At 40.5% G+C, this 130,765-nt stretch overlaps 3 protein-coding genes across 4 annotated transcripts; all 3 read right to left on the bottom strand.

The window, feature by feature from the left end:
* LOC100525112 (cytochrome P450 2J2-like) lies at window positions 19,861-44,129 on the bottom strand. The gene is made up of 9 exons (XM_021096565.1): window positions 43,729-44,129; window positions 37,564-37,720; window positions 35,895-36,044; window positions 35,365-35,525; window positions 32,725-32,901; window positions 30,793-30,928; window positions 28,064-28,251; window positions 24,865-25,003; window positions 19,861-20,372 (listed from the first exon to the last, which is right to left on the bottom strand). The coding sequence occupies exons 1-9, from the start codon at window positions 43,936-43,938 to the stop codon at window positions 20,194-20,196; spliced, it is 1,497 nt and encodes a 498-aa protein (XP_020952224.1). The 5' UTR covers window positions 43,939-44,129; the 3' UTR covers window positions 19,861-20,193.
* CYP2J34 (cytochrome P450, family 2, subfamily J, polypeptide 34) lies at window positions 54,213-81,779 on the bottom strand. The gene is given in 9 exon segments (NM_001244633.1): window positions 54,213-54,792; window positions 57,212-57,350; window positions 63,697-63,884; window positions 64,626-64,767; window positions 66,578-66,754; window positions 69,578-69,738; window positions 70,124-70,273; window positions 73,323-73,485; window positions 81,547-81,779. Coding segments are annotated over 9 exon segments (1,509 nt in total). The 5' UTR covers window positions 81,757-81,779; the 3' UTR covers window positions 54,213-54,613.
* Window positions 88,045-118,487, bottom strand: LOC100524940 (cytochrome P450 2J2). Of its 2 annotated transcripts, XM_003127961.6 has the most exons (9): window positions 118,153-118,487; window positions 108,781-108,943; window positions 105,862-106,011; window positions 104,749-104,909; window positions 101,766-101,942; window positions 99,830-99,971; window positions 96,610-96,797; window positions 93,605-93,743; window positions 88,045-88,556 (listed from the first exon to the last, which is right to left on the bottom strand). In XM_003127961.6, the coding sequence occupies exons 1-9, from the start codon at window positions 118,471-118,473 to the stop codon at window positions 88,378-88,380; spliced, it is 1,620 nt and encodes a 539-aa protein (XP_003128009.5). In that variant the 5' UTR covers window positions 118,474-118,487; the 3' UTR covers window positions 88,045-88,377. The 2 variants fall into 2 exon arrangements, with proteins under 2 accessions (XP_003128009.5, XP_013851764.2); XM_013996310.2 differs by lacking the exon at window positions 93,605-93,743.

The following is a 130,765-nucleotide window of genomic DNA, read 5'->3' as shown; positions in this document are numbered from 1 at the left end:
GCATAATAAAATATTAATAAAAGAATATTATGACAAACTCTATGCCCATACATTTGATAACCTAGATGAAATGGACCAATTATTTGAAAGACAAAATCTACAAAAATTCATACAAGGAGGAACAGATCTCTCAGTGGGCCTATGCTTATTAAAGAAACTGAATCAATAATTGATAATATTTTAAAAGAGAAAACAGCATTCCCATTGTGGCTCAGTGGTAATGAAACCGACTAGTATTCATGAGGACACGGGATCGATCCCTGGCCTCACTCAGTGGGTTAAGGATCCTGCCTTGCCATGAGCTGTGGTTTAGGTCGCAGACATGGCTAGGATCTGGTGTTGCTGTGGTATACACTGGCATCTACAGCTCTGATGCGACCCCTAGCCTGGGAACTTCCATATTCCATATGCGTGGCCCTTAAAAAAAAAAAAAGCGATAAATAAATAAATAAGAAAGTACTAATTCCAGAACTTTTCACAGATGTAGCCTACTCCCAATATTTTTTTTTTTTTCACAATACCCATGGCATTTGGCCATGGGTAGTTCCCTGGGAAGTTCCCAGGCCAGGGATTGAACCTGTGCCACAACAGTAACCAGATCCATCGCACCAACAACAGTGAATCCCTAATCTGCTGAGTTACCAGGGAACTCCACACCAAAGTTTTAAGGAAGAAATGATTAAAATTCTCTACAATTATTTCCACAAAATAGAAGTATGGAAAATAATTCCTAATTCCTTCCAATAGGCCAGCATTACCTTAAAAACATTAGAGGGAAAGAAAACCAACATCTCTCATGAACACAGATATAAAAATTTAAAAAATAGTATTGCAAAATCCAATCCAGAGACATATAAAAAGCATTATACACCCATGACGAAATGGAATTATTTTCTAAGTATGCAATGTTGATTCCATATTTGAAAATCAATTAATGTAACCATATCATATCAATAGTCTAAAAAGAAAAATCATATGATTATATCAATAGGTACAGAAAGTGCAGTAAACAAATTCCAACATGGATTCATGATAAAAAAAAAAATCTCTTAGCAAATGAGGGATGGGAGACTTTCTCAACTTCATGAAGAATATCTATAGAAAACTTATGGCTAACATAATTAACTGAGATTACAGATTCCCTATTTGTCTATGGACAATCTGAAAGAATTTTTTAAAAATCTCCTGAAACTAGGTAGCAATTATAACATGGTTGCATGATTCAATCTTGGATTGTACCACAAAAGTATTAAGTAAAAAGGGATTAATATGTAAAAGTTAATTTATTTTTTAAGTACCAGCGATGAACAATTGGAGTTTGAAATTAAAAGTTCAGTATCGTTTACATTAATAGCAAAACAGAAAAAATAAATGAAATAGTTATGTTTCTAAAAAATAAGAATATGAGAAAACGAAGAAACTGTGATAAATGAAACTGAATAAAATATAAATAAATGAAGAGATACTCCATGGTCATGGATAGGATGACACTATTATTAAAATACCTATTCTTCCCAAATATGTAGATAGATGGATGTAGTTAGATAGAGAGATAGATAGATCAACAGACAATGAAATTCCAAGCAAAAGCCCAGCAGTTTATGTATATATTTACAAATTGCTTATAAAGATTATGAAAAGACAAAAGATCCTTAAATTATGCAAAACAAAGAATCAACTCTAATGTTAAATATGTATTTTGTTTTATAATAATGTATCAATATTGTTGCATCAGTTGTAGCAAGTGAAGGATATTAAAAATAGGAGAAAATGTGTTGGGAGTCGTGAATGAGTATTTGGGAACTCTCTTTATATTCCACTCATTTTTTTTCTGTGAATTTGTAAAACAAAATTGACTATCTGATTCTAAAGTTTGTATTGAAATGCAAAATACCCAGAATAGCAAACACAGTATTGAAAGAAAAGAACAAAGCTGGAGAAGTGACACTACTTGATTTCAAAACTTATCATAAAGCTACATAATCAAGATGTGTGATATTGACGAAAGAATAGACACACAGATCCACAGAAAGGTAAAGAGGCCTCAGAAGTAGAGACATGCAAGTATGGTCAACTGAACTTTGACAAAGGGCAAAAGCAATTCAGTGGGGAAAGGGCAGTCTTTTAACAAAGTAGTGCTGGAACAACTGGATATCCCTATGTAAAACAAGAGCCTGAAGACAGATTTTACACTTTTTACAAACGTTATTTCAAAATGGATCATATATCTCATGTAAAACTCAGAACTATGAAATTCCTAGAAGATAACACAGAAAAATATCTAGACGACCATGGGCTTGGCAATAGCTTTTTTTGATACAACAAAAATGAGTTCCTATGAAAGAAAATAATATATTGGACTTCGTTAAAATTAAAAACTTCACGCTTAACTGAAAGGACTCTTTTGAGAATTAAGGGAAATACATGCCATATTTCGTTCAGAGAGTAGCTGTTCTGATAACTGTGGTTAAGAACATCCACTGGAATAAATCCAGAGGAGGCTGACTAGAATGGATACGATTCCCTGCTTTTACTGAAAACTGGTAGGTCTCAAATATTTCAGAATTTTTATCTTAATCCGATTTAATTTTTACAACCCTTGCTATGAAGTGAAATCACCCTTCTCACTTTACAGATGCTCCACAAGTTCAGAATGAAGTTTTTTGCTAAAGCTCACAAAGGCAGAGTAAGTGACACAGTCAAAATAAGAAGCTTAGGGTTTTTTTTTTTAAATTCAAATGCCTGTGCTTATTATTTTCAAATATAACTTAAACGAAAACAGACTACAGCAGCTATGGAACAGGATACTAATGAGTTGTTTGTCACTGGAGGCAAAGAGAAATCAGAATAGGATTGCTACAAAGGAAATTTGCACATGATGAGGAATGGGGGATGAGAAGTGCTTTAAAATTCTCCAAACTTGAGAGTCTATGATTCCTTAGATCCTCCAGAAAAAACAGAGTTAGGTGAAGAGATGGACCCATATTACATACCACTTAGTAACTTGTTCTTGTTTTCTTTTCTTTACTTGTTTTTGCATATAATGTGTAGCTTCAAATTCATTAAAGTTCAAGTGATCAAAAGTTACATGATGATGCCCCTAATTTACCCAAAGCTTTCTAATTGGTTAAAGTTCAATTTTTTTTTAAATTCCAGAAAAAAACTGATCTTTTTTTCTATAGCAAAGGCACAGTAGAAATACACTCCTTATCTGTGCAAACATATAACAAGTAGACCCTGTGGTCCTGGGATTATGATGTAAAAAGCTTTTAAACTGTGTATTGAATTATATCATACACACAGAAAAGTCCATATATTTTAAGTTCACAGCACAATGAATTCATCATGTCCTGTATAACTTGCACACAGAGCAGAACATAGAATATTACCAGAAATCTGCCTTTTGCCCCTTTCCAAACATTATCCCCCATCAGGGATAAAACTCTACTCTGCTTTATAAAACCCTGGATTGCCTAATGCATGCTTTGGAATCAAGCTGAATACTTCCTGACCTCACACAAGATCCAGAATTTCAGAAAAGATTTAGCAGTTTTTAATCTATGTTACTAATTACAGTAGTAATCAAAACAGACATGTAAACCAACAGAACAGAATAGAGAGGGCAGAAACAAATCCACACATTTATAGTCAACTGACCTTCAACCAGAGAGTCAAAAAAACATGGGGAAAGGATAGTCTTTTCAATAAATCCTGTTGGGAAAACTGAATATCCACATTCAGAAGCTTGAAATAGAGCCCTTATCTCATACCATATATAAAAATAGACTATAAATGCATTAAAGACTTATATGTAATACTTATATGTAAAAGTAATATCTGAGACACAAAAGTCAATATATGGTAACATCCTAATTGTCTGTCAATGGGGAAATGCATGAAGAAAATAGTTTGGAAAGAGCACAAACAGCCCTAGGAGTCACAATGGCCTGGTGGGCTGGCAGAGTAGTCACTCAATGATCCCAAGCAGCAGCCTGTACAGCCTGCCAGCATAAGTTATGCAGCTGGGCAAAGGAGCCAAGAGGGGCCCGTTGGTTCATGTTTTGCTCCCTGGTGGTTACAGGGAGAATTCTGCCATCAGCACAGCAGAGGGAGGGACTGACCGCAAGAATGGCTCAGGCCCTACAGCTACAGAGAGAGCCTTTAGGCAACAGTTATGGGGCAGCCTTCCCCTCTGACCTTGGGGCTATAGAGAACATTCCCTAGAGCAGCCAAACAAATGGAATGTCTATGGAAGGAAAGGTGCATGTCCATGCAGCTTCTGAGAGCCTCCCTGGGAAATGGGGGTACTGCAAGAACAGCTGCTGACATTGCCAGCTATAGAAAATGGTCCTGAGATCTACCTGGTAGCAGGACGGGTCTCAGGGAGCCAGTGCTGACCCCTCTGCCACAAAAGAAATCCCATGGAATATGAACAACTGCCACCTCTCTCACAGATCTCGTTTCTAACAGCCACACAGCTCCAGGGGAGGTAGCATTATATCACTACCTCCATCATTTACTCTGGGTACATCTGAGCCACTACCACACTGGGCACCAACTACTGCATCTACATTCTTGCTGTGACGATAAACATAGAAAGTTAGACATTGTGAGATGAAAAGGAAATGGCTTTCAGACAAAGGAACAAAACAAAACACACAAAAACAGCTAAATGGAAAGGAGAGAGGCAATCTACCTGAAAAAGTGTTTGAAGTGATAACAGTAAAAATGACCCAAGATCTTGGAAAAAGAATGGAGGCTCAGATACAGAAGTTACAAGAAACATTTAATACAGAGCTAGAAGACTTAAAGAACAAACAAACTAAGATGAATAGCACAATATCTGAAATGAAAAATACACAAAAAGGAATCAATAGCAAGATAATGGAGGCAGAAGAACAAATACATGATATGGGAGACAGAGTGGCAGAAATCACTACCACAGAAAAGAATAAAGAAAAAATAATGAAAACAACTGAGGAGAGTCTAAGAGACCTTTGGGACATTAAATATACCTACATTTTCATCATAGGGGTTCCAGAAGTAGAAGAGAGAGAGAAAGGGCCAAAGAAAATATATGAAGAGATTATAGCAGGCTTCCCTAATATGGGAAAGGCAACACTCAAGTTGAAGAAGCATAGGAGTTCCCATTGTGGCTCAGTAATAACAAACCTGAATAACATCCATGGGGATGCAGGTTCAATCCCTGGTCTTTCTCAGTGGGTTAAGGATCTGGCTTTGCCATGAACTATGGAGTAGGTTGCAGATATGTCTCAGATCTGGCATTGCTGTGGCTGTGGTGTAGGCTGGCAGCTACAGCTCCAATTTGACCCCTAGCCTGGGAACTTCCATATGTCTCATCTGTGCACCATCCATCCCCCCAAAAAATGAGGAAGCACGGAGAACCCCACATAGGATAAACCCAAGAAGAAACACAGTGAGACACATACTAATCAAACTGATAAAAATTAAATACAAAGAAAAAATATAAGAAGCTACAAGAGAAAAGCAACAATAACATAATAACATATAAAGAAGCCCTGTAAGAGTCTACCTGCATTTTTCAGTAGAAACTCTGTAAGCTAGAAGGGAGTGGCAAGATATATTCAAGGTGATGAAGGGGAAGAATCTAGAATGAAGAATATTTCTACCCAGCATGGCTCTCATTTAGATTTGATGGAGAGATCAAAAGCTTTTCAGACAAACAAAAGCTAAGAGAATTAAGGACCTCCAAACCAGCTCTACAACAGCTACTAAGGGAATTTCTCTAGGCAGAAAATAAAAATTCACAGTTATAAATAAGAAAATTACAAATGAGAAAACTCACTGATAAAGACAAAAATAATATAAGGTAGAAAATTGCCCATTGACAAATATGATATCAAAACCAGCAGACATGAGAAGTGGAGAGGACATTGAAAATGCATTTGAAAATAAAAGAACAGGGAGTTCCCATTAGTTGGTTACTAACCCAACTAATATCCATGAGGATGCAGGTTTGATCCCTGGCCTCACTCAGTGAGTTAAGGATCCAGCGTAGCAGTTTGCAGACATGGCTCAGGTCCTGCGTTGCTGTTCCTGTGGTGTAGACAGGCAGCTGCAACTCCAATTCAAACACTGGCCTATGAACTTCCATAAGCCACAGGTGTGGCCCTAAAAAGAAAAAAAGAAAAAAGTAAATAAATAAGAAAATAAGAAAACATCATTCCCAAACAATTCTGTCCACATAGGTTATATCAAAATGTAATGGGAAAAACAAATCAAAAACTATAACAGACACACACATAAGAAAGAAAAAGCAATCCAAGCACCACACTAAGGATAGTCAGCAAATCATAAGAAAAGAAGACAAAGGTGAAAGAGAAGAAAAAAAGATCCAAAGTTACAATCCAAAATGCTTAAAATGGCAATAAGCACACACTTATTCATAATTACAGTGAAAGTAAATGTATTAAATGCTCCAACCAAAAGACACAGACTGGCTTAATGGATAAAAAAACAAGACCCATATATAGGCTGTCTACAAGAGTCCCACTTCAGTCCTAAGGAAACATACAGACTGAAAGTGAGGGGATGGAAGAAAGTATTAATGCAAATGGAAATCAAAGGAAAGCAGGAGTAGTAATACTTATATCAGACAAAATAGACTTTAAAATAAAGTCACAAGAGACAAAGAAGGGCACTACATAATGATCAAAGTATGAAGCTAAGAAGAAGATACAACAATTGTAAATATATGTGCCCCCAACATAGAAGCATATAAGGTGATTGCTAGCAGACATAAAAGGAGAAATCAACAGCAACACAATAATTGTGGGAGATTTTAACCCCCTACTTACTCAATGGACAGATCATCCAGACAGGAAATCAACAGGGAAACATAGGCCTTAAATGACCCCCTAGACCAGGTAGACATAAATAATTCCATCCCAAAGGAGCCGAATATATATTCTTCTCTCATGCACATGGAATATTCTCCAGGATTGATCACATCTTGGGCCACAGATCAAGCCTTGGTAAATTTTAAAAATTTGAAATTATTTCAAGCTTTTCTCTGACCACAATGCTATAAGAATAGAAATTAATTACAAGTAAAAAACAGCAATAGACAAAAAATACTGGAAGCTAAAAAATATGCTACTGAACAACCAATGGATCATTGCAGAAATCAAAGGGGAAATCAAAAGATACTTAGACAAATGACAGTGAAGATATGCCAGTCCAAAACCTATGGGACACAGCAAAAGCAGCTATGAGAGGGAAGTTTATACAGTCTTATGCAGGGAATCAAAAAAAGCTCAAATCAACAATCTAAATTTACTTCTAAAATTACTAGAGTAGGGAGAACAGACAAAGCCCAAAATTAGTAGAAGGAAAGAAATCATAAAGACCAGAGCAGAAATAAATGAAACAGGCAACCTAGAATAAAGGGACAGATTCTTACAAAGTTACAACCTACCAAGACTGAACCAGGAAGAAACAGAAAATGTGAATAGACCAATCACAAGTACTGAAATTGAAACTGTGATTTAAAAACTTCCAAAAAAAAAAAAAAAAGTCCAGGGAGCTCCCGTCGTGGCACAGTAGTTAACGAATCTGACGAGGAACCAGGAGGTTGCAGGTTCGGTCCCTGGCCTTGCTCAGTGGGTTAAGGATCTGGCTTTGCTGTGAGCTGTGAGCTGTGGTGTAGGTTGCAGACGCGGCTCAGATCCCACGTTGCTGTGGCTGTGGTGTAGGCCAGTGTCTACAGCTCTGATTCAACCCCTAGCCTGGGAACATCCATGTGCCACGGGAGTAGCCCTAGAAAAGGCAAAAAGACAAAAAAAAAAACCAAAAACCAAAAAACAAAAAAAAGAAAAGTCCAGGGCTGTATGTCTTCTAGGTGAATTCTATCAAACATTTAGAGAAGAGTTTCCTTCTGAAACACTTCCAAAAAATAGCAGAGGAAGGAATACTCCCAAGCTCATTCTATCAGGTCACCACAACCCTTATAACAAATCCAGAAAAGGATACCACACACACAAAAAGGAAAATTACAGGTCAATATCACTGATGAACATAGATGGAAAAATACTCAACAAAATATTAGCAAACAGAATCCAAATATATATTGAAAGGGTCATACACAGTGATCAAGTCTGATTTACCCCAGGGATGGAAAGATTCTCCAATATCCATAAATCAATCAATGTGATACACTACCTCAACAAACTGAAAAATAAAAACCATATGATCACCTCAGTAGATGCAGAAAACCATATGGAATTTCCCAGGTTAGGGCTCAAATCAGAACTAACTGCTGGCCTATGCCACAGCCACAGCAGTGCAGAATTTGAGCTGTGTCTGGAAGCTATACCACAGCTCACGGCAATGCCAGATCCTTAACCCACTGAACGAGGCCAGGGGTTGAACATCCTCATGGATGTTAGTTGGGTTCATTACCACTGAACCACAATGGGAACTCCCAGAAAAAGCTTTCAACAAAATTCAGGATACTGCTAAGGATAAAAACTCTCAAGAAATTGTGCATATAGGGAAACTACCTCAACATAATAAAAGCCATATATGACAAACCCACAGCTAATATCATTCTCAATGGTGAAAAACTAAAAGAATTTCTGCTAAGACCAGGAATAAGACAAGGATGTCCACTTTCGCCAATGTTATTTTTTTAAACATAGTTTTGGAAGTTCTAGCAATGGCAACCAGAGAAGAAAAAGAAATGAAAGGAATCCACTTTGGAAAAGAAGTAAAACTATCACTGTTTGCAGATTATATGATACTATGCCTAGAAAATCCTAAAGATACTACCAGAAAACTGTTAGAACTCATGAATGAATTTGGTAAAGTTGCAGGATATAAAATTAATACACAGAAATCAATTGCATTTCTATATGCTAACAACAAAACATCAGAAATGGAAATTAGGGAAACCATCCCACCTACCATCGTATGAAAAATAATAAAATACCTAGGAAATAAACTTACCTAAAGACACAAAGGACCTGTACTCTGAAAACTTTAAGTAGCTGATCAAAGAAATCAAAGACAGTACAAACAGATGGAAAGCTATATGATGCTCTTGGATTGGAAGAATCAATATTATCAAAGTGACTATACCACTCAAAATAATCTACAGATTCAATGCAATTCCTATCAAATTAACAATGACTTTATGCACAGAACTAGAATAAAATATTTTAAAATTTGTATGGAAGTTCCTGTCATGGTGCAGTGGAAATGAATCTGACTAGGAACTATGAGGTTGTGGGTTCAATCTTTGGACTTGCTCAGTGGGTTAAGGATCTGGTGTTGCCATGACTGTGGTGTAGGTTGCAGACACAGCTTGGATCTGGTGTTGCTGTGGCTGTGGTGTAGGCTGGCAGCTGTAGCTCTGATTAGACCCCTAGCCTGGGAACTTCCATATGCTGTGGGTGTGGTCCTAAAAAAAAAATTGGATGGAAACACAAAAGACTGCAAATAACCAAAGCAATATTTAAAAAGAAAAATGGAACAGGAGGAATCAGGCTTCCTGGCTTCAGACAATACTACAAAGCTACAATCATCAAAACACAAAAACAAACACATAAATCAGTGAAACAGCATAGAAAACCCAGAAATAAACCCAAGCACCTCAGGTAAACTAATCTATGACAAAGGAGGCAAGAATATACAGTGGAAGCAAGAAAGTCTCTTCAATAAGTGGTGCTGGGAAAATCGGACAGCTACATGTAAAGGAATGAAATTAGAACATTCTCTTACACCATACACAAAAACAAACTCAAAATGGATTAAAGACCTAAACATAAGGCCAGATACTGCAAAACACCTAGAGGAAGACATAGGCAGAACTTTCTTTGACAAAAATCACAGCAACTTCCTGTTTGATCCACCTCCTAGAGTAATAACAATAAAGGCAAAAATAAACTAAAGGCACCTAATTAAACTAAAAAGTTTTGCAGAGCAAAGGAAACCATTAAAAATGAAAAGACAACCCACAGAATGGGAGAAAACCTTTGCAAATGATGCAACAGACAAGAGCCTAATTGCCAAAATATACAAACAGCTCATACAACTCAACAGCAACAACAAAAAACCCAATCAAAAAATGGGCAGTATACCTAAATAGATATTTATCCAAAAAAACCATAGGGTTAGCTGGTAGGTACATGTAAAAACACTCAAGATCACTAATTCTTAGAGAAATGCCAATCAAAACACAATGAGGTACCACCTCACTCTGGTCAGAATGGCCATCATTAACAAGGCAATAAACAATAAAAGTTGGATAAGGTGTGGAGAAAAGAGAACCCTCCTGCAGTGTTGGGAATGTAAATTGGTACAACCACTAAGGAAAAGAGTATGGAGGTTCTTCAGAAAACTAAATATAGAACTAATATATGATGGAATAATCCCACTCCTGGACATAAATCCGGACAAAACATTCATTCAAAAAGATACATGCACCCCTATGTTCATCATATCACCATTCACAATAGCTGAGACATGGAAACAACCTAAATGCCCATCAACAGATGAATGGATTAAAAAGTGGTACATATACAAAATGGAATACTATTCAGCCATAAAAAGAACAAAAAAACGCAGTTTTCAGCAACATAGATGGAACTGGAGATTATCACACTAAGTGAAGTAAGTCAGAAAGAGAAAGACAAATACCATATGACATCACTTAGATGTGGAAGCTAAAATACGGCACAGATGATCCCATCTACAAAACAGAAACATCACAGACATGGAGAGCAGACTTGTGGTTGCCGGGGGGCGGGGGAGGGTGTGTAATGGATGGGGAGTTTGGGATTGGTAGATGCAAGCTATTATATTTAGAGTGGATAAACAATGGGGTCCTACTGTATAGCACAGGGAAGTATACAATCTCTTTGGTTAGAACATGATGGAAGATAGTGTGAAAAAAAAAGTATGTGTATATGTATATGTATGTGTGTGTATATATATATATATATGACTATGACTGAGTCACTTTGCTGTATCAGTAGAAACTGATGAACATTGTAGGTCAACTATACATTAATAAAAAATATAAAGCATACACACACACACAAGGGTAGCTAGAGAGATGATGGAGAAACTATGTAGCTTCATTTTGGTGATCTCTCATATTTTGTACTTAACATAAACATTAGGTTTTACACTTTAAACATATACAAAAATACTTCATCTTACATTGAAATAAATGAAATCTTAAACTTTATTAAAAATTCTGTTAATAATTGCTCATTTGAAGTTTTTTAGTAACTCCAATATCTGGGCTTTTTCAGGGACACTTCTTACCCTGTATGTTGGCCAAGGCTTCCTATTTCTTTACAAGGTTCATAATTTTTTGTTGATAATTTGACTCTGTAAATGATACAATGTAGAAACAGGACATCATAAACCACCCTGGGTCTGTTATTGTTACTGTTGTTATTTCTGTTGCTTCTTGTTGAGTGGCTTTCTTGGACTATTTCTGTAAAAACTTCTGTTCTGTATCATGTGCTGCCCCTGAGTGCTTCGCTGTTAGCATTGTGTTCAGCTAATGCACAGTTTCCTCAAATGCCTTGGACCTTAAATTCTCTCAGGGCTCTGCATGTGAGTTGGATTACACCTTCAGCACTCTAGCAGTTAGTTCACACCCTATCTTAGCCTAAATTTCTGCTTGTTCAGAGCCTCAAGATCTCTCAGAGGTGAGATTAGTGTTTCTTGGGTCCCTTGTGAGCATGTACAGAGCCCTTGCAGGTGCAGAGACTTCTAGATTCCCTGGAAGATTGCAGAGCTTGTTGAAGCCCTAGTAGACACCTCTTCCCCACTTTTTCCTCTTAATCCTCTTGGTAGCAGACATGGTATTGCCATTTCAGGTTACTGAACATATGTACAATTGTCCTGATTTTTTTTGAACACATGACTTGCAGTGTGGTTCCCAGAGACTGAACTCGAAGTCAACTTAAGACAACCCCAGAGAGTGGGGCTTTCCAGGGAGTTGCTAGCCAAAGAATGACATCTGTCTGAGTACCAGGCCTTTGGGGAGCTCCCTCCAGTGCTTTTTGTGCCTGGTTTTCAGAGCTGCCACTGTTGCCAGGCTCTTGCTTTTTGAGGAGACAGCAGAGCTGGGGAGAGGGCAATAGGAGCAGGACAAGTAGATGCCTCAGAGCTTGTTGTTCTTACTGAGATTCAGATCATTTTTGTTTTTCCTTAGTCAAAAGCTCAGATTGTTCCAACATTTACTTTACTTTTCAACTTGTACAATTGTTGCAAGATCTCTGGTTAGTGTCCTAATTTCCGAAAATGTATTTTTACATCTTTTGTTAGTTTTCACAATGCTTTTTCAGAGGAGTGATTTTTTTCTTTCTTTTTGGCTGCACCTGAGGCATGTGGAAGTTCCCAGGCCAGGGATCAAACCACACCACAGCAGTGACCGGAGCCACAGCAGTGACAGTGCTGGATCCTTAAGAAGCCTTGCCACGAGGGAACTCTGAACAGTGGATTTCTGAAGGCCCTTGCTTTGCCATTTCAGAAGTTCTTCTCGCCACAAGTCAGATTTTGGGAAGTAGATGGGACCTAAGCAAGAAGTCTTTGAAGTCCACATTTTGCAGAATGTGAAGCTGAGTCTAAAAGGCTGGCTGAAGAGCAGGAGAGGATATCTTAACAAGCGGTAGCATGAATCAGACTGCTCTGCTTTCCTCACTTGACTGCCCTCTGCCTCCTTACCCAGCCCCAACAGGTTCAATAAGCGTTTACCAAGCATCTACTATGCACCAAACCTGCTGTGCACTGAGCCTAACTGAAGAAGGCATAATCCCTCTAAAAACTCAGTACAGTGGGGAGATTACATGGAAATAGGAAATTGAAACTTTTGAATAAAGTTCTCAGAGAATGGAGGAGGGATCAAGTAACTGGCTGACAGAGTCAATAAGATGTTACCGAAGAGTTGTCATTTAAAGCAGGATCTATTTGGTGTAATTAGATACTTCTTTACAGAATAATCTATAAAGACAACAAGATGATGAAGGACCTGGCCTAAAGGAATTGACAGTTCAGCACTTTGTCAGGAGAACTATTAAGAGATGGATTGAAGAGGTGAACAGGTTTCAGATCACGAAACAACAGTGTGCCAAGCTAAGGAGCAGGTCACACATGGCTGTGCACGGCCACCTCCAGAGGGCACTTTTCACCTAGACCACCTGTGTGGCAGCCTTGCTAAAGGATTTATAATGATCTTGTGGTCTATAGGGAAAAGAGTATATTATTCTGAACCCAGTGAAGAAAAGATCAAATGGCCTGATAAAAAGATATAAAAAGAACAGGAGGCTTTGTATGAAAAACCGTAACAGCATTACAACTACATTTTAATCTATCATTTGCCAAGCACAGTTACTTTGTTTAACATAAATATAGGTTACATTTACATACATATATGTTATATAATTATATAATGTGCTTATATATGATATAATTTGATTTATATAGTATATAATAAATATTTATAAATATTTAATGTGTGTTAAACAAAATAACTCATTCATATATACAAATGTATTTGGTCACAACAATTAAAATATAAGTTTATCAGATATTTTAGCATGACTTATGCTGCAGTAATTAACAATCCCAAAATCATAGTGGCTCTCAACAAAATAGGTTAATTTTCACATCACAAGTCCATCTTGGATCATCTAAGACTCTGATTCTGTGTCTCCTGGGTGTGGGCTGACAGATACTTATCTGGGACATTCCTGGTCATTGCAGAGAAATAAGAAACATATTAATCTATGATTTGGCTCTTAAGCATTCAGAAGTAACTTGAGGAATTTTGCTCTCCTTTATTGTCCACAGCCATTCCTGCATCCATCAGGGTAGTTCGATAGTCATCTCACAAGAAGATGCACCACAAAGGAAGGCAACTCAGAGAGGGACAGGGCATCCTTTAACCAAGCTCATGATTCACAGCTATTTTATTTCTTCTATTCTGCAAATTAGGACATGGGTTCAGGAAAGTAGCCTGGTTGGTTTAATTGCCAAGCAGAAGTTACTAAATGGTAAAACCAGGAATTGAATTCAGGCCAGTATAGCTCCAAAGCTTTGACCATCGGTTTGTCTGACTTCCCATGCTACCCCTGAATTTTTAATTTAAATAATTTTTTTAATTGAAAGATTTTGAAATTCTGGGGCGAATGCTTTACAATTTTCACAAGTTTCACATGCATGATTTCATATAATCCAGAATAACTCTTTAAAAAAATCCCCTACCCTTCTTTCCCCTTCTTACTGCCAACCACTAGTTTGTCCTCTATACCTGGCATCTTGGTTTTTTCCACTAAATGTGTCCTAAAAATTATTACTAATTCCATGGTACTCCATTGTTGTTTGCAGGTATCATCTCCTAATGATGGACATTTGCGGTGTTTCAGTCTTTTGCTATTTCAAATAATCTCAATGATCTTATGCATATGTCATTTTGTGTTTATGGAGCTATATCTTCAGGGTAGAGTCCTAGAGGTTTCATGGCTGGGCCAAAAGGTAAGTGCATATATAGTTTTTCTTGGTAATGCCCATCATAGCTATACTGTGATGCACTCACCCCAGCAATATATGAATGCAGCTATTTGTCCTACAGTCTTGTCACACACTGTATGTGGGGCATTTTGGAGTTTTGCAAAGATGACTGATGAAAATAGAATCTTAGGATAGCTTTAGTTTGCATTTCTCTTATGACTAAAGCTGAGTGATTTTTCATTGATTTAGGGGTCATTTGCCTGTGCTTTGAACTTGATTTTTTTTCCTCTTGAGATATAATTGTAGTAAGCTGAACAGATCTTAAGTGTATCGTTTGGAAAGGAACCCTCCTACACTGTTGATGGGAATGTAAGCTGGTACAACCATTATGAAGCACAGTATGGAGGTTTCTTAAAAAACTAAAATAGAGTTGACATATTATCCTACAATCCCACACCTGGGCATATAGTTAAGAAAAATATAATTTGGAAATGTACACGCACCCCAATGTTTATTGCAGCACTATTTATGATAGCCAAGACATGGAAGCCACCTAAATGTCCATTGACAGATGATAGGAGAAAGAAGATGTGGTATATATGTGTGTGTGTGTGTGTGTATATATGTTATATATATATGTTTTATATATATATATGTTATATATATTCATTCAATGGAATACTGCTTAGCCATAAAAAGAATGAAATAATGCCATTTGCAGCAACATGGATAGACCTAAAGATTATCATACTAAGTGTAGTCAAAAAGGGTAAGATAATAATCATGGGATTGCTTATATGTTGAGTCTAAAAAAATGATACAAATGAATTTATTTAAAAAATGGAAACAGACTCATAGACACAGAAAATAAACTTATAGTTACCAAAGGGGAAAAGGGGGAGAGAGATAAATTAGGAGTGTGAGATTAACATATACAAAGTATTATACATAGAATAGAATACAAAGTATTATACATAGAATAGATAAACACCAAGGACCTAGTGTATAGCACAGGAAACTATACTCAATAATTGGCAATATCCTATAATGGAAAATATTGTAAAAAAGAACATATGTATATATATATGTGTGTATGTACACACACACACACACAAACTGAATCATTTTGCTGTGCACCTAAAACTAACACAACACTGTAAGTCTATGATACTTTGATTTAAAAAAAATCTGTAGAGTTAAAAAAAATCTGATAAAATAGACTTCATCAAAATTAAGAATTTCAGCTCAGCCAGACACCATTAAGAAAATGATAAAGCAAATCATAGACTTGGAAAAGTATTTGTAATGTAAAGAGCTAACAAATAGCTTATAACCAGAATATACAAGGAACCCTCCACAAATGAATAACAAAAAGGCAACCCAATTTAAAATGGGCAAAAGATTTGCATACTTCATAAAAGAAGGTAGACAAATGATGAACATACACATGCAAAGATATTCAACCTTAGTCATTACTGAAATGCAAATTATATCCACTCTGAGCTATGAAAAATTGACTAGAATGGCTAAACTTTTGAAATCTAACAAGTAGCTCGTGGTGAGTACACAAGCACACAGTGTGACCCAGCTTGTACAAATACCCACCCAGGGACATCAGTCTGTTCTGGGGAAATGAATTTGGGAAATGGAACAGGTGGCCTATTCCATATTTGAGAGGAAGAAAACCAAGGCTTGTGTTTTAAATGTGTTTCTCAAAGTCACCATCAGGAGTTGAGGAGAGAAAAAACCCAAGTCCCTGGACACTCGTTCCCAGTGCCTCCCCTTCCTTCTTGGTAGATTAGCAACAAGCAGGCTTGAGTTGACTGCAGGGGACAACAGCCTGATGCCCTGGTCTAACATAGAAACCCACCCAGGAAGCCGTCCTTGTTCACTTAGTCACCTCTAGACAGGGCTCTGGGAGGTGGTCCCTCTGCTGGAGCCTCTTCGTGGGGCCTGTGGTCCAGCCTTGCCCAACCTGGACACGCTCCATAAAACTTAGGGTCTCCTGAGTGCCCTGCTCCTCAGCTGCTTGTAGGTCCTCCGCCTCCAACCTGATGTGACACTGACACTGCAGCGTGGGTATGTCTGTATCTCTGCAGGACACAGGTAGAGGAGAGATCCATAACCTGGGTTGCTTTGTGGTAAAATCTGTGCCTTGTCCCACGATGCCACAGAACATGTCATGTGCTTTCACACTATGTGTCAGACCTGGATATAAGGGAAGAAGGAAAGGGGCCCTAGAGCTTCCAAAATAGATGAGGAATAAGAGTGCAACAAAATACAGATAAGAAAATGTTTGTGTAATGCTTGGACCGAAATATAAATTCGTATTTTAGAGTCTCATCAAAGACATGTTACGTGGCCAGAAAATTTATTTATTCCTAGTTATATGTCTGCAAGCTTTCTGTTTTACCTGGGTCATGCTCTACTTGGCTATGGGTTCACTTGCATCCATTAGGTCAAGATGAGTGTCAAGGGGTTTTCCATTTGTTCCACAAGGACTTGATAAATGCTTGCCTATCTAGAATCATGGAAAATGCATAGCAGAACAGGAATAGAATTCAGAGCTGACTTAGGAGTCCTTCATTTCACAGATGAGGAGAATGAGCACATAATGGAAGGTATTTTGCTTAATTTCCCAGTTTCCTATGTGGGTGATCTGATTGGGGTAAAAACACCTGGGGAATATAAGATCTCAGATATTCCAGAAGTTCAAGGTGTGATTCGATTTGTTTTATTCTAGAACTATCATTTGGGGTGCTTTCTAGAGTTGCAAGTTTCCAGGAGGTTACAAAGAAAGTGGCACAGGAGGGAAGGAGTCAGGGAAAAACCTTTAAAAGAATAACCTAGTCCTTGAGGATAAGACAAAAATTGTTTAGAACCAGCTAGGTCCAAGATGGTGAAAGATTCAAATTCCAGTAGCCCTTGAACCTCATTATACACTCATTGTAACACATCAGCATGCTAAATGACAGGCCCACAGGGGCCATGACAGTTCCAAGGCTGACCATAAAAGGCCAAATACTAGGTGATGGCCCAGTTCCTGGAAATACCTACCCCTTTCCCAAATAGCTGGAATAGTCCTCCCACTCACTAGCCAATGAAATTATCCAGACCATACAATCTAACCACCCCATATTTTGGCACTGCTCTCAAGTCTTTTGAGAAACACAGCATGTGATGGATTGTGTATCTCTCTCAATAAATCTACTTCTTACCTATCACTTTGCTTCTCCCTGAATTCCTTCTGTGCTGAGACATAAAGAACCTGAACTCTAGTAAGCCCTGAGACCAGGTGAATGATTTTAATTAAAAGACAGTGCATTCAAGACCCAATCTGGATTTTGGCTGGTTTGGTGTTTCAGCCCATGGGTTCAAGTCAGAGTTTGTGGTTTCAAGCTGAAAATGGAGGTAAAGAGGCAGGGCACAACCCTTAAAAGAATGACATAACTATTTAAGATATGACAAAAACTGTTTAGAACCAACTAGGTCCAAGACAGTGGATGAGTTAACTTCCAGTGGACCTTGAGCTTCATTATATGCTCATTGGAACACTTTAGCAGTTAAGTGACATGCCTACAGGTGCCAGGACAGTTCTGAGGATGACCATAAAAGGCTAAAAATTGGGCAGTGGCCCACTTCCTGAAAATCCCTGCTCCTTCCTGGAAGTAGGTGGAATAATCTTCCCACTCATTAGCCTATGAAATTGCCCAGTCCACGAAAACTCATTACCCCGTATTTTTTGGGCCTCTCACCTTCTGAAATGGCCCACACTCTGTCTGTCGGGTGTTTCTGTGAGGACTGGTCTCTTGCCTTTTGACATGGTCGATACTTTGTCTATCTCCCAGTAAGTCTACTTATCCATCACTTTGCCACTCTCTGAATTCCTTCTGTGCTGAGACATAAAGAACCTGAACTTTAGTAAGTCCTGGGACCAGATATATGATTTTAGTTAAAGAAAAACCACTGAGTTCAAGTCCCAATCTGGCCTTTGACTGGGTTTGAGTCCCATTCTGTGGGTTCAGGTCCCAGACTGAACTCTGGCTGGGTTAGAGTCCCAGGGACTGGGTGCCAGTCTCAATCGGAGGTATAGTTTCAAAGTCACAATTTGAGTTTCTGAAACCCATGTGAGTTGTGTCGTTTCGAAAGTGCACCCTGGTGGGCGGCTGGGGTTCTCACTTTCTGTTCTACAGCCAGAAAGAACCAGCTCTTCCTCCTCCTCCACATTGGGAACTGTAACTATTTCTTCCAGACATACTCTTAGCTCCCTTGACTCTCAGGCTAGCTCTAGCCACACTCACTCTCCCTCTCTGTGTCTCTCCTGGTCTCTGTCTCCATCTCTCTCTCTACCCCTCTCTTCCTCTCTCTTGCTTTTTTTCTTCCTCCCAACACTACCCTCTCATTCTAATTCTCTCTCCTCTCCCCCTCTTCCTCCCTCCCTATTAGTTTCCCTTGATAGTGGTGCCCAAAGAACTGGCTTTTCTCTGACTCCCAAGCAGCAGGAAAAACAAAACAAAACAAAACAAAACAAAACAACAAAAACCAAAGTCAAAACCATGGCTTCATGGCCGATCTTGTTCTGAGCTACTTAAATTACTTAGTTCAAACAGCTTTAGAAAATGAGATCTGTATGGTGTGGCCCAGTTTAGCAGGTTTGTTCACATGGGGGTTGGCATCAAAACCCAGGGACTCTCACTGGTACCCGGCCTGTCAGTTTAGGACCATTTTCTCCCCCTTGGGGACCACATGCAAGAAGGCTGAACAAGATTCTAGCATTTCTGGCTCCTGCTATAAAATATTCTCCTATGGATCAGTTGATTTTAGGCCTGGAATACATCTCAATCAAGAGGTGATAATCACTGGTGAGAAAAGATCACACCCACCATGGTGTCAAATCTGATATGAAATAATTTAGGATTAAATGCCTAAGAGAGGATTAAAGGTAAAAAGACAGCTTAAAGACAGAAAATAGTTACACATTTGTTCCCTATACATGCTTTCCAGGTTTGGTTAATTTTAGTCACACTCTCCATGGTCCTGGGACCAAGGTCAAGGTCATGTGTCCTTAGGAGAACAAGAGAAACTTCTTTTTCCATAGAAACATGCCTATAAATCAGGAAACCACCTACCCTGTTGAATTCCTGGGGGCTAATCTGAGGCAGAAGCAGGAGAAGCCTGCACAGTGCTACCAAGCATGACATTCTTTCTGGCCAACCTCTGAGGCTGCAACAGGGTCGAACTTCTAACTCTTATTGACCATTTGGCACGACTTTGACCCAGACCATCTCAACAGGCCAGAAGCAAATCCCCACCTAAGGAAGGAAGCAGGAAGGAGGCAGATCACAGCTATGACTTTATGATGAGCTTTATGGTTTCCAAACCAGTTAAAGTCTTTTATTTCTCCTGATTTTTACAGCAGTTCTTCCTTTACAGAAGCAATCATGATCCTCTTTAAATCTCCCAGATGAAAAGGCAAATGACTCACATACATCATAACTGATTTGCCCAGGGCCACACTGGAGATGGCAAAGCTGGGGTTTGAATCCAGGTTCCTCTGAGTGCAGTTCCTAGGACCTGTGCTCAGAGGCACTTCATGCTGTCCCCTCACTTCTGAGCAGGAGCCCCTGCCTTGGGGGAGGTGCCCATTCTCCCTGCTTTTCTTCCCCTCCCCCTCCCACAACCTCATGCCCTGGGAACAGCACAGATGCGGGAGGTGACTGGGGAGAGGGTCAGGCCCACCCTGAACTTGAGGCTCAGCTTCTCATTGTCTGGAGGCCTGAAGGAGAATTTTTGTAAAAGGGAAGTAAAGAAAACGAACAGCTCAGTCCTGGCCAGCTGCTCTCCAAGGCACGCCCGCTTCCCTGCAAGACAAAAGCGTAAGAGGAGTTACCTTCCTGGTGGTGTCTGTGCCCAGCAAGGACTGAGATCTTCTACCATGTCTGGCAAAGCCTGAGCCTGGGGCGGGCCTGCTGGGCCTGGGGCTTTATGGACTCGGCTTGTTAGATCCCAACCACCTGGGTTCACCCAAGCCCAGAAAGCATCAATCCACAATCACACACACTCCAGAGCCTCCAGAGGTGGGCAGGTGAGGCACAGGTGTGAAGGTTCAGGGTGTAGATGGAGGAAGGGAGGGGCCTGGGTCGACTAGAAAGTGGCATTCAGCCTAAAGTCTTTCCAAAACCCATTAGCAAACAAAAAACACAAGCGCAGACAAAACCCAAAAGTCTGTGTTAAGGTTTTCAATTCTTAAAACTGTTGCAAAGTATAAGCAAGTCAATGTCAGAGTAAGGTTTCTCAAGTGTAAGGCATCTTTTTCTTGTGTCAGGTCTTCCTCCTTAATGGCTGGGACTCTCCCTGCCATGGCTCCTCCTGCAGGACAGACCCCCCTCTCATCAGGCTGTGCTCTGACCCCCACTCCAGGTCTCTGTTGCCCCCTCCCCTTCCTGAGTGCTCTTCTCGCCCCACTTGGGCTACAAGACCCCACACTGGTCTCTACCTCCATTGTTCTTGTGTGGGTTTGAACAACTTCCTTTCTCCCTAGTGATATATATTCAATGCAGAAAGGGAAAAAAAAGTATGGAAAGTATAAACACAATGGAAGAAGTCTATAATCCCATAATCCAGACCAAATCCTCACTGTCCTTGTAAGAATTCTCCCGCAATCACTGGGATTATCTCTGTGGTTAACACCATGTGCTGTTTTTGCTACTTTGCATTTCCCTTGTAATGAAATATTCTTGGAAAGACATTAATGTGTGAATGCCTCAATTTTGTTTTCATCCCATAACAAGTTGTTGAGGAAATAAAATTAGAGAATATCAGTAAAAGTGTTTAATGAGAGGAAATATGCTTCAGAATTATGCCGTTATTGTATAATTTTGTTCCTGTTTCCCACAGCACATGCCTAACCACCTCTGCTCCCCCATCCTTATCTCTTTACCCATCACAAATAGTACAAGGTAGAAATTTGTTAAAATGGCACCAAATCAGCTGCACTGTAATACCTAAGATTCTCCTAGAAGAACCCAGATATCATGACAAAATTGGACCCTCTGGAAGGTCAGGAACCAGAGTTAAACTAGTAGTTCCATCAGTAACCAGGTCTAAGCTATGAGTACCCCTTAATTCTCACAGAACTTAACAATCCTGGCGTGTCAAACATGTGAAATAATTTCTCTTCTAACTATGTTATGTGGCTGAGCAGGGCTATTAGTAAGACAGCAGCTATGACTTTGCTTTTAAAATCATGGAAATGAGGGCTTAGTTTCAAATTTTCATCCTGGTTTATAGAAAACTTGAACTTTCTCCTTGCTTCTTCCACTAATGGGGCATCACCTACTGAATAGGTCAATTACCTCATTAGCAAAATGAGAAAGCTGACCTAAGTTTTTTTTTTTTTTAAAAAAACAAACAAACTCTATGTAAACTTATTTCCTATGAGCCAGTGATTTTTTTTTTGAAAAATGATGAATTAGCCACTTGCCTTTCAGGAACCTATCTGCTGCTTTGTTGGATAAAGTGGGAAAAACTTAAATGAGGAAAATAAAATATACATCTGTAATACTATTTTTTTTTTGTCTTTTCTAGGGCCGCACTCGCGGCATATGGGGGTTCCCAGGCTAGGGGTCTAATTGGAGCTGAAGCCACCAGCCTACACAACGAGGGATCCGAGCCGTGTCTGCGACCTACACCACTGATCACGGCAACGCCGGATCCGTAACCCACCGAGCGAGGCCAGGGATTGAACCTGCAACCTCATGGTTCCTAGTCAGATTCGTTAACCACTGTGCCACGACAGGAACTCTCTGTAGTACTATTTTTGAATCTGCCCTGATGGTGGGCACCTCCCCCAAGGCAGAAAATATAAATCTATTATAATATCATAGAAGCTGCCCTCTTTGTGCACGTGTCCTAACTGCACACCTGATCGTCTTTTCCAAGAGAAGGGAAGGAGGGGTCCACACCCCTTCCCTTCAAGGAGACTGTTTTGTGCTGGATCAAGAATGAGGCAAAGCCACTCTGTGCCCAAGATGGGAGTGTGGTGGAAAAACACCTTGACAGTGATGTTGACATTTTAACTCAGTGCACTTTTCAGGTTTCTGTTTCCTGTTCTGTTAGCGAGACCTTATTCTAGGACAGCTGAGGGAATCCCCACACTTCTTGCCATCTCTGAATTTCATTCCTTCTTAGGCAAAAAGACAGATAGGGAGACCACCTGATTGCAGCAATGGCTCCAACTTCCCCCTTACCCCTGTATCCACATCATTTACAATGTGATTTCCTAGCCCGTCAGATACAAATTATAGTGTTCTTCCTTCCCATTGACCTGGGGCTGACCTTATGAGCTGCATGGGCAACAGAATGCAGTGTGAGTAATGGTTGTCAGTTCCAAGCCTGGCCCTTAGGAGGCGCTGTGTGCTTCTATTCTGAGGTCTTATCTTTCACTTATGCACCAGCTGGGCTAACTGAGGCCCATCCCAGATCTGCATTCAACCACCTGCCTTCCCCCAAATGCAAGAGAGCCCAGCTATGATCATTCGAGCTCTCAGCTCAAGTGTGGACTTATGAGTAATAATATATACTCACTGTTTTAACTCACAGTTTTCCACCTTTGTTATGTACCAATATAATAACTGATACATATAATATGAACTCAGTGAATCTTAAGATGGAAGAGCTTTAAGTGGGAAAATGAGTTACATTCTATTTGTCAAAGAAAGAGTACTAGAACTAGCAAAACTTCTTGCTATAAGGTTTAAATGAGATAATTTACCTGCAAATGAAATCTATCATAAAAAGGTATGTTCCAACTATCAACAGCAAAAAAAAAAAACAAAAACAAAAACAAAAAAATAACAACCAACCAATAAACAAAAAGCCAGTGAGGCAAGAATAATTATAATACTTGGAATACACAGCTGAAGCTCTATAATAATATAGTATGTATATCTATAATATGAAATCTAAACCTCTTGTAGATAGAAAGATTGGAAGGTATTCTTACATCTCATATCTGCTGCCATATCAGGAAGTGATTTCTCTAATGAGAGCAAAATTGACACAGAACCAGAGGAAAAAAGGCAAAGAAGATCTAATCAGAATTAGTCTAGATACACTCAGGAGAGGGTCCATTAACAGGAAAGGATGGGCTCAGGATCACACCTACACGGTTTCAAATTCCAAGCCCTCCCTTTCCGTATATTAGTGGTATGATCAGTAAAATGATACTCTCTCAGAAAATCAACACATATTTCATTTAAATTAATTGTAAGAAAGCTACCATGAATTTCAGACTGTCAACTCAGTGAGGCATTTAGTTACTTTTCTAGAGACACTGTTCAGAAGGGCATGGGCTTTAGTTGTTCATAAACCTGGTTGACACTGAGATCTAGCTCTGCCACCTCAGCTTCATGACTTTAGATGCGATGCCATAGTTGACCCTGCTATGCCTCAGTTTCCTTACCTCCAACGTGGTGATAGGAACTTGTAAGGTTACACTAGAACACATGCTCCTTAAGAGATTATTTTCTGCTTTATTTTTTGTCATATTTCAGGGCCGAAGACTTGACTCAAAACAGGTGCTCAGGAAATATTTATAGAATTAAGAAATTGGGAAAATAGTTAAAACAATCACTGCAGCATACCTAACTCAATGTCTGGAACTACTTAGAATTTTTCTCACTCATTTGACAGTGTTACAAGGTAAAACACCCTTTTCGATCCAGCTGCCTTAGAAACGTAAGAGAGAGTTTTCACTGTAACCCCTTTTGTATCTTTCAAGTTGAGCACCAGGTGTATATATTCGCTAGATTTTTAAAGGGTCATCAGAATTTAAAAAGTCAAAGGGCCTCTTCAGGGAGCACTAGTAGAGTAGAAACCCACCTAGTTAGGACCATGGCACTTAGAGTCACTCCTGATGCCCATAATGAGAAGCAAACAGCTCCTTTCCTTGCCCCTCCCCCACATCCTTCTTAGAAATTGGCTCCAGTTCTGTGTGAGTAGCTGGCCCTTTAAGAACTTGAGACATGTAAAAACTCTATAAAGCTGGCAAATATCCAGCCTTCTCTGTGGGCAACAGGAAGGGACTGAGCTTCTGTCCCCAGTGTCCTCGAGCCTAGAATAAAGTGACACTGACTCTCCATCGGAGTCAAGTAAGGGCTTAGGAAGTAAGGGCATGAGTTCTGGTGATGCCCTGCACAGGGAATCCTGGGAGCAACCAATAACAAGAGGGAGCCAGGCTGGGCAGGGCTAACCTGAGACCTTCCTGCTGAAGCAAAGCCCCACAGGGAGAAGAGTGGGGAAGGGCTGAAAGAGGGACTCCAGGTTCCCACATTCCTATTTATTGCCACTCACCTATTGAGAAAGGCAGAAAGGCTTCCCGTTTCTTAAACTTTCCATTCTCCAGAAAATGCTCTGGATTGAATGTGTCTGGGGTGGCCCACTCTGCGGGGTCCCTGTGCAGTGCAGTCAGATTAATCAGGACTGTGGTCCCCTGGAAAAGACAGCAAAGACTCAGGCAAGGTTTGACCAGCACATCACAACTGTGTAAAGGGGGAGCCATCCCCAGGTCTCCCAGCAAGGCTACAGTACCATGAACCCTCTCAATGCCCCCAACCTATCATTCTCAGAGCCCACCCCCTAGGACCCTCCCCCATGCCATGCACAGCCTACAATGATGGACTGGAATTTACTGCTGGGAATATTACCAGGGAGGTGTGACTACTCTTGACTGCAGGTGGGTCTCTACAGGACCTGTCAGTGCAGAACATGAAGGGAATGTGTGCACATCAATGAGAGAATAATGAGACATTGGCCAGTCAGGTCTGTTCCAAAATCAACCCAGCTTCTCAGGGATGTGATAACTATGGCAGCTCTTCCAAGGTAAAAAATGCCTATTTCTTTATTTTCTTCCATTTTCTTCCCTCTAATGTCTAGTGTAGTCCACAGAAGGTTTAATAATAGATTTAGGATATCCAAGGAAAAGAACCAGGATCCTCCCAGGAACTTTGCAAGAAACCTGGGAGACCCCCTTACTGCTTCCTTTCCCCTCACTATGCCTTCATCCAACCCTTCAGCAAGGTTGGTTTATTTCACTTTAAACTTCTCTTGATTCTGTCACCTCCATTTAGGTCCACCACTGCCACCTTGGTCTAGGCGTCCCCTTGATTGTCTCTACTCCCATCATGGCTGCCTAACTATGCCCTGCATCCTCTCTTTCCTCTTCCATTGTGCTGCACATGCTGAAAGCAGAGTGAGCTTTAAACAAGCCTTAATCATGTCACAGCCATCCACACTGTGAACGTGACAGATGTTCTTCAATAGCTTTCCGTCACTCTTAGACAAAGGGTACATCACTGATGCCCATCTACCACTTGGTCTGCCTTCACTCCGACTACAGGAATAGAACACATGCCATGTATTCTTACCCATTTCCATGCCTTTTTTTTTTTAGATGCCCAGCAGCATATGTAGTGCCCGGGCCAGAGATCAGATCTCAGCCAAAGTTGCAACCTAAGCCACAGCTGCAGCAATGCCAGATCCTTAACCCACTGTGCTGGGCTGGAGATAAAACCTGTGACCTGGTGCTCCCAAGATGTCTCCGATCCTGTTGTGCCACAGAGGGAACTCCTCATTTCCATGCCTTTTAAATCCTGTTTACCTTGCCTGAAAATGTCCTTCCTCCTGACTGTGTCAAGGAGATAACTCATAATCATCCTTCAATCCTCAACTCAAATATCACTTCCTTTTGGAAGCTTAGAAAAAGGCCACTCTTACTCCCACTTCTCATTCAAGCCAGCCTGCATCTTTAGAGAAGCGAGTGAGTTTATTCCCTTAGGTTGTTATCATGCTTTGTACTTAGAAACTTTCATGATTATTTCACTCAGAGCTGTTTTGCCAGACCTGAACATTTTAGGTGCTTAATGAACATATGTTGAATTAATAAAGAATAGTAACTGCTATTTTGAGCACTTTTTATACTATGCACTACGTTAAATGTTTTACATGCATCACCTCATTTTACCTCCATCTTTGATGTAGGTTTAAATGTATTTTTTCAGGTAAAGAATTTGATGCTCTGAGAGGCTGGTTAAGATGCCCAAAGTCACACAGTGGAAGGAGGTGGAACTATGATTTGCACTAGGACATTTAATATTAAAGCTGTGGTTCCCAGCCTCTGTAGGATATAGTCAATGAGATAGCGCAGTCCCAAGGATGATCATTCAAGTCGACACTAAAAGTCAGTGTTAGAAAGAGTATGTTGACCTGGGCAATTTCCCTGCAGCTAAATAAATTATCATAAAAAATGCAAAGGATACATGTGAAATAATGTAGAGTTCAGATTTCCCCCACAAGATGGTCAGACAGCGAGAAAATGGTGAGTACAATGGCTGCAGGAATAGGTACCACGAGAGGTGCAATAGGGAAGCTCCTCTGGTTCTGCCTTGAGGTCTTCCCCAGTACGACACACACAGAGGGACTTAGACAAACTGGAGTGGATCCACAGAGGCTCACCAAGGTGGTGAGAAAGCACAGGAAGGGTAAATGTGGAGAGTGGACACGAGGGGGCACAGGAGAGCTGCCTGCCAAAATCCTGAGTGGTGAGCATAGAGAGAGCAGGATTTACTTCCTGGGGACAGGGAATTTAACAGGGACCCAGGGAGAACTACTACAAGGGAAACTCTTTTAAAATCAAAGTAAAGCAAATCCTGTGGAGGGAATACAAAAAGTATGAACCTGAGACTCAGAGCAGCTCTGTTTCTGGATCCCAACTCTAGTCACTTGGTAGCTGAGAGATCTTATGTAAGATTAATCACTCTCTGAGCCTTGGCTTCCACATTTATAAAATGAGAATAACAGGATATTTTGAGGACTGATCAAGACATTCTGAAAGAGCCTGTATGGTCCATGGTACATAATCACTGCTTAATCAGCACTGGTTCCTTTCTCTCCAGAACTGATACTTAGCACTGCTCAGGCTTGGCTTGGTTTCCCTTGTGAGGTGATAGTCCCATCACAGGCTGTAAGTCAGAGCTGGAAGGACACCTGTGGGGATATTATGTTAGAATCTCCAGCACTGATGTGATATTGGGTCAGGTGGTCTCAAATCCCCCTTCGTATTTCAATATTCTATTTCCCCAGGATTGTGAAGCAGAATTTCCAAACTAATTCTGGCAGGTTCCTAGTCCTGTGAGATTATACATCAAGATAAAAAAGGAAGGTCATGGCAAAGTTTGATTGAGAATTACTGCTTGCTGTATCCCTACAAAGGGTCACAACACATATCTGGTAGTAAAACCCTGAGCAATCTCGTAACAAAGAAAAGCCAGGCTTTGACTTAGGAATCCCTTTTCCCCTCTGTAGTACTTATTAATATCTAGTTGAACTAACTTCCAAAGTTCACACATGGGAAAAAAGTACTTTATCAAATATATCTCTCCCTATGTAAGTGATTCCCAAGGACACGAATACATGTCACTTTTCCAGTTGAGATTCCTACCATTTTAAAAGTATAAACTTGGAGATCTGAGGCTGCAAGTAGGTCCCTAATTACCTTGGGCAGGTGGTATCCAGCCAGGGTGGTATCAACTGCTACCTCCCTGGGCACATTCAGGGGGATGATGTTGCCCATTCTCTGCACCTCGTGGATGACAGCGTTGGTGTAGGGCATGGACTCTCGAGCTGCTGTGCTTGGCTGCTGCGATTGGCCAAGCACCCTGTCAATCTCAGCTTGGACTTTCTCTGGAAAAGCAGAGGAGGTTCTATTATTCTGATATTCATTAACTTAAGTCAGGTTAAGTTAAGGAATGGAAAAATCAGGATCAAAACGGTCAAAGTTATAGTAGGCTCTATATAGACTATTTTCGTATGGCAGCAGATGAGTGGAAAGTGAGCCCTGGTATAAGACAAATCTGGTGGCAAACTCTTGTTCTACAACATTCCTGCTACAGCTTATTGAAACACTTGGAGTCCCAGTTTCCTCTTCTTATCAGTGAGGATAAACTTACCTTCACCTTAAGGATGTTTCAAGCTGTACATGAACTGATTTAGTGGACCATCCAACCCATGGAAAATGATGCTAATATAGCCTCACTATCTGTCTTCCTTTTTTCTATAACAATAGAGATTTTAGTCCATACCTGGTTACTTAGCTAAAGACTACATTATCCAGATTCCCTTGTGATTAAGTTCTTGCTAATGGAATGTACATAGAAGGATGTTTAATACTTGCAACCTGCCCTTAAAAGGAGGGTATGTGCTTCCTTCTCCTTTTTCCCTTCCTGCTGGTGGGAAGGCAGCCTCAGTGGTAAGCCGTCTCTGAGAGTGCCTACAAGGGCGTCATTCTAGATACACAGAGCAATGTGCTGGAAGGAGCTTGGACCCCAAAGATTCTTCAGAGTCGAGCTTAGATATTTGCACTTGACTAAGAAATAAAATTCCATTTTTAACCGACCGTTTAAAAACTTTTAAATGTTGGTAAAATATACATAATATAAAATTTACCAACGTAACCATTTTAAGTGTGCAGTTTAGCAATGTTAAGTATATTTGTATTGTTGTACTACCAATTTTCAGAACTTTTTTATTTTGCAAAATTGAAACTTGGTATCATTCAATCATAACTCCCCCTTTTCTACTACACCTAGCTTCTGAAAATCAGCATTTTACTTCCTTTTTCTAAGACTGCAACCACTCTGGATACCTCATAAAAATATAATCATACAGTCTATGTCTTTTTTGACTAGATTAGTAAATTTAGCATAGTGTCCTCAAGGTTCCTCCATATTGCAGCATGTATCAGAAAATTTCCTTTTTAAGGCTGAATAATATTTTACTGCATCCACATTTTGTTTATCCATTTATCCATTGATAGACACTTGGGTTTCTTCCACCTCGTATGCTATTTTAAGCCATTGTTTTTGTTTTGTTTTGTTTTGTCTTTTGCCTTTTCTAGGGCCACTCCCTCGGCATATGGGGTTTCCCAGGCTAGAGGTCTAATTGGAGCTGTAGCCGCCAGCCTACACTAGAGCCACAGCAACGCTGGATCCTTAACCCACTGAGCAAGGCCAGGGATCGAACCCACAACCTCATGGTTTCTATTCAGATTCATTAACCACTGCACCATGACGGGAACTCCACGCCATTGTTATTTTGGAGCTTCTAACAAAGGAAACAAATCTATATCCTAACTAGGTGGCTTTTAGTCTTAAAAAAATGCAGTTTATAGTGATTAATGCATATATTGCTTCATGACTCAGGACAAATAACAAAAAATTACAAACATAAAATGTACTCTTATGCATATACAGATAAGGAAAGAAAGTTTCATGATAAAAAATTTAACCTTAGTACCCAGGAAGCACACTGCTCTTTTCTAACGTAATTTATTTTAGGATAGAAAGTTGGACTTGATCCACTAATGCGACTTTATCCTGTTAATCAAATGTTACCTGCAGTTTGAAAAACTGTATCCTAACAGACCCCGTTCTTCATCTACTCAACCTATTCTGGGACGTGGAGAAAGAAAATGGTTGGAGGAGCCACTGTTCTGGAATGGACTACGGCCTGCGGGGAAGATATTTAAATAATGTGTGTTAAGTAAAGTAGAGGAGTGGCAGCGTTTCTGGAGGAAGGACATGCAAATAATTTTTTAAGAATACAGAAACATCTTAGAGGAGGTTGTATGTGAATAAATTCTTCCAGCACAGTTAGTGGTTTACTGTGCAAAGAAATAAGGGAAATGCTAGGGAAGAGCGGGGGTGATGCTGAGAGGAACACATCAGGACAGTGTGAAGAAAAGGCCATGGGATTTAGTGAGGCCACCACACACGATGGGCAGAGTCAAGGCTGGACAGGCAGAAAGAGGCACATCAGAGGATATGACATACCAGACGAGGGAGTTTGAACACTGTCCACAGGGTGAAGGAAGACATAACTTAAAAGGTGTGTGGGGGGGTGGGGGCTGTGCCCAGATTTCACATGGGAGTGGAATGAAGCTCTTTCCTGGAACTCGCCATAATGTCAATGGACTTCACTGTTGCCTCCTCTGGACTCTGAGCTTCCTGAGGACAGGAATCTCTGTTATATGTGTGTTACATGGACCCATTTTAATTCTGACAGAAAAACTGAAGAAGGTGCCTGGTCTCAAGTCCACCTGGCCCTGTGACTGTCCTACCTGTCTCCCCATCCTACCAGGCTAGCCTCTGGCCCCACCTTTGGAACAGTGTATTCCAGGAGGCCCCATCCTGACCTGATCCAGGTCCACCTGCTAATTGTGCTCACCTTGGACTTCAGGGTACAGGGCCATGTAGAGCAGACCCCAGCGCAGCGTGGTTGACGTTGTCTCAGTTCCAGCAAAGAAGAGGTCCAGGGTGCTACAGATGAGGTTTTCCTCATTGAAAACTGAAGGTGAACTGCCCTTTTGGTAGAAAGTACAATGATTATTGGCTTGTTCAGATGGTTCTTAGTTATCATAACATGTGGGGGGTCATCCTAGAGAAAACGTGGAAGGAGAGACCCCAGGAGAAATGACTTGCCCTTTGTCCATTGCAGGAGGCAGAGGCTCATTACTGCCATATCATTAGCATCCTTCTGCCCCAAGTGCTGGAAACTTCTGTTACCTTTGGTTGATGAGAATCAAGACAACTAATTTTTTTTTGTAACTTCCATAATATTGGAGAATCTATTAGTACAGTGGAAAAACAGCCTTGGGTTCCAATATTACCCACATCCTTCACTAAATCTGTATGACATGAAAAAGTTACTGAATTTCCCTGTGTTTGCGTTTCCTTTTTCATAAAATAGAAATAACAACACAGACTCCTTAATGTGGTATTATGTATTATTTGAGATGGAAAAGGGCATGTAAATCCCCAACAATTGTTTGTACTGATATCAGAGAGAATAAACTGAATTTCTCTACAGTAAAACAATTCTCACATCTCCCCATTAACCTTTCTGTTTCTAGGTTTAGCTTCTCTGATCCCAACAGTCATTCCCCATGGCACTGCAGCATCTCTAGCACCTTCTTCTAGAAGCTTCAATGCATCCACATTCCTCTGTGTGTGGTCCCTCACCTGCATGCCTTACAGTAAGTGATGTCTCCTCCTCAGAGGAAAAGTCAAGGTTCCTATTAATGTTATGCTAATAAGGTAAAATAAGAGAGCAGATGGAAAGAAACCCACTTTTCTGTCTATTCCAGGAGAAGGAACAAATAATCTGATGGGTCAAAGATGGTGACGCTGATGCAGTAATGGGTATGAACCAGAGGGTTTACTATAGTAAGGGCTATACATTCAATTTGGCTTTTTCCCTTCTTCTTTCATATCATGTAGGAAAGTGGATGATAAGTGGATGAGGAAAGAAGGCAAAGTCCCTTCCATGTGAGTATAAACTCTGGCATCTGATTCAGCTTTACTTCTGTTCCGTGCTGGGAAGCTGGGGGAAGGGTAGGAAACTGGGCACAGGTCCAAGTGATAATGAAACAGTGCTTCTCCTTCCTTTTGTGTAAAGCTCCTTCAGACATGCATAGAGGGTAAAGAAGAGACTATGAAAAGGCAGTATGTGGGCTTTCCGAAAACCTTGAGTCAAACGATGTTAAACCTCAAGCTTTATTTCTCATTGGTCTCGTCAATTCTGAGTTAATGCTATTCCTACACCCAATTTTTACTCCCTTGTGATAGGCTGAAAGATGATGCACCATGACGTCCATATCTGAAAATTTGGAAACAGGGAAGAATCTCTTATATCACTGAATAAACTTGGTAGATCTGATTAAGTTAAGGATCTTGATATGGGATGATTGTCTTGGATAATCCCAGTGGCCCCAATATAATCAGAAGAGTCTTCAAAAGTTGGAGGCAAGAAAATCATAAAGACAAGATGTGAGGATGGTGGCAGAGATGATGGTATATTGATGGCTTTGGAAATAGAGGAAGGAGCCATCAGTCAAGGAGTGCGGGCTGCCTCTAGAAGCTGAAATGTCAATCAATGGGTTCTGCCCTAGAGCCTCCAGGAGGAGCATCCCTGCCAACACCTTGGCTTCGGCCCAGTGACACAGCTTTCAGACTTCTGACCTCCAAAATTATAATAGAGTGAATTTGTGATGTTTTAAGCCCCCAAGCTTGTGGTAATTTGTTACAACAGCAATAATAAACTAGTATGCCCTCATTTTCTTTTTAAGATAAAAAACTTGGGAAACTCTGGCTTCCTCACCTTTTCTATTTCCCGGAGGTAAGCGTCAATGAAGTCTCTTGCTTCAGCAGGATTCCAATCTCTCCTGTGATTTTCAATCACACGGGCAATAAACATTCTCAGTTTCTCCCTGTTACTAAAGATGATTTGGTGGGGTCCAGGAAGCAATTTCATTATCCGTGGAAAGACATTGAAGAGCTGATTGAGAAAAACAAAAAAATCACAGAGACAATGTGGTGCCAGTTTTCCACTTTTGAAGACAAGGAAACCGTCTTTTCCTTTCATCTCTCTTCTTTAATCTTTGGAGTCATCCTTGACTCCAATCCTCTCGCAACCCTTTTCTTACCCCCGTGTCAAAGAATTTCCACACTCCATCCAAAATACAACTAGTTTCAGACCGCTTCTCACCACTCCATCTGCTCTGCCGTTCTTGTACAATCCACTGACTTTGCTTACCTGGATGCTGTAAAGCCTCCCACAGTTTTCCGGCTGTTATCCCTGACCCCCTTCCCAGTCTGTTTTCCATGGAGCTGCCAGAGGGATCCTTTAACAGTTTAATCAGATCATTCACTTTCTGGCTCTCAATAGCCCAATGACTTTCCATGGCCTTTTGGCAAATTCCACATAATTCCTGTCCTGGCCCCTCCCACTCCTGTCACCTCCTCTGTCATCACCCTGGGCCATCTCACCCTCTCTTACTCTTTCCAGTCCAGCTCCATGGGCTTCTGTGGTCACATCAAGGATGTTCTTAGTTAGGCTTTTGCATTTGCAGTTCCTTCCTTGGAAATGCTCTTCCTCTGAAATCTGTATAGCTCCACCCCTTCCGTCACTAAGATGCTCCTCAAATGTCACATGCTTGGATCTGTCTTACCTAATGATCCTATAATTAGCAGAACTTACAGCATTGTCTTTCCATCCTTTATTTTCCTTCAAAGCAATGGTCACTGGCATGTGTGTATGTGTGTGTGTGTATGTGTGCGTCTAATATATGTCTATCTATGTATCTACAAATCTATTTATCTATCTAAACATATGTATATACATTTGGTTGCCTGCCCCCACTATGATGTAATATCCATCTGGCTCAAACTTTTTTTTCTGATAAAGAGGTTTTTTTTTGAATATATTATCACTATAATATCTAGTAGAAAATATATGGCCTAACACAGTGGAACGATGCCTATACTTAAAATGCAACAAACACAGATTTGACAATTAGCTGCTTTCTAGCGATAATACTTTCGTAATGAAAAGTAATAATGATGACGAAATTTGTCACTACTTAGTTTAACTTGCTTCTGCTGGGTCCCCAGGTAATTTTCATGATTGAATGACCTGAGATCTATACAGTATTTAACACAGAGCCAGTAACCACCATGTAGATTTGCTTACATATTCCCATATTCACTTATACACATCAGGATGCTTCATTTCATCTTTACATGATTGTTGTAAAAATTAACTGGGATAGAGTATGTGCAGTTGCCCATCAAAGTACCTGGCCTATTTTGGGTCTCTAAGAAATATTTCTTACCCCACCTCGCTGCCCCTCCCAGGAGTTTCTTTCCCTGAGGATAGTCAGCTGGGTACCCTCTGAACTCTCATGACTTTCTAGGTTCTGTCTTATTTGGACGGAAGAGGACAGAATGACTAACATGATTAGAAGTGAGAATAAGGAAAAATATTCAAAAATAACACTGACAATAACCATAATTGCTCACACTCATCACACTGCTTTAATGTGCCAGGAATCATGCTAGTCACTTTATCGATGTTGATGTGATGGGTCCATAAGGCTCCAGACAAAGATGCTTGTCAGGAGTAAATAATACACTTGGGGCTGCTTTTCTCCCAGAAGTGACTTCCAAATCCAGAAAAGTGGCTGAGAGACCAAGAAGGTGAACAGAGGTTTTGACAGACTCACAGGCCTTGCAGGCCAAATGTGGAGGAGGGCAGGGCCCATCCAAGGAAGAGAGAGATTTGACCCTCCCTCCTAAATCTATACCCCACAAAATTAGAAGATTGATAATATTAAATGTAGATGGGTACATATATCATACAACCATTTGGGAAAGCTTTAAATGTTTTTAGTTCCAGGTGTATATGCAAGAGAAAGGAGTGGATGTGTCCGCTCAGAAATAAAGGATGGAACAAAGATGTTCACAGAACTTGATCCATGACATCCCCAAACTGGAAACCTGTGCCTCAGTGGAGCAGAGGGTAACAAAGAGGGCCATGTTCATAAGTAGAGAGCTACGCAGAGTGAAAAAAGAGCCACTAACCCACAGGAAGCTCAAAACAATGTGCCAAAGGAGAGCCAGGCACAGAAGGGTAGTTCCGGTGGGCTAGGGAGGGGCATGGAGAGGAGAGACTCAAAGGTGATGGTGATATTTAGCTTCTTAAAGAAAACAAGGTAAGTTCATAGGCTTCAGGCATGCAACGTCTTGTACTTTACAGAAATGATAGAAACATTCTTTGAATATAACAAATATTTAACAACCTTATCAAACACAAAACTGATTGACTTCAAATGAGTTTGTGTTGAAGTCAATTTTAAAAGATTGCATTTTAGTTTAAAAAGAAAAAAAATGTAAGACCCCCATCTGTGTCTGACATGAGCCCATCACCTTTATCCAAGATAGGAAGTGAGAACTGCCTCACCTGGACCCGCACTGATTTTGGCAGACATGTGACCTCATCCAGCAGCCTCAGCAGCTCCTGGAACTGATCATCCTGGTAGTCAAAGCGCTCCCCAAATGTGATGGAGCAAATGATGTTGGAAACAGCATTGTTGATCTTGAAGTGTGGGTCAAAAGGCTGTCCTGGAGACAGAGGAAGAGATGGGCCCCTCAGATGGTTTGTTTTTATTTTCACTGTGAGTCCAGGCTACATGACATATGACATACTGACTATAGAACCAGCTCTGAGATGTGGCCCCAGCATCCCACATAGGGTCTTACACACAGCAAGTCCTCAGTCAATGCCAGCATTTAAAATAAGTGTTCAGTACCCATTCTCTTGTGCTTAATTCTTGAGCTCCATGAGGGCAGGTCGTGGTTAGCTGTGCACTCTTATCCCCTCTGTGCCCTACACAGTGGTGGATGCAGCACAGGCACATAGGTACTTACTGAGCATCTGGTTAGTGAATGAAGGAGTGCCAATCCCCAGCACCTGTCCTGTGACAAACTCACCATTCTCCTCTCTTACTGCCTGGATGAGGTACTGAGCCTCTTCCTGAATGCGTTCCTCTAAGCTCTTCTTTCCCAAACCAAAGTTCCTCAGTGTTGTCAGGGCGAACCTTCTTTGCTCCTTCCATACCTGGCCATTGGACATGATCAATCCTGGGAAAAAGAAAGCCAATATTATGAAGAGGAAGTCAACAAATGCTATGTAATATGTATCAGATGGGAGGAAGAAGAAGGGCATTAAGGCACCTCAAACTATTTAGAGAAATAATCCCATAGCAATGGATATAATGGCGTTCATTTGGTGATTGCTTGAGATGCTGACAAATTAGAGTTTGAATGTATTATTTAGAGTAGTATCAGAGTTCTGGTTGTGGCTCAGCAGAAACGAATCTGACTAGCAGCCATGAGCACACAGGTTCAATCCCTGGCCTCGATTAGTGGGTTAAGGGTCCGGTGTTACTGTGAGCTGTGGTGTAGGCCAGTGGCTATACTCCGATTCAGCCCTTAGCCTGGGAACCTCCACATGCCATGTGTGCGGCCCTAAAAAGACAAAAAAATAATAATAATAAAGTAGTATTCACAGGGAGTTCCCATCGTGGCTCAACGGTAAGGAACTTGACTAGTATCCATGAGAACAGAGGTTCTATACCTGGACTCACTCAGTGGGTTAAGTATCTGGCGTTGCCATGAGCTGCAGTGTAGGTCAAAGATGTGGCTCAGATCCTGAGTTGCTGTGGCTGTGGTGTAGGCTGGCAGCTGCAGCTCTGATTCGACCCCTAGCCTGGGAACTTCTATATGCCCTGGGTGTGGCCCTAAAAAGATAAAAAAAAAGAAAAAAAAAAAAGGTAGTATTCACAGAAACTCTGAGGTATGTCCTCTTGTAGCTCCCCACCCCTTTTGTTGATGAGAAAACTGAGGCACAAGGGACAAAAGTAAACTATGCAAGGCATAGTGTTAGTAACTATCTGAACCGACATTCTCATTCAAGTGTGTTCTCCTCACTGTCATATCACTGGTGCCTGGCAGTCTTCACATGGCAAATAATAAAAAGAGTGAATAGATAAAACAATTCAAAAAAGAATGGAGAAGCACCTGAAGAAAAGGGGGCCTTGGTAGAATAGATTTGCGGTTTTCACTCCATTTTTAAATGTGTAAGTATATTTAATGACCATTTTAAGTATTTATCCCAAAGTGCTGTAACATAACCTGGAAGACCTGAAACACCTAGTGGGGCACAGCCTTAATAACAGAGATAAGGAGCCAGAGGCAGATCATATTATCAGCAGGAGGAAGCAGATGCATATGCATTTTCCTAGGGGAAGAGATTTGAAAGGGAAGCAGAAAGAAAGAAGGAAAACACATGATCTCTTCTTCTGCTTGAAAAACACATCCCATCATCAAGTGATGTGGACACTTATTTAGGAAATATCCAAAGTTAGTTCATGCAGGTGACACAGCTTTTCCCAAGTCCCTGACATCAGTGCTGACCCTGTCAGGTCCCTGAGGGCGGGTCCATTCAACAGGGAAATGCGGGCACTCAGCTCCCTTTAGGGGCAGGAGTTTTATCATTGGTCTTGTCCCAGGGAAGTCTGGAGAATTACAGTCACAAAGGCACTTTTCACAGACCACCAGATATCAAACATACACATTTTACACTGGTCAAGGAACTTACCATTTTTCTGAAAGACTTGATTTAAGTTTATGGGACGGTTCACAAAGTTCTGGTCCTGGTGAACTAGGGCCTCTTTGATTAAGGGCAATCCAGTTATAACAACTGAAGAAAAGGCACCTAAATCCAGGCTCAAAACATTCCCATATTTTTTCACAAACTGAAAAACAGTAAAATAGTCACAGTTAAATATGCACAGTCTGTGTGTCCAAGAATTGAGGGTGTATGTAGCTGGTGGGGCTTTTATTGAAGGGGGTCTGAATTAATTATGTGCTAGGCACCCTGGCAGTAAACTGATATTCATGAACTTATTTGATTCTTATAATAACCCTGTCACATATATCAGTTTTCAAAAAAGAGGCACAGAGATGTAGTGCATAGTTGGTGGGCATGAAATAGTGTTATTTCTAGCTTGCTCTGTATGTCTTATCCTGAAATGAAAGCATGAAGATTTTCTCCCTCTCTTCCTCTGAGTGATGGAGCTCCCTGAGGATTAGCTGGCCCCGTGATTTCCCAATCAGAAACCACATTCCACAGCTTCTCTAGGTGTGGCCTATGGGACCTGGGAAGTAGTGACGTGCATCTTCCAGGTCAGCTGTCTAAGGAACGTTGATTTCTCACCACCTGACCCTTTCCCTTTCCATGAGCCAGAATTTACACAGAGTGATGTTGCAGGACGAGAGCATCAAGATAGAAGGAACTGAAGTTTCTGGAGGACTTTGTGGTGCAAAGAACCCCCCCGCCCCATCCTGGACTTCTGCTTACATCGGAATTCATTTGTGAGAAATAAATGTCGATCTGTTTTAGGGTTAGGATTAGGGGTTTTGGGTTCTTTTTATTATAAGCAGCTCCGTGTATATCCTTACTAATCCATTTTTCCACCTTATCTACCATTTCCCCACTTAGTCCAATAAGATCTTCTCTCAGTGACACAAATGTTCCTATAATTAACTATATAGCTATGGTAGAAAAAGTTTAGAAAAGGAGGGACTGTAAATAGGAAAAGCTCACATCCTTCCACACACACAGGCCAGTTTCTTCACTGCCCTCTCACTGTATTTTAGCACATGTCACTTTCATCCATTAAAAAAAAAATCTCCTGAAGGCTTTACTCCACATAGCCACTTGCCAAACTTTCCTTTCAAGTTCAGCCAAATGTGTCTCAACATTCTGCAGAGGTTATCCCCATGGCTTCTCACTCACTGTGATCATATCAGATGCCATCTTATACGGTTACCACAGGTGTATACCACTCATCTCACCACACACTGTCTTGCACAGTGCCTGCCGCGGGATAAACACTGCATAAATGTCTGTTGAGTAAATGAACCCCTGAATAAATCAGTTATCCTCTATATCATGAAAAGTTAGGTAACCCAAGTAGAGACGAAGGTGTGGGAGTCAAATAGTCCTGGGTTCAAGTCCTTGTTTGGCTCTTCTCTACTTTGAATAACTTGAACTAATTATTTACTGTTTGAAGGCATTTTCCTCAGTAGTAAAATGGGAACATCAGACGATGCCTAACCTGTGTGTCTGTCATGCAAATTAAATAATAATGAAAGTATAAATCCATATTCAACACCTAGCAGATAGTTAGTGCTTAATATTTCCAAGTGGCTAGAATGTAAATTTTTTTTATAGCTTTTCCTATTTTATTTTTTATTTTTTATTTTTTTTGTCTTTTTGCTATTTCTTGGGCCGCTCCCGTGGCATATGGAGGTTCCCAGGCTAGGGGTCCAATCGGAGCTGTAGCCACCGGCCTACGCCAGAGCCACAGCAACGTAGGATCCGAGCCATGTCTGCAACCTACACCACAGCTCACGGCAACGCCGGATCGTTAACCCACTGAGCAAGGGCAGGGACCGAACCCGCAACCTCATGGTTCCTAGTCGGATTCGTTAACCACTGCGCCACGACGGGAACTCCCTCTTTTTGCCTCTTCTAGGGCTGCTCCCACGGCATACAGAGGTTCCCAGGCTAGGGGTCTAATTGGAGCTGTAGCCACAGGCCTCCGCCAGAGCCACAGCAACTTGGGATCCGAGCCGCATCTGCGACCCACACCACAGCTCACAGCAACGCCGAATCCTCAACCCACTGAGCAAGGCCAGGGATCAAACCCGCAATCTCATGGTTCCTGGTCGGATTCGTTAACCACTGAGCCACGATGGGAACTCCAGATCAAATTTCTGATTCCAGAGAAGAGTGAGTAAAAGCATCCCATTTTACTCCTCCTACTATTAATTGGCACAGATTAAAAAAGAGATCCAACAAAATCCTACTGTGTCTTTTTCAAAGGATCAGAAAAAGTATGGCCCAGTAGGATAGACTCTTTCAACTTTTTTGCCTTCCTATTCTGGAAGCAAAACCATGAAAAAGCTGTGACCGTTCCCCATCACAATGGGTGCCTATGGAGGTGTTGGAGAACATGGGTGGAAACCTGTCTTCATCTGACCTCTGCAACCATAAGGTGACGCCCCCTCCCTACTGAGTCTGAGAGCTGAACTGTGACTATCACCTCTAATCTGCAGTAAAGGGTTTCCGTGGAGGAGTCAGTGGGCAAAGTTCTGATTTCTACCACTCTGAATAGGGGGTACCTCTTCCCATGGAGATGACATGGGGATCTCTGACTTCCTCTCTCCTCTGCAGTAAGGAAGAGGCTACCCTGCTCTGAAGTGTCTTCTGTCCCCATCCTCATTCTCTCCAGCCTGCACTGATGAGAATGTGGGGTAGAGTACTCTGGGGATGAGCAACACATAAGTGGGTTAGACCAGAAGAGCACTGCAGAGGCTTTATTACCTAAACTGACATTTGAACTACAATCCAAAATAGTGAGCATTCTGAACATAAGCAGGTTGATTATCTGCCAAAATGAAAGATTTATATAGAGTCTAGTGTGATACAACAAAATACACCACAGGTCCAGAATATGGTCCCAAATTTTTCATGTTACCAAGAACCAAAAAATTTCAACTTGAATGTGTTAAACAAATACTGAGATGGTAGAGGTGTTGAAATTATAGGGCAAAGATTTTAAAGCAGCTATTATGAATATGTTTCAATAAATGATAACACTCAACTTTTTTTAAATATGGAAAATCTTAAGGAAAGAGAAAATATATATAAGAATCAAAGGTAAATTTTCACACTGGAAAATACAGTAATCTTAAAAAAACTCAATAGAATATTTCCCTGGAGAGATGTTATGGTGGAAGAATCAGTGAAATTGAAAACATCAATAGGAAGTATCCAATCTGAATAACACAGAGAAAATAGAATGAAAAAAGAACAAGAATTGAGACTTTAGGACCTATCTACCTAAAACTCCAACACCTGTACCATCAGTGCCCAAGCTTATCAGAACGAAAGGGAAAAAATGTAGATTGAAAAAAATATTTGAAGAAATCATGGCTAAAAAATTTTCATATTTGGTTGCAGAAAAACCTACACATCCAGGAAGCTGTGAGTAAACATAATAAATCCAAACACAATTAGACCAAGATATAATCAAATCTCTGAAATATAAAAACAAAGAACACTTCTTGAAAGCATGCAGGGGAAAACAACTGGTTACTTATGAGGAACAGCAATTGAAATTACAGCAGATTTCTCATCAGGAACTATGGAGGCCAGAAAGAAGCGGCACAACATTTTATGGTGTTGAATGAAAGAAAGTGTTAACTTAGAATTCTATACCCAGTGACAATATACTTCAGAAATGAGATGAAATAAAGACATTCTTGGAGAATGTTTTTTCCCAGTAGACCAGTTCTAAAAGAATGGCTAAAAAATGGCTAAAAAAGTTGTTCAGTTAGGAAAGAAAGAACAACAGAAAGTGTAAATACATATGTAAATATAGTATATTGTTCTTCTCAAATTTAAAAATTGTGTTTGATAGGTAAAAGCAAAATTATAATATTGCCTGAAGTGATTCTCAATGTACACAGAGGTAATATTTAAGGCAATTAAATTATAAAGCTGGGAAAGTAAAAGGACCTAAAAAGTTTTAAGATGTTTATATCCACTTGAAATGGTAAAATGTTGATACTGCAATAAGCAATGTATGCATAGCATGTAATCTTTACAACAACCCCTTAAAACACAATACAAAGAGATATACTCTTTGTACATGAGTTAAAATGGATTTCTTAAAAAATGTTTAAGTGGCCCCACAGTAAGATAGAAAAACAGAGCAGAGTAATAATAAAGTGGGAAATAGAAAATCATATCAATTAATACTATGATATACTTAAGTATTAATATATCCATAATTACATTAAAATGATCTAATTTCACCAATTAAAAGACAGATATTGAGTTAATGAAAAGAAAACCCATCTATATGCATTCATCAAAATATAACCATGCAAGTAGGTTAAAAGTGAAAGAACATAGAAACATATACCATGAAAATATTAATCAAAAGATAGCTGTTGTGGCTATCGGATAAAGTTCAAGCCAAGAAATTCACCAGAAATAAAGGGAGATTACATACTAATTAAAGAGCCAATTCATCAAAATGACATAATAATTTTAAAGCATATGTACCAAATAAAAGGGCTGCCAAATACATAAATGAAAAATACCAGAACTGCCTAGAGACATAAAAACAAGTAATTATAACTGGAGACATTAACATGCCTCTCTGAGTAATTGATAGAATCAGTTGATAAGAAATCAGCAGGGGTACAGAAGACCTGAAGAACACAACCATCTAAAACGGTCTAGCTGACATAGAGTATAGAACACTGCTCAACACAACAGAATACACATTTTTTCAAGGATGCATGGAATTATAGCTGGGGGTCTACATATTTTTTAAAAATTGAAATCATACAAAATATGTTCTTTGACCATAATGGACTCAAACTGGAAATTGTTAAGAGAAAGAAAACAAGAAACTCTCCCAATACTTGGAAATTAACCAATACATTTATTAAACAAGGGTACAGGTTTAGGAGACTAGTTTTATGCCTTTTTTACATTTTTAAAAAAATTTTTATGGCCGTACCTGCAGCATATGGAGGTTCCCAGTCTTGGAGTCTAACCAGAGCTGTTGCTGCTGGCCTACGCTAGAGCCACAGCCACACAGGATCCAGCTGCATTTGGGACCTACACCTCAGTTCAGGGCAACACCAGATCCTTAACCCACTGGGCGAGACCAGAGATCAAACCCGCAACCTCATGGTTCCTAGTCAGATTCGTTTCCGCTGTGCCAGAGTTAGAGTTCTGGGACCAATCCTGTCAGTGGCAATATTGGGTGTTTCTCCTAAAAAGTAATGAAACCTTCTCCATTTCAAAGTGAGTTTATATTACGGGCTTGTGTTTAAAGTGCTCCAATAATTTCTAGGGAAAGGGGAATTATTATTTGTTGGGCAACTAGTATAAGCTATGTTAACAATGAAATTTTCAGTGTTTTATTTAATGTTCAAAACCACAAATTACTGTGTAGTCTGTCAGCAAGGCACCTGTGCTAATAGGCAGGGAAGAAACTGAAGATTCTTGAAAAGTGTTGGATGCTGGAGAGAATTTTAAGGACCTCAGAGTGGCCACAGTTAGGAAGCCCTGATGGAAGATGATTATAAAGAAGTAAAAAGAGGCTGTTAAGAAGCGTTCCAAATAGCTCCTTACCCTGTATGAATTCTGGGAAGAAGCAGGAAGCACTAAGAAAGTCTAAGCAGAGGAATGACATTGAAAAATGACTACTTTAGTGAGAGTGGATTGTAGGGTGAGGAGGCTGAAAACAAGGGGCTCAGTCCGTGTGGGGATGGAAGGAATTTGGTTGAAAAGCAGGGAGGATTTAGGTGTGATATCACCATTTTCACATGGGAAAAGGAACTTTCAAGAAGGAAAGTATAGCATCCCCCTGCCCCCAGGATAATATTAAAAAAGGCAAGATCATCACATTATAAATAGAATGTTCCAATAATATGTAACAAGACACACAATTAAATGACTTAAAGAACACACTTAAACAAGAAACACAACTATATTTCACGCCTAGAAAGGACGAATGGAATCATGCCTATTAACAGTGAGGAGAGCGAGGCTCAAAGCGAGATAGACCTAGGTGCCCGCTTTTGCATCTGAGCCTCCCAACCTTCCGCCCTTGATACCCTTAATGGCCTTTGTCTTGCAGGCCAGGCTCCTGGCAACTTCGCCCGCTCTTACCCGCTGAAGTGACAGGTGCCACTGCTCAAAGTCCAGATGGAGGAAGTTGCCTACGAAGGGCAGGCGCAGGGGCCCAGGCGGGTAGTTCTTTGGGCGCCACCTTTTGAGGATGTCAGCAACGAAGAGAAAGGCGACGGCACTCAGCAGGAGAGCGCTGGGACCAAGCGCGGTCCCGAAAACCTCTGCCAGGAAGCCCACTGCACCAAGCATGGCTGAGACATCCGCCTGCTCTTCCGTGGAGTGAGCCAACCAGTGTCCTCGATGGGTCTCTGACTCTGAGCTGCCAGCACCGCCCACCTTCCCAGCCCCGCATGTGGCCAGTCCTCAGGTCACTCCCCTGGTGCGCCTGACTCCCTGTTATGCCTGGTCCACCAGTCAGGTCAGGACTCTTCCCAAAACCCGCCTCCTGCCACCCCCGCACTGTGCCCTAACAAGTTCCCTCCTCCCCGGGGCCCCACCCAGACTGCAGCCTGCCAGTCACCAGATTCCTGTGAGAACTGGCAAGAGTCTTGGAAAAGGCCGGTCTTGGAGCACTTTCATTAACTTTTTAGAGAGTCCATCTCTCCATGAGATCCCGTGAGCTCTAAGGTTTATGGTTTCATCACATCTCAGAGCACCGCAGACTCCCGAGCTTCGCGTTTTTCAATCACTTTCTCACCAAAGGATTGGAACCCCGCCCAGTAAACAATCAGGACAACAGCAGCACCTTATGTTTCAGGGGCGCTTACTATATGCAGGTCATCTTTACATAAATTGTTACTTTCTGACAAAAATATGCAGATACAGTTCTTCATTCCATCTTGCAGTTGCGGAAATTGAGATAGAAGTTAAGTACCAAACACGTGGTGAATAAATGAGTCCGCTGGTCTGCAACACACTTAAAAGAGGCCCTGTATTTACAGCGGTTTTGAAGCATCACATCAAAGCTCCCAGCACTGAGGCTAGTCTTTCGTAGGTGCTAATGAATATTGAAGGTAGGTGTCTTAGTCCTTGTCTGTTTGTTTTTTTGTCTTTTTAGGGCCCCGCCCGCGGCATATAAAGGTTCCCAGGCTAGGGGTCTAATCGGAGCTGTAGCTGCCGGCCTATGCTAGATCCACAGCAACGCCAGATCCGAGCCTGTCTGTGACCTACACCACAGCTCAGAGCAACGCCGGATCCTCAACCCACTGAGAGAGGCCAGGGATGGAACCCATAACCTCACGGTTCCTAGTCGGATTCGTTTCCGCTGCGCCACGGGGATGGGGGTTGGGGGTGGGGGAGTCCTTTTCCCTTTTGGTTTGCCTCATGCGACCCATTCTTTGAACCCTCAGACCCTGTAGGACTCCAGGTTCCAATCTTCCATGCTATCTTTGTGCCTACTTGTGTCTCACCATTTGTAAGACACTCAAAACACGAAGCATAGTTCTGAATAGTATAGCACACACTGAGGTACACAGCACATATATAGACAGACTGCTTAAAACCTTTCTTAAAAAAAAAAAAAGAAAAAAGAAAACAGCATTGAAGTCTGTTTTCTATCTTCCAAAGTCCAGAGGGACTATATATAATTTTCTTTATCCATTTAGAATGTCTCTATATCTTTGCTATGGCTATTGTGAATAATTCTGTAAAGAATGTGGAGGCGTAGATATATTTTCTGTTTTCATTTTCTTCAGGTAAATACCCAGAAGTGGAATTGCTAGATCACATGGTAGTTCTATTTTTACTCCATGATTTATTTACCCATTTCCAAATGTACATTTTGGTTTGTTATTCCCCTCCTTCCCTTTTCCCATTCATTTTGTTTGTTTTTTCATTTAAGCAAGGCTGCAGGTGAGGGATGGTGACTTGGACTTGAACAGATGATGCCTACAGAAGATTAGATGATCTCTACAGACTTCTTCATGTGGATTTTGTATAAATCAAGTGCTGGACTTTACCTAAAAGCTGCATAAATTAATGTTTTAGATATACTTATAATAAACTGATTTAAACTTCTTCTATAAGAAAAATAAAGAGCACTTCTTTGTAATCAAAGATGAAGCCTCACCTTCCAGTTGCTTTCTCATTAATTAGTTCCTTCAGAAATAAGGTCTGAAAGCTGTGATTGATAGTTTTTCATATAATGAATACTCGTGGGACGTTGTGTAGCCTGTTCTCTTCCATGAAATTAAAATATAAATCAACGCAGGTATTTGGTTCCTAATATTTTAAAATGTAATGTGACTTTAAAAAATATTTTGTATAAGTCTGTGTGTATAGTGTATATATACCTCGGGTTTAAGTTACTGACTTTGAGTTATATTCTAAAGAAAACCTAATAACACAAAATTAATGCTATCCATAGTAATAACCATGAGAGGAGAGCTGACATTGGACATCCCCCTGTAAAAAGTGAATCTGGAAATGGATCTTACACTTTTTCACAAAAGTTAACTAAAAATGGATTATAGATCTAAATGTAAAACTCAAAACTACAAAACTCCTAGAAGATAACATGGGAAAATATCTAGATGACCTTGGGACTGTCAATGACTTTTTTCTTATATAATACAAGTGTGTTCTATGAAAGAAAAAATATGTTGGACTTCATTAAAATTAAAAAATTCATACTTATCTGAAAGGGCACTTTTGAGAATTAGGAGAAATTCATGCCATATTTCTTTCATAGAGTAGCTGTTCAGATAACTGTGGTGAAGAATTTCCACTGAAATGTGTCTAGAGGAGACTGACCAGGATTGATATAATTCCCCTCTTTTACTGAAAATCTGGCAGATATATTTCAGAACGTTTTTCTTAATCTGATTTAATTTACATAACCTTCTCTATGAAGTGAAATTTTCATTCCTACTTTGCTGATGGTCCAACAAGTTCAGAGTGAAGTGTTTTGCCAAAGTTCACAAAGATAGAATAAGTGATACAATCAAAATAAATCCCTGGTTTTTTATTCAGAGACTTTTTGCTTATTATTTTCAAATATGACTTACAAGAAAATAGACTATAGCAGCTATGGAACAGGGTACTAATTAATTGTTTGTTCACTGGAAGCATCAAAGAGAAATTAGAAAAGGAGTGCTGAAGAGGAAATTTATATGTTACGAGTAATGCAGGATTAGAAATGCTTTAAGATTCTCCAGCCCTGAGAGTGTATGATTCCATAGGTCATCCAGAGAAAACACAGAATTAGGTGAGGAGGGATAGACCCATATTTCATATCATTTAATATACTGTTCTTATTTTCTATTTTTTGCAAATAATGAATAGATTCAAATTTATGACCTATAGCGGAAAATAATCTGAAAAAAATTATATCTATATCTATATCTATCTATCTATCTATATATATATATATCTCAAAACCTCATTGCTATATATCTGAAACTAACACAATATTGTAAATCATCTACACTTCAGCTTTTAAAAAAAGGGAAAAACTTGTAAGAAAAACTAAAACTTTAAAAAAAATCCTTACAAAGAAAATTGCAGGGGCAGATGGTTTCATGGGTGAATTCTATCAAACATTCAAAAAGAATTAATACCAATCTTTGTTAAATGCTTCTAAAAAGTAGAAGTATGAACACTTTGAAATTCATTTGATGGGGCCAGAACCACCTTGATACCAAAGTTAGACAAAGATACTACAAAAAGAAAACTGCAGGATAATATCTAATAAACACAGATGAAAACATCTTTAATAAAATATTAGTAAATCATATTTCAACAGCACATGAAAAGGATTATATACAATGACCAAGTAAGACTTATTCCTGCAGTACAGGATCAATCAATGTGATTCACCACATCAATAGAATGAAAGATTAAAAAATGCACATGATCATCTCAGTAGATGCAGAGAAAGCATTTGACAAAATTCAACATCTGTTCATGATAGAAACTCTCAACAAAACAGGCATAGCAAGAACTTACCTCAACACAATAAGGATCATCTATGAAAAGCCCATACATAACATCATAATTAGTGGGGAGGAAACTGAAAGCTTTTCATCTAAGAACTGGTAAAAGACAAAGATGCCCACTCTCACCACTTCTATTTAACATAGTCCTAGAGGTCCAATCCAGAGCAATTAGACAGGAAAAAAGAAATGAGGCATTTAAAATGGAAAAAAAAAAAGAAGAGGTAAAACTATCTTGCTTTGTAGATTTCATGATTATGTATGTAGAAAACTCTAAATATTCAAACAAAAACAAACACACAAATGAAGAAACTACTGTTAGACCTAAAAATAATTCAGTAAAGTTGCAGGATAAAAATTGACATATAAAAATCAGTATTTCTATACACTAACAATGAACTACCCCCAAAAGAAATTCCACTTCCAAGAGCAGCAAAAACAATAAAATACGTATGAGTACTTAATGAAAGAAGTGAAGGACTGGAGTTCTTGTTGTGGCTCATTGGGTTAAGAACCCAACTAGTATCCATGAGGATGCAGGTTTGATCCCTGGCCTCAGTGGGTTAAAGGATCTGGTGTTGCCATGAGCTGCAGTGAAGTTTGCAGGTGTGGTTCAGATCTGGTATTGCTGTGGCTGTGGTGTAGGCCTATAGCTGCAGCGTTGATTTGACTCCTAGCCCAGGAACTTCCACATGCTGCAAGAGAGGCCATTAAACAAAAAAAAAAAAAAAAAAAAAAAGTGAAGGACTTGTGAATTGAAAACTATAAAACATAAGGAAATTAAAGATGACAAAGATAGATGGAAAGACATCCCATGTTCATGAATTCGGAGAATTAGGCCTGTTAGAATGTCCATGCTACTCAAAGTTATCTACAGATTGACTGTAATCTCTATTAAAATCTAAATGACATTCTTTACAGAAATAGGAAAAAATTCCAAAATTCGTATGGAAGCACAAAGATCCTGAATAGCAAGAGGCATCTTGAACAAGAAGAATAAAGCTGGAGGCATTACACTTTCTGATTTCGAATGTAATTATAAGCTATAGTCATCAAAACAGTATGTTACTAATTACAGTAACATTCAAAACGGACATGTAGACCAATAGAACAGAATAGGGAGCCCAGAAATAAATCCACACATTTATGGTTAAATTATCTTCAACAAGAGAATCAAGAACACGCAATGGGTTAAGGATAGTATCTTCAATAAGCCATGTTGGGAAAACTGGACATGCAAAAGAATGAAAATGAACCCTCATCTCACACTATATACAAAAACCAATTCAAAATAGGTTATAGACTTAAAAGTAAGATCCCAAACTAAAGATATTAGAAGAAAACATTGGGGAAATTGTTCTTGACATTATCCTTAGTAACAATTTTTTTGCTTATGACACAAAAGCACAGGCAGCAAAAGAAAAAGTAGATAAGTGGGACTACATCAAACCAAAAAAGAAAATTGCACAGCAAAGGAAACAATCAATAGAATGAAAAAGAACCTATGGAAAAAGAGAAAACATTTTCATATATATATATGACAGTGGTTAACATCCAGCACATATAAGGAATGCATACAACTTAATAGCAAAGAAAAAAACCACCCCTCCCAAATAATCCAATCAAAAAACTGCACAGCAAAGGAAACAATCAATAGAGTGAAAAAGAACCTATGGAAAAAGAGAAAACATTTTCAAATCATGTTGACAGTGGTGAATATCCAGCACATACAAGGAACTCATACAACTTAACAGCAAAGGAAAAAACCACCAACCCTTCCCCCAAATAATCAAATCAAAAAATGGGCAAATCCTTGAACAGACATTTCTCAAATGAAGACATACACATGGTGAACAGGTACATTATTTATCATAAGGTAAATGAAAATAAAAACCACAATGAGACATTCCCCCCTCATACCTGTTATAGTATGGCTATTATCAAAAAGACAAAATATTTCAGGTTTTGGTAAGTACCAGGATAGAAGGGAACCCTTGTACACCAGAGGTTCCTCAAAAATTTTAAATAGAACTATCACATGATCCATGAATCCCTCTTCTGGGTATATATCCAAAGAAATTAAATTAATACATTGAAGAGATATCTGCCCTCCCATGTCTACTGCAGCATTATTCACAAAAGCCAAGATGTGGAAACCTATGTGTGTGTCAATGGTGAATGAATAACAAAAATGTAAAGTATGATCTTATGATATGCATATGCACATACACACACACGTACCACACTCCAGAATATATTTTGGAGCATTATAAAGAAGGAAATTCTATATAAAATAAACCAGACTGAGGAAGACAAATACTGCATTATCTCACTTAAATATGGAATCTAAAAAAGACAAACACATAAAAGCAGAGATTAGAACCATGGTTTCCAGTGGCTGGAGGGTGGGGGAAGTGGGAAGATATTCATCAATGGAAATCAGATTTCAGTTTGGGGGGTAAGTTTTGGAGATCTATTTTATAGCATGGTGACAATAGTTAATTCTGCATTGTATTCTTGAAATTCTCTAAGAGGATAGATCTTAAATGAAATCTCCACACACACATGTAACTATAGAGATGATAAGTTTATGTAGCTTGATTTTGGTGACCTTTTATATTGTACACTTAACATATAAAAACATCAAGTTATATACCTTAAGTATATACAAAAATATCTCATTTTTTTTGGCTGTGCATGGCATGTGGAAATTCTCTAGCCAGCTATCGAACCAGCACCACAGCAGTGGCAATGCCAGATCTAACAGTAACTAACAATCCCAAATCCTAATGGCTCTCAACAAAACATGTTAATTTTCACAAGTCCGTCTTGAATCAGCTAAGACTCTGAAAGACAAGTGTCTTTCCTTCCTGGATGTAGGCTGACAGACACTTATCAGAGACATTCCTATCACTGTAGAGAAATAAGAAACATGTTGAACTATGTTCTTAAGCTCTTAAGCACTCAGAAATGACTCATGGAAATTTTGCTCTTTTATTGTCCACCGAAAACGACAGGGCCATTCCTGCATCTATTGAGGTGACTAGTTAATCATCCCACAGAGAAAAGCACCATAAAGGAAGACAACCCAGAGAGGGATTTGGGATTTGAACCCATCTCATAATTCACAGCAGTGTTCTTCCTTCTAGTTTAGATTAGGAAATGAGGTCAGGAAAGTAGAGTAGCCTGTTAATAACCGACCAAAATTTAATCAAAGATAAAGTTTGGAATTGAGGCAAGCCGAGCTCCAAAGCCCTGACTCTCAGTCCATTGAACTCCCCATGAGTATTTTAACATTGTATGTGCATCAGAGCCCTATGCTATCTTTGGTCCTTTGATGTATTGACAAAAAGAAGCCTGTTTTTTAACTGTTGTATTCAGTGCCAGCCCTGAATGGCTATGGGCTTTTTTTGCCTTGAGAGTCAGATCTTTCAAAAAATTCAGAGTTTGGGAGTTATGTATGATATAAAAGTAAAGGTCATCATATCTCAGGTTTGCTAAAGAGGATAAAACGTAAGACTTCCTCTAGTGGAGACATACACACATTAAAAATTAGAATCCCCAAGCCATTCATCTGGCATTGCTTATTCCCAAGGAAACTTCGGCTTGGGACTAGTAAGTAAGAGCTTTGTGCCGGAGTTCCCGTTGTGGCTCAGTGGTTAATGAATCCGACTAGGAACCATGAGGTTTTGGGTTCGATCCCTGGGCTTGCTCAGTGGGTTAAGGATCCGGCGTTGCCATGAGCTGTGGTGCAGGTCGCAGACGTGGCTCAGATCCTGAGTTGCTGTGGCGCTGGTGTAGGCCAGCGGCTACAGCTCCGATTAGGCCCCTAGCCTGGGACCCTCCATATGCCGTGGGAGTGGCCCAAAAAATGGTAAAAAGACAAAAAAAAAAAAAAAAAAGTTTTGTGCCACATTTAAGTCTTCAGGACTGAACTTTTTAAAAGGTCCCTTTGAAAATTTTTTGATAGATTGGTTTTAAAATATTTTTAAAAATGTTTTATGTGCATCAGAGCTCTGTGATACCTTTGGACCCTTGATATATTCGACAAAGAGGAACCTCTGTTTTGACTGCTGTATTGGGTGCCAGTCCCTGAAAGTGACCCTTTGCACTTGACACTTATTCCTGCTTAATTTCTCACCTGCTGCAAAAGCAGTGGGAAAGATTCTTAGGCTTTCAGATCAGTACAGGTAGCTCCTGGTGACCCCACAAACAGTTTGACCCAGGTAGTATAAATACAATTACCCACCCAGGAACATCAGCCTGTTTTGGAGAAATGAGGTTGGGAAATGGAACAGGTGGCCTATTCCATATGTGCGAGGAAGAAAACCAAGGCTTGTGTTTTAAAATGTTGCTCAAAGTCACAGTCAGGTGTTGAGGAGAGACAAACCCCTGTCCGTGGACACTCCTTCCCCCTGACTCCTCTTCCTTACTGGTAGCTTAGCAACAAGCAGGCTTGCATTGTCTCCACAGGACAATAGCCGGACACCCACATAGAGCTTTGGAGTTCCCTGGTCTAACATAGAAACCCAACCAGGAAGCTGTCCTTCCTTGTCACTTTAGTCACCTCCAGGCCCCACCTCCTGTGTATAAACACATAGGGCTCTGGGAGGCGGCCCCTTTGCTGGAGCCTCTCCCTGGAGCATATGGTCCAGTCACGCCCAACATGGACACACTTCATACAACGTAGGGTCTCCTGAGTGCCCTGCTCCTCCTCTGCTTATAGGTCTTCCACCTCCAACCTGATGTGACATTGACACTGCAGCATGGGTGTGACTGTCTCTACAGGACATGGGTCAGGGAGGATATTCACTGCCTGGGTTGCTTTATAGTAAAATCTGTGCCTCATCCACGATGCCACAGAATATGTCATGAGCTTGCACACTATGTGTCAGACCCAGATATAAATGAAGAGAGGAAGGGGCCCTGGAGCATCCAAAATAGATGAGGAATAAGAGTTACAAAATTACAGAAAACAGATGTCTTGTGTGATGCTTGGAGAAGAAAAGTCATATTTTAATGTTTCTCCAATGAGCCTTGAGGAAAAGAGATTTTACATGGCCAGAAAATTCAGTTGCTCCCAGTCATGTGTCCCCAAGCTTTCTGGTTTATCGTGGTCACACCCTATTTGGCTCTGGATCCCATTGGATCTGTTAGGTCAGGATGAGTGTCCAGGGGTTTTCCATTGATTCCACCAGTAAATGCCTGCCCTTCTAGAACCATGGACACTACACAGTAGAGCAGGAACGGAACTCAGAGATGACTTAATAAAGTCCTTCATTTTGCAGATGAGGAGACTGAGGACAGAATGGAAGATGTTTTGGGTGATCTGACTGAGGGAAAAAAAAGAAGTGGAAGACAAGTTCTTTGATGTTCTGGAACTTCAAGGCCTGATTTGACTGGTTTTCTTATAGAAATATCATTTGGGGTATTTTCTAAAGCTGCAACTTTCCAGGAGGTTAAAAGTGCTCTGGCGGGTGGCTGGGGTTCTCACTTTCTGTCCTTCTCCTGCCAGGAAGGACCAGCTCCTCCTCATCCACATTGAGAACTGTAACCATTTCTTCCACACCTGTGTTGGCTCTCCCCACCAGGCTCAGGCTCCCCCAGCCAGACTCTCTCTCTAGCCTCCTTTCATCCCTATTTCTGTTTCCTTTTAATGGTGTCCAGTGAGTGGCTTTTCTCTGAAACTGAAGCAATAGGAAAGAAAATCTTCATGTCCTCATGGCTCATTTTGTTTTGAGCTATTTAAATCACTTAGGTTTAACAGCCTAAACAAAAAGATCTTCTATATAATATGGTTTAGTCCAGTTTACCAGGTTTGTTTGTGGGTGTTTGCATGGGGGTTGGCATCAAAAGTCCAGGGATTTTCAATGGCTTTCCAGTTTATGGACATTTTCTCCTCTTAGCAACCACATTCAGGTGGATTGAGCAGGGTTCTAGCATGTCCTGTTCCTACTATAAAATATTCTAACATGACTCATTTGACTTTAGTCTTGGAATGCTTGCCAGTCAAAAGCTGGCAATCAATTTTTGGTAAAAGATCACATCCACCTGTCATTAACTACAATATGGGGCTTGGGAATAAATGCCTTAGAGGGAATTTAAGGTAAGGTGTCATCTTAAAGACAGAAAATATTTCCATCTCAGTTCTCCAAACCTATTTTCCAGGTTTGGTTAATTGTGGTCACACTCTCCTTGGTCCTCAGACCAAGGTCAAGGTTGTGTGTCGTCATGTGAACGAGAGAAACTGCTTCTCCATAGAAACCTACTTATAAATCAGAATATTTCCAGCCGCGCTGACTTCCTGTGAGCTAATCTGAGGATCTGAGGCAGAAGCAGGAGAAGCCAGCACAGTATTACCTAGGGCAAATTATTTCTGACCAAACTCTGAGGCTGCAACAGGGTCTAACTTCTAACTCTTATCGTCCATTTGGCACCACTTTGACCCAGACCATCTCAACAGGCCAGAAGCAAATCTCCATCTAAGGGAGGAAGCAGGAAGGAGGCAGATCACAGCTATGACTTTATTATGTGTTTTATGATTTGCAAATCACTTAAAGTCCATTATTTCCTCTGATTTTTACAGCTTTTTTTTTTTTTTTTTTTGCTTTTTAAAAAATATGGAATGCTTCATGAATTTGCATGTCATCCTTGCACAGGGACCATACTAATCTTCTCTGTATTGTTCCAATTTTAGTATATGTGCTGCTGAAGCGAGCACTACAGCAGTTCTTTCTTTAGAGAAGGAACCATAATCCTCTTTAAATCTCCCAGGTGAAAAGGCAAATGACTCACATACATCATAACTGATTTGCCCAGGGCCACACTGGAGATGGCAAAGCTGAGGTTTGACTCCAGGTTCCTCCGAGTGCAGTTCCTAGGACCTGTGCTCAGAGGCACTTCATGCTGTCCCCTCACTTCTGAGCAGGAGCCCCTGCCTTGGGGGAGGTGCCCATTCTCCCTGCTTTTCTTCCCCTCCCCCTCCCACAACCTCATGCCCTGTGAACAGCACAGATGCGGTAGGTGACTGGGGAGAGGGTCAGGCCCACTCTGAACTTGAGGCTCAGCTTCTCATTGTCTGGAGGCCTGAAGGAGAATTTTTGTAAAAGGGAAGTAAAGAAAACGAACAGCTCAGTCCTGGCCAGCTGCTCTCCAAGGCACGCCCGCTTCCCTGCAAGACAAAAGCGTAAGAGGAGTTACCTTCCTGGTGGTGTCTGTGCCCAGCAAGGACTGAGATCTACCATGTGTGGCAAAGCCCGAGGCTGGGGCGGGCCTGCTGGGCCTGGGGCTTTATGGACTCGGCTTGTTAGATCCCAACCACCTGGGTTCACCCAAGCCCAGAAAGCATCAATCCACAATCACACCCTCCAGAGCCTCCAGAGGTGGGCAGGTGAGGCACAGGTGTGAAGGTTCAGGGTGTAGATGGAGGAAGGGCGGGGCCTGGGTCGACTAGAAAGTGGCATTCAGCCTAAAGTCTTTCCAAAACCCATTAGCTAACAAAAAACATAAGTGCAGACAAAACCCAAAAGTCTGTGTTAAGGTTTTCAATTCTTAAAACTGTTGCAAAGTATAAGCAAGTCAATGTCAGAGTAAGGTTTCTCAAGTGTAAGGCATCTTTTCCTTGTGTCAGGTTTTCCTCCTTAATGGCTGGGACTCTCCTTGCCATGGCCCTTCCTGCAGGGCAGGCCCCCTTCATCAGGATGTGCTCTGACCCCCACTCAAGGTCTCTGTTGCCCCCTCCCCTTCCTAAATGCCCTCCTTGCCCCACTTGGGCTACAACACCCCACATTGGTCTCTACCTCCATCTCTCTTCTGTGGGTCTGAATAACTTCCTTTCTCCATAATGATACATTTTCATTGCAGAAAGGAAAAAGAATTGTGAAATGTATAAACACAATGAAAAAAGTCTTTATTCCCACAATCCCGACCAAACTCTTGCTAATGTGTTGACATATTTCCTCACTGTCTTTGTAAGGATTCTCCTGCACACAGTCACTGGAACTATTCTCTGTAATTAATTGTATGTTGACTGTGTTACTTTCTGTTTCCCATGTAATGAAATATTCTTGGAAACTCATTAATATATGCATGCCTCCATTTTGTTCTCTGCCTATAATGAGATTAGGAAATAAAATGATTAAATATCAGCAAAAGTGTTTAATCACTTGAAATATCCTTCAGAATGATCATTTTTATATAATTTAGTGCCTGTTTTCCAGCGGCATGCTTATTACCACATCTCTTCCCCCCTCCTGATCTCTTTACCCATCACAAATAGAAAAATGAAGAAATCTGTCAAAATGGCACCAAATCCACTTTATTATAAATACCCAAGTTTCTCATAGACAAATCTAGATATCACGACAAAACTGGACCCAGAGGTTCAATAACCAGGGTTAAAGTGAGGCTTCCATCAGTAACTAGTTCTGATCTATGAGTAACCTTTTATTCTCACATAGCTAAAATTGTCCACTAGTGAAACATGTCATATCGTCTCTCTGCTAACTACACTATATGGCTGAGCAGGACTCCCAGTAAGACAGCAGCTATGAATTTGCTTGTATAAAAGCATGAAAGTAAGGATTAATGTCAAAGCTTCAGCCTGGATTACAGCAAACATGGATCATCTCCTTGGTGCTTCCGCTACCTGGGTATCACTAATGAAATAGATCAAGTAACTTTACTCATTTATTAGTAAAATGAGAGAATTGACCTAGGGTTTAGGGGAAAATTTCTTTCTCAGCTTGTAACTTTACACTGGAACATAGACAGTATTATTTTTTTTTCTGCTTCATTCTTTTTCATCTACTCAGGGCTGAATGCTCAACATAACTGGTGCTCGAGAAATATCTATAGAATTAAAGAATTGGGAAATTCCTTGGAACAATTTCTGCAACATACCTAACTCAGTACATGAACTATATGAACAATTTTTCTCACTCATTTTACAATGTATTGGATTAACACACCCACTGGCTCTGGCTGGCTTGGAAACATGAGAGTTATCACCACATCCTCTTTCGTACCCTTCAAATTGTTCACCATGTAAATGTATTAACCAGACTCTTAACGTGTCATCATAATTTAGAAAGGAAAAAAAGGACCTCTTCAGGGGGCACTTGTATAGGGAAATCCCACCTAGTTAAGCCTGTGGCACTTAGAGTCAGTCCTGATGCCCATAATGAAAAGCAAGCAGCCCCTTTCCTTGTCCCAACCCATCCAATTCTTATAAATTGGCTCTAGTTCTGTGTGAGTAGGTGGCCCTTAAAAAAACTTGAGCCATTTAAAAATTCTATAAAGATGGAAAATATCCAACTTTCTTTCTGGGCAACAAGAAGAGTCTGAACTTCTTGGGGTCCAAAACAACATGAAGCTGAAATCTCCACAAGAGTGAGGCAAGGGCTCAGGAAGCAAGGGCATGAGTTCTGGTGATGCACTGCCCAGGGAATCCTGGGAGCAACCAACAGCAAGAGGGAGCCAGGCTGGGCAGGGCTAGCCTGAGATCTTCCAACTGAAGCAAAGACCCACAAGGAGAGGAGTGGGGAAGGGCTGAGAGAGGGACTCCCACATTCTTATTTATTGCAACTTACCTATTGAGAAAGGCAGAAAGGCTTCTCTTTTCTTAAACTTTCCATTCTCCAGAAAATGCTCTGGATTGAATGTGTCTGGGGTGGCCCACTCTGCAGGGTCCCTGTGCAGTGCAGTCAAGTTGGTCAGGACCATCGTCCCCTGGAAAAGACAGCAAAGACTCAGGCAAGGTTTGATTCATACAGCACCCCTGTGGGGAGGTGCCAGCATCTCCTCAGCTCCCACACCAAGGCTCATGAATTCCCTCAACTTCCCCAACCCATCATCCTCAAAGCCCAAGCCCTAGGACCCTGCTCTACACCATGCACAGCCTACCATGATGGACTGGAATTGGCTGCTGAGAATGTTACCAGGGAGGTGTGACTACTCTTCACTGCAGGTGGATCTCTATAGGGACCTGTCAGTGTAGAACTTGTAGAGAATGTGTATGCACCAAAGAGAGAATAATGTGACAGTGGCCAGTCAATTCTGTACCAAAATCAACTCAGCTGCTCAGGGAATCAGTAAGTATGGCCGCTCTTCCAAGGTATACAATGTCTCCTATGTCTTTGTCTTCTCTCATTTTCTTCACTCCAATGTCCGGTACAGTCCACAGAAGGTTTAAAAATAGATTTCCTTGCCTAAGGAAAGGAACAAGTACCCTCCCAGGGTCATAGCAAGAAATCCAGGAGTCTCCCTTATTGCTTCCTTTTCCCTCACACTGCCTTCATCCAACCCTTCAGCAAGGCTTGTCAATTTCACTTTAAATTTCTCTTGATTCTGTCACCTCCATTTAGGTCCACCACTGCCACCTTGGTCTAGGCAACCAGTTTGGTTATCCCTACTCCTGTAATGACTCCCTAACTACGTCCTGTGTCTTCTCTTTCTCCCTCCAATGTTCTTCACATTCTGAAGCAGAGTGAGATTTAAATAAGATTTAATCATGTCGCAGACATCCACTCACCACACCCTGAACTGACAGGTATCTTTCAATAAATTCCATCTCTCTTAGACAAATGGTGCATCACCTGAGCCCTGAGCCTCTCCTTTTGCTTTCACTCCTCCTTCAGGGAACTTCTTAAGTTTCTCAAACATGTCATGTATTCCCACTAATTTCAATGCTTTTTAAAAATGCTATTCAACTTGCCTGGAATGTCCTTCTTTCCTACTTTGTCAAGAAGTTAACTGTTAATCCTCCTTTGATCCTCAGCTCAAACATCACTTTCTTTTGGAAGCCTTCTCTGCTCCATCCTGCTTCCACTCCCCATTCCAGCCAGCCTGCATCTTTAGAGTAGCCAGAGGTTCCCCCCTCCTTAGGCTGTTATAATGGTTTGTAGTCCTCAATTTGCATGATTATTTTCCTCACTATTGTTTCCCCAGACCCGAATATTTTAAGTGCTTAATGAATGATTGGTGAATTAATAAAGAATAATAACTACTATTGTGAGAACTTTCTATACTATATACTATGTTAAATGTTTTACATGCATGACTTCACTTTACATCCACCTTATTTTTTCTTTTTTGTCTTCTTATTGCCACACCCATGGCATATGAAAGTTTCCAGGCTAGGAGTCAATTTGGAGCTGCAGCTGCTGGCCTGCACCATAGCCACAGCAACACCAGACCTGAGCTGCATCTGCAACCTACACCACAGTTCAAGGCAATGCTGGATCCTTAACCCACCAAGTGAGGCCAGGGATCAAACCTGCATCCTCATGGATACTAGTCAAGTTCATTACCATTGAGCCACAATGGGAACTCCACTTCCACATGTGATGTAGGTTTAAATGCATTTTTTTTGTGTGTGTAAAGTATTTGAATCTCTGAGAGGTTGGATAAAGTGCCAAGCATCAAATGGTGAGAAGAGGTAGAACCATGACTTGTACGGCTCCTAGCCTCTGCAGCATATAAGCCATGAGAAATCTCAGCTCCAAGCATGATTATTCAAGTCAACATAAAATAATCAGTGGTAGAACAAGTCTGTTGATCTGGGCTGTTATCCTGTAGCTAAGTGAATTCTTACGAAAAATGCAAAGAGCACCTGTGAAATAATTTCTACCCCAGATTTCACCAGTAGGATGGTCAATCAGGAGGAAAATAGTGAATGCAATAGTTTTAGAAATAGGTGCTTTTCCTGACTCTGCAGGGATGGTGATTGAGAAGTGTCCAATGAGGAAGCTCCTCTGATTCTGCTTCTTGAGATCATTCCCAGCATAATATACATAGAGGGACTGAGGCATACTGTAGTGGATCCACGATGACCCACCATAAGGCCATAAAGCCATCAGCCGATTTTTCAACAGAATCTCTGCAAGCCAGAAGGGAGTGGCATGATATATTTAAAACGATGAAATGGAAAAACCTACAAATTGGAATACTCTACCCAGAAAAGCACTCATCTAGACTCAGTGGAGAAATTCAAATCAAAAGCTTTAAAGACAGGCAAAATCTAAGAGAATTCAGCACCACCAAACTAGCATTACAATAAATGCTAAAGAAACCTCTCTAGGTGGAAATAAAAGGCCACACTAGGAACAAGAAAATTATAAATGGTAATAATCATCAGTAAAGGCAAATATAAAATAAAAGTAGGAAATCATCCACACACAAATAGGACATCAAAACCAGCAATCATGAGGAGAGGCGAGTACAAATGCATATACTGAAAACACATTTAAAATTAAGAGACCAGCAATGTGAAACAATTTTGTTTATCTATAGCACGCCATATAAAAACCTCTTAGGAATCACAAACCAAAAATATACACACATTAAAAAGAAAAAGCAATCCAAATACAACACTAAAGATAGTCATCAAATCACGAGAAAGGAGGACAAAAGAGGAAGGGAAGAAAAAAGTCCTGCAATAAGAAATCCAAAACAATTAAGAAAATAGCAATAAGCCCATACACATATTCACAGTTATCCTGAATGTGACTGGATTAAACGGTCTAACCAAAAGACATAAACTGGCTGAATGGATACAAAAACAAGACTTGCACCTTTTCTGTCTACCAGACACCTACTCAGGTCTAGGTATACATACAGACTGAAAGTGAGGGAATGGAAGAAGGCATTACATGAAAATGGAAATCAAGACAAAGCTGGAGTAGCAAGATTCATATCAGACAGATTAAACTTTAAAATAAAGTTTGTTAAAAGAAACAAAGGCACTTCATAATGATCAAATGATTAATCCAAGAACATATAACAATTATAAATATATGCATCCAACATAGGAGCACCTCAACAGATAAAGCAAATTCTAAAATCTGTAAAAGGAGAAACCAACAGTATCACAATAATAGTGGGAGACTTTAACACCCCATTTATATCAATGGACAGATCATCCAGACCGAAAATCAATAACAAAACACAAGCCTTTCTCAACAGGAAAAAAACCCAACAACCTAATTGAAAAGTTGGCAGAAGACCTGAATAGACATTTCTCCAAAGTAGATATGCAGATGGCCAACAGGCACATGAAGAAATGCTCAATAGTATTAAAGAAATGCAAATCAAAACTACAATGAGGTACCACCTCACACCAGTCAAAATGGCCGTCATTAACAAGTCAACAAATTGGAGTCCCCGTCATGTCTCAGCAGTTAACAAACCCAATTAGTAACCATGAGGTTACAGGTTTGATCCCTGGCTTTTCTTAGTGGGTTAAAGATCCGGCGTTGCCATGAGCTGTGGTGTAGGTCACAGACGTGGCTCAGATCCCACATTGCTGTTGCTGTGGCATAGGCCAGCAGCTACAGCTTCAGTTTGACCCCTAGCCTGGGAACCTCCTTGTGCCGCAGGTACAGCTCTAAAAAAAAGACAAAAGGCAAAAAACCAAAAAAACAAAATACAAGTTAGCAAATAAAAAATGCTGGAGAGGGTGTGGAGAAGAGGGAACCCACCTTCACTGTTGGTGGGAATGTAAATTGGTACAACCACTGTGGAAAACAGTATGGAAGTACCTCATAAAACTAAATATAGAAATATAGAAATATCATATGACCCAGCAATCCCACTCCTGAACATATATCCAGACAAAAGCTTCACTGAAAAAGATACATGTACCCCTATGTTCGCAATAGCCAAGACATGGAAACAACCTAAATGTCCATCAACAGATGAATGGATTAAGAAGATGTGATACATATATACAATGGAATACTACTCAGCCATAAAAAAGAACAAAATAATGTCATTTGCAGCAACATGGATGGAACTAGAGACTCATACTAAGTGAAGTAAGTCAGAAAGAGAAAGAGAAAGACAAATGCCATATGATATCACTCATATCCAGAATCTAATATACAGCACAAATGAACCTATATACAGAAATGAAACAAACTCATGGACTTGGAGAACAGACTTGTGGTTGCCAAGGGGGAGGGGGAGGCAGTGGGATGGACTGGGAGTTTGGGGTTAGTAGATGCAAACTATTGCATTTAGAGTGGATAAGCAATGAGACCCTGCTGCACAGCACAGGGAACTATATCTAATCACTTGGGTTTTGTTGTTGTTGTTGTTGTTGTTGTTATTGTTTTTAGGGCTGCATCCATGGCATATGGAGGTTTCCAGGCTAGGGGTCAAATTGGAGCTGTAGCTGCCAGCCTACCACACAGCTACAGCAATGCAGGATTTGAGCCGTGTCTGCGACCTACATCACAGCTGGTGACAATGACAGATCCTTAACCCACCAAGCAATTCCAGGGATCGAACCTGGGTCCTCATGGATGCTAGTCAGATTTGTTAACCACTGAGCCTTGACGGGAACTCACTGTCTAATCATTTGTGATGGAACAAGATGGAGGATAATGTGACAAAAAGAATATATATATGTATGTATGACTGGGTCACTTTGCTGTACAGCAGAAATGAACAGAACACTGTAAATCCACTATCAGCTATAATAGAAAAAAATAAAAATCTTAAAAAAAGCCTTAAATAGCACATTAGACCAGATAGAATTAATTGATTTTCATAGAACATTCCATCCAAAAGCAGCAGAATGCACACCCTTCTAAAGTGCATCTGGAACATTCTCCAGGATAGATCACATCTTGGGCCACATTTCAAGCCTCAGCAAATTTAAGAAAATTGAAATCACATCAAGCATCTTTTCTAAACACAATGCTAGGAGACTAAAAATCAATAAGGAAAAAACCTGTAAAAAACACAAACACTGGAGGCTAAATAATATGCTACTAAATGACCAATGAATCACTGAAAAAACCAAAAAGTTCTTAAAGAAAAATGACAATGAAAACATGACAATCCAAAACCTATGGGACACAGTAAAAGCAGTTCTAAGAGAGAAGTTTTAAAATTTTTTAGGTGTTGGCTGCACCTGCGGTATGCATAAGTCATGGGGCCAGGGATAGAACCTGATTCACAATAGTGACTGGAGTTATAGCAGTGACAAAATTGGATTCCTTATCTGTTGAGCAACCAGGGGACTCTGTAAGAGGGAAGTTTGTAGCAATATAAGATTACCTCAGGAAACAAGACAGTCTCTTCAATAACTGGTACTGTGCAAATTGGACAGCTACATGTATAATAATGAAATTAGAACATTATCTTACACCATACACAAAAATAAACTCAAAATGGATTGAATATCTAATCGCACAAAAAAAGATGAGCCTGGGAATCAAAAAGGGTCTGCTTGTGAAACCCAACTTCTGTGATTTTGTAGCTGAGAGAAATTATGTAAGATTAATCACTCCTTGAGCCTTGGCTTTCAAAATTATAATGTGGGAATAATAGAATATTCTGAGGACTGATCAAGACATTTTGAAAGAGCCTGTATGGTCCATGGTGCATAATCACTGCTTAATAAGCACTAGTCCCTTTCTCTCCTGCTCTGATACTTAGTACTGCTCAGGCTTGGCTTGGTTTCCCTTGTAAGATGATAGTCCCATCATGGGCTTTAAGTCAGAGCTGAAAGGACACTTGTGAGGATATTATGTTAAAATCTCCAGCATTAATGTGATGTTCGTTCACATGGACTCAAATCCCCCTTCATATTTAAATATTCTATAATCCCAGGACTGTGAAGCAGAATTGTCCAAATAAAATCCAGCAGGTACACAGTCCTGTGAAAAGCTCTCCAAAGGCAAAGAAAAGACCTCATGGCAGAGTCTGACTGAGAATTACTGCCTGCTGTATCACCAGGAAGATTCACAAAGCACCTCATACAGTAAAAATGTCGAGCAACCTCACAGCTAAGAAAAGCCAGGCTTTGCCCAAACATCTTTGACCCAGGAATTCGCCTTCTCCTCCGTAACACTATTAAGATTTACCTGAAGTAATATTTGAAAATCATATATGCATAAGTCATGGGGCCAGGGATAGAACCTGTATTAGTATTATATTAGGTATGCTATCTATCTCCCCATTTCAGTGATTCCTGAGGACAAGAATACATGTCACTTTTCCAGTTGAGATCCCTACCATTTTAAAAGTATAATTGGAGATCTGAGGCTGCAAGTAGGACCCTAATTACCTTGGGCAGGTGGTATCCAGCCAGGGTGGTATCCTCTGCCACCTCCCTGGGCACATTCAGGGGGATGATGTTGCCCATTCTCTGCACCTCGTGGATGACAGCGTTGGTGTAGGGCATGGACTCTCGAGCTGCTGTGCTTGGCTGCTGCGATTGGCCAAGCACCCTGTCAATCTCAGCTTGGACTTTCTCTGGGAAAGCAGAGGAGGTTCCATTACTCTATTAGTCCATAACTCTCCTTGAGCCTGGTTAGGCTAAGGAGTAGAATAACCAGGATCATGATGGCTAAAGTTATAGTAGGTTCTATAGACTGTAGCTTCTCAAGGATGATATGAGGGGAAAGTGGGCCCTGGTTTAACACATCTGGTGAAAATTCTTTCTCTACAACATTCCTGCTGCAAATTAATAAAACTCTTTGAGCTTCAGTTTTGTTTTCTTATTAGTGAGGATAAATCAACTTTTATCTTTAGGATGTTTTGATATTTACATGAATTAAGTTACAAGAGCATCCAACACATGAAAAAAAGATCTGCTAATTGTTCCCTAATATCTCTTTTCCTTTTTTTTTTTTTTTTACATAATAAAGATTGCTGTATATCTGTTTGCTCAGCTAAAGACCATATTTTCCAGATTTCATATGCAAGTAGAGTGGAGCTCTTTCCTGGAACTCACCACAATATCAATGGACTTCACTGCTGCCCCCATGGACTCTGCTTTCCTGAGGACAGGGAACTGTTATATGTTGTTATGTGGACCCATAAACATCCTGATAGAAAAACTGAAGAAGGTGCCTGGTCTCAAGTCCACCTGGCCCTGTGACTGCCTACCTATCTCCCTATCCTACCAAGATAGCCTCTGGCCCCACCTCCAGGGCAGTGGGTTCCAGAGGCCCCATCCTGACCTGGCCCAGGCCCACCCACTGATGTGCTCACCTTGGATTTCAGGATACAGGGCCATGTACAGCAGACCCCAGCGCAGTGTGGTTGACGTTGTCTCAGTTCCAGCAAAGAAGAGGTCCAGGGTGGTAAAGATGAGGTTTTCTTCCTGGAAACTTGAAGTAGCATTGCCCTTATGCTAGAAAGTACAGTAATAATGGCTTATTCAGAAATTTTCTGGTTGTCATAACACACGGGGTTGGGGGGGCATTCCTAGAGAGAATGTGGAAGGAGAGACCCCAGGAGAAATGATTTTCCCTTTGGCCATTTCAGGAGGCAAAGGCTCATTACTGCAATTTCATTAGCATCTCCTGCTGGAAGCTTTAGATATCTTTGGTGGGTGAACATGAAGACAATTTTTTTTATACCTATAATTTGGACAATCTGTATGCTAGAAAAACAGCCTCGGGTTCCAATATTATCCACATCATTGACTATCTTTATGACTTAAAAAGTTACCAAGCTCTCTGTTTTAGTCTCCTGTTTCATAAAATTGAAATAACAAAACTACCCCCTTCAGATGGCATTGTGAATTACTTGAGATGGAAAAGGTAGAACTAAATGCTTTACTGATACCAGAAGGAATAAACTGAATTTCTCTGAAGTGAAACAACTCTCACATCTCCCCATTAATCTTTCTGTTTCTAGGTTAAACTTCTCTGATCCCAACAGCCATTTCTCATGGCACTGCAGCATTTCTAGCACCTTCCTCCAGAAGTTTCAATGCATCCAATTCCTCTGCGTGTGGTCCCCTCCTGCACACCTTACAGCAAGTGATGTCTCTTCCTTAGAGAAGTCAATGTTTCTATTAATGTTATGCCAATAAGGTGAAATAAGAGAGCAGATGGAACAATATCCGCATTTCTGTCTACTCCAGGTGAAGGAACAAATGGTCTGATGGGTCAGACATGATGACTCTGAGGCAGTGACAGGTATGAACCAGAGAGGTTACTATGGTAAAGGCAAAACATTCAATTTGGCATTTTTCCTGCTTCTTTCATATCATACAGGAAAGTGGATGTTATGAGGATGAGGAAGGAAAAGTCCCTCCCATTCGAGGGTAAACTCTGGCATCTGATTCAGTTTTACTTCTGTTCTGCACTGGGGAGCTGGGGGAGGGGGTAGGAAACTGGGCACAGGTCCGAGTGATAATGAAATATTACTTGTATTTCCTTTTGTGTAAAGCTCTTTCAGACATGGGTAGAGGTAGACAATAAACTATGAAAAGGCAGTGTTTGGGCTTTCCCAAGACCTCTAGCAAAATACTGTGAAAGCTTTACCTATGTTTTTAATTGTCTCATCAATTCTGAGTTAATGTCATTCCTATACCATATGAAATATTGCCTCTATTTTTGCTCCCCTGTGCTGGGCTGAAAAGTGAGCCACAAAGATGTCCACATCCTGATCTCCAGAGCCTGGGAATACTTTATGGCATAAAAGATATAATTATATATAATTAAGTTGATGTAATTATGTTAAGCATCTTGATATGGGAAGATTGTCCTGGATAATTCCTTATAATGTCTTCTCTTATAAAGACTCTTCTGATTAAATTGGGCCCCAATTTAATCAGAAGAGTTTTTATAAGAGCCAGGTCAGAAGGTCTAAAGAGAAGATGTGAGGATGGTGGCAGAGATGATGATACATGACGGCTTTGGAGATGGAGTAAGGGGCCGTGAGTCAAGGAGTGCAGGCTGCCTCTAGCAGCTGAAATATCAATCAATAGGTTCTCCCCCAGAGCCTCCAGGAGTGGCAGCCCTCCCAATACCTCGGTGCCAGCCCAGTGACACTGTTTCAGACTTTTGATCTCCAGAATTACAAGAGAATGAATTTGTGTTGTTTTAAGCCTCCCAAGTTTGTGGTAATTTGTTATAGCAGCAATAGAAAGTAGGAGTACCCTCATTTGTTCTTGAAGGACTAATTTCAGGAAACAACTCTGGCTTCCTCACCTTTTCTATTTCCTGGAGGTAAGCGTCAATGAAATCTCTTGCTTCAGCAGGATTCCAATCTCTCTTGTGGTTTTCAATCACACAGGCAACAAATATTTGCAATTTCTCCCAGTTACTGAAGAGGGTTTGGTGGGGTCCAGGGAGGAATTTCATTATTCGTGGAAACATATTGTAGAGCTGATTGAGAAAAACAAAACGAATCACAGAGACAAGGTGGTTCTAGTTTTCCACTTTTGAGGACAAGGAAACCATCTTCTTTATCTCTTGTCTTTGCTGACACTTAACATTTGGAGTTGCCCTTGACTCTTGTTCTCTCTCTCAACCCTCTTTTCAACCCCTTGGCAAAGCATTTCCACACTCCATCAAAGATACAACCAGTTTCAGACCTCTTCTCACCATTCCACCTGCTTTGTCATCCTTGTACAATCCACTAATGTTTCTCACCCGGAGGCTGTAAAGCCTCCCACAGTTTTCCTGATTCTATACCTGACACCCTTCCCAGACTATTGTCCACTGAGCTGCCAGGGGGATCATTTAACAATTTAATCGGACTATTTCACTCTCTGGCTTTCAATCCTCCAGTGAATTTCCATGGCCTTTAGACAAATTCAACATCATTCCTGTCCTGGAGCTCTACGGGAGCTGGCCCCTCCCACTCCTGTCACCCCCTCTGCCATCACTCCCGGCCATCTCACCCTCTCTTCCTCTTTCCAATCCAGTTCCATGGGTCTCTGTGGTCACATCAAGGATGTTCATAGTTAGGCCTTTGCATTTGCTGTTCCTTCCATCAAAAGCCTTTTCCACTGGAATCTCTATAACTTCAGCCTATTTTTTCATTAATATGATATTCCAATGTCACCTACTTCGACCTGTCTTGCTCTATCATCCTGTAAGCAGCAGCACTTCTGGTACCCTCTTTCTATTTCCATTCCGTCATTGTATTTTTTCTCGGCAATTACTACAAGTATGTGTGCGTGTGTGTATATATATACACACACACACATACATAAATGTATATATACACATATGTATAATAATGTATATATGTACATATGTGTTGATAAAACATATTTATCTAATCTTCCTACTATACTATAATCTCCATGTAGGAAGACATTTTTAATAAAGTCAATTCTGAGTATATTTTCTCAAATAATATCTGGTAGACAATAGATCACATAATATTAGGGAAAACTGTCTAGTCTTAAAATGATAACAGATATGGGTTTGAATATTAGATTTGCTGCTTTCTGGCTATGTCTTTGGTAATAATGATTATTATGATGATTATGTGTTTTTTTCAGTATTTAATTTGCTCCCAATGGGGCCTCAGGTAATTTTTATGATCAAATGACATGAGATCCACACAGCACTTAACACAAAGCCAGTGACCACCATGTAAATTTGCTTACACATTCCTATTGGCTGCTTCCATATCAAGGTGCTTAATTTCATCTTTAGAGGATTGTTGTAAAAATTAACTGAATAAAGTATGGGCAGTTGTCCATCCAAAGTGCCTTGTCTATTTTGGGTCTCTAAGAAATGCTTCTTTACCCTGCCTCACTGCCCCATTTGACCTTCCCAGGAATTTCTTTTCCCTGGGAACAGTAGGCTGGGTACTCAATTAACTCTCAAGACTTCCTGGGTTCTGTCCTAGCAGGAGGGAGTAAAACAGAATTAATGAGTTGGGGACTACCACAAAGTGAGACTATGGAAGGCTATTCAAAAATAACATTGATAGTACTCATAATAGCTCACACTCATTATGCCTCTTTAATGTGCCAGGAATCATGGAAACTGCTTTATCAGTTTTGGTGTGATGGGTCCCTAAAGCTCCAGGCAATGCTGCTTGTCAGGAATAAATAAAATAAATCTGCTTTTAGATGCAAGAGGGTTTATCTCAACACCTGGCATTGATTTTCCCCTCAAAACGTCCTTCAAATTCAGAAAAGTGGGTGAGAGACCAAGAAGCTGAGCAGAGTTTTTGACAAACTAAGAGATCTAGCAGGACAAGAGTGGAGGCCGGGACCCACCAAGGATGGGGTGAAATGTGAATTCCTTAAATTCATACCCTACGTGGTTGGTAATATCAAGTATTGCAACCACGTAGGGTATGAACCACTTGGGAAAATTTTAAGTATTTTTATGTTCAGGTTTGTCTATTTATGTATGTAGGCTGCACCTGTGGCATATGGAAGTTCCCAGGCCAGGGGTTGAATTGGAGATGCAGCTGCAGGCCTAAGCCACAGACACAGCAGTGCTGTATCTTGGCCTCATCTGCAACCTATGCTATAGCTTGTGGTAACGCTGGATCCTTAACCCACTGAGTGAGGCCAGGGATTGAACCCAAATCCTCATGGATACTAGTTGCGTTCTTAACCAGCTAAGCCGCAATAGGAACTCCTGCCTTCAGGTTTACGTGCAAAAGAAATGAATGGATGTGTCCACACGAAGGATGGGACAAGAATGTTCATGGCATAACATCCCCAAACTGGAAATACCCCCAAACTGGAAATATCCTAAGTGTCCATCACAGAGAATCAAATAACAAAGAGAGATCTAGTCATACACGAGAAATTACCTAAAATAAAATAGGGCCACTAACATATGAATCTCTAAACAATGTGCCAAACGAGAGTCAGGCACAGAGGGTACTTCTGAGAGAGGATGGAGATGGTGGGCTAGGGAGACACAGGGAGAGGAGGGACTCAAAGGTGAGAAGGTGCTTCTTAAAGAAAACAACATAAGTGCATAGGTGCGTGCAACGTGAAGTTTTGTACTTTACATGAACGTAAGAAATGTTCTTTGTCTGTAGGAAATATTTGAAATATTATAAAAAACATTAAAGTCAACAGATTGATTTCAAATAAGTATATGTTGAAGTCGATTACAAAAGCTTACATTTCAACTAAAAAAGAAAAAAAAAAAAAAGAAGTCCCCATCTGTGTCTGACATCAGCCCATCACCTTTATCCAGGATAGGAGGTGAAAACCGCCTCACCTGGACCTGCACTGATGTGTGCTGACATGTGACCTCATCCAACAGCCTCAGCAGCTCCTGGAACTGATCATCCTGGTAGTCAAACCGCTTCCCAAATGTGATGGAGCAAATGATGTTGGAAACTGCATTGTTGATTTTGAAGTGAGGGTTGAAAGGCTGTCCTGGAGGCAGAGGAAGAGATGGACCCTTCAGATGGCTTGTTTCTATTTCTTCTCAGAGACCCCTCTACATGATATATGACATATCAAGTTCAGAACCACCTCTGAGACTGTGACCCCTGCATCCTATTTAGAGTCTGACACACAAGCAATGCCTAGGGAGTCAAACTGATGGCCAGCATTTAAAATCATCAGTATGCTCCATATCCATCTTCTTGTGCATAATTCTCAAGCTCCATGAGGGAAGGTCATGGTTAACTCTGCTCTCTTATCCCTGCAGTGCCCTATGCTGTGCTGGATGCAGGACAGGCACATAGGTGATTATTGGGCATCTGGTTAGTGAATGAAAGAACCACAGACCCCAGCACATGTCCTATGACATGCTCACCGTTCTCCTCTCCTATTGCCTGGATGAGGTACTGAGCCTCTTCCTGAATGCGTTCCTCTAAGCTCTTCTTTCCTAAACCAAAATTCCTCAGTGTTGTCAGGGCGAACCTTCTTTGCTCCTTCCATACCTGGCCATTGGACATGATTAATCCTGGAAAAAAGAAAGTCAGCATTATGAAAAGAAATCCAAGAGGACCCATGGGGGACATGTATCAAATGGATTCTGGGAGAAGGGCATTAAAGCACTTGCAAACCATTCAGAGAAATAATCCCAAAGCAGTGAATATAATGGCTAGCATTACTGATTGCTTTCAAAGCCAGGAACATTGCATTTTTAATGCATTGTGTAATTTAGTACTCACAAAACTTCTCTGAGAGGTTTTTACTCATTACTGACACCTTCTACCCCCAATTTTGTTGAGAAAAATAAGGCACAAGGGAAAAAATAAACTCTGCAAGGTCACAGTGTTAGTAAGCAATTGAATCAGCATTCAAATTCAAGTCTGCCTGAGTCCAAAGCTATGCTGTGATCTAAGTATAGCATTATATAGTATAGTATGACCTTATTTGTCACCTAAGTTTATATAACTATTTGTTATATACTAAGAAAGTTATGTACTAAGAATGCATTCATGGATTAGACAAATTCCATACTTACAAGGAGGCAAGTGTTTAAGCTGAACCTTAAAAGATAAGTGAATGACCCAAGCAACTAAGAAAGTGTAACAATCTATACTGACAAAACAACAGAGGCAAAGGGGAAAATTGAAATGGCCCTTCCTGCTATCCAATTAAGGGTCCTTTTTTTTTTTTTTTAGATTAGACTATAGTTGATTTACAGTGTTGTATCCATTTCTGCTGTACAGCACAGTGGCCCAACCATACATATATATTCATTCCTTTTCTTATACCGTCTTCCATCATGCTCTACCCCTTAAAACTGGACATAGTTCCCCATGCTATACAGTAGGACTCCACTGCCCATTCATTCCAAATGGACTACTAACCCCAGACTCTCCATCCATCCCATTTCCTCACTCATCCCCAATGGCAAACACAGCCTGCTCTTCCTGTTCATGACATGTTTTGTACATAGGATCATTTGTGCCATATTTTAGATTTCATATATAAATGATATCATATGGTATTTATCTTTCTCTTTCTGACTTACTTCACTCAATATGAGAATCTCTAGTTGCATCCATGTTGCTGCATGTTCACCACAGCACTATTCACAATAGCCAAGACATGGAAACAACCTAAATGTCCATTGACAGACGGATGGATTAAGAAGATATGGTACATGTATACAATTGAATACTACTCAGCCACAGAAAAGGAGAAAATAATGTCATTTGCAGGATACTTCTTAATCTCATCTTGATATGGGAATGGCATGAGACACTCTTCCATGGTGTTCACGACACCACAATTCTCCAATTTTCCTCCTAATTCTCTGACCACAAAGAACTTCCCATATCTTTTGTGATCTTGTCTGCTTTTATCAAATTCTGAAATGATGAAGTTCTTCAAGATTAGGTCTGAAGCCCATCCTCCATTTCTAGGAAAATTTCATCTCCTAAAATTTTAAATAACATCTACCAATAGTGAACATTGATTTCTGTTCTCGGCTCCAGACATATGTTCAAGAGTCTGCTTGACTTTCCTGGCTTAAAAGTCAGCATTTCCTTGACAGAATTCATGATTTGTTCCATTAAACTCCCCACGCAAGCCAGCCAACACCTTGTCTTCTTCCAAGTGCTCCTTGTTTCCTTTACCCACACATTTAAGCATCTGCTTTAAATCCATGTATCTTCATGGCCAGACCAATATCCTGGTCTAACCTACTCTACTATCATTTCCTGCCACCTCCCTAGTTGAAGAGACCATCTTCTCTAATCTAAAATGCTGCAATAATCTCTAGGTCTCTTTATTCCATTCTTGACATTGCTGCTGAGATAAGTCTTTGAAATGTACCATGTAAATATGATGATTCCTTTTCTACTTACACCATTCAAGAGTTTCCATTGTTATTAGGATAAAAAGGAACACCCTTAACAAGAACTTTCATGAGCTATTCCTGGCCAGCCTTAGCCATTATCTCCATTTAATCACTGTGCTTGTAACATTGGTCACCTTTAAATTCCTCAGTTTCGGTCCTTCTTCCCACCTTATTTTTATTTTTATTTTTATTTTACTACACCCACAGCATGCAGAAGTTCCTGGCCCAGGGATCCAGCCTACACCACGGCAGGGACCCTAGCCACAGCAATGACAATGTCAGATTCTTAACCCTTTACGCCACCAGGGAACTCCAGAGACTTTTCATATTCTATTCCCTCTGCCTGAATGCTTCTTCGGTTTATTAAAATGTCACTTACTTATATTAGCTTTTACTGATTAGGTGCCCCTAATAGGTGTACCCTGCCCTTATCTTCATAACATTAAGGCCTAAAATTACTAGTGTGATTGATACTGTTTTCCTGAATGAAATGTAAAGCTCAGAAAAATAAAGATTTTGTCTGTTCTACTCGAAGTGATAGCACTGGTGTCTGGCACAGGCTTCATATGGCAGATGGCATATGGCAATACATTGGATGAAGAGTTAATGGATAAAAACATTTCAAAGGGAAATTGAGAAAAACATGGCGCTTTTGTCAAAGAATTGGTTTGGCTTTTTCATTTAGATTTTTAAATGTGTGTATATTTAATGATCATTTTAAGTATTTATGTCAAACTATTGAAACATAGCCTGGAAGACTCAAGACACCTAGTGGGGCACAGCCTTAATAACAAAGCATAAGGAACCAGAAGCAGGAGGGGTCATACAATCAGCAGGAAGAAGCATCCATTTTCCTAGAGTGAGAGATTTGAAAGGAAAGCAGAAAGAGAGATTGAAAATGCATTGCCTCTTCTTCTGCTTAAAAACTCATCACGTCATTGGGTGATGTGGATACTTGTTTATCAAATATCCAGAGCAAGTTCATGCAGCTGACACAACTTCTCCCAAATCCTTGACATCAGTGCTAATCCTGCCAGAGCCTTGAACAGGGAAATGCCAGCACTCAGTTTCCTTTAGGGGCGGGAGTTTTGTGATGGGCCTGGTCCCAGGGAGTGCCAGAGAATTATAGTTGCAATGGCAGCTTTCACAGACCACAGGATATCAAACATATGCATCTTCCATTAGTCCAGAGACTTACCATTTTTCTTAAAGACACGTTCTTGGGTAGGAATCATGGGGCGGTTTGCAAAGTGTTGGTCTTGATGGACAAAGGCTTCTTTGATTAAGGGCAATCCAGTTATAACAACTGAAGAAAATACACTGGAATCCAGGCTAATAATATTCCCGTATTCCTTCACAAACTGAAAAACAGTAAATAATTAAATATGCAGATATCTGTGTATCTAGGAATGGAGGGTGTGTGTAACTGGGGAGGCTTGTATTGAGGGGAGCCTGTGTGTGCATGTGTGTGTGTGTGTGTGCATCTCATCTGAAGGGAATGTTCCTTGTTTCCATTTTCCTCCTCTCAACTAGACTTGAGTTGGACCCACTATAGGACTTGGACATTCCTCATAAACATCTATTCATATGTTTAATCTCCTCAAATTGAAGCTTCCCCATGTGTCCTAGGAACCAGGCATAAAGCTATCACTATAATAAAATCAACAGGATCTCTATAATAAATTCAACAGGAGTCAAGTGAAGGCAGTGCATTTCAGTACATGTGACTCACCAGCCAAAGCTAAGATGTGTTGAGTGAATGTCTGGTGGAGGGAGCATGGACTTGTTAGTAAATCTCATCTGTTTGACCAGGAGAGAATGTCCCCTTCCTCAACACGTTCTAGGTGACAGAAAAATCACCATTGGGCTGGTCCAGGCATGGAGATGAGCACATAAGCTCCAGAGCCATGTGTACATATTAACTCCATGGTTGAAGCTCTGAGCTCTCAGAACAGTTGTTTCACTTGTTTTCAGCCTCAGCTCCCCAGCTATAAACTCAGGAAACTTTTTCTCCCTCAAAGCTCTCTGTGAGGAAGAAATTGAGAGCAACAATGTGAAAGCACTTTGTTTTCTGGTACCTGGCAGAGAGCCACTTGAGGCTCTGGGGAATGAATGGCCCCTGTGTGCAAAGTGACATGGGTGCACTTGCTTATGGTGACAGAGATGACAGAGCACAGGATGACGTGTGAGAGAGGCTCTCGTGGTCACAGACAACCACATGCACTGGGTGCCATGACAAGCACCTTTCATGTTGTATCTCATTTAACTTCACAACTACCTAAGGCAGTAATAATTTTCTTCCACTTTCATAATGAAAATGAATCATAGCAGAAGGAACTTAGCCAAGGTGACAAAGCTGTTGGGTGTTGGAGGTAAAATGGCAGGTATTATATAAGATTTCAAGACAAAACCATGAAACTGAGATAGAGCTAGGACCTTAGAGTTTAGTGGATGTGAGAGAATGAAAGTGAGAATGAGAAAGAGGGGGGAGGAAAGTTAGAGTGTGTGGGTGTGTCAGGAGGGTACACAAATGGGCAGGTATGTGCAAGGATGGCTTAAAGTGCAGTAAATGGCCCTCAATCAAAATCTCCCTGACTTATTTATTTAAGAGACGAATCTCAGTCGACCCTGCCACTGCCTTCGGTCTGCAAGGCTGTGTCTAGCTGCAGGCTATAGTATCAAACAAAACGTCTAACTTCTGCCAGTGTCTGTGGGCCCTCCTCCCCAACCTCCCAGCACTTACGTTCTCCATGTCACTCTGAGCTCCCTGGACTATGTCACCCCATCAGAGCAAATCCCATGGATCTAGTCTCATTCCACCATTCTGCTCCCATAGTAAAGACTGAGCCTGAACTCATTGTCCTTTTGGAGCCGAGACCCCCGTCAATGTTTGTTATTAGCACAGTATGTCCTGTCTTATTAGAAAAGGCAGAGCCATGATTCCAATGCAAGCTGGTTGGCCTCTAAAGTACACATCTTTGTTGTAAGAAATGAGTCTGAATACATCAAGATTTTAAATTTCATCTTGCTGAAAGCCTAGATGAAATTCTAAGGTTTTACAAAAATAATTTCATAACTAATGCAGAATAAGCAATAATGTTTTTTTTTTTTTGAACTGCTGAAAATCTCAGGTTAAGCTAAATGACTCCTAACTGACCATGTACACAACTCAGAATCAGTTTGTCCTTGGAAGGAAGTGAGCATGCCATTAACATTTACTGAAATGAAATCCTTCAGAGTTTTATCTGTCAACCCTCTGCTCATGTATATTTCTAGTCTAAGTGAACTGGATAAACACTTTCATATGATCAACTATGTGAACGTGGGTAGGTCTCATGACCTCCTGCAGCCCTGCTACCAATGACGGTGATGTCCACCTATTCTTAAGTGCCAGTCACTGTGCCAACTGCTTACATGGAGGTAAATGGATGGCCCACAGTCATCTCAGAAGACTTTACAAGACAGAGAATAATTTCAATGCAGGACAACAAACAAGTCTTTCTAAAAAATAAATAATGTAAGGGAAAAAAGGAGGTTAAAAGTAAGGTGGTTCAGGAGGCTAAAACAGGCTTAAAATCAAAAATGAAAATAGAAAAATAAAGAGAAAAAGGTTAAAATAGTAGCAATTTTGAGCAATAAAAGGCAAATACAAGTAATAGAAGACAGGAAACAATATTAAGGACAAAAACATCAAATGTAATATTAAGCACTTAATAAAGTAGAGCAAAATGAATATTTAGAATAAAAAGATAGAAAGCTGAGAGTGAGACAAGAGGTTGAACCAGGAGACATAAAGTTGAGGGAGATTCTATTTGATCTCAGTTCTTAAACTCAAAAACCAATTGAGCAAAGACACAAAAGGAGAAAAAGGAGACAAGGCAGAGTGAACCATTTCTTACCCCACTAGCAATTGAGAGGGTCTATTCCTCTGATCACTCAGTAGCACTGAGCAATGTGTATGTGTGTAGTGGGGGAGTCAAACACAAGGGGAGATAAGATTCTCTCTCTCACTCACTAAATTATATATTAAAATATTGTCTCAATGTGTCTGTATTTCTTTTGTAATTAAAAGCTGTTTCTATCCAATAAAGCACACACAAAAAGAAACCCAAGGGCATTTGAAATAAAGCTTGCTAAGTAATTTGTGCACTTTTTGACTGATAGAATCCTTTGAAAATCCAGCCTCTGTCATGGATCTGCTCTCCAGGAAAATCCTATACCATGAATACAGTTTGCAAACATCCAGTTTCAGGGGTTCACTAGGGCCCTGGGGCCCACAGACTTCTGCTAAGACTCCTGGTTTCACAGGAGTTCCTGGGGTTATACCAGGTTTCTGAGGACAGTCTGTAGAAATCAAATTCTAGTTCAAACCAATAAGTTTTTATGAAATGCTTCAGAGTTGTCAGGCACCTTCTGACTTTGCTCTAAGTGGGGGCAATACCCAGATCAATATGTGTGGTGTTTTCCTAATACGTCAAAGTCTCTTGGGAGAGGCTGACTACAGAAAAATTAACACATAGCAGAAGACGATATATGTTCTTAATGCTGGAGCAAGGGGCATGAAACTACTGAAAGAAAAGGTTAATTTCCACACCTGATATGGGAGAAAAGTTTTAAAAGGAGATGGTATTTGGGCCAGATCCTAAGTGAAGGTTAGGGTGCCAACAAAGGACATATATCGTGAAGGCAAAGACTTTTTAGTATGTGTAAGTAGCATGTACAACTGCACAGACAGGAAAATGTGGGCTTTCAGGAACAAGTGAGCTCTCCTGTCTAACTAAAGAAAAGAGTCATTAAAGAGCACATGAACCTTGTAGTGGGTCAGGTCTAGATGCTAGGGGTACAGGTCCTTAAGTTTAAAATGCTTGAAATCTAATGGGGCATATACATAGGTAATTGATTCGTCTCATCATTCTTAACAGTAAATTATTAAATGGGAGAAAGTCAGGAAGCATATAAGGACCAGGGACTGTGATAGTCTTCTAGAAAATATAGCTCTGAGTAGGGAGATGGGAGACAAGGTTGGCAGGGTAATGTGAGCTGGAACAAGGATGTCAGTGAAATATTTTGGATGTTGTTTTATTTGCAATTAGAAATTTGAATAGGTGGAGTTCCCATTGTGGCTCAGTGGTAAGGAACCCAACTAGTATCCATGAAGACATTTGATCCCCTGGCCTCGTTTAGTGGGTTAAGGATCTGGTGTTGCCCTGAGCTTCGTGTAGGTTGTAGATGCAGCTCAGATCCCGTGTTGCTGTGTCTGTGGCTCTGATTTGACTTCCTGCCTGGGAACCTCCATATGCCATGGGTGCAGCCCTAAAAAACAAAAAATAAAGAAAACTCAATAGGAGAAGTAATTTAATGAGTGCTTAAGGATTTAATTTTGAAGTCATACAAATCTGTATTAAGTTTCTGCTTGTTACTATCTGATTTTTGGTCAAGTTATTTAACTTCCTTGTGTCTCAGTTTCCAAATCTATAAAACAGATATTACTAGATCTCATCTTTGGGTTTGTGTGATAAATAACCACAATACTAAAAGTAATAATCACATTAGTATTATAAATCAACTTGGAAGTGTATTTTAGCAAACGAATACTCTCGTAAGATAGGATAAAGGAAGGGAGGGGAAGTAGCCAGAGAGTGGATTGATGGAGCCCTGCAGTCGGGCCAGATAAGTGACGCCTGGTGTGCAACCAACCACTGGCTTCCCTTGAGTTTATTACTCTAAACTTTTGAAGAAAGGGTGAGAGTGGTAGATATAGAAATAAGCATCAACCATGTGCTAGGCACCCTGGCAGTAAACTGATATTGATGGACTTATTTGATGCTTATAATACTATACAATGTATTCCTTGTTTTCAGAAAAAGAGGCACAGAGATTCATGCATAGCTGGTGGGCATAAAGTTGGGCTTTCTCTACTAAGTCTGTATGTCTCATCCTTAAATGAAAGCATGAAGGTATTCTCTGTCTCTCTTCCGAGTGATAGCTGGCCACATGAATTCCCAATCAGAAACCACATTTCCCAGCTTCTCTAGGTGTGGCCAAAGAGATGTGAGTACTGGAGATGTGTACATCTTCTAGGTCATGTCCCTAAAGGAAAATTGCTTCTCACTGCCTGAACCCTTCACCTTTCCGTGGACCAGAACTCGCACATGGTGGTGTTGCAGGACCAGAGAAACAAGATAGAAGGAACTGGAGTTTCTGGATGATCTTGTGGTAAAAAGCAGCCTTCCCGTCCTCATCTCCCTGCCTACATCTGAACTCACTTGTGAGAGAGAGACAAATTTCAATCTTTTTACACCACTGCATCTTGGGGTCTTTTTTGTTGCAAGCAGCTCAATGAATAGCCTCACTAATATATCTACCTATGCTATCTTCCATTTCCTCAACATAGTCCAATAAGATTTTCTCTTATTTACATAAATGCTCCTCTAATAAGCCATATAGCTATGGCAGAGAAAAAATATAAAATGGGGGAAAATTAAATGAGGTTTCCATAATACTACACAAACAGGCGAGTTTCCTCACTGCCCTCTTACTGTGTTTTAGCTCATGTCATTTTCCATACTTAAAAATCTCTTGTCCCCTTTACTCCATGGAGCCACTTGCCCACCATTCTTTTCAAGTTCTCAAATTTACTTCAACATTCCTTGGAGGTTATCCCCAGGGTTTCTCATTCACAGTGATCCCACCTAATATCATCTTATTTGGTTACCAAAATATCACACAACACATTTCATCATACAATGCCTTGTACTGTGCCTGCCCCATGATAAGCAATTCATAAATATCTGTTGAATAAACAAATCCCTGAATAAATCAATTTTGCTGTGACGGTATCATGAAAAGTCAGGTAGTGTAAGTAGAGACTTATGTGGGAGTCAAATAGTGCTGGATTCAAGTCCTTGCTTGGCCATTATCAATTTTGAATAACAGGCGAATCACTTGACAGTTTTCAGTTAGCTTCCTCAGCATTAAAATGAAAACAACATCAGAGTTCCCTTGTGGCAGAGTGGGTTAAGGTTCCTGTGTCACCGCATCAGCTCAGGTTGCTGCTGCAGGTTCAATCCCTAGCATGGGAACTTCCACATGCTGCGGGCATGGCCAAGAGAAAAAAACCTGGAAAGAATGTCAGATGATACAATAAGCTATGTATACATGGCATGTAAACTCTACAGCATGTACATAAAAAAACAATACAAAGAGATGTACTCAAAAACACTACAGATAAATTAAAATGAAATTCTCAAAAAATGCTAAGTGACCCACAAAAAGACAGGAAATGAGAAATAGAGGAATAAAAAAGAAAGTGAGACACAGAAAACAAATAGCAAAATGGCAGATTTAAGTGTTATATCGACAATTACATTAAAGATCTAAGTTCACCAATTAAAATGTAGAGATGGGCAGAATAAAAAAATGAGCCACCTATATACTATCAACAAGAAACTTATTTCAAATCTAACCATATAAGTAGGTTAAAAGTGCAAGAATAAAGAAGCATATACTCTGCTGATACTAATCAAATGACAGCTGGCGTGGCTATAGCATGTCAGCTAAAGTTCAGACAAAGAATATGATCAGAGATAAAGAGGGGCATTACATAATAATTAAAGAGCCAATTCACCGAGATGACATAACCATTTTAGTATGTATGTACTAAGTAAAAGAGCTGGCAAATACATAAAGGAAAACTAATAGAACCGATTAGAGACATAGACAAACCTGTAATTATAGTTGGAGACTTAAACATGCCTCTTTAGTAATTAGTAGACTTAGGAGATAAAAAGTTAACAAGGGTACAGAAGGGCTAAACATAACAATCACCTAATAAGATCCAGCTGACATATCATATAGACTACTCCACTCATTATCAACAGAATATACATTCTTTTCAAGTATGTAATGGGACTGTATCTTAGGTCATAAAACCAACCTTATGTGTTTTTTTCAAAATTGAAATCACACAAAGTATGTCCTCTGACCACAATGGACTCAATCTGGAAATCATTAACAGAAAAAAAAAAAAAAGAGGAAAATCTCCCAATACTTGGAAATTAAACAACACTTTTTTAAAACAAAGGTACAGGTTTAAGAGCCTAGCTTTAAAATTCTATGGACTAATCCTGTCACTGAGTGGTATCAATTGGGTGATTCTCCCAGAATGCGAAAAAACCTTATCCAACTTGAATTTATATCATGGGCTTTTGTTCAAAGTGTTCCAGGCATTTTTAGGGAAAGGGGAACTACTACTTGTTGAGCACCCGCTATAAGCTATATTAATATTGAAGTTTCACTCTTTTATCTAATGTTTACAAGCATCTATCACCATGCAGTCTGTTAGCAAGGCATCTGTGCTGAGAAGCAGGGAAGCAGCTGAAGAGTCTCAAGAAAATGTTGGATGTTGGAGGGAATTTTAAGGACCTCAGAGTAGCCACTGTTAGGGAACCCTGATGGGAGATGATTATAAAGAAGTAAAAAGAGGCTACAAGAAGGGTGCCTAGTGGTTCCCTACCTGCTATGAACTCTGGGAAGAAGCAGGAAGCACTAAGAAAGTCTAAGCAGAAAAATGATGTTTAAACATGATGAGATGGAGGAGACAAGATCCTTGTGGTGCTCAGTTCTTGTGGTGATGGGAGGAATTCAGCTGAATAAAGATAATTTAGGTAGTAGTATCACCACTTTACACATGGGAAATGGAGCCTCAGAAAGGGAAAGTATAGCACCCCCCCAAGGATAATAATATTTTAAACAACAAGGCGATCATACCATAAATAGGATATTCTGCTAATAAGTAACAAGACGTTTGGGTTATTTCCATGTCTTGGCTATTGTGAACAGTGCTGCAAATGAACCTTTCCACAGAAAAGAAAATCATGGACTCGGAGAATAGACTTGTGGTTGCCGAGGGGGAGGGGAGGGAGCGGGGTGGATTGGGAGCTTGGGGTTAATGGATGCAAACTATTGCCTTTGGATTAGCAATGAGATCCTGCTGTTCAGCACTGGGAACTATGTCTAGTCATTTATGATGGTGCATGATAATGTGAGAAAAAAGAATGTATACATGTATGTGTAACTGGGTCACCATGCTGTACGGTAAAAAAAAACAAAAAACAAAACTATTGGGGAAATAACAATTAAAAAAAATAAGTAACAGGACGCACAATTAAATGACTTAACATATCGTTTCTGCCACATTTAAATGGTAAACAGTTAACAACGTTTCACCCCTAGAAAAGGGAGGTGGAATCACGTCAGTTGATGGTGAGGAGAACCAGGCTCAAAGCCGGGTGGACCCGGGTTCCAGCTTTAGCGTCAGAGCTCCCCTCCCCCTCCAAGTCCTCTCGCCCTGGGTACCCGGAATGGCCCTCGTCCTTCAAATCAGGGTCAGGACCCGGCCAGCCACTTTTGCTCTCTCCTACCCGCTGAAGTGCCAGGTGTCCCTTCTCAACGTCCAGATGGAAGAAGTTGCCTAGGAAAGGCAGGCGCGGGGGCCCAGGCGGGTAGTTCTTTGGGCTCCGCCTTTTGAGGAAATCGGCAAAGAAGAGAAAGGCGACGGCACCCAGCAGGAGAGTGCTGGGACGGAGAGCGGTCCAGAGAGCCTCAGCCAGGAAGCCCAAGGCCGGGGTCATGGCTGCGAAATCTCCGGCAGTTCTGCGGTTTGAGCCAAAGACGGTCCAGGCTTGTCTGACTGCACTCCTAGCACCGCCCACTTTGCCAGCTCCGCTACCAGACCCCAGTCCTGGCCGGGTTCTCAGGCCCCGCCCCTCCCTATCAGCCAGGCCAGGTTCCCTGCCCCGTCCAGGGACTCACCCCTCCAGCTCTTCCCCAGGCCCCGCCTTCTCCAGGTCCCTTCTTTCCCTTGCCACCCACCCAGCTGCCTGCTGCCCGCCAGCTGTCAGGAGTCAGATTCCTGAAGAACATGCTTGGGTCCTGGAAAAAAACTGCCAAAGAGCGTTTTTATTTGCTATTTAGAGAGCCTGATGTTCTCTGAAACCGCTGGGACTCTAGGTTTGTGTTTTTATTGCGTCTCAGCACCAGGGACACCTGAGCTTCCTGTTTTTCAATCATTCTCTCACCTAAGGATTGTAACTGCCCCTGGTAAACAATCCTGACAACAGCAGCACCTGACATTTCCCGGGTGCTTACTATGTGCCAGGCACCGCTGTCTCCTATTTACCTAAATTGCTTCACCGACAAAATTATGCAGATGTCCTTCTTGTTCCATCTAGCAGTTATTTTTTTTTATTTTTATTTTTATTTATTTTTTTATTTTCCCACTGTACAGCAAGGGGGTCAGGTTATCCTTACATGTATACTCATGTTGCAACAGAAGACAGATTGGGGGAAAAACTGTAATAGCAGTTATTTCTCAAACAAGGGAGTTCCCTTTGTGGTGCATTGGAAGTGAATCCGACTGTTATCCATGAGGATGCGTTTGATCCCTGGCCTTGCTCAGTGGGTTGAGCATCCTGCGTCACAGACACCGCTCAGATCTAGCGGTTGCTGTGGCTGTGGAGTAGGCCAGCGGCTACAACTCTGATTAGACCCCCTAGCCAGGGAACTTCCGTATGCCATGGGTGCAGCCCCAAAAATGAAAAAAAAAATTTTTTTTTTCTCAAACAAAATGTAAGGGAGTTTGTTACTAGTAGACTGGCCTTAACAAGAAATGTTTAAGTTCTTCAGAAGGAAGGAAAAAGTACAGGTCAGAAATGCAGACCTAAATAAGGAAGGAAAGCACATTAGAGAAAAATAGATACACAAAAGTTCTTACTTTCTTTTTCTTAATTGATCTGAGTTTGTTCAAAATAAGAAAAGCAGCAATGTATTTGGTGGTTATAGCTTGTAGATAAGTGACACACATGATACAAGTTTGGAAGGGACAGAGGGAAGGAATTAGGGAAATTATTGTAATAACAAAGCACCTTCACTACGAGTGAAGCAGTTTAGTGCTATTTGAAAGTGGATTTGAATCAGGTGGAAATGTGTACTGTGAACTGCAGGGCAACCACTTAAGTTTTGAATAAAGGAAGGGTTGGCATGCTAGGACAGAAGAGAAAATGAAGTTATACAAAATAATTGAAAGGAGAGTAGAGAGAAAAAGTAAAAGACAAAGAAAAATCAAGAGTAATGAGTAGAAAACAGAAATGAACATGGTACATAATAATCTGTATCAATAACCACATTAACCATTGGTTTAAATGCACTAATTAAAAGACAGTGTCTGTCAGAGTGGACAAAAAAACAAGACTACTTTCAGATTATTATTAGTGTATAGAAACACAATTTTTTATGTTGATTTTGTATCCTGCAACTTTGCTGAATTCATTTATTAATCCTAACAATTTGTGTGTGTGTGTAATCTTAACCAAGAAGGCAATAGACTTCTACACTGAAAATGATAAAATACTGTTGAACACAATTAAAGAAGACACAAATACATGGAAAGATAGCCCACGTTCATGAATTGAACATTTAAAAAAGTATCCATTGTTAAGTGAGTGAAATTCCTATCAAAATCCCAAAGGCACTTTTTACAGGAATAAAATTATACAGAAAATATAATCCTAAAATTCATATGGTATCACAAAGGACCCTGAATAGCCAAAACAATCCTGAGAGAGAAGAGCAAACCTGGAGGCTTCACACTTCCTTCTATGAGTTGTCTGTTTTTGATACTTTGGGAAAGCGGAATCATTAACATTTCTCCTGTGGCTGGCGTATATCACTTAGCATATTGTCCTCAAGGTGCCTCTATATTGTAGCATATGACAAGATTTCCTTCTTTGTGGCTGAAGAATAGTTCGTTGTATGTATAGTCCACATTTTCTTTATCCATTCATCCCTTAATGGACATTTAGTTTGTTTCTACCTTTTGGCTTTTTATAAACAATGCTGCAATGAACATGGAAATGAAAACCTCTCTTCAAGATTCTGATTTCAGTTTTGGATAAAAGCCCAAGAACTTGGATTGCTGGATCTTAAGGTAGTTCTATTTTCAATTTTTTGAAGAACCTCCATGGTGTTTTCCATAGTGGCTGCCCCATTTTACATTTCCACCAACAGTGCAAAAGTGTTCCAATTTCTCCACACTGCTGGTTGCCAGGGATTGGGGGAAGGAGGAAATGGGACAACTTCTTTTCAATTGGTAGAGAATTCCAGTCATGCCAGGATGGAAAATTTCTCAGACCTTGTGTACCACATTGTGCTCATAGATAACAGTGTTGTACTATACACTTAAAAACTTTGTAAAGCACGTAGATCTTATGTTATTTGTTTTCTAATCACATACAAAATATACACACAAAAAGATCTGACCCTATGTTGCTTAGAGAACCACTTTAAACATAAATACACAGATATATTGAAATTAAAAGGATAGGAGATTATTCCATGCTAACACCAATCAAAAGGAAGCTGGAGTAGCTGTGTTAATTGCTGACATCAGAGCAAGAAAAATTATCATGGATTGAAAAAGGGCACAACATAGTGATAAACAGTCAATCCTTAAAACATAGCGATCTTGTAATGTGTATGCACCTAACAGAGCTTCAAACACATGAGGTAAAACTGGTAGAACTGAAAGGAAAAATAGATGAATTCATTGTTATAAAGGCTTGAATAGCCCTCTACCACCAACGGACAGAAACAGGAGGCGGAAAATCAGTTGAACCAAACAGCACCATCAATCAATTGGATCTGGTTGATATTTAGGAATTCATCATCCAACAAAAGCAGCACAAAAATTTTTCTCAAGCTCATGAGGAACAGTTACCAAAATAGATCACATTCTAACATAAAACACACTATCAAATATCAGTACACAAATAAAATTATGCTTTCATAATACAACGGAATTAACTGGAAATCGATAACAGAAAGATAGGTAGAAAACTTCAAATTATTTGGAGTTCCTGTAGTGGCTCAGTGGTTAACAAACCCGACTAGTATCCATGAGGACGAGGGTTTGATCCCTGGCCTCGATCTGTGGGTTAAGAATATAGTGCTACCTTGAGCTGTGGTGTAGGTCACAAACGCAGCTCAGTTCCCATGTTGCTGTGGCTGTGGTGTAGGCCAGTCTCTACAGCTCCGATTCAACCCCTAGCCTGGGAACCTCCCTATGCCTGGGGTGCAGTCCTAAAAAGACACAAAGACGAAAACAAGCTAACAATCAAACAAAAACTTCCAACTACTTGGACATTAAACAACATACTGTTCTCTTGCACGAAGTAGCATCATGGAGGGAGGGCCCTGGTAGATTGGGGTGGGTGTGGTGGGGCTGGAGGCAGTGGTGTTGAAGGAGGGGCACGTGGTGTCTAGAGAAGAGTTGGCTGCACCCTACTGACCTCGCCTGCAGAGCTTCCAGTTCTATAACTGGGTTGAGCAATGAAGCTACATCAGCTAGTTTAGGAAGTTATATAAATTGTGTACTTACTGGCTGACGCCATGTGATGACAAATGAATCTTCTTGGAAGTGCATGTAGCAAGAGGGAAGTTTGTTCCCTAAGAGTGACCAGAAAAGGGATGGGCCTGCCCTACTGAAAATTCGTTCAGAGACAAAAGGAGTAGTTTACAGAGTGGAAGAGAGGGTGGGGGTAGGAATAAAATTACTCTGTCCCTTGCAGTCTACTAAGTCCCCTGCCATCAATCTGCTTACAGAGATAGGATCACATGTTTGGATTTATACCCTCATCACCAGAGTGTGGTTTCTGCCTGCAGACACATGTATCTGAGGGAGAAAACAAAGGCTTGAGGGCTAAATGCTTAGCTGATAGTCACAGTCAGGAATTGAGAAGAGACAAACCCAAGACCCTGGACACTCCTTCCCAGTGCCTCCCCTTCCCTCTTGGTAGCTTAGCAACAAGCAGCTTCAGTTGGCTCCAGGGGAGAACAGGTAGAGCACTGGGGTTCCCTGGTCTAACATAGAAACCCAACCAGGAAGCTATGTCCTTGTCACTTAGTTACTTGCCAGCCCTGCCTCCTGTCTGTAAACATACAGGGCTCTGGGAGGTGGCCCCTCTGCTGGAGCCTCTCCCTGGAGCATGTGGTCCAGCCACGCCCAACCTGGACACACTCTGTACAACTTAGGATCTCCCGAGTGCCCTGCTCCTCAGCTGCTTGTAGGTCTTCCACCTCCAACCTGATGTGACACTGACACTGCAGCATGGGCTTGTCTGTCTCAGCAGGATACAGGTGGAGGAGAGACCCACCGCCTGGGTTGCTTTGTGGTAAAAATCTGTGCCTTGTCCATGATGCCACAGAACATGTCATGTGCTGACACACTATGTGTCACACAAAGGAAGAGAGAGAGGGGCTCTGGAGCGTCCAAAATAGATGAGGAATAAGAGAGCAACAAAATACAGCTAAGAATTATTTTACACTTGGATGGAAATACATTTTAGAGTTTCTCCAATGAACTTTGAAAAAGGAAAAAGACATTTTACATGACCAGAAATTTCAACTACTCCCAGTCATGTCTGCAAGCTTTCTGGTTTATTGTGGTCACACTCTACTTGGCTCTGGGTTCAGTTGCATCTATTAGGTCAGGATGAGTGCCAGGGGTTTTCCATCTATTCCACAGGGAGTAGATAAATGCCTTCCCTTCAGGAACCAATGAAAATGTGCAGCAGAGGAGAAATGGAACTCAGAGATGGCTTAACAAAGCCCTTCATTTTATAGATGAGGAGACTGAGCATATAATGGAAAGTAATTTGGCCAATTTATCAGTCTCCAACGTGGATGATTTGACCGCGGGAGAAAGAAGACAAGATCTCAGATGTTACAGAAGTTCAAGGCCTGATTTGATTGCTTTTATTCTAGAAATATCATTTGGGGTGCTTTCTAGAGTTGCAACTTCCCAGGAGTTTACAAAGGAAGTAGATGTTGCTGGGCATCTGAGGTTTCACTTTATTGTCTAGACCAAATGTCCTCCCACAGTTTAGGAAACAAACCACTTACCAGACATTCTCTTGGCTCTCCCTGACAAGTTCAGACTACTTCCAGCCAAACACAAACACATTCTTTCTCCCTTCTACATTCCCTTCTTCCATTCCTATTTCTATATCTTTTTTTCCATTGAATTGGCTTTCCTATGAATCCCAAGTAAGAGGAAAGAAAAGCCTCGTGTCCTCATGGCTCATTTGGTTCTGAGCTACTTCAATTCCTTAGGTCTAACTGCCTTCAGGAAAAGGATCTTCTACAAAGTTTACTCCAGTTTACCAGATTTGTGTGTATTCATATTGGTGTTGGCAACAAAACCCCATGAATTATCACTGGTACCCAGCTTTCCAGTTTATGGACTTTTTTCCCCCCCATCAGGAACCACACACAGGAGGATCAAGCAGGATTCTGGCATTTCTGGTTCCTGCTATAAAATATTCTAACATTGCTTAGTTGACTTTAACCTGGGAATACTTGTCAGTCAAAAGCCAACAATCCAATTGTGAGAAAAGCCATAAGTACCACACTGTCAAATCAGATATAAAATGGCTGGATATAAATGTCTGAGAGAGGATTTAAGGTAAAGAGGCAACTTAAAGACAGAAATTATTTCCACCTTTGCTCCCTATACATGCTTTCTAGGTTTGGTTAATTGTGGTCACACTCTCTTTGGTCTTGGGACCAAGGTCATGGTCATGGGTCCTTAGGTGAACAAAAGAAACTGCTTCTTCGTAGAAATCTGCCTATAAATCAGGACACTACCTGCCCTGCTTTTTTCCTGGGGGACTCAACTAAGGCAGAAGCAGGAGAAGCCTCCACAGTGCTACCAAGCATGACATTCTTTCTGGCCAACCACTGAGGCTGCAATGGGTCGAACTTCTCTTATCGACCATTTGGCACCATTTTGACTCAAACCATCTCAACAGGCAAGAAGCAAATTCCCAAAAGGAAGGAAGCAGAAAGGAGGCAGATCACAGCTATGACTTTATGATGAGCTTTATGGTTTCCAAACCAGTTAAAGTCTTTTATTTCTCCCAATTTTTACTGCAGTTCTTCCTTTACAGAAGCAATCATGATCCTCTTTAAATCTCCCAGGTGAAAAGGCAAATGAATCACATACATCATAACTGATTTGCCCAGGGCCACACTGGAGATGGCAAAGCTGGGGTTTGAATCCAGGTTCTTCTGAGTGCAGTTCCTAGGACCTGTGCTCAGAGGCACTTCATGCTGTCCCCTCACTTCTGAGCAGGAGCCCCTGCCTTGGGGGAGGTGCCCATTCTCCCTGCTTTCCTTCCCCTCCACCCCCCACAACCTCATGCCCTGGGAACTGCACAGATGCGGTAGGTGACTGGGGAGAGGGTCAGGCCCATTCTGAACTTGAGGCTCAGCTTCTCATTGTCTGGAGGCCTGAAGGAGAATTTTTGTAAAAGGGAAGTAAAGAAAACGAACAGCTCAGTCCTGGCCAGCTGCTCTCCAAGGCACGCCCGCTTCCCTGCAAGACAAAAGCGTAAAAGGAGTTACCTTCCTGGTGGTGTCTGTGCCCAGCAAGGACTGAGATCTACCATGTCTGGCAAAGCCCGAGCCTGGGGCGGGCCTGCTGGGCCTGGGGCTTTATGGACTCGGCTTATTTGATCAGAACCACCTGGGTTCATCCAAGCCCAGAAAGCATCAATCCACAATCACACACTCCAGAGCCCTCAGGGGCAGGCAGGTGAGGCACAGGTGTGAAGGTTCAGGGTGTAGATGAAGGAAGGGAGGGGCCTGGGTTGACTGTGACTGGAGAGTGGTGTTTAGCCTAAAGTCTTTCCAAAACCCATTACCAATCACAAAACACAAGTGCAGATAAAAATCTAAAAATCTGCATTAAGTTTTTCAATTCTTAAAACTGTTGCAAAGTATAAGCAAGTCAATATCAGAACAAGGTGTCTCAAGTGTAAGGCATCTTTTCCTTGTGTCAGGTTCTCCTCCTTAATGACTGGGACTCTCTCTGCCATGGCCCCTCCTGCAGGGCAGGCCCCTTCTCATCAGACTGTGCTCTGACCCCCACTCCAGGTCTCCACTGCCCCCTCCCCTTCCTAAATGCCCTCCTTGTCCCACTTGGGCTACAACAGCCCTCACTGGTCTCTACCTCCGTTTCTCTTGTATGGGTCTGAATAACTTTCTCCCTAGTGATACATATTCACTGCAGAAAGGAAAAAGAATTGTGAAAAGCGTTAACACAGTGAAAGATGTCTGCATTCCAATAACCCCGACAGAACGCTTGTTAACATCCCCACTGCCCTCATCAGGATTCTCCTGCACACAGTCACTGGCATTATCTCTGTGGTTAATTATATGCACCGTTTTTGCTACTTTGCATTTTCCCTGTAATGAAATATTCTTCGTTAATTGTTAAAGTGTGCATGCCTCAATTTTGTCCTCTGTTTGTAAGAACTTGTTCAGCAAATATAATTAGAAAATATCAGCGAAAATGTTTAATAAATGTAAACATGTTTTAGAATTATATCATTCTCATATTATTTTGTGTCTGAGTTTCCCCCAATGTGTGTCTATTCATCTCTGTTCCCCCATCCTTATCTTTTTACCCATCACATATAGTACATGAGGAAATGTGTTAATGGTACCAGATCAGATTGTACTGTAAATACTTAAGATTCTGCTAGAAGAATCGAGATGCTGTGACAAAATTGGACTCAGAGATTCAAGTAGCAGGTTTAAACTACAAGTCCCATCAGTAACCAGCTCTGGGATATGAGCAAACCCTTTATTCTTACTGACCTAATCATTTCTTACTTGTCAAACATGTGAAATTTTCTTTCTCCTAACTACCTTAAGTAGATGAGCAAAGATACCAGTAAGATAGGAAGTGTGAATTTACTTTTTTTGTTTTTTGTTTTTTATTATAATTGATTTACAACGTTTTGTCAATTTTGGTTGTATAGCTAACTGACTCATTTATACACACACACACACACACACACACATATATATATATATATATACATTCTTTTCTCATATTATCTTCTATCATGTTCTATCTCAAGTGATTGGATAAAATTCTTTGTGCTATACAGTAGGACTTCCTTGTTTATTAATGCAAACTATTACATTTAGAATGAATTTACTTTTGAAATCATGAAAATGAGGGCTACTTGATTTCAAAGCTTCAGCCTGGATTACACGATGGTGGACTTTCTCCTTGGTGCACCTGCTGAACATCTGTAAATAACCAGGTCAATTACCTCATTAGTAAAATAAGAGAATTGGCCTTGGGTTTTGGGGAAAAGTTCTTCCTAGTCTTACTCCTATGATCCAATTATTATTATTATTATTATTGGAAAAAAAGAGGACTCAGCCTCTTACCTTTCAGGAAGCTGTCTGCTTCTTTGCTGGATCAAGGAGGAAAACCTTTTTTTTTTTTTTTTTTTTTGTCTTTTTGCTATTTCTTTGGGCCACTTCTGCGGCATATGGAGGTTCCCACCTAGGGGTCTAATCGGAGCTGTAGCTGCCGGCCTACGCCAGAGCCACAGCAACGCAGGATCCCGGATCCCAGCCACGTCTGCAACCTACACCACAGCTCACGGCAACGCCGGATCCTTAACCCACTGAGCAAGGGCAGGGACCGAACCCGCAACCTCATGGTTCCTAGTCGGATTTGTTAACCACTGCGCCACGACAGGAACTCCGAAAACCTTTCTTAAATTTTTAAATTTTATTTTTATTTTTTGCTTTTTATGGCCATACCCTGGCATATGGAGGTTCCCCCAGGCTAGGGGTCAAATCGGAACTGCAGCCACCGGCATATACAACAGCCACAGACACTAGGGATCTGGGCCGGGTCTGCGACCTACACCACAGCTCATGGCAACACCAGATTCTTAAGCCACTATGTCAGATCCTTAACCCACTGAGCAAGGCCAGGGATCAATCCTGCATCTTCATGGATACTAGCCGGGTTTGTAACCTGCTGAGTCAGTGGGAACTCACCTAGGAGGAAAAACTTACATGAGGAAAAATAGGTTTGCCATCCACCTGAATTGTGCACGTGTCCTAATTCCATCCCTGACTGACTTTTCTGGACCAAAAGTGAGATAAACAACTGTACACTAAAGAAGGGAGTGTGGTGGGAAAAAGCCCGACAGTGGTGCTGACGTTTTAACCCCGCACTTTTCAGGTTTCTGTTTCCTGCTCTGTTGGCAAGGCCTCATTCTGGCATAGCTGAGTTAATTTCCAAATTGCTTGCCTTGTCTGAATTTCATTCTTCTCAGGCAGAGAGAGAGAGAGACAGTAAGGCCACCTGATTGCAACAACAGCTCCATTTTCCTCCCTTTTCTGTACTACCTCATTTGCAATGTGATTTCACAGCTCTTATTAAAAATTATAGTATTCTGCCTTCCCCTTTACCTGGGGCTGACTTTATGACTCTCATGGGCTACAGAAAGCAGTGAGTCATGGTTGTCAGTTCCCAGCCTGGCCCTTAAGAGGCGCTGTGTGCTTCCGTTCTCCCTTGTGGGAGCTTATCTTCTACATATGCACCAGCTGGGCTAGCTTGCTGGAGGATGGGCGAGACCTTGGAATAGAGCCCCCTGTCCCATCTGAGTGATCCTGGATCAGGCTCCAGACACTTGACCTCCAAAGGAGGCAAGAGAGCCCAGTCAAGATTAGTTGATTTCCCTGCTCAGCTCTAGACTTGTGAGTAATAATACATACTTATTAAGTCATACCATTTTCCACCTTTGTTATGCAGCAATATAATAACTGATATATATATATAGGATATGAACCCAGTGACTCTTAAAATGGAAGGGCCTGTAAATGTGAAAATAAATTACATTCTAATTGTGCAAGAAAGAGCACTAGATGAGAACTAAGAAAACTTGAGTCTAAGACTGTTCTGCCAATTCCTTGAGCACATGATCTTCAATATGAATTCTTATTTCCAGTTTCCTTATATTAAGAAAGGAGATACTGATCCATTTCCTGTCTAACTATTAATAACTGGGTGGCTGTAAGACTTAAATGAGATAATCGTGTGCCAATGAAGTTTGCAATTAAATGGGTATGTTCCAACACTCAATTGCAAAAAACCCATCGAGGCAAAAATAATTATAATACTTGGAAAACACAGCTGAAACTGTGTACTGTAAGAGAAAACGTGAACCTCTTGTAAACAGGAGACTGGAAGGTATTCCTACATCTCATGTCTGCTTTCACATTAGGAAGGGACTTGCCCAATGTGAGCAAAGGTGACTCGGAAGCAGAGGAAGAAAGAGAAAGATCCAATCAGAATCAGTCCAGATACACTCAGGACAGTGTGTTACAGCACGAATGATCACAACTAAATGAGTTGACATTCCCGTCCCTCCCTTTCCGTGCCTTAGTGGCATGATCAAAGAAATGATATTGTCTCTGAAAACCAATCAATATTTAATTTAAATTAATGATAAGAGAACTATTATAAAATTCACAGTGTCAGCTCAGTGTAGCTTTTACTTACCTTTTTAGGAGACACTGCTAAGAAAAGCATAAGCTTTAGTTGTTGATAAACCTGGTTAACATTGAGTTCTAGCTCTGCCACAGAAGCTTGATGACTTTAGATGCCATGGTGATCCAGCTAATCTTCAGTTTCTTTATCTGCAACGTGGTGACTGGAATTTGAACTTTGTCAGGCTACATTAGAACATATTCTTCTTAGGATTTTTTTTTCTTTTCTGCTTAATTCAATGTCACATCCTCAGGGCTGAATGTTTGACACATAATAGATGCCCAGGAAATATTCAAAGAATTAAGAAACTGGAAAATTATTTGAAATGATCTCTGCAACTTTGCTAACGCAATACCTGGAAAACTAAAATATTTTCTCAACAATTTAATAATGTCATGAGTCAAAACACCCTTTAGGTGTGGCTGCCTTGAAAGCATGAGAGGCAGGTATTAACTCATCCTCTTTCATACCTTTCAAATTATGCACCAGGTACACATATTAACTAGATTTTTAAAGGGTCATTAGAATTTAAAGCAAAAAGACTGCTTCAGGGAGCACTTGCAGAGTCTAGTCCTACCTAGTTACCATGGCACTAAGAGTCATTACTGATGCCCATAATGAGAAGCAAGCAGCCCCTTTCCTTGCTCCTCCCCCACCTTCTTAGAAATTGGCCCTGGTTCTTTGTGAGTAGGTGGGTCTTAAAAAACAAACAAACCAAAACAAACAAAAAGACCCCAAAACTTATATTTAAAAACTATCAAGTGGCAAAGGTCCAATCTTCTCTGTGGACAACAGGAAGGGTCTGAGCTTCTGTCCCCAGTGTTCTTGGGACCAGAATAACATGAAGCTGAATCTCCATCAGAGTCAAGCAGAGGCTTAGGAAGTAAGGGCATCAGTCCTGGTGATGCTCTGCCCAGGGACTCCTGGGAACGACCAACAGCAAGAGGGAGCCAGGCTGGGCAGGGAGACCTTTGAAGTGAAGCAAAGCCCCACAGGGAGAAGAGTGAAGAAGGGATGAGAGAGGGACTCCCACATTCTTACTTACTGCCACTCACCTACTGAGAAAGGCAGAAAGGCTTCCCTTTTCTTAAACTTTCCATTCTCCAGAAAATGCTCTGGATTGAATGTGTCTGGGGTGGCCCACTCTGTGGGGTCGCTATGTAGTGCAGTCAGATTGGTTATGACCATCGTCCCCTGGAAAAGACAGCAAAGACTCAGGCAAGATCTGACCCACACAACACACCTGTGCAAAGGTGGGTCAGTCTCCAGGTCTCCCGCACCAAGGCTACAGTACCCTGAACCCCCTCATTCACTGCAACCCACCATCTTCAGAGCCCAACCCCTAGGACCCTGCTGTATGCCATGCATGGCTACAATGATGGACTGGAATTGTCTGCTGGGAATGCTACCAGGGAGGTGCGATTACTCTTGACTGCAGGTGGATCTCTACATGTCAGTGCAGGACATGGAGGGAATATGTGTGCATCAAAGGAGTGAATAATGTAACTGGGGCCTGTCAGTTCTGTACCAAAATTAACCCAGCTTCTCCGGGAAGTGATAACTATGGCAGCTCTTCCCAGGTAAAAATTTCTCCTATGTCTTTGTTTCTCCATTCTCTTCCCTCCAATGTCTAGTGCAGTCCCCAGGAGGTTTAATAATAGATTCCCTTACCCAAGAAAAGGAGCCAGCATCCTCCCAGGGACACAGCAAAAAACCCAGGAGTCCCCCTTTTTGCTTCCTTTCCCCTCAGTCTGCCTTCATCCAATCTTTAGCAAGGCTGGTGCATTTTACTTGAAATTTCTCTTGATTCTGTCACCTCTATTTAAGTCCACCACTGCCACCTGGGTCTAGGTGACTATCTTGGTTGCCTGTACTCCTGTAATAGCTGCCTAATTATGGCCTGTATCCTCTCTTGCCCCTTCCATTGGGTTCCACATGCTGAAAGCAGAGTTTTTTGTATATTATTTCAATTCAATATACCACCAATATACCATCCACCCTCCACACCTAGAACTTGAAGCATAATCTTCAATAGCTCCATCTCCCTTAGATCAAGGACACATCACCTGAGCCCTGTCTGAGCCACTCCTCCTGCCTGCATTCCCACTACATCAGGCTTCTCATTTCCAGGCCTCTTTACATGCTGTTCACCTTGCTGGAATGTCCTTCCTCCCCACTTTGTCAGTGAGGTAGCTCTGAAGCCTCCTTTAATCCTCAGATCAAATGTCATCTCCTTTTGGAAGCCTTCTCTGCCCCATCCTGCTCTCACTCCCCATTGCAGATAACCTGCATCATTCTATAAACTAGTGACTTTTTTTCCCCTTGGGCAGTTAACACTGTTTATAATTATAAATTTGCATGATTATTTTCCTCACGGTTGTTTTCCCATACCTGATCACTTTAGGTGCATAACAAACATCTCTTGAAATAATAAAAAATAATAACTGCTATTTTGAGTACTTTCTATACAAAGCACTAGATGGATTGTTCCATGTGCATGGTCTCATTTTACCACAACGTATGAGGGAGGTTTAAGTACAAGTTTTCAGCTAAAGAACTGAAGCTCTGAGAGGTTGAATATGATGTCTCACATGGTGGGAGGAGGCTGAACCATGCTTTGAACTAGGTCATTTAACATCAAAGCTATGGCTGCCAGCCTCTACAACATACAATCAATGACAGCTCTTCCAGGTTCCCAGGATTCTTCAGGCAGATGTTAAAAATTTGCAATAGAAAGTAGTCTTTTGAGCTGGACTGTTTCCTTTGAGCTACATGAATTGCTATAAAAATGCAAAGAGAACCTGTGAAATCACTTACAACTCAGATCTCATCAACAAGATGGTCAATTAGCTAGAAAATACTGAATGCAACAGTTTCAGGAACAGGTGGTTTTCCTGGCACTGAAGAGGTGGTGACCAAAGGGTGTCCAATGGGTATGTACTTGTGGTTCTGCCTCTTGAGATTGTTCCCAGTACCACACACACAGAAGGACTTTGACAAATTAGGGTGCACCCCCAGAGGCCCACCACCAAGGTGGTGAGAAAGCACAGGAAGGGTAAACATGCAGTGTGCAGAGAGGACACTAGGGGGCACAGGAGAGCTGCCTGCCTGTACCCTGGACAGAGTAAGAGCAGAGTTTCCTTTACAGGGGTGGGGAATTTAACAGGGACCCAGGGAAAACTATTGTTATAAAGTCAAAAGCGAAGCAACTCCTGTGGAGAGAACACAGTGCAGTACAAAAAATATGAACCTGGGAATCAGAGTAGCTCTGCTTCTGGAACCCAACTCTTGCCACTATACAGCTGAGAGATCCTATGTAAGATTAATCACTCTCTGAGACTTGGCTTCCACATTTATAAAATGAGAGTAATAGGATATTCTGAGGACTGATCAAGACATTCTGAAAGAGCCTGTATGGTCCATGGTACATAATCACTGCTGAATCAGCACTGGTCCCTATCTCTACTGTTCTGATACTTAGTACTGCTCAGGCTTGGCTTGGTTTCCCTTGTGAGGTGATAGTCCCATCACGGGCTGTAAGTCAGAGCTGGAAGGACACCTGTGGGGATATTATGTTAGAATCTCCAGCATTGATGTGATATTGGGTCAGGTGGTCTCAAATTCCCCTTCATATTTCAATATTCTATTTCCCCAGGATTGGGAAGCAGAATTTTCCAAACTAATTCTAGCACATTCCTAGTCCTGTTAGAATATCTAATAAGATAAAAAGTTGAACTTCATGGCAAAGTCTGACTGAGAATTACTGTTTGCTGTATCCCCATAAAGAGTCACAACACATATCTGGTAGTAAAACCCTGAGCAATCTCATAACAAAGAAAAGCCAGGCTTTGACTTAGGAATCCCTCTTCCTCTCTATAATACTTATTAATACCTAGTTGAACTAGCTTCCAAAGATCATATATGGAAAAAAAATAGTATTTTATCCAATATATCTCTTCCCCCCTGTGTGATTCCCAAGAACAAGAATACATGTCACTTTTCCAGTTAAGATTCCTATCATTGTAAAAGTGTAATTTGGAGATCTGAAGCTGCAGACTACCTTGGGCAGGTGGTATCCAGCCAGGGTGGTATCCTCTGCCACCTCCCGGGGCACGTTCAGGGGGATGATGTTGCCCATTCTCTGCACCTCATGGATGACGGCGTTGGTGTAGGGCATGGACTCTCGAGCTGCTGTGCTCGGCTGCTGTAATTGGCCAAGCACCCTGTCAATCTCAGCTTGGACTTTCTCTGGAAAAGCAAAGGTGGTTCCATTATTCTGATATTCATTAACTTTCTTTGACCCTGGTTAAGTTAAGGAATGGAAAATCAGGATCAAAATGGATAAAGTTATAGTAGGCTCTATAGAGGGAAGCAGTTGAGTGGAAACTGGACCCTGGTGTAAGACAAGTCTGGTTAGCAAACTCTTGTTTGTTGTGGTAAACTCTACAACATTCCTGTTGCAAGTTACTGAAATTTTTGAGCTCAGTTTCCTCTTCTTATTAGTGAGGATAAACTTATCTTCATCTTAAGGCTGTTTCAAGCTGTACATGAACTGATTTAGTGGACCATCCAACCCATGGAAAACAATGCTTATGTAGCCTCAATATGTTTTCCTCTTTTTCTATAACAATAGAGATTTTAGTCCAAACCTGGTTGCTTAGCTAAAGACTACATTACCTGAATTCCCTTGTGACTAAGTTCTTGCCAATAGAATGTTCACAGAAGGATGTTTAACACTTGGAACCTGCCCTTGAAAGGAGGATGTGTGCTTCCTTCTCCTTTTTCCCTTCCACCTGGTGGGAAGGCAGCCTCAGTGGTCAGCCATCTCTGAGAGTGCCTACAAGGGCGTCATTCTAGATACACAGAGTAATGCACTGGAAGGAGCTGAGACCCCCAAAAGTTCTGCAGAGTCCAGTTTATTTATTTTCAATTCAAAGAAAAATAATTTTAAAACTTCTAAAATTGCAGTAAAATACCCATAACATATAATTTATCATCTTCACCATTTATGTGTACAGTTTACTAATTTTAAGTATATTCACATAGTTGTGCAACCAATCTCAGAATTTTTTTCCTTTTTAAAAATTTATTTATTTTTTATTTTTTTAGGGCCACACCCATGGCATATGGAAGTTCCCAGGCTAGGGGTCTAATTGGAGCCACAGCTGCTGGCCTATGCCACAGCCACAGTGACAGGGGATCTGAGTTGCTTCTGAGACCTACACCACAGCTCACAGCAGCACCAGGTCCTAAACCCACCTATCGTACCCGCATCCTCATGGGTATTCGTCAGGTTTGTTACCACTGACCCACAACAGGAACTCCTCTGAAGTTTTTATCCTGCAAAATTTAACTCTACATCTAAGCAGCCTTACCTCCCCATGTCCCCATAACCCCAGGGTCTGACAATCACCATTCCATTAAAATTGGAATGATACAGAGGAGATTAGCATGGCCCCTGTGCAAGGATGACATGCAGGTCTGGAAAGTGTTCCATGTGTTTTTTGTATATAGAATGGATGATCAAAGTGGACCCGCTGTGTAGCACCGGGAGATCTACTCAGTGCCCTATGATAAATCTCTATGGGGATGGATGTGTGTATATCTGTCCCTAAATCACTGTGCTGTACGATAGAAATTTACACAACATTGTAAATCAACTATACTTCAATAAAATTTTTTTAAAAGCCCAATTATTTTAACTTATATTTCCCTTTGCTTTTCTTCTAAAATTGTTTCCCTGTGTAATATATTCATATGGCTGAAGGATTTTAGATAATTTGCTTTATTCTTTTCTGTCAAAAAATATGTGTTTGGAAATTAAACATTTTAAGTTTCTTGGAAAAAAAACCCCATCCCTTTACTTTCATTTTCTATGAATTAGACTTTTTGGTTATGTCATATAAATAGAGTCATACAGTATATATCTTTTTTTGTATAGGAGTATTTAGGTTAGCATAATGTCCTCAAGGTTCATCCATGTTGTAGCATGCGTCAGAATTTTTTCCTTTCGAAGGATGAATAACATTTGATTGCATTCCACATTTTATTTATCCATTGATAGGCAATGGGTTGCTTCCATTTTTTTTATGCTATTTTAGCCACTGTTATTTTGGAGCCTCTAATAGAGAAGTCAAAATTATATCCTAAATAAGTGGTTTTAAATGTACCATCATCTCTGTGTTCATCCTTACATCTTCTCTTTATGACTTTCTTCCTCCCTCTTACAAAGCCTTGTGATTACATTGGACCCACTGGAATAATCCAGAATAATTTTCCAATATGAAGATGCTTAACTTAATCGTATCACAACGTCCCTTCGACCACATAAGTTAGCATCCCTGGGTTCCAGAGATTAGGACGTGAACATCTTTGTGGGTCATTTTTCATTCTACCCCAGGGAATAAAAACAGTGGTGATGTTTCACAGAGTGGAGGAATAACCTTAACTCAGAACTGATGAGAGGACTAGAAAGCAAGATACAGGTTTAGGGTACTTGGCTTGAGACCTTGAGAAAGCCCAAATACAGCCTTGCCTAGCCTATTCTCTGCCCTCTGCACACACCTGAAGGAGCTTTACACAAAGGGAAAAAGGAACATAGTTTTGTTGTTGGTTGGACATGTGCCCAGTACTTACCCCTTCCCTCAGTTCCCCAGTGCAGAAGATGGATAAATTTGAGTTGGATGCAAGAGTTTAGCCTTAAGGGGGGGGACTTTGCCTTCCTTCCTCAACCTCGTACCATCCACTTTCCAGTATGACAGGAGAGAAGTAGGACGAAACCAAACTGGATGTTTAGCCTTTACCATTGTAACCCCTCTGGTTAATAAGACATCACTGCATCAGAGTCATCGTCTGTGACCAATTGGATTATTCATTCCTTCTCCTCAAGTTGGCAAAATGGTAGATTTCTTTCCATCTGCTGTCTAATTTCACTTTGTTAAATTAGGGAAATACATTTTATATTATCCTTCTAGGGAAGAGATGTGTTGGCCGAGAGGCACAGATAAGGACAACGACGTGATTTAGTGAGGCCACCATGCAGAGTGGGCACAGTTGAAGCTGAACAGGCAAAAAGAGGCATATCAGAGGACATGATATACCAGATGATGGCATTTGAACACTGTCTGAAGAAGGTACTTGATTACAAGGAGACCTGGCCCTATGACTGTCCCACCTGTCTCCCCATCCTAGCAGGCAAACCTCTGGCCTCACCTCTGGGGTACTGTGTTCCAAGGGGCCCCACCATGACCTGGCCCAGGCCCACCCACTGATGTGCTCACCTTGGATTTCAGGGTACAGGGCCATGTACAGCAGACCCCAGCGCAGTGTTGTTGACGTGGTCTCAGTTCCAGCAACGAAGAGGTCCAGGGTGCTACAGATGAGGTTTTCTTCTTGGAAACTTGAAGTAGCATCACCCTTATGCTAGAAAGTACAACAATTATTGGTTTATTCAGGTGGATCTTGGTTGTCACAACACATGGGGGGTCATCCTAGAGAGAATGTGGAAGGAGAGACCCCAGGAGAAATGACTTGCCCTTTGTCCATTGCAGGAGGCAGAGGCTCATTACTGCCACATCCTTATCACCCTCCTGGCCCAAGTGCTGGAAGCCTCTGTTACCTTTTGAAGATGAGAATCAAACAACTGATTTTTTTTTTTTTTTTACAACCACAGTCCAGGAGAGTATATTAGAACACTGGAAAACAGCCTTGGGTTCCAATATTACCCACATTCTTCACTATCTGTAGGACTTGAGCAAATTACTAAACTACTCTGTGTTTCAGTTTCCTGTTTCATAAAATACAAATAACAACATACACTCCTCAGATGGCACTGTGAATTACCTGAGGTGGAAAAGGCAGGCAGTAAATCCTCAAGGAATGTTTCTTCTGATACCAGAAAGAATGAACTAAATTTTTCTAAAGTACAACAATTCATACATCTCCCTGTTAATCTTTTCCTTTCTAGGTTACACTTTTCTGATCCCAACAGCCATTCTCGCATCCCTAGACCCTTCCTCCAGAAGTTTTGATGCATTGACATTCCTCTGTATGTGGTCCCTCCCTCACCTGCACACTTTACAATAAGTGACGTTTCCCCCTCAAAGGATAAGTCAGTGCTTCTATTAATGTTATGGCAATAAAGTGAAATTAGACAGCAGATGGAAAGAAATCTACCATTTTGCCAACTTGAGGAGAAGGGATGAATAATCCGATTGGTCATAGACGATGACTCTGATGCAGTGATGTCTTATTAACCAGAGGGGTTACAATGGTAAAGGCTAAACATCCAGTTTGGTTTCGTCCTACTTCTCTCCTGTCATACTGGAAAGTGGATGGTACGAGGTTGAGGAAGGAAGGCAAAGTCCTCCCCCTTAAGGCTAAACTCTTGCATCCAACTCAAATTTATCCATCTTCTGCACTGGGGAACTGAGGGAAGGGGTAAGTACTGGGCACATGTCCAACCAACAACAAAACTATGTTCCTTTTTCCCTTTGTGTAAAGCTCCTTCAGGTGTGTGCAGAGGGCAGAGAATAGGCTAGGCAAGGCTGTATTTGGGCTTTCTCAAGGTCTCAAGCCAAGTACCCTAAACCTGTATCTTGCTTTCTAGTCCTCTCATCAGTTCTGAGTTAAGGTTATTCCTCCATTCTGTGAAACATCACCACTGTTTTTATTCCCTGGGGTAGGCTGAAAAATGACCCACAAAGATGTTCACGTCCTAATCTCTGGAACCCAGGGATGCTAACTTATGTGGTCGAAGGGACGTTGTGATACGATTAAGTTAAGCATCTTCATAATGGAAAATTATTCTGGATTATTCCAGTGGGTCCAATGTAATCACAAGAGTCTTTGTAAGAGGGAGGAAGAAAGTCATAAAGAGAAGATGTAAGGATGAACACAGAGATGATGGTACATTTATGACTTTGAAGATGGAGGAAGGGACCATCAGTCAAGCAGTGCGGGCAGCCTCTAGAAGCTGAAATGTCAATCAGTGGGTTCTACCCTAGAGCCTCCAGGAGAAGCGGCCTTGCCAACACCTTAGCTCCAACCCAGTGTACCTCCTTTCAGACTTCTGACCTCCAGAATTATAACAGAATGAATATGTGTTGTTTTAAGTTCTCAAGTTTGTGGTAATTCGTTATAGCAGCAATAATAAACTAGAATCCCCTCATTTGTTCTTTAAGGTCTAAACTCGGGAAACAATTCTGGGTTCCTCACCTTTTCTATTTCCTGGAGGTAAGCCTCAATGAAGTCTCTTGCTTCAGCAGGATTCCAGTCTCTCCTGTGGTTTTCAATCACATGGGCAACAAACATTTTCAGTTTCTCCCAATTACTGAAGAGGGTTTGGTGGGGTCCAGGAAGGAATTTCATTATCCATGGAATGATATTGTAAATCTGATTGAAAAAGGAAAGAGTCACAGAAACAAGGTGGTTCCAGTTTTCCATTCTGAGACGAGGAAAACATCTTCTCTTTCCATCTCTTTTCTTTAACCTTTGGAGTCACTCTTCACTCTTGTTCTCTCTCTCTCAACACATTTCTCAATCCCCTGGAAAAGCATTTCCATACTCCGTCCAAAATGCAACCAGTTTCAGAATGCAACCTCTTCTCACCACGCCATGTGCTTTGTCATCCTTGCACAAGCCACAGACATTTCTTTCCTAGATGCTGTAAAGCCTCCCACAGTTTTCTTGGTTCTATACCTGACCCACTTCCCAGACTATCTTCCATGGAGCTGCCGGTGGGATCCGTTAACAATTTAGATCAGCTCATTTCCCTTTCTGGCTCTCAATCCTCCAGGGAATTTCCATGGCCTTTAGACAAATTCCACATCATTCCTGTCCTGGAGCTCTACGGGAGCTGGTCCCTCCCACTCCTGTCACCTCCTCTGCCATCCCTCTCGGCCATCTCACCCTGTCTTACTCTTTCCAGTCCATCCCCATGGGCCTCTGTGGTCACATCAAGGATGTTCTTGGTTAGGCGTGTGCATTCGCTGTTCCTTGCATGGAAATGCTCTTCCTCTGGAATCTGTGTGACTCCAGCCCCTTCCTTCACTGAGGTGCTACTCAAATGTCATCTGCTTGGACTTGTCTTACTCGCAGATCCTTACAATCAGCAGCACCTCTGACAGTCTCTTTCCATTCTCTAATCTTCTTTTATTTCACTTTAAGGCAATTGCCACTAATATGTATGTTTGTATATATATTTGCGTGAGTGTAAAACATATCTATCTATGTACTGTCAATGTTTCTATATATGTTAAACATACATATGAATTCTTCTGCCCACTCAGGTGTACTGTACTTGTGGGTAAGACATTTTACAGTGAAATAAAGAGGTTTTTGAATATATTTCTCTACTAATATCTGGTAGTAAACAAATAGTATAACACAATGGAAACTGACGAAACTTAAAATGAAACAGACATTGATAATTAGCTGTGCTCCTTTCTAGCTATAAGAATTTGGTAGGAGGTCCTATTGCAGCTCAGCAGGTTAAGAATACAACGTAGTGCCTGTGAGGATGTGGGTTTGATTCCCGGCCTCATTCAGTGGGTTAAGGATTCGGCGTTGCTTCAGGCTGTGGTGTGGGTTGTAGACGCAGCTTGGAACTGGTGTTGCTGTGGCTGTGGTGTAGACTTGCAGCTGCAACTCAGTTTCAAGCTCTACCCCGGGAACTTCCCATAGGCTGCAGGTGTGGCCCTAAAAAGTAAAAAACAAATTTGGCAGTAATAATAATAATAATAATAATAATAATAACAACAGTAGTGGTAATGTAATTTGTTACTACTTAGTTTAACTTGCTGCCAGTGGGGCCTCAGTGTTATGAGACATGCATGCATTCATGAGACATGCATAAAATCTATACAGCACTTAACACAGACCAGTAGACCACTATGTGGATATGCTTACACATTCCCACATTACATCAAGATGCAGCAGTTCGTCTTCAAAAGATGGCTGTAAAAATTACCTAGGATAAGTATGTGTGGTTGGATATCGAAGGGCCTGGATTATTTTGGGACTCTAAGAAATGCTTCTTACTCCTCCCCCACTGCTCTATCTTATGCCCAGGAATGTTTTTTTTCCCCTGGGAACTGAATTGTCAGCTGGGTACCCACTGAACTCTCATGACTTCCTAGGTTCTGTCTTAAAAGGAGGGATTAAATCAGAATTACTGAATGGGTGACTACCAAGATAAGAAGTGAGAATAAGGAAGGTTAATCAAAAATAACACTGACAGTTATCATAATAGCTCACAGGCATTATGCCTCTTTAAAGTGCCTAGAATCATGCAATCTGCTTTATCAGTTGTGGTGTGATGTGTCCATAAACTTCCAAGCAAAGAAGCGTATCACAAATAAATATGAGTAAATTCTCTTTTAGATACCAGAGAAGTGACCTCAAGACTGGAGGCGGAATTTCCCCTAGATGTGTCTTACAAGTCCAGAAATGTGGCTGAGAGACCAAGAAGGTAAGCAGAGTGATTGACAGAGTCACAGGCCTAGCAGAACAAACGTGCAGGGCAGGGCCCACCAAAGGGGTGAGGTTTGACCCCACAAAATCTATAACCTATGAAATAAGAAGATGGATAATATCAAGTGAGGATGGGCATGTAAGTCTTGCAATCACTTGGGAAAACTTTAAGTATTTTCATGCCCACATGTATATGCAAGAAAATTGAGAGGAAGTGTCACCATGAACATTCAACAAGAATGCTCACAGCAGCTTTGTTCAGACATCCCCACACTGGAAATCACTCAAGTTTCCATCAAAAGAAAATTGAATTTCAAGCAGTGTCATATTCATACAGTGGAGAAATAAACAGAATTTTTAAAAAGATCAACTAATCTATGAATCTCAAATCAGTGAGCCCAGAGAGAGGCAGGCACAGAAGATGACTTCTGAGGGAGGATGTAGGTGGTGGGCTAGGAGGGACATGGAGAGAAGATCTCAAAGGCCACAGTGATGTTGTGCTTTTTAAAGAAAACAACATAGGTTTCGAGGTATAGGACATGCAAAGTTTTTTGCTTCATGCGAATGTTAAAGTTTAAATTCAGCAGCAGAATGACCTCAAATGTGGTTGTGCTAAAGTCAAATTTACAAGGTTATATGTTAGGTTTTTTTTTTAAAGGACAAACCTGCCTATGTCAGTCATCAGCTCATTATCTTGATCAAAGATAGGAAGTGAGAACTGCCTCACCTGGCACCACACTGATGTCTGAAGACACATGACCTCATCCAGCAGCTTCAGCAGCTCCTGGAACTGATTATCCTGGTAGTCAAAGCGTTCTCCAAATGTGATGGAGCAAATGATGTTGGAAACAGCATTGTTGATTTTGAAATGAGGGTTGAAAGGTTGTCCTGGAGGCAGAAGAAGTGATGGGTCCTTCAGAAGGTTTCTTTCTATTTCCACTTTCTTTTTTTTTTTTTTTTTTTTTTTTTTTTTGCTATTTCTTGGGCCGCTCCGCAGCATATGGAGGTTCCCAGGCTAGGGGTCGAATAGGAGCCGTAGCCACCGGCCTACGCCAGAGCCACAGCAAAGCGGGATCCGAGCCGCGTCTGCAACCTACACCACAGCTCACAGCAACGCCAGAACTTTAACCCACTGAGCAAGGGCAGGGACCGAACCCGCAACCTCATGGTTCCTAGTCGGATCCGTTAACCACTGCGCCACGATGGGAACTCCACTTTCTATTTCTTTCTAGTCCACTCTACATGACATATGACATACCAATTACAGAAACACCTCAGTGGCCCTAGCATCCTACACAAGGTCTGACACACAAGTTCTCAGTCAATGCCTGGGAAGTCAAAATGATGACCAGCATTTAAAATAAAAACAATAATAAAAAAGGAGTTCCTGTCATGGCTTAGTGGTTAACAAACCTGACTAGCATCCATGAGGATGTGGGTTCAATCCCTGGCCTCGCTCAGTGGGTTAAAAATCCGGCATTACTATGAGCTGCGGTGTAGGTCGCAGACGCAGCTTGGATCCCACGTTGCTGTGGCTCTGGTGTAGGCCAGTGGCTACAGCTCTGATTAGACCCCTAGCCTGGGAACCTCCATATACCATGGGTGCAGCCCAAAAAAGACACAAATAAAATAAAATAAAATCAGCAAAGTGTTCAACATGCATCTTCTTCTGCTTAATTCTCAAGCTCCGTGAGGGCAGGTCATGGTTAGCTGTGCACTCTTATCCTCTCTGTGCCTTACACAGTGGTGGATGACAGACAGGTAAGTAGGCACTTATTGAGCATCTGGTTAGTGAATGAAGGAGCTCCAGTCCACAGCACTTGTTCTGTGGCACACTCACCATTCTCCTCTCCTATTGCCTGGATGAGGTACTGAGCCTCTTCCTGAATGCGTTCCTCTAAGCTCTTCTTTCCTAAACCAAAGTTCCTCAGTGTTGTCAGGGCGAACCTTCTTTGCTCCTTCCATACCTGGCCATTGGACATGACCACTCCTGGGAAAAGAGAGCCAAAGTTATGAAAAGAAAGTCAATAATGCCACAGCGATATGCATCTGATGGAAGGAAGAGGGACATTAAGGTACTTGCAAACTATTCAGAGAAATAACTGCAAAGCAATGGATATAATGGCTAGCACTTACCAATTGCTTGCAATGCTGGCACTTCAATATTTTTATGTATTATGTAATTTAATACTCAAAGAAACTCTCTGTGGTAGATAGAATCATTACTGCCAACACCCCTTAAATTTTGTTGATGAGAAAAATGAGGAACAAAGGATGAAAGTAAGGTCTCCAAAGTCACAAACTTAGTAAGCAGCTGAACTGGCATTCAAATTCAGGCCTGCCTGACACCAAAATCCATGTTTTGATGACTTGCCATCAAAGTCTATTTAAGTATTTGTTATATTACATACTAAGAATACACTTATGGGTTAGACAAAGTCCATACTCCTAAAGAAGCAAGGCTTAAACCCAACCTGGTCTTAAAAGATAAGTAAATAAATGAATCACTCGAACAAATGAGGAGGTGTGACCAGACTATGAAGAAAGTACAAGACAGGCAAAGGTGGAAAAAAAAAAAAAACTCATCTTAGTGTGTTCAATAGACCATCATTTATTTCATAACACAGGTGATGTCACACTCCTTTCCGGTCTCCACTTTCAGAACACTCTTCAACCCCTTCTAATATCTGGCCTTGGCCTCCACCACCTTAATGAAATGGTCTTTTCTGCTGTCCAATCCTGGATCCTTTTCCACCTTATCTTGATATGTTGGCAGCATGAGACACTTCTTTCTTGAAATACTCTTTTCCATGGTGCTCAGGGCACCACACTCTGCAGATTTTCCTCCTGATTCTCCGACCACAGAACTTATCAAATCTCTTGTAATCCATCTACTTCCATCAAATTCTGAAATGAAGGGATTCTTCAAGAGTAGTTATGAAGACTCTTCCCCTCTTACTCTAGCTTTCATTTCTAGGAAATCATTTCAACTCCTAAAATTGTAAATGACATCTACTGAGAGTGAACATCTATTTCTTCCCCTCGTCTATAGACGTATGTACAAGCTCCTGCTTGACTCTGTGGATTTAAAGGCATTTCAAACTCAGTATATCCATGACTAAATTCACTATTTGTTTCATACAGCTTCCCCACCCCAGCCAGCCATCACCTTGTCCTTCTCTCCTATTCCTTCTGTCCTTTACCCATTGGGTGTCCACCTTAAATCCATGTATCTTTATGGCCACTATCCTGGTCTAAATCACAGTACTGTCACTTCTTGCCACCTCCATAGTCCAAGACACCGCCTTCTCTAACCTAAAGTGCTTCCATGGTCTCTTGTTCTCTTTATTCCATTTTTGATATTGCAGCCTAGATAAGACTTTGAAATGTATGATGTAAGTATGATGATTCCTTTCTCTACTTAAACCATTCAAGAGCTTCCAATGTTGTTAGGGTAAAAAGTAATATCCTTAACAAGAACTTGCATGAACTATCCCTGGCCAAACTCTGCCATGATCTCCATTGAGTTATCTCCATTTAATCCTTATGTTTGCCACACTAGTCACAGCCACCTTTCAATTCTTTTTTTTTTTTTTAGGGCTACACTCACGGCATATAGAGGTTCCCAGGCTAGGGGTCCAATCAGAGCAGTAGCTGCTGGCCTATACCACAACCACAGCAACGCCAGATCCAAGTTGCATCTGCGACTTACACCACAGCTCATGGCGATACTGGATCCTTAACCTGCTGAGTGAGGCCAGAGATCAAACCTGCAACCTCATGGTTCCTAGTCAGATTTGTTCCCGCTGAGCCACAATGGGAACTCTTTCACCTTTCAATTCACTGCCCTTCTTTCCATCTCAGAGACTCTTTATATTCTATTCCCTCTGCCAGATTGCTTCCTCACTTTATTAAATTGTTACCTACTACTTAGGCTTTTCCGGAGTCTCAGGAGTGATTAGATGCCCCTAATAAGGGCACCCTGCTCTTTTCTTCTTAACACTAAGGCATAGAATTATTATCATGATTGATGCTGTCTTTCAGAACAGAAGTTACACAAAGACAAGGATATCATTTGCTCTCTTCACTATGTTATCACTCATGCTTAGCACCAGGCTTCACATGGCAGATAATGATCAGAGTAAATGGACATAGAACTAATGGAGAAAATATTTCAAAGCAGAATTGAGAAGCACCTTAAAAAACAGTGCTTTGGTAGAAGAATGGAATTGAATTTTCATTTCTATTTTCAAATATGTAAGTATATTTAATGATCATTTTAAGTATTTATGCCAAACAGGTGTAACAAAGCCTGGACGCTTGAGACACCTAGTAGAGCAGAGCCTTAATAGCAAAGATATTAAGAAGGGGTTATATAATCAGGAGGAGGAAGGAGATGAACATCCGTTTTCCTAGGGGAAGAGATTTGAAAGGGAAGCAAAAAGACAGAAGAATGCATGGCCTCATCCTCTGCTTAAAAAACACACCCCATCACTGAGTGATGTGGATATTACTTATCAAATATCCAGAGTGAGATCAGGCAGGTGACAAATCCCTGACATTAGTGCTGACCCTGCCAGGTCCCTGAGGGGGTGCCTTCAAGGGGGAAATGCTGGGCACTCAGTTCCCTTTAGGGGCAGGGGTTTAATGATGGCCCTGGTCCCAGGGAGTACTGGACAACTGCAGTCACACCGGCAGCTTTCACAGACCACAGGTTATCACACACACACACACATCTTCTGTTAGTCCTGAGACTTACCTTTGTCCTTAAAGACACGTTGTTGGATAGGGACTATGGGGCGGTTTGAAAAGTTTTTGTCCTGATGGACAAAGGCTTCTTTGATGAAAGGCAATCCAGTTATGACAACAGAAGACAATGCACCAAAATCCAGGCTAAAAACATTCCCATATTTCTTCACAAACTGAAAAACAGTAAAACAGTTACAGGTGAATATGCATGTATTTGTGTGTCCAGAATGGAGGGTGTGTAGCTGAGGGGGAGTTTGTACTGACAGAGAATATATATGTGTGTGTGTGTGTGTGTGTGTGTGTGTGTGTGTGTGTGTACATACTTTGGTCTGATGGGACTATTTCTACCTGTTTCCATATCTCCTCCTCTCAACTAGACTTGGGATGAATCCACTACAGGACACAGACACCTCTGATAAACAGTCATTCATACACACAGCTTGGACAGGAGTCAATGGGCAGCATTCAGTGTCTTCCCTGATCTGTTTATTCAAAAGAGGAATCTAAGCAGACCTTCCTCTTCCTCCAATCTGCAGGGCTGTGTCTTGCTGCCGGCTGTGGTGTCAAACAGAATTGCTCCTTTTCTCCAGTGTCTGTGCCCCCTCCTCCTCAACTGCCATGTACTTTGCTCCCCCATGTCCCCTCAAGTGTCACCCTATCAGCACAATTACCATTGATTTAGTCTCATGCCACTACCCTCCTCCCACATTAAAGACTAAGCGATCCTCTCATGGTCCTTTTGGCCTAGAGTCTTCCATCAGTGTTGGCTCATCTCTAGCATAGTATGTCCTGCCTTATATAGGGCAGAGCTATGGTTCCAACTCAAGTCAGTCAGCCTCTACAGTACATGTCTTTGCTTCTAATAAATGACACCAATGGCTCTGCATAAATCAAGTTTTTTTAAAAAATTTCATTGTGCCAAATGGCTGGATGAACTTCTAAGACTTCACCAAAGGATTTCTTGACTAATTTAAAATATACAATAACGATGCTTTTGGAAGGTCTGAACATCTCAGGTTAGTTTAAATGACTCCTAACTGGCAGGGTACACAACTCAGCATCAGCTTGTCCTTGGAAAGAAGTGAGCACGCCATTAGCATTTACGGAAATGAACTTCTGCACAGTTCCATCTCTGCCAGCCCTCTGCCCATGTATATTTCTAGTCCACGTGAAGTGGATAAACATTTTTATATGATCAATTGTGTGAACATGAGTAGGTCACATGACCTCCTGCAGCACCGGTACCAACAATGGTGATGCCTACCACTTCTTAAATGCTCTGTGCCAGTCACTGTCCCAACTGATTACATGGAGGTAAATGGATGACCCGCAATCATCTCAGAAGACTTTATGAGGCAGAGAATACTCTCAATGCAGGACAACAAACAAGACTTTTAAAAAGAGATAGTGTAAGGGAACAAAAGAGGTTTACATAAGGTGTTCAGGAGGTTTCAAGAGGCTTAAAATCAGAAATGAAAGTAGAAAAATACAGAAAAAAGATTAGCATAGGAGCAATAAAAGGTAAACAAAGGTAGGAGAGAGGAGACAATATGAAGGATAAAAATGATAGTTGTAGGGTTAAGCACTTGGAGCAAAATATGTTGAGAAAAAAATTAAAAATGGGCAGTTAGCAAGACATGAGATTGAACCAAGAAATATAAAGTTGAGGGAGACTGTAATCTAAGTTCTTAAACTCATAAACAATAGAACAGACACCAAATGAAGGAAAGGAGAAAAGGCAGAAGGACCATTTCTTACCCCACTAGCAATTGGTTAGAGGGTCTGTTCTTCCGAATATTCACCAGCACTGAGCAATGTATGTGTGTGTGTGTGTGTGTGTGTGTGTGTGTGTGTGCGCGCGCAGAGCCGGGTCAGGCACAAGGAGGGATAAGATTCTCACTTTCTCACTCACTAAATTGTATATTAAAATATTGTCTCTATGTGTTTGTAATATATTATAGTTAAAAAGTATTTCTATCCACTAAAGCACATAAAAGACACCTAAGAACTTATGGAATGAAGGTTCATAACAGAGGTTCTCACCCTTTTTTTGAGTCATCAAATCATTTAAAAATCTTGTCTCTGTCATGAATCTGGTCTCCAGGAAAACCCTCTGCCATGGATACAATTATGCTAACATGCAGTTTCAGGGATTCACCAGGGCCCTGGAGCCCATGAACTCCTGTTAAGAATCCTGGTCTCACAAGTAGGTAGGTTTGAGATTATACTAGGTTTCTGAGAAGAGTCTGTGGAAACCAAATTCTGATTCAATCTAATAGGTTTTTATGAAATGCTGGACTTCCCAGGCACCCTCTGACATTGTTAAGTTATATGTGGGGGCCATACACAGATCAATATGCATGGTCTTTTCCTAAAGTGTCAAAAGTCTCTTAGGAGAGGTTGACTACAGAAAAAAACTAACATAGCAAGGATGATATATGTTATAATTTTGGAGCAAGGGGTATGAAGCTATTTAAAGAAGAGATTTATTTCCACATTAGATATGGGAGAAAAATTCTATGAGGAGATGGTATTCAAGCCAATCCTAAATGAAGGTCAAGGTGTCAGCAAAGGACATGTATTATGAAAGCAAAGACTGTAGGCTGTGTGAAGAGCATGTATGAATGCAAAGACAGGAAAATATGAGCTTTTAGGAACAAGTGGGCTCTCCTGTCTGACTGGACTGTAGGTTCATTAAAGAGCACTAACCCTGGGGTAGGTCAAGGTCAGGTGCTGGGGGGTACAGATCCTTAAGTGTAATAAGCTTGAAATATATGGTGCAAACAGATAGGTAATCGGTTCTTATTACCATTCTGTACACTAAATGATTTGATGGGTGAAACATAGGAAGCATATAACGGTATCAGAGGCTAGGACAGGCTCCTGGAAAGAAATACCTCTCATTTGAATAGAGAGCTGGGCTGGCAAGGTAATGTGAGCTAGATCAAGGATGCACTGATGTCAAGTGCAGTATTTTGGATCTTCTTTTGCTTGCAATTATAAATCTGAATAGAAGAGGTAAGGTATATGAGTGCTTAAGAACTTAGACTTTGTAGCCATACAAATCTATTTGAATCTAGCTCCTGCTTGTTACTTACTATGTTAATTTTTAGTCAAGGTATTTATTTACCTTCCCTGTATCTCAGCTTCCAAATCTACAAAGTGGGGTATATTACCAGTTCCCTTCATTGAGACTATGGTGCTAAGTATCCATAATACTAAAAGTAGTAATAAAAGTGTTTACTTTTATTGATATATTTGGGAGTGTATTTTAGAAAAAGGACTCTGGTAAGATATGGACAAATGAATGGGGGTGGGAAAGTGGCCAAGAGTGGACTGATGGAGCCCATGCAGCTGTCAGGTCAGACAAGTGATGCCTGGTGTACAACCAACGACTGGTTTCCCTTGAGTTTGTTACTCCAAACTTTTGAAGAAAGGGGGAGAATAGCACATATAGAAATAAGCATCAACTAATGTGCCAGGCACCCTGGCAGTAAACTCATATTCATGAACTTATTTGATTCTTATAGCAAACCTATAATGTCTTCCCTCCTTTCAGAAAAAGAGGGAGAGAGATTTAGCCCAGCTTGTGGGCATAAAGTAGGGCTCTTTCTAACTATCTCTGCATGTTTCATCCTGCAATGAAAGCATGAAGCTATTGCCTCTCTCTTCTTCTGGGCGACAGAGCTCCCTACAGACCAGCTGGCCACATGATTCCCAATTAGAAATCATATTTCACAGCTTTTCCAGGTGTAGCTAAAAGGATGTGAGTAGTGGTGATTTGTACACCTCCTGGGTCAGTCTTTAAAGGAATGTTGTTTCTCACCACCTCCCACTTCCCCCTTTTCACACATGGCAGTGTCGCAGGACCAGAGCAACGACATAGGATAAAGTGGAATTTGGGGGTAACTTTCTGGTACAACTTAGCCTTGTTATTCTGGACATCTTACCTATATCTTAACTGACTTGTAAAAGAGAAATAACTTTCAATCTTTTTTATATCACTATATGCTGGGGTTTTTGTGTTATAAGCAACACAATGCTTATCCTCACTAATCTATTTATCCACTTTATCCACCATTTCCCCATCTTAGTCCAACAAAATTTTGTGTTCATTATATAAATGCTCCTATAATAAGCCAAGGAGCTATGGTAGAGGAAGGTTAGAAAATGAGGGGAAACATGAGAAGGGTTCCCACCATCCCATACAGACAGATCAGTTTCCTCATTGCCCTCTCACTGTGTTTTAGATCATGCCATTTTCCTACATTTAAAAACCTCCTCCTTGGGGGAAAAAATGTAATTGTAATGTATACATGTAAGGATAACCTGACCCCCTTGATGTACAGTGGGAAAATAAAAAAAATTATAAAAAAAAATAAAAAAATAAAAACCTCCTGTCCTTGTCCATGACTTTCTCTTCTGTGGAAGGGTTCATTTGTGCCGTACATTAGGTTCCAGATATAAGTGATATCATATGGTATTTGTCTTTCTTACAATTAAAAAAAATAAACAAAACAATTAAAAAAAATTCAGTGGCATTCCAGTACAAAAATAAATAAATAGTTAAAAAAAAAAAAAAAAAAAAGCTCTGTCCCCTTTACTCCATGGAGCCACAGGCCTACCATTCCTCTCAGGTTCTGCCCAATTTATCTCAACATTCTACAGAGGTTATCCTCAGGGTTTCCCATCCCAGTGATCCCACCTAATGTCAAAGGTTACCAAAGGTTATACCACACATTTCATCACACTGTCTTGTACTGTGCCTGCCACATAAATGTCTGTTGAGAAATGAACCCCTGAATAAATCAATTATGCTCTGACTACATCATGAAAAATCAGGGCATGTAAGTAGAAACTAAAGTGTGGGAGTCAAATGGTGCTGGATTAAAATCCTAGTTTGGATATTTTCCCTTCTGAATAACTTTAACAAATCACTTGACAGTTTTCAATCAGTTTCCTCAGTGTTAAAATGGAAACATTTAACTTATGTGTTTATTGTGAAGATTAAATGAAAACGTATGTATAAATCCAGATACAGGACCTAGCATTTAGTTGGTACCTAACGCCTCTAAATTGTTGGAATGTAAATTTCATTATAACTAAATCACACCATTTAACTCCCTTTGTTTCGCAACCAAAAATATTTAAATGCAAACCTATATAAAATAAAATCTAGCAGCTCCGGGTGAAAAATCTTGAGGCCGGGGATAAGACCCTACCACATTTCATCCTGGGCCAATTTTATGCATTAGGCAAATGATTTAGCTTCTCTAGTCATTCCTCTCTTCGTTGTAAAACAAAAGTACGATCAAACCCCTTATTCCAGAGAAAAGTGAGTAAAAACATCCCATTTTACTCTTCCTACTAGTCATGATACTAAGTGGCACAGACAACAAGAATTCCAATAAAATCCCGCTTTCTCTAGCCAAAGGACTAGAAAAAGAGAGGCCTACCAGGAAAAAAACCTTTCAGTCCTTCTACCTTCCTGTTCTGGAGGCCAATCCATGAAAAAAACTGTGACTCTTCCCCACCTTAATGGGTGCCTACAGCACTGGAGAGCATGCGTGGACACCTGTCTTCACCTGACCTCTGCAACTGCACGGTGGTCTCCCTCCTCTGTTGACTCTGAGAGCTGAAGGGTGACTATCACCCTTGAATACAAGAGACCCTTGGGGATGTCAGTGGACAAAATTCTGATTTCTACCCCTCTTTAGAAATAAGAGGTTACCCCTTCCTCATGGAGCATATATAGGTAGAAAGGAGACTTCCGTCTTTCCTGCAGTGAGGAAGAGGCTATGCTATTCGGAGTGGCCCTGGTCTTTTGTCCCGATTCTCATTCTCTCCAGCCTGCACTGATGGGAATGTGGGGTGGAGTCCTATGAGGATGGACAGCACATAAGTCAGGTAGACCAGAACAGAACTGCAGAAGATTTATAACCCGAATTGATATTCGAACCACAATGACAAAACTAAGCATTCTGAAAATAAGCATGTTGATTATTTCCTAAAATGGAAAATTTATACAGATTACAAAGTCATCCAAAAAATACACAAAATGTCCACAGTATAGTCCAAAAGTACTTACATTGCCAGGAACCAGAAAATCTCAACCCAAATGAGTTAAAACAAATACTGAGAGGACAGACATATTGGAATAATAGAATAAAGATTTTAAAGCTTCACAAATAGGAAATGTTTTAATGTTTCAAGAAACAAACACACTCAAACATTTGAGAATTAGAAAATCTTAAAGTAAAAGAAAGTATACATATGAAAAAAAGAGAAATTTTAGAACTGAAAAATACAATAATGTAAAAAAATCCTCCATAGAACATCTCCATGGCAGAGTGGTTATGACGAAAGAATCAGAGAAATCGAAGACAGGACTGGGAAGTATCCAAACAGAGCAACCCAGAGCAAGTAGGCTGAGTAAAGAACAAAAACTGAGCCTCAGGTTCCTATGTTAGAATAACAAAACACTTAGGCCATCAGTGCCCAAGAGTACCAGAAGGAAAAATAAATGTGGACTTGAAAAAATATTTAAAGAGACAATGGCTGAAAAATTCTATTTGCTAACAGAAAAAGTTACATATCAAAGAAGTTGTGAGTGAACCCAGAAAATCCAAATAATTCAACACTAAGACTTCTCAGAATCAAACCACTGAAACCTAAAGACAAAGAAAATTTCTTTAAAGCATGCAGAAGAAAAGAACTCATTATTTATGGGGAACTTCAATTCAAATTATAGCATATTTCTCATCAGAAACTAAGGAGGCCAGAAAGAAGTATTGCAACACTTTACAGTGTTCAATAAAAGAAACTGTTAACCTAGAATTCTATATCTAGTGACAATACACTTCAGAAATGAAGGTGATATAAACCCATTCTTTTATTTTATTTTTTATTTTTGTCTTTTTAGGCTGTACCCATGGCATATGGAGGTTCCCAGGCTAGGGGTCAAATCAGACCTATAGCTGCTGGCCTATATCAGAGACATGGAAACATGGGATCCCAGCCACGTCTGTGACCTATACCACAGCTCATGGCAGCACTGTATCTTTAACCCACTGAGTGAGGCCAGGGATTGAACCTGCGTCCTCATGGATGCCAGTCAGGTTCATTAACCACTGAGCCATGATGGGAACTCCTAATACATTCCTAAATGAAGAAGAGCTAAGAGAATTTTTGACAGCAGACCAGATCTGAAAGAATGGCTGAAGAAAGTTCTTTAGTAATTGCAACTGAAAGGGCACATAAAGGAGTAAATATAGCAGACTATTCTTTTCCTTTGAATTTTAAAATCATGTAAAGAAAAATTATAATACTGTCTGCAGTTCTCAATGTATGTAGAAATAAAATTCAAGAAACTTACAAAGTAAGGAAGGTAGGGACCTAAACAGTACTAAGTTTTAACAGTCACAGTGGTAAAACTACTGCTATAAGCTGTGTATATGTATTACTACTGCAGTAAGCTATGTATGCATAGCATGTAATCTATACAGCAAGCACTGAAAATACAATCCAAAGAAATGTACTCAAAATAGCATAGATACACTGAAATGAAACTCTGAAACAATGTTCAAGTAACCCATAGAAAGACAGAAAATGAGAAACAAAGGGATATAAAAAAGTGAAAAATAGAAAATTAATAGTAAAATGGTAGACTTAAGTGTTAACATATCAATAATTATAGTAAACATAAATGATAAAAATTCACCAATGAAAAGAGAGAAATTGGCAGAATTTAAAAAAAAGACCCAATTATATGCTATCTACAAGAAACTCATTTCAAACGTAACCATATAAGTAAGTTAAAGTCAAAGAATAGAGAAGCATACAGTCTGCCAATACGAATCAAAAGACAGCTGGCATATAATATAATATATCAGATAAAGTATAATTCAGGTAAAGAACATCATCAGAGATAAAGACACACATCGTTAATAATTAGAGCCAATTTACCAAGATGACGTACTAATTTGAATGTGTATGTACCAAATAAAAGAGCTGCCAAATACTTAAAGGGGCACTAACAGAACTGACTAGAGACATAGACAAAATGTTTATTATTGTTGGAGACTTCAATATGCCTCTTTCAGTAATTGTTTAGGATACAGAAGACCTAAACAAGACAATTATCTAGTAAGATCTCACTGACATACAGTATAGAACCCTCCACAAACAGCATCCCCATCTTCTCAAGTATGTATGGGGCGGTACCTTGGTCATAAAACCAACCTTTAAATATTTTTTTTAAAATTGAAATTATACAAAGTACATCCTCTTACTACAATCAACTCAATCTGGAAATCATTATCAGAAAGTGAGGAGGAAAATCTCCCAATGCTCGGAAATTAAAGAACACCTATTTTAGACAACAGTAGAGATTTCAGAGCCAGCTTTAAAATTCTATAGACTAATCTTGTCACTGAGTGGTATCAATTGGGTGTTTCTCCTAGAATGTGAAAAATCCTTCTCCAACTTGAGTTTATATCATGGACTTTTTTTCAAAGTGTTCCAGGCATTTTTAGGGAAAGGGGAACTACGATTTGTTGAGCACGCACTATAAGCTATATTAATATCGAAGGTTCAGTGTTTTACTTAATCTTCACAACAACCTATCCCCGTGTAGTCTGTTAACTAGGTAGGTACCTGTGCTGAGAAGCAGGGAAGCAGCTGAAGGGTCCTGAGAAAGCCTTGGATGTTGGAAGGAATTTTACGGAGCGCAGAGTGGCCACAGTGAGGAAGCCCTGATGGGAGATGATTATAAAGAAGTAAAAAGAGGCTACAAGAAGGGTTCCAAGTGGTTCCCTACCCAGTATGAACTTTGGGAAGAAGCAGGAAGCACTAAGAAAGTCGAAGCAGAGGAATGACATTGAAAAATGACCACTTTAGTGAGAGTGGATTGCAGCGCAAGGAGGCCGAAGGTCAGGGGCTCAGTCCTTGTGGTGATGGGAGCAATTCAGCTGAAAAGTCGTTGTAATTTAGGTATAAATAACACCATTTTATACTTGGGAAATGGAGCCTCCGAGAAGGAAAGTTAAAAACAATTCTTATTTCTGCCCAAGAACAGTATTAAAAAGACAAATTAATCATAAATGGAATATACCAATAACATGTAATAAGACACAATTAAATGACTTAAAGAACATATCGCCTCTGGCACACTTAAGTAGTAAACAGTTAACAATATTTCACCCCTAAAAAGGGCAGATGGAATCATGCCAGTTGACAGTAAGGAGAGCCAGGCTCAAAGCCTGGTGTACCTGGATTTCTGCTTTAGCGTCAGAGCTTCCATCCTCCCGCCCTCGGTACCCGGAACGGCCCTTGTCTTTAAGTCGGGGTCAGGACATGGCCAGGCACCTTCTCCCGTTCCTACCCGCTGAAGTGACAGGTGTCCCTTGTCTAAGTCCAGATGGAAGAGGTTGCCTATGAAGGGAAGCCGCGGGGGCCCAGGCGGGTAGTTCTTTGGGCGCCGCTTTTTGAGGAAATCAGCAAAGAAGAGAAAGGCGACGGCGCCCAGCAGGATAGTGCTGGGACGGAGCGCCGTCCAGAGAGCCTCAGCCAGGGAGCCCAAGGCCAGCGGCATGGCTGCTAGCCTCCAGCTCTTCGGAGATCTGAGGCCCAGGTGGTCCAGTCCGGTCTGGGGCCTCGGCCTCCAGCTCCCAGCCCCGCCCACCTTTCCAGCACCTCCCCCCATGCCCAGCTCACGCCGCCTCTGCCCCCCTCCCTCTTTGCGCCCCATGCCCCGCCCTGCCCTTTTCAGGCCTCCAGCTCTCAGCTCCGCCTTTCCTCTTCCTGGTGGTTGCTTCCCCGCCTCACCCCTGAACCCTTCTCGCACTTTTTGCCCTTTCAACCTCCACTGGCCCCTCCCTTGCCTTGCTCGGGTCCCTGCCACAACCCTGACAGCCTGTCGCCTCCTGGCTCTTCCCCAAGCCCTGTCCCCAGCACCTCCCTGCAACCAACCCTTCTCCTCCAGGCCCTCTCTTTTCCCTCGCACCCCACCCAACTTGCCTTCTGCTCCCCGGGAGAACATGCTTGGATCTTGGAAAAGACCTGCCAAGAAGTGTTTTTATTTGCTATTTAGAGAGCCTTACGTTCTCTGAAACCACTGGGACTCTAAGGTTTATGGTTACCTTGCATCTCAGCACCGCAGACACCTGAGCTTTGTGTTTTTCAGTCATCCTCTCACCTAAGGATTGAACCAGGCCTGGTGAACAACCAGGACAACAGCAGCACCTGACATTTCTTGGGCACTTACTATGTGCCAGGCACCACTGCCTCCTCTTTATACAAATTGTTTCATATGATAAATTTATGCAAAGCCATTCTTGTTCCATCTAGCAGTTAAGGAAAGGTATAAATTTTCTCCAACAAAATGTGAAGGGATTTGTTGCTAGTAGACCTGACTTACAAGAAATGTTAAAGTTATTTAGAAAGAAGGAAAAAGATATAGATCAGAAATGCAGATATAAATAAGGAAAGAAGGAACAGTAGAGAAAAAAAATTAAAGAAATATTTTATTTTCCCTAGTTGATCTGATAGATAACAATTTGTTAAAAAAATAGGGATTTGTATTCACTGATTATAGATAAGTGATATGAATGTTGGAAGGGGCAGACTGAGGGAATTAAGAAAGTTATAAGTTACTTGTACTGCAGTGAAGCAGTTTAGTGCTGTTTTAAAGTGGATTTGAATCATTTGGAAATGTATGTTTTGAACTTTAAGGCAACCATTTAAGTTATAAAAAGAATTAGAATTGATATGCTAAGAGAGAAAGTGAAAATGAAATTGTATAAATACCCAATTGAAACCAGAGGAGACAGAAAAAGAGTGAAAGACAAAAAAAGAAAAAAAAAATCAAGAGGAATGAATAGAAAACAGTAACGAATATGGTAGATATTCTTTTGTATCAATATCCACTTTAAACATTAATGGTTTAAACAGACTAATAAAAAGACAGTCTGCCAGAGTGAATTAAAAAACCAAAACTCCTTGCAGATTGTCTGTGGCTAACATATAGAAACAAAACTGATTTTTGTATGTTGATTTTGTATCCTTCAACTTTACCAAATTCATTTATTTGCTCTAATGAGCTTTTTATGTATGTGTGGAATCTTTAGGGTTTTCTACATATAAGATAATGTCATCCACAAAAAGTTTTAGCTCAGCACCAAAAAGAACAAAATACTTAGAAGTAAATTCAACCAAGAAGGCAAAACTTTTACATCGATAACTGTAAAATATTGTTGAACAAAGTTAAAGAATACACAAATAAATGTACAGTTATTCCACATTCATGAACTGAAAGTATTATTTGTGTCCATGTAAGTCAGTGCAATTCGTAGCAAAATCCTAAGACATTTTTTACAGAAATAGAAAATATAATCTTAAAATTCATATGGCCTCACAAAGGACCCTGAATAGCCAAAACAACCTTGAGAAAGAAGAGCAAAGCTGGAGGCTTCACACTTTCTTCCGTGTGTTGTCTAAATTTTTGATACTTTAGAGAAGTGGAATCATTTAACATTTGTCCTTCTGTGGCTGGCTTTTATCACTTAGTTTAAGGTCCTCAATGCTCCTGTATGTTGTACCATATGACAGGGATTTCCTTCTTATTTGTGGCTTAAGAATATTTCATTGTATATATATATGGTCCACATTGTATATATATATGGTCCACATTTTCCTTGTCCATTCATCCATTATGGACATTTCGTTTGTTTCCACCTTTTGGCTAGTATAAATAATGCTGCAATGAACATGGAAATGAAAATTTCTTTTCAAGACTTTTTTTTAAGGCCACACCTGAGACATATGGAAGTTCCCAGGCTAGGGGCTGAATCAGAGCAGCAGCTGCCAGGCTACACCACTGCAGCTTATGGCAATGCCAGATCCTTAACCCACTGAGTGAGTCTAGGGATTGATCCCACCTCAGGGACACTCTGTTGGGTTCTTAACCCACTGAGAAACAGCAAGAACTCCTCTCTTCAAGATTCTGATTTCAGTTCTTTTGGATAAATACCCAGTAGTGGGATTGCTGGATCTTATGGTAGTTCTATTCCAGTTTTTTGAAGAACCTTCACACAGTTTTCCATAGGGGCTGCCCTGTTTTACATTCCCACCAACAGTGTACAAAGTGTTTCAATTTCTCCACGCTGTTGGTTGCCAGGGGTCGGAGAAAGGAGAAAATGGGAAAACTTCTGTTCATGGGTAGAGAGTTCCAGTCATGCAAGATGGAAAATTTCTAGAGATCTTTGTACCAAACTGTGTTTAGAATTAACACTATACTCTACAGTTAAAAACTACATAAAGCAGGTAGTTTTCATGTTATTTGTTGTGTTTTTTCAACCACATACACAAAAAAAGATCCAACTATATGGTATCTATGAGAGACCCACTAAATATTAAGACCTAGATATCTTGAAATTAAAGGGATGGAGGAAGGAATTCCATGCTAACACCAATTAAAAAGAAGCTGGGGAGTTCCCGTCGTGGCGCAGTGGTTAACGAATCCGACTAGGAGCCATGGGGTTGTGGGTTCAGTCCCTGCCCTTGCTCAGTGGGTTAACGATCCGGCGTTGCCGTGAGCTGTGGTGTAGGTTGCAGACGCGGCTCGGATCCCGCGTTGCTGTGGCTCTGGTGTAGGCCAGTGGCTACAGCTCCAATTCCACCCCTAGCCTGGGAACCTCCATATGCCGTGAGAGCGGCCCAAAGAAATAGCAAAAAAAAAAAAAAAAAAAAAAAAAAAAGCTGGAGTAGTTATGTTAATTGTTGACATCAGACCAAGGACTAGTTCCTTCAAAGACACAATGTGTGGTATATATATGCAATGGAATACTCAGCCATAAAAAGGGAACAAATAATGCCATTTGCAGTAACATGTGTGCAACTAGAGATTCTCATACTAAGACAAGTAAGTCAGAAAAAAAGACAAATACCATATGCAATCACTAATATATGGAATCTAAAATATGGCACACATGAACCTCTCTACAAAACAGAAGCAGACTCAGACATGGAGAACAGACTCGTGGTTGCCAAGGCGGGTGGGATGGATGGAGAGTTTGGGGTTAGTCGATGTAAACTTACATTTAGAATGGATAAGCAATGAGGTCCCACTGTATAGCACATGGAAATATATCCAATCACTTGTGATAGGACATGACAGAAGATAATATGAGGGAAAATATATGTATGACTGGGTCAATTTGTTGTACAGCAGAAATTGACAATAGTGTAAATCAACTATAATAAAAATTTTTTAAAAACCCCAAATTTGTGGATGCAGTGAAATCAAGTCTTTCAGGAAAATTTATAGCATTAAATGCATATATTAGAAAAGAAGAAAGTTCTAAAATAAACAGTGTAAGCTTATATCTCAGGAAACTACAAAAATAAAAAGATTAAATTCAAAGAAACGACAAGGACATAAATAATAAAAGTTAGAGCAGCAATCAATGAAATTGAAAATAGGAAAACAATAGACAAAAGTAATAAAACCAAAATCTGTTTTTTTGAAAAGGTAAAAAGAAGCTGGTAAATGTCTGACCAAGTTAACTAAGGAAAAAAGAGATAAATGTAAATTACTATCATAAATGAACAAGGGGTAATCACCTCTCATCTCACAGACATTAAAATATAATAAAGGAATCCCACTCTTGGGCATCTATCCAGACAAAGCTCTACTTAAAAGAGACACATGCACCTGCATGTTCATTGCAGCCCTATTCACAATAGCCAGGACATGGAAACAATCCAAATGTCCATCGACAGATGATTGGATTCAGAAGAGGTGGTATATATACACAATGGAATACTACTCAGCCATAAAAAAGGATGACATCATGCCATTTGCAGCAACATGGATGGAACTAGAGAATCTCATACTGAGTGAAATGAGCCAGAAAGACAAAGACAAATACCATATGATATCACTTATAACTGGAATCTAATATCCAGCACAAATGAACATCTCCTCAGAAAAGAAAATCATGGACTTGGAGAAGAGACTTGTGGTTGCCTGATGGGAGGGGGAGGGAGTGGGAGGGATCGGGAGCTTGGGCTTATCAGACACAACCTAGAATAGATTTATAAGGAGATCCTGCTGAATAGCATTGAGAACTATGTCTAGATACTCATGTCGCAACAGAAGAAAGGGTGGGGGAAAAAACTGTAACTGCAATGTATACATCTAAGGATGACCTGACCCCCTTGCTGTACAGTGGGAAAATAATAAAAAAAATATAATAAAGGAATATTATGATCAACTCTATGCCCACACATTTGTTAACTAGATGAAATGGACTAGTTCCTTCAAAGACACAATCTTTAAAAACTCACACAAGGAAAAACTATTATCTCAATAAGCCTGAATCTATTAAAGAAATTGAATCAATAATAAATAACCTTGCAAAAGAGAAAGCACCAGATCCAGAAGCTTTCTCTTCTGGTAGATGTATTGTACCAAACTTTCAAGGAATAAATTATAGAAATTCTCTACAATCATTCCCAAAAAATGGAAGCATGGGAAATATTTCCTTATTCATTCATCCCATGAGGCCGGTATATTACTAATAACAAACCAAAAACCAAAGACATTAGAAGAAAGGAAAAGAATATCTCTTATGAACAGAGATGCAAAAATCTTTAACAAAGTATTAGTAAAGAAAATCCAGAGGTACATAAAAAGAATTGTACACCATAACCATGTGGAATTTATTCTAGATACACAATGTTGATTCTATAATAATTCGTGTAACTCCATATCAACAGGCTAAAGATGAAAAGAAAAATCATGATTCTATCAATAGATTCAGAAAAAGCGTTTAACAAATTTCAACGTGCATTCATGATTAAAAACTTGCAACATACGAGGAATAGAAGAGAACTTTCTTAACTTCATAAAGAATATCTACAAAATCTTATACATCACAGTGTAGTTAATGGTGAGAAACTAGATGTTTTCTCCATCAGTTCAGAAAGAATGCACAGATGTTCTCTTTCACCACTTATTTAACACTGTACCAGATGCCCTGGCTATGCAGTTGAACAAGCAAAAGAAACAAAAAGTATACAGAGTAAAAAGAAAGAAAATATCTGTCTATATAGAGACTCACTAAGAACTAAAAAAAATGTCTCTGGGAACAAGTAAGCAATTATAGCGAGCTTACAGAATAAAATTTAAATTGTATTACGAAAGTACTAAATAAAAAAGGATTAATGCACAAAAGTTAATTTCTTTCCTAAGTACCAGCAATGAACAATTGGAATTTGAATTTAAGAACTCAATAGCTTCCATTAGCACCAAAACAGAAATAAGAACAAACAAAGCTAGTATTTAATTGCATATATAATAAAATATGTATATGAAAACAAAACTGTGATGAAAGGAAATATAAAATAAAATATAAATAAATGGAGAGATATTCTATGGTTCATAAGTAGGATATCAGTTTTTCCCAAATATATATTCAAATGAAATACATAAATATATGTATTTAAATAAATAAATATATATTTAGGAGATCCTAAACAAAAGACCAGTAGATTATTTTGTAGATACTGACAAAGTGATTCTAAAGGTTATGGAAAGACAAGAGAGCTTTAGGATGTACAACACAATGAATCAACTGTAATGTAAAATGTATACTTTAGTTAATGATAATAACATACCTGGAGTTTCTGTTGTGGCTGTGCAGGTTAGGTATCCTACCTTGCCTCTGTGAGGATGTGGGTTCAATCCCTGGGTGCACTCAGTGGGTTAAGGACCCAGTGTTGCTGCAAGCTGTAGCATGGGCCTGCAGCTGCAGCTATGATTCGACCCCTAGCCTGGACCTTCCATGTGCTGTAGATGCTGCTGTAAAAATAATAATAATAGTAATAATAATAATAATAATAATAATACATGTGATTAGGAATGCAGCATTCGAAGTGCTTTAAGATTTTCCAACCCTGAGAGTCTATGACACATAGGTCCTTCAGACAAAACAGAGTTAAGTGTATAGAGATGGACTCATGTTACATACCATTTAAAAATTTCTTTCTTTTTGCAAATAAGGAGTGACAACCATTTCATTAAAGATCTAGCTATTCAATGCTACATGAGGCCCTTAATTTCCCCCAAAACTTTGTAATAAATTTAAGTTCAATTTTTAAAAAAAATTCCAGAAAAAACATATTTTTCTATAGAAAAGGCACAATTAAAATGTACCTCTTATGAGAGTACCCTTGTGGAGCAGTGGGTTAAGGATATGTGTTGCAACTGCAGCTGCTCTGGTCACTACTGTGGTGGAGGCTGGAGTCCTGGCCAGGGAACTTCTAGTAGACACCTTTTTTCCTAGCATTATGGAATAAAGGTTTTAAACTATATACTGAAGTATATCATAACCCAGACAAGTCCACACATCATAAATACATAGTTCAATGAATTTTAAAATTTTTATTTTCATTTATTTTATTTTATTTTTATTTTTGTCTTTTTTCTTTTTAGGGCCACACCCACGGCATATGGAGGTTCCCAGGCTAGGGGTCGAATCAGAGTTGCAGCTGCCAGCCTACACTACAGCCACAGCAATACCAGATCCGAGACAAGTCTGCAACCTACACCACAGCTTGTGGCAAAGCTGGAACCTTAACCCACTGAGTGAGGCCAGGGATCGAACCTGCATCCTCATGGATAATAGGTTCGTTTGCCACTGAGCCATAACGGGAACTCTGAATTTGCATGAATTTAGCACATCCTTTATATGCTAAATTTGTTCTGTACTATTGCGCATAGAACAGAAACTAGAATATTACTGGCAATCTGCCTTGTGCTTCTTTCTAGACATTATTCCTCATCCAATGGTAAGGTCTATCCTGATTTTAAAAACTCTATATTGTCTAATAAATGCTGTTGAATAAAACTGAAATCTTCCTGCCCTCGCTCAGGTATGAGAATTTCAGGAAGGATTTAGTTGGTTTTAGATATAGTTTTCATTGGTTTTACTTTGGAGCATTTTACTGTCCTCATCATCTCTAGTGTCTTCCCCCTTGTCAACTCACATAATTTCTTCAGAACCTGGTTGTTTAACTTGGCTTCTTCACTTCTCACTTGGAGAACGTGGGCTAAAGTCTGAGAATGTTAAATATCTAACATTTAGAAACTTGTCAACTCCAATCTTGGGAATGGAATCAAAGAAATCAGATAAAAAAAAGAAATGAGGCATTTAAATTACAAAGAAAGAAGTAAAATAATCTTCCTTTGCAGATTAAAGAATCACATATTTAAAAATCACTAATGGCTCAACTAACAAATAAAAAAAAAAATGTTAGGCCTAATAAACAAAGTCAGAAAATTTACAGGATGGAAACTGACATGCAAAAATCAGCTTTTCTATACTCTAACAATGAACTCTCCAAAAAGGAAATTAAGAAAACAATCTCATTTAAAACAGCAACAAAAAGAATAAAAATACTTAGGAGTAAACAGTCAAAAATGTGAAAGAACTGTACACTGTAAACTATAAAACATAAGGAAATTAAGGAAGACATAGCTAGTTGGAAAGACATTCCCTGTTCAAGGATTGGAAGAATTAATATTGTAAAAATGTCTATACCCCCCCAAAGTCATCTACAGGTTCAATGTAATTCCTATCAAAGTCCAATGGCATTCTTTACAAAAATTAAAAAAAAATTCTAAAATATTTATGGAAGTACAAAAGGCCCTGAATAGCCAGAGGAATCTTGAGCAGGAAGAGCAAAACTGGAGGCATCACACTTCCTGCTTTCGACCATTATTACAAATTACTATTACATTTGATTACTATTTCATTTTATAGTAATCAAAACAGATTTATAGACCAATGGATGGAACAGAGAACTCAGAAATAAATCCACACATTATGGTCACCTGATCTTCAACCAAATACTCAAGAACACACAATGGGTAGGACAGTCTCTTCAATAAATGATTTTGGGGAAAGTGGATATCCACATGCAGAAGAATGAAACTGAACCCTTACCTCACAGAATAAACAAAAATCAACTCACAATGTATTAAAGACTTAAAAGTTACACTCAAAACCGAAGAAAATACTAGAAGAAAATATAGGAGAAAATGTTATTGACATTTGCCTCAATAACAATTTTTTGGTCATGGCAACACAAGCAGAGGCAAAAAGGCAAAAGTAGCCAAGTGGGACTATATCAAACCAAAAAATTTTGCACAGCAAAGGAAACAATCAACAGAGTGAAAAAGTAACCTATGGAAGGAGAGAAAATATTTGCAAAGCATATACATATATAATAAGGGGTTAACATCTAGAATATCTAAGGAACTCATAAAACTCAATCTCAGAAAAATAAATAACCCAATCAAAATTGCAGAGGACTTGCTTGAATAGACATTTCTCAAAAGAAGAAATACACAAGACCAACAGTTACACGAACTGATGCTCATCATTATTATTAGGGAAATGCAAATCAAAACCACACTTCACACCTGTTAGAATGGTTATTACCAAAATGACAAAAGGCAAGTGTTGGCAAGGATGTAGAGGAAAGGGAACCTTGTACACAGTGGTAGGGAAGTACTTTAGTACAGCCATTATGAAGGAGGGAGTTTCCTCAAAAAATTAAAATGGAACTACCATATGATCTAGTAATCCTACTTCTGGATATTTATCCAAAAATGGAAATTAATATCTCAAAGAGATATCTGCTCTGCCATGTCCACTGCAGCATTATTCACAAAAGCCCAGTCACCCTGGAAACATAAGTGACTGTCAAGAGGTGAATGAATAAAGAAAATATAAAAAAAGTATATATGGGTGTTCCTGTTGTGGCATAGCAGAAAGGAATCTGACTAGGAACCATGAGGTTGTGGGTTTGATCCCTGGCCTTTCTCAGTGGGTTAAGGATCTGGTGTTGCCATGAGTTATGGTGTAGGTTGCAGATGTGGCTTGGATCTGGCATTGCCGTGGCTGTGGCAAACGCTGGCAGCTGTAACTCCAATTAGACCCCTAGCCTAGGAGCCTCCATATGCTGCAGGTGTGGGCCTAAAAAGCAAATATGCATACACACACACATATATATATTTACATAAATGTATATACATATACATAATCACTTTATACACACACATATACACAAATAAAGGTAAATATAGAGGTGATGGATAAGGTATGTAGTTTGACTGTGGTTCACTTTCCTAAACTTATTAAAAATATCAAAAATGTTTCAAAGTCTTAAATAGAAAAATGAAGACAATGAATTTTTTAAATAATTTTGTTAGAAATATCTCATTTGAAGTGTTTGCTTAGTAATTCCAATTTCCGGGCTTTTTCAAGGACAGTTTCTTCTGATTGCTTTTTACCCTGGATGTTTGCCATAGTTTCCTCTTCTTTATATCATTCATAATATTTTTTGAAAATTTGACATTTTAATTTTTTTTTAATTTGACAATATGGAAACTCTGGACATCTAGAACTACCCAGGTTCTGTTAATGTTACTGTCACTGTTTTTGTTGCTTCTTGCTTAGTGACTTTCTTGGGTGAATTCTGTAAAATTTCTGTTTTTCATAACGTGCACCTGCTGAATGCTCTGCTGTTAGCATTGTGTTCAGCTTATGTGCACAGGGGTTTCCTCAAATGCCCTAAACCAAAGGGTCTCTCAGGGCTCTGCAGTGTGAGATGGGTTCAGCACTCATGCAGGTAGTTCACATGCTGTCTTAGCTTTAATTTCTGCTTGCACAGAGCCTCGAGATCTGACAGAGATGAGATTAGTGCTTCCTGGATCCCTCATGGGCATGTACAGAGCCCTTGCAGGTGCCAAGCCTTCTAGATTCCCAGGAATATGGCCGGGCTTGTTGAATGGGCAATGGATGAAAGGCTTGCTACACAGTGGCAGAGGTTTCTGATGATGCTGCAGCATTCATCTAGCTACTCTGTCCTAGTCACTAGGCTGCTCACCCCCCACCCCCACCCCAAATAGTATGTTCAAAAACATTTGGTGAACCTCTACTATGAAGCAAAACCATTAGGTACTGAGCCTAATGAGCAGGGCACTCTGAAAAGCTCAATGTAATTGGGTGATCACATGGAAACAGCAAATGGAACTTTGGGATAAAATTCTCAGAAAATAGAGCCATAGATCAACTACGTGGCTGAGAGAGTCCAGAAAACATCATTGAAGATTTGGCACATAAGCAGGGTCTGCCAGGTATAATTAAATATTTCTTACAGAAAAACATATCATATGAAGACATGAAGATGATAAAGGATCTGGTCTGAAGGAATGGATAGGAATTCAGCAGTTTGGCAGGAAAAGTATTAAGGGATGGATTGCAGAGTTGAGCAGGTTTCAGATCACAAAAATTACCCTGTAGGAGTTCTAGCACTGGTGAAAGCAGTCAGATCTGGGTGTCTCTAGAGGGCTGCCAAAAAAACCCCCCAAGCCCCCCAAAACTACCATGTGCCCAGCTAAGGAGAGGTCACAGACGTGGCTGTGCATGGCCACCTCCAGGGGGCACTGTTCACGTGGACCACCTGGAGGGCATCCTGGGGGTTCACCATGGGCAGTCCCACTGAAGGATTGATAAGGATCTCGTGGTCAGTAGGGAAGAGAGGATATCGTTCTGTGAACCCAGTGAGGAAAAAATCAGATGGTCTGGAAAAAAGTTTTAGAGCTATTTGGAGGCTTTTGTCTGGAAACCTGTTAAGACCATTACAATTGCAATTTAATCTATTATATGCCAAACACACTGTTATTTTTTAACATAAATACGTATCATGTTTACATTTATATAATAAAGTATGTTTATGTGATATATAATTTACATATGATATATAAAATGAGTTTATATTTATGAATGTCTAATATACATTAAGCAAAATAATTATACACACACACACACATACTTGTCATAACAACTAAAATGCAGGTTTATCAGACATTTTAAGGTATGTGGCAGAAATGAACAATCCCCAAATCCTGTGGTTCACAACACCATAGGTCTGTTTCTCATATCGCATGTCCACTTGGAATCAGCTATGACTGTGCTTCATGTCTTTGTGTCTTTGATGTAGACTGACAGACACTTATCTGGGACATATTATTCTCATGGCAGGGAAAAAAGAAAACTGCAAAACTATGGCTCTAAAGCACTCAGAAGTGACCAGTGAAGCTTTTGCTCCCTTTCATTGGCTAAAGCAAATGGCATGGTCATTCCCACATCCATCAGGGTGGTCAGAGAATCCTCCCACAGAGAGAAGCAACACAAAGGAAGGTGATCCAGAGAGGGGCAGGGCATTTCTGAACCAAGCTCATGATTCACAGCCATGTTATTCCTTCTATTTCTGGGTTCGGGAAATAATTCCCAAGCAGAACTTTATACATGATAAAACCTGGAATGAAATTCAGGCCAGCAGATCTCCAAAGCCCTGACCCCTGATTCATTGGATTTCCCCATGCTGCCCCCTGAATCTTTTAATGTTGTTTTAGGTGCATCAGATCCCTGAGATATCTTTGGATTTTGGACGTTTTTAACAGAGAATTCTCTGTTTTGACCCTGACTGTTGTAACAGGGATTATCAATGCTTCAGCACCATCCCCTAGAAGTGAGTCTTTGCATTTGAACTTTTATAAATGCTGAGATTAAATTCTTTTCTGTTTCAAAAGTAGAGGGAGAGAATCTTAGGTTTCTAGAGCTGTACAAACAGCTCGTGGTGACTGCACAAGCACACAGTGTAATCTAGATATTGCAAATACCCATCCAGGCACATCAGTCTGTTCTGGAGAAACAAGGTTGGGAAATGGAACAGGTGGTCTTATTCCAGAAAGCCATCTAGGAAATGGAAGGGAACCGATGAGTTAAGAACAAGCCTGCCTGCCTCCACTGTGTACCTGAGGGATTTTCTAACATATTGGCAGCAGGACTGAGACATAGGCCATTGGAGTGAGGTGACAGGATAGAGGAAGAGTGGCCAAGATCTGATTTTGGATGACAGGG

The sequence above is a fragment of the Sus scrofa genome, chromosome 6 (assembly GCF_000003025.6).
Source record: "Sus scrofa isolate TJ Tabasco breed Duroc chromosome 6, Sscrofa11.1, whole genome shotgun sequence".
Classification (NCBI taxonomy): Eukaryota; Metazoa; Chordata; class Mammalia; order Artiodactyla; family Suidae; genus Sus; species Sus scrofa.
The sequence above is the reverse complement of the archived record's forward strand: the minus strand, read 5'-3'. Positions and strand labels throughout refer to the sequence as shown.

Coding starts and splice junctions, on each gene's coding strand:
- LOC100525112 (XM_021096565.1), bottom strand. CDS start 43,938: ATGCTTGGTGCAGTGGGCTTCCTGGCAGAGGTTTTCGGGACCGCGCTT. Junction 25,004..28,063: donor CTGGATACCACCTGCCCAAG/GTAATTAGGGAC, acceptor TGTCTTTTCCAG/GGGACCACAGTCCTGATTAA. Junction 20,373..24,864: donor CTTTCTGCCTTTCTCAATAG/GTGAGTGGCAAT, acceptor TTTGTCTTGCAG/GGAAGCGGGCGTGCCTTGGA.
- LOC100524940 (XM_003127961.6), bottom strand. CDS start 118,473: ATGGGGGGAGGTGCTGGAAAGGTGGGCGGGGCTGGGAGCTGGAGGCCG. Junction 99,972..101,765: donor ACCTCCAGGAAATAGAAAAG/GTGAGGAACCCA, acceptor TGTACTTTCTAG/CATAAGGGTGATGCTACTTC. Junction 96,798..99,829: donor CCTGTACCCTGAAATCCAAG/GTGAGCACATCA, acceptor TTGCTTTTCCAG/AGAAAGTCCAAGCTGAGATT.